General features: G+C 40.9%; 3 protein-coding genes across 6 annotated transcripts; 1 reads left to right on the top strand and 2 right to left on the bottom strand.

The window, feature by feature from the left end:
- Positions 1–375: 375 nt before the first annotated feature.
- Positions 376–34,795, bottom strand: Hsp110 (heat shock protein 70Cb). 4 transcript variants are annotated; one of them, XM_080281112.1, is made up of 17 exons: positions 34,527–34,795; positions 21,354–21,473; positions 20,369–20,570; positions 19,163–19,360; positions 17,909–18,040; positions 16,859–17,007; positions 15,828–16,083; positions 14,782–14,889; positions 14,294–14,443; positions 13,364–13,519; positions 11,165–11,248; positions 9,329–9,373; positions 6,838–7,011; positions 6,352–6,534; positions 5,933–6,094; positions 4,445–4,618; positions 377–2,164 (listed from the first exon to the last, which is right to left on the bottom strand). In XM_080281112.1, the coding sequence occupies exons 1-17, from the start codon at positions 34,631–34,633 to the stop codon at positions 2,030–2,032; spliced, it is 2,535 nt and encodes an 844-aa protein (XP_080137238.1). In that variant the 5' UTR covers positions 34,634–34,795; the 3' UTR covers positions 377–2,029. The 4 variants fall into 4 exon arrangements, with proteins under 4 accessions (XP_080137241.1, XP_080137242.1, XP_080137238.1 ...); XM_080281113.1 differs by having other exon boundaries at positions 13,394–13,519; XM_080281115.1 differs by lacking the exon at positions 9,329–9,373 and having other exon boundaries at positions 376–2,164.
- A 1,385-nt stretch (positions 34,796–36,180) lies between these two features.
- LOC145410960 (serine/threonine-protein kinase PLK4-like) lies at positions 36,181–60,557 on the top strand. The gene is made up of 15 exons (XM_080281015.1): positions 36,181–36,216; positions 40,153–40,248; positions 41,848–42,058; positions 43,795–43,993; positions 45,167–45,320; positions 48,700–49,013; positions 50,094–50,821; positions 51,275–51,606; positions 52,011–52,150; positions 52,675–52,790; positions 54,048–54,181; positions 54,626–54,859; positions 56,156–56,344; positions 58,518–58,759; positions 60,536–60,557. Exons 1-15 carry the CDS (start codon positions 36,181–36,183, stop codon positions 60,555–60,557), a joined length of 3,147 nt encoding a protein of 1,048 aa, XP_080137141.1.
- Positions 60,558–69,359: 8,802 nt separating this feature from the next.
- Positions 69,360–78,929, bottom strand: LOC145410940 (uncharacterized). The gene is made up of 7 exons (XM_080280994.1): positions 78,873–78,929; positions 73,382–73,472; positions 72,755–72,881; positions 71,967–72,088; positions 71,022–71,399; positions 70,378–70,594; positions 69,360–70,143 (listed from the first exon to the last, which is right to left on the bottom strand). Coding segments are annotated over exons 1-7 (1,698 nt in total). The 5' UTR covers positions 78,875–78,929; the 3' UTR covers positions 69,360–69,382.
- Between the last annotated feature and the right edge of the window lie 42,967 nt (positions 78,930–121,896).

Here is a 121,896-nt window from a genome sequence, read left to right as displayed (position 1 = left end):
ATGGGTTATGATCTTGTTCACGACCATCAGCCAAGCCTCCTTTCCTATCCAATGGTGGGGTGAGGTAGGGTCTAGAGCCATGAGATACTAACTAGATATTATACTTTAAAATTTTACCAGTACAGGAGCTGATACTTGGAAAAGAGTTAACTATGATGTTGGGTAATCAGTGGAGTTTAAATAATAAAAGATGTATGATTTGTTCCATGAATATTGAATATACAGTAACTAAGGCCACAAAATTTAAGCGCTACAAAATCATACCCCTCCACTTACAACATACATACTGCACTAATTAAAGTTGTAAAGTAACCGATTGTCTTGTGGGTAAGCAGTTTACATTTAATATCTCCATTCATTCATTCATTCACTAAAGAATTACAAATACAAGTATCAATATAACCCAAGTAACAGATGACTCATGCAGTTTTCATATATGAAAGTGCCATACAAACTCAACGATTGCTTGAGTATATCTGGTAGTAATTCATCACCAGATTCTGAGTGAAACGGTTACAGACATTCCTATATTACTCCCTTGTGGAGAGCACAAAGATGTCTAAGCTTTGAATATTTAAGTGATGTATTAGCAGGTGAACTTGTATTTATATTTTCTCCAGCACTGGACACAGTGCTGTCACAGGATACAGAAAAAGTGCATTAGTTTTCCTTTTTCTTTTTCAGACATTCAATATTTAACAGAAGCAGATACAGTGGAATGATTGCAGTGAGAGGGTCACGGGTAGTGGCCTCCAGAAGCTAACTACTTTTACATTATGTTGACATTTTAACTTTCACAAAAAGTACTGTGTGATTTAAGGTCCTTACTCTCATCAATTAAGGAGGCTCCCTAGCACTTTTTCCTTACTCATTTCTCCCCATGACATTAATTTTCTCTGTTATGCTACTTATGCAGTGTTGGTATTGAAAAGATAAGTACAGTTGCATAAGAGATAATACTGGGGTGTAATATTCAAGATAAATGACAACTAAAGTGCTAGAAAGCTCCTAAACCAGTGAGGATTCGGTCCTGTATCGCTTGCCTGATGCATATTACACAATGTAAATGCTCCTAAGCTTCCACTGATCTTGGCCAACATCGGTTTAAATCAATATGACCTTTTTTCTACATCTGGCAAATCAAAGTCAGCAGATACAGAAAGCATGATGCTACTGATTAATGACAAGTATTCTTACTTGAACTCAAAAACTTCAATATGAAGTTAGAGATCTAGGCTTCGCAGTGATAGTGATTATTATATACAAAAATTATTAATGCTGCCTATGTTGCATGGAACTGGTTGCTATGACGAATTTCATTAAGGGGTTTCACTATGCTCAGCTCAAAACTACAGTAATTAGTAGGATGGGGCACAGTTTATCACCAGGTTCCACAACTTTGCAGGGGCGGGTCCAGGAATATTTTCTGAGGTGTTGCCCATAACCACTTTCCAGTATTATGAGGGATCGGCCCTAACTTTCATTCATCCAAGAATATATCGTATTTGTATGGGAGAAATAAACATTATGTCAGTGAAAAACCTTTATATCTACTGTAGAGTACTGGATACTAATCCCAGGGGTGTTGCCCAGGCAGCATGGGAAACACCCCTGGATCCGCCCACGACTCAACAGGTGTGAGGAACAGTATCATGTGCAACACTAGCCCAGGCAAAGGTGACCGTGGGTCGTCAATTACATACATGTTCTTGGTTACTCTTGTATAAGTTAGCTGAAGTGTCAAATTGAACATAAAAGAACCAGATAGCAAAAAAATAAGTTTTGTGTACCTGAAATAACTAAGTTCAAAGAAATGCTCTCATAACCTCCAACAAATCACATCAGGTGAAAAAAGTTCCTAATGTTAGTCGTCTGATTCTTTTATACCATTACTGCCATCACGATCCAAACCCGCTAGAAAAACATAAACAAAATAAATATGTCCGAAAGGTCAACCTCCAAAGTTCTAGAAAAGAGAGCATTTCAACACTGAGATAATGTTGTGTCCACATTAAATATCAGTATTAGCTTAATCTACATCCATTGGTTCGGATGGCTTGTCTGTTGTCTGCTCCTGCTGGTCATTTACTTTAGGTCCATTGGTTTGCTCTCCCTCTTGCTGTTCTTCTCCTTCCTTCTTCTCAGCTGGTGGCGGCTCCTCAACCTGTAATTTGATTGGGTCTATAGGTTTCCGTGATAGCTCGCATAAGTGATACTAAATTTATGATGTCTTACCATGTTTAAGGTTTCGTTTTATAGAGACCTTGGAAAGGAAAAATTAGAAATTAGAAGTGGGAATACTCTGAACTGAGAATTCTGCACCCAGTGAACTATTTCAGTAAGTTACTTACCAGAACACTACAATTATTACCACTGATCATTATAGGATTTGGAGAGGGAAACTTTTATGTGGTGGCACCAATACAACCAGGTGTCTCTTATTATCAAGCAGCTTCAGTACTTGCTGTGAAAACATTCCTTACTCCTCCACTCCCCATGGATGATGGATTGTAGGAGAAGGGCAACTTCAACCTGCAATTCACCAGATTCACATTTCAGGCAAGCCTGAGGCCACAACAACCACTGACAGTAGCAGTGATGTTGCCAGACGGATATGGGTCATATGTATAAACGTTACCAATATATGTATACATACTAATGAATATCTTCTTTATAAGGTTATCACATTAGCTGTAATAATTTTACTTAAATATTTATTGTTCCTTTAGCCCCTACGCACTGGGAAGCAGCACATGATGAAGGAAAATGGGTAGACAGGGACCGCTAGGTGATGGGAGGAGTCTCTCATGTATTCCCGTCATCGTTTGAACCGGCCGCAATTTGATCTCGGCACCAAAGGGTAGGAAGAGACTCCTGCCACCCCATGCAAGCGTACCTCAGTCTTCTCTGTGACTCTGCCAGGTGTAGAACAATATTTTCTGAAACTTCTTGTCTGATTCTGTTCCCACCTCACACGGACCCACTGCCTCATCCACCCCTGCCAAGCCTCTTTCCAAGGATACTAGGAAAGGACTCAGTGATAGTGTCACTGGGTGCACCTTGGCAAGGGCTCAGTGATAGTGCCACAGGGTGTGCCATGGTAAGGGCTCAATGATAGTGCCATAGTATGCACTTGGATGCCACTGGGTGAAGTTTATTAAGCAGTGAAGTTATCACTCTGAAAGCATGGTCAAAGTCAGGATCACGTGCACACACATGAATATATCCTGCTTCAAGTGCCAAAATCACTCTTCACATCCTTACTCATCAATGTGACCACCTGCAGACCTGGGGATGCTTTTATTCACAAGAAGAGTTGGTAATATGGTCTTTAATTTGTTTCCCTAACAGCAATACTTTCCCGGATATGAAGATCTGAAAATAGGCCATTGTGGGAAATATGCTTATAAAGGGTGGCCGCACCAAAATAATGTAGTCACGTAGGGGTTAAACACACTTGTTTCGTTTCGTTTCTGAAGGCTCCAACATTCTTACATGCGTTTGCCTTGGTCACCTAATGGCGGCTCACCATGCTGCTCGATCTGTGGCAGCATCCCTATTCAGTCCCTAATTCCTTTGATCACACTCAATGACCTCGTCCCAGGCCTTTTTCGGTGTACCAGTACCTCTTGAAACCCTACCCCCAACATTAACAATCCTCACTTTCTGCACCCAATTATCATCCCCCATCCTCTCCACATGCCCAAACCATCTCAATCTACCTCTCCTCATCACAACACCAATACACTCCAGTCCCATCCTACCTCTCAACTCTTCCACTGTAAACCTAGCCCCCCCAGGGCTCACACTCAGAGATGCACTGCACATCCACCTTGTCACTTCTGTATGTCTGGGCTTGTGAATATCCTCTTCCTTTACTGCCCAGGTCTCACTACCATACAGCATTACACTCCTAACACATGTTGCATACAAAGATCCCTTAGCATGGAGGGAGAGTCATCTCAATGTTAGGAGAGGCAACAGCTCCCTGAACTTCTTCCAACCACTCCTTACTCTAGCCACAGAGCGAGCTCCAGCCCCACCTCCGGCAAAAAATATAGTCTCCTAAATAATAAAACTCTTCCAAACACGCAAGAGACTCACTAGCAAGTTCAATCCTTTCACGCCTGACAACCTCCACCTGCTCTCCCCAACACACTCCACGCATCAAATCAGTATTATCTCGCGGTCTACTTCTACTGTTTTTATTAAGTGAGGGATGCATGTATGCTCTTGCTGCTGCCTGACTATTACATGCATCTTGAGAAGACCTTTCACACTGAAAAGGTTTATTAAGGATAAACCTAACCCCTCCAGTTTTAGATTATAACATTCTAAATAAAATCACTAGGCGATGGCAAGAAAAAAATGAAAAAGGTTTCTCTGGGCTCGGTGATTTAACGATGATAAATATTCCCGTAATTATAATCTTCCCCGAACTCACCTTGGGTTTAGGCTTTGGCTTAGTGATGATCGGGTTGACTAGTGCCTCAAAGGTGGACTTTTCTGAGCGAACCTGCGAAGCAGTGACAGGGAGATCATCGTGCAGGGCAGTGAACGAGAGCTGACCCAACTGCCTGTCTACCCACTCTTGACGTTCACCAATTGCCTTCTCAACCTGGTTAAGTGGATACAGGGAACATATTACATTTTGAAAAGATACACCTAATGTATTACATTCTGAAGAATGGATACACCAAATACATTTTGAAGATGCCTTGTGGTTACAGTAAAGAGGAAGAATCCAGATGCTTCACTGATACACAAATAACTGGTGTTAGATATTTTTCTCTTATTGTAAAGCTGTAATAAATATGTTTAATACACCATCATCAATACACTTTCCTGTCCTTTACCCATTCCTTTCCGCAATTCTACAACTGCCTTCTAAATCTATCACACAGGTACAGTAAACACGACATATTGAAGATGATCCAAACAAACCTGCCTTTCACCAAAATGCCTTCTCAACCTGGTCAGGCACATTGAACATATAACAATCTAAAGGAGCATCAAGACTACAGAAGAAGTGGAATTTCACACTTCACTGACAATCTTAACCAAATGATCAAGTAAGTGATGGACATTTTTCTCTTTGTTCTACAATCGAACTCGAGTACTTTCCCTGTTATGAAGCAGTTCTCTAATGCAAGCAGGGAGAGAGCAAGGGTGGTCTTTTGTGATGTGTGTGGGGAAGTTGGGGTTCACTTCCTCTAGATAATGCCACTAAGGGGCCAGCTACTGGGGCAATACAGGACTGGATAATGGATGCAATCTGAATCATCCCCCCCTCCCCCAAAGTAAGCCTACTTCAAATTACCAGTACTTGGAAGATACTGTACATTAATTATAATTGCGGTACGATGGATACATTAAGTTCCTATATATTGAAATCTGCATATTTAGTGATGAACTTGTTTAGTTGTTAATTGCCATACTTAACCCCTTCAATCTAATGGCATGTTCTATATTATTCTTGCAGTTTCCAAATGGCTGTGTTTACCTTAGGATAAGATTTTCAAACTGGATGGGTTAGAAACACCTCCCATTAGCTATTAAACTTCTAGAGGGCCCCTTTTAAATGAGTAACAGCACCTGGTAGCAGCAAGAATTCACAAAGAAATTACACCATCGGGTTGAAGGTGTTGGTTATGACTGGAAAAATCTAGAATTGAGCAAAATTAGCAAACAAAATCACCCTCCATACAGAAGCTGGAGGTGGATACCTTCAAACAATGGATATGGTATAACTAGGCACGGTAATGTAAATGCCATTCAACTTGCTCCTTTTCCCCACAAATGAAGGTAGTGGACTGCTTGAGAGACAACATCAGCCAGCAGTCCACTGGGTTCACATCCAGATGAGCCAGGGATCACACCTACTACCATCATCATCACCATCACCACACCTGTTATCACCATCCAGACATACCTTCTCAATCTGGGCACTCTCTAGATGGGCATATTTTTCATCCCCTTGGCGATACAAATCTACTGCCTTGCGTGCCAGCTGAACTGAACTTGACAAACTCTCAAAAGCTCCGGGTAAATCCTCGCGCTCCCTTTTCCGCGTCTTGATAGGCTCACCATGTTTCTAATTGGGAAAAATGAGAATTGACATTATAAGTCAGGGACAGCGTGCCCATGCATGCATGCACGCATACACAAACTGTGCAAAACCTGGGTGGGCTGTTCTGTACACAATGCTCTCCTGGCTGGGGGAGACCTCACTTACAGGAGTTATTATTATTTTTTTTTTTCATTCAAAATTAATTTTTCTAGTCTCTGTGATCCAATAAATTATGTAACAAAAGTGCACAGAAAGGTTAAAGGCAAACAAAGTATAGCCACCTTAAGTTCAGCCAGCTTGTCAATGTACACTTGTTTGTTGCAGTCCTCCCCCTCCTCATAAAGCCAATTCTCTGTATCCTCCAGGAGGCGGCTTAGGGTTTCTCGGGTAGTGTCACTCACGTACTTCTCAAGATCATCATAAATTCGACTCCGCACATCATACACATATTCTTCTACGGCATTCTGAAATACACACAGCAAAAATAAAGCACATCATACCTTACAAAGTTAAAGGAACAAGTGCTACACAACCCTGAAAAGTATACTATAATAATGCTCAGAAGCCAACCTTAGCATTGACAGTTTAATTCTCAAGTGCTATAAACGTTCAAAATAAAATACAGTAACAGTGAAAGAATCCTGGTAATCCAAAACCAACCTTGGCACTGACTGGCTCTTCTCCAGCTTGTTGGCAAATTAGAAGTTCTATAAAAACCCAAAATAAGGAAAAATACCACTGAAAAACATTTGCAATCAGAAACTAACCTTAGCATTGATCCTTTCATTCTCAAGCTTGTCAGCCTGAACCATCTGTGCTTCACGCTCCACCACTGAATTAAGCTGAGAGACTCCAAGGGACTTCACCACTTCTTGTATAGGCAGCTCTATAGTCTTGAGGCACTTCTTTCCACCACCACTTTTCTTTTCACCCCCCTCGTTCTGTAAGACGAAGCAGTAAACCCTTGTTATTCGTTACCATCATCCCACCCTTTTTTTAATTGAGGATAGGGTACTTAGAGCAAGAAAAAACCTAAACAGAGCCAAGTTCTCATTCACTTACTATTATGTTCCTGAGATCCTGACTTCACGTCACAAGTATAACCATACACTTGATCCTGACTCCACATCACAAGTATAACCATACACTCTGTATGCTTTAGATTACCTAGTGTCATGCTGTTTTATGTTACAAGTCTAGTCATGGGTTTGTCAGTGCAGTAGGCAATTCCTCTAACCAACTCAATTCCCTAGTCTCATCATCATCATCATTATCCACATCCTAGTTTTTCATACACGTTTATTGTATCCATCAACATTCAAATTTACATGCATCCTATTCACCACCCTACCTACATCCATTCTCTCCATTTGACCAAATCATCTAGGCTCAGTTTCTTCTACCCAGAACATGTTCGTATTAATTAACAGTTCTAGCCACACCTGTAATGTGCAGACATTCCTGCAGGAGCAAAGTTAAAAATAACTTCCACTTCACCCTTCCAATCACTATCTATTTTCAATCCAACAGTGATGCCATCTACCTTTACACCATCATTATATCTGAGTATACCATCCTCACAATTTCTATCTACCTATCCATCTATTGCTATATACCTCAATTCCATAAGTGATGGCCACAAGCAAACTGCCTCCATGTTGCCCTGTCCAACACATTTCACTGCCCTGTTTCCAGCTCACCCCCCCTCCCTCTAATATACCTCTCCACTCCATCCCTCCATCTCATCCTCGGCCTCCCCCTTCCTCTCCCCTCTTCCACCTCATTTGCATACACTCTCCTCATTAGTCTCTTGCTCTCCATCATCTCCACATGGCCTAACCACCTCAATGTATTTCTCCTAATGCTTCTATCACATCCACATCACAACACTCCTTCACCTCATTTGTCAGTCTGTCTCTCCACGTAACTCCACATGTTCACAATTTCTCATATTAAAATACAGCTCAAAGCAAGCAAGTTTCATAGCATACTGTATTGTTTATAAATGCTCCACCATGCCTACATGTGTTGGCCTTGGTCACCTAATGGCAGTTCTCCATGCTTTAAACTTATTACCTATCTATCTATTGCCTGATGCCTCAATCCCGTTAGGGGTGGCCACAAACAAATTGCCTCCATGTCATCCTGTCCAACACCATTTCACTGCCTTGCTCCCAGTCCACACCCCCCTCTCTCATATACCCCTCCACTCCATCCCCCATCTCATCCTCGGCCTCCCTCTCCTTCTCCCCCCCTCCATCTCACTTGCATACACTCTCCTTGTTAGTTTCTTGCTCTCCATCCTCTCCACATGGCCAAACCACTTCAGTGTATTTCTCCTAATGCTTTCTATCACATCCACGCCACAATGCTCATTCACTTCCTCATTTGTCAGTCTCTCTCTCCATGTAACTCCACATGCTCAAATAACTAACATCCACTGCTCTTACTCTTTTGTCCCTCCAACAAAGTCCAAGCTTCACTTCCATACGTTAAGAGCTGGTATCACAATATTGTCATGCAACAACTTTTTTACTTCCAAGCTCACTTCCTTGTTCCTTATCACAGCTCTCACAGAACCTGCAACCTTTCTTCCCTGTTGTACCCTTTCAAGCAGTTCACCCTCTAAACTTCCATCTTTACTCATCACACTACCCATGTACTTAAATACAATCACATTTTCCATTTCCTCCTCATCCAGCCTCACTGTACATTCAGTGACTTCACTTCTCTCAAAGACAGATTCAGTACACAAGAACCAAAGGGCATTGTACATGAAAGTGTAAATTTTGCCAAACATTAGAGAAGCATAAAATTTGCTTGTTAAAGATTCCCACCACACATCAAAAGACTGCATGCATAGGCTATGTTTAATTTAAGCTTAGTGCATTTTATCTGATGATATGTACAAGTAAAACCATTCAAATAATGAGAATTCGTTAATTTTAGTTTTGCAGATTCTCTTTCTCCACACTTTCTCAAATACTAACAAGTCTGTTTAAATTTTACAAGGTACACAGTTTTAGTTCACACTTTGTGTACTATCTGGTCAATTTTATATCTGTAAGAAACACAAACTCAGTCCCATCTTTCACTAATATTACTAAATTAATTCTAAATCATTAAGTAACACGTTTGGTCCACACCATTTCTCTAATATAAGCAAGTCAGCTTTATATCTACAAGTTAAACAAATTTAATCCACACTGTACCTCTAACATTAAGAATGTTTTAAATCTACAAGGCACACAAAATTACCTTAGGTGGTGATGAAGTCTCTGAGCCCTTTTCAGTCTCCATTTTCTACAAGCCAAAGAACATGGTAAATGTTGGTTATCTGAAGCAAGCATTACCTTAAGAGTACCAACCTTGCATCATTTTAATATGCCAACAGCAAGAAGGACTGCTAGGTTGAGTTCTGGTTTATAGTAGCCTAATATACAGAACTTGCAGACTATTAAAGCACTAGTTAATACAATGCTTACATTATAGGACTTGTACATTTCTAATAGAAATACAGTTGGTAAATCCATCAGAACACCAAGAGCAATAGGATAATGTTACAAGAAGACTGTACAGAGGGTATTAATATAATTAATTAATTATATAGAAGTACAATACAGCTACACTAAAGCTGTATGTAAGCAAATAAAGTGTTCCCGAGATTCTGCAGGTCAATTACAGATGATTAGGCTATGGAAACTAGGCAATGTAAGCTGCTTAGAAAACTAAAATTGCACAGCCAGAGAAAAAGCACCCAAGATTCTTCAGGTTAACTGATCACAGATGATAAACTATGGAAATTGTGCAATGTAATCTAATTAGAAAACTACAGTAAATGTAAAATGTACATTAACCCTTTCAGCATGACATTTTTAATTACACTTAGGTCACTACCAATTATGTTCTGTTTATGCTTTCTTAAACAGCAGGGGTAGATGCAGTCTTTATAAACACCTCTGATATGTGGTCATTCTTAATCTGAATATGACAGTCTACATGTCGCAAGAATAAAAATTTAATTCCCAAGCTGAAGGGGTCACAACAATAAACAAAATACATTCTGGTATACCAGGACAGGAGAATCCTCAGGGTAATCAGAATTTAAAGAAAGATTATTAAAAACAAACTGATAACATGACTGACCCATGCTACATGGAAAATGGATATCAAATGAAAAATTCAGATGGTGAGATATTTAGCAAGTTTTTGAGAGAGGGTAATGCTGAAAAACAAAGTGTGTGTGAAATGTAAAGAAAGTGGATCAGCAGAATCATTCAATCATGAAAGTGTATGTGTGTGTGTGTAAAGGTAATATTACAGTATGATGTGACTCATGGCCATCCCCTGCTGGAAGGTTCCCTGTATGAAGCAAGGCATTAAAGATGATAATGGAGTATTGAAAATAAGATAACCAGCAATCCTTCCTCAAAATACGTTTCATTTTCAGAACTTCACATTCCAAAGTGATGTAAAAAATTTTTTATCACTATAAATCTCCAATCTTTACCTAAAACTTCACATCATTAACTACCACTACTGTCCTCCTGGTGGCAAAGGACACCTCTAAAGCAATGACAATATAACTGCTTTTGCAACTCAATGTCTCTCAATTCCCTTCCCCCCAAAAGAACCGTGGACCGCAGAAGGGCAACGTCAGCCTACATCCACTGAGTTCATGATTAGATAAACCTTGGGCCACAACTGTGCTCTCAGTAAGTCGTACATTATTTGCACTAACAATTAGAACATTATGACAAACCTGGGATCAATTTCCTGTCATCATCCAGATCTGTTCCTGCATGATGACCATGAGACATTGGGTGATTCTGCACTTTCCTAGTTTTTCTTACAAAAACATTTCTTAGATACAAAAATAATAATTATCCCATGTTATTCTGTAACATTCACTCCTGATCAATACCCTTTAACCTGATGTACCAATATGCGAAGGTGGCTGTGCTGCCTTGTTACACAAATATTCAACTCCTTCCCTATCACTCACAAGGGAGATGGTGGACTGCAGGAAAAAGAAAACTTCACCTGCAGTCCAGCGGGTTCATGTCCCCGTAAGATTTTACACTCCCCCCTTACCTCCTGAGAGCCTTCATCTCCTGGTGGTGTGGTCTGCTGGTTAGAGTCAGTCTCTTGGTCATTTGTGGAAGCCTCAGCACCAGACTGTAAGACAGTTGTGACAGAATTAAACCGATTCTCTGACCAGTGTGCAAGTGTCAATAGTTACTCAAATACACAGATTGTAAAACACAATTCATATCAACGGACAGCTGGTAGTAATAAATACCCAATATCTAATGCATTCAAAGCAGACAGAACAAGACTGCAGGCTGTAAGCTGCAAACATGATGCTCACTGAAGGTCAACATCCATCAGTTTTACTTAGAACAATATGAACTGAGAATTTAATACCGGGTATTTACAGCACAAGAACAGCACAAAAGTTCAGTGTTTGGTTTTTATTATTTAAAAAAAAAAAAAAAAAAAAAAAAAAAAAAAGTTTCTGCTAGCACAACTGTCACATGTAAAGGGAATGTGCTGCGTGTCTGTAGATACACAAGATCATTTATGGCAGCGGTAAAGTAACAGACTGGACTGGCTGAAACAGAAAAGCACTTTCAAGAGATAATTCAGCTGCTACTGAAGACTGACACCACTATACATCTGACTAAATCAACAAATACATATACGGCATCGTTTCGTTTCATTTTTAAAGGCTCCAATATGCTTGCATGTGTCGGCCTTGGTCACCTAATGGCGGCTCTCCACGCTGCACGATCCATTGCAGCCTCCCTGTTCAGTCCCTTAACCCTAAGGTCACACTTAATGACCTCGTCCCATGTCTTTCTCGGTCTACCCCTCATAACCCCACCCCCAATATTAACACTTCTCACCTTCCTCACCCAATTATCATCCCCCATCCTCTCCACATGTCCAAACCACCTCACTCTACCTCTCCTCATCACAACACCAATACATTCCAGTCCTATCCTACCTCTCAACTCTTCCATTGTAAACCCAGCCCCTCCAGGCCTTGGACCCAGGGACGCACTACACATCCACCTAATCATTGTCATTTCTGTACGTCTGAGCCAGTGAATGTCTTCCTCCTTCACTGCCCAGGTCTTAGTGCCATACAGCATTACACTCCTAACACATGCTGCATACAAAGACCCCTTAGCACGTAGGGAGAGCCCTCTCAATGTCAGGAGAGGCAAGAGCTCCCTGAACTTCTTCCAACCACTTCTCACCCTAGCCACAGAGATAGCTCCAGCCCCACCTCCAGCACACAACATGTCTCCCAAATAACAAAACTCTTCCACACACTCAAGAGATTCACCAGCAAGTGCGGATTACAAATCCATGGCTTACAGATATGCGAATTAGGTGACCTGATTGTATGTGTGTGTGTGTGTGTGTGTGTGTGTGTGTGTATACATATATGCATGATGTGGAAGGAAAGACCAAGGACGAGACAGATAAAAGGATAGGATAAAGATGTATATGAGGAAGTGGGAAGTGTAGGTTGGAAGATCAGCCTGATGGTGCATGACAGGGTGAAATGGAAGGAGTTCATGTGTGGCCAGCCACCCCTACCAGGATTGAGGCATCTGGCTATAGACAGATCAATATTTCACAAACACTGACATTTTTAATACTAATCTGACATTTAATAACATGATTTACGCTCACTGATCAACGTATAACAAAATTCTTTCAAAGTTATACTAATAAGTTAGTGTGATTTCTGCTTCTCGACCATGAAGAAAGGTTGAGTGAATAAAGGTATCAGAATAAGTCACTGTACTGACACCTTTAGTTACAGAAAAAGCTCTAGCTTTTAACATAGTGTGTGTTTCAAGTACTCATTCCAAATACATGTGAATTTGTGAGTCACAAATATGTAAATTTTAAAGGCTCTACTGTAACTGCTAAACTGAATACAAATCACAATAAGCAAAACAATGACAGCTTAACTTAGAGGAACCTGAACTTATGCTAGTAAAGAAAATAAGTGCAAAAACGCAGTAGCTTATTCAGAAAATGACAAAATGAAACTGAATTAAACCAAACACTGACATTCATTATCAAAAATTATTTAAAATCATTACACGTATTGGGTCACCTCAAAATTTTGTGACTGACAATTTTTAGTAGTCATCAAGGGTCACCAAATTTTTTTTTTTTTTAGTGATAATTTTGAGTCATCACCAATAGTGATAAACTGCAGTTTTGCAAGCAATTCCCATCCCTCTTATTATCCTCTGTCCCACTCACCTTCCCTTTCCCTCTCTTCTTCCTGCTCACCTTCTCCGGCTTGTCCTCAGTCTCCATGGTGTCTGGTGTTTCCTCCACAGTCTCTTTTTTCTCCGTTAGTGTAGCTGAAGCAACGGTGAACAGCCCATGAATGTTGACTCGCACCTTTACCTTTACCTGTCACAAATACCAAGCATTACATGGATGCACAACGATAGAGAATGAAATGGTTCATTACTCCTCCCCAACATGCTGGAGAAGGATGCCTTCATGTGGTGGCATAAATTTGCCCAACTGTATATTCCTCAACTCCCTCTGTTCTCTGAAAAGAGGTTGGTGGACTGCAGGAGATGGGCAACATCAATCATCAGTCCCTCGGATTCAAGTCCAGATGATCCTGGGGCAATAACAACAGCAACAACTCCACTAAATGGTGAGTGGGGACGCCCATCATCCACTCACTCAGTGTACAGCTACCTTTAGATGACTACACTGAATGACAAGCCAAAACAGTTTCTTGTAACCCAAGAAACTGTTTACATGCTATAGTAACCATACAACAAATGATAGTGATTTGGGACCTATTATGGTACAATGCAATATCAATCCAGGAACCCAACTCCACTCTCTTCTCCAGTATCTCACTGTGGTGAGATACTGTCCACTGGGAGAGAACAGCAGTTCACTGTATGGGATGGCTCTGCAGGGGCAATTGCTTTCCTGCAGTTCACAGGTCTACTCAGCCAGAAAGGCCAGGGGTACTCTACTAATGCTCAGATGGATAATACTGATTAGAGAACAGTAATATCTTAATGACCCATTTCACACGAACTTCATGCATTTACATTCAGTGCATACCTCTGATAACTCAACTTAGCACATGATTTAAAAGATATACAGTCCTATGGAATATAAGGCTACAGCTGTGCACAACATATTTTCCGTACTAACCTTCTGACTCTCTCCCTCAGGGCTGGGTGTAACATTATCAATAGTGTAGTGTCCAATGATAGGATCTGGGAAAGGTGAAGGAGCAGCATACTGAGCCTGAAGTGTAAAGGGCTCACGTCGGAAGAACGTCAGCATCTTTGAGAAAGGAATCTGTTCAAAGAAATAGTTATAGGATAATAATGGAACAAGAGATGCAAACCATTTCAAACACAATACATCTCAAACATGAAATCCTTGTGTACAATGATTTAGGTATAATTCAGCACCTGCAAGATAAGGTAAATCTTTGGTATTCCAACCATATTAACTTTACAATCTGTGCATATAGGAAAAGAATTACCATTTACTGGGAGGGAACATGAATCAGGCACAAAAATGTTAGCAGAAGCAACTGGTTTATATGAATGAGACTTTTCTCTCTTTCCCGAGTTCTTACGGCTAGTTAGCCCATTTGAGTATGTTCCTGTTTGCATTCCAAGTTGACATACCTGATGATTCTTTGGAAAGACCTCCATGTCACCCTCTTGACCAGATTCATCCTGCCATACAAGGCGGATGTTGTATGGCTGCACGTCAGACACGCAGAACTCGCGCACCTTAAACAACAAAATATGTCTATATCAGTCTCTATATGGAAATGGCAACAGCTAATCTATTATTACTCCACTGAAGAATAAGGAACCCAGTTAGACCATACTCCTGAAAAATTATAAAACAGTCTAACAAAACTACCAGCAGCCTGAATAAATTATGATGACTCATAACACATCCACACGGAAAAAAAAATACATAAAAACTAAAAATAATAATAGACATGCTTGGAATGGTGAGTGCATAATTACCATTCTGTTTATGATGCATCAGAGGATGAAAAGTGCTTCTAAGTCAGTATTTTATCTCGTGGGTGAAATACAATTCCTCTGTCGTACCCAAATACTGTTACCTCCATGGGATAGTATCTCTGATAAAAGCAGTGACCAAGAGTGGGATTTCATGCTGTGCACTGATATGGTACATTACCCCATTGCCATTATACAATTATTTAGATAGCTTGTCTACCAGTCAAAAGGCCCTACTTCCAGGAGATGGCTGAGGGTGACAGCTTACAGTATGTAATGCTGCTCTGGGAAGAGCATCTGGTTACTCTTGCCTTCACTATCTGAAATAAGCAGCCTAGCCCCATGCCCCTACACTCCCGATGAGGCAACACTGGACTGGATGATGGATAGATGGATTTAAATTCAATGTACACATTTCACATTAATGTACTCTACTATACTGTAGGTATTTTTATACATTTAGCTACCTGTGCTTCAGGAAGGGTGAAATACTCAGGGCTGTCACTGGCTACTTTAATCAGGTGATCTGAGAATTTTTGTTATGTTACACTGAAGGACTGTTTTGCTCTAGTGAAGTGCATGCAGTGAGTATGTGTGTTGTGGTATGAGGGTCTGAATTACATTGAGGGCAGGTTAGATTGTTAGCAAGTTGCATTTTGCACTGGTATTGTAGCAAGGAAGGGCAAAGGCAGTACCTTAAAGGCCGGTGACAGCATAGCACACTGTAAGGCGCAACCACGTGCCACAGCTTCATCCTGGTTGAGTGTGGTGGAGGGGGACTTGTGGAACACCTTCTCAATCCAGTGTTTTATTGCAGGGATGCGCGTTGAACCACCGACGATTTCCACCGCAGCAATGTCGTCAAGCTTAAGGTGAGAGTCAGCCAGGCAGCTCTGCAGAATCTTCTCCACACGGTTTAGCAAACTTGCAGCTAGTTCCTCAAAAGTCACCCTGGCCGCATGAGTTATAAGGTATGTATTTTACAAACTGCATTCAAACTGATTCTACTTGTGTTAAATCTTGCCTCATGTATACCGTACCTAAAAATCAAACATGGTCCTGCCTTCACTGCATACTCGGTACATACCAGATATACAGTAAGCCCTCACCTTTCATGATATTCAACTCTACCAGCTTTGCTTTTTTGAGGGGAATCCTTTCTTTCCTTCTGTCTATGGGTGACTCTACATTGAGTGACAAGTCAAATGGTTTCCCGTACACCAGGAAACCATTTACTGTGCTGGGTGGTAACCATATAACCATATTATGGCACCTGGTGGTTTAGTGGGTAATTATGGAGCTCCAATTGGATTGTGCTAGTGCAGGTTTATATCCAAGGGGTGGTTGGGGTGTATTGCTCAGGTAATGCCACTCAGGGATGAGTGAGGCTGGTCACTCTCATCATAAATATCAGGACCAACTTACCCAGCCCCAGGCTCCTAAGCTCCTCGTGAGGCAACAGAGGATTAGATGATGATGATGAAGTGAACCATCACAAAATACACTTAGCTAAGGAGTATTTTAGGATTGTGACTAGGAACTCCCATTTAAGGGTTTCAAAATTTCATAACACTGTGGAAACTTGTTTACCATGAGTGTTCATGTACCGTAACTGCCATGAAAAATGAGGGCTTATTGTAGCTGACTTAAATAATTTGGGGGTGTGAAGAGCTTAATGTACGGTATAAATTAATTATCTCTAAAACACAGAAATAATCCAGCTCACCTGTTACACTTGCCACTAACATCCTTATCATCCATAAAGCACTCAATATTGATAGGTAAATCTGTTGAATTGGCAGACATTTGTTTTTTGAGTTTCTCCACCTCTGCACAAAGACGCACCCATGCCCGAGGATTGGATGTTGCATCTATCTGTAAAGCAAAAGAATCATCATCATCATCATCATCATCCTGACCTTTTTTTCTTTAGGTCTTTGTATGCAGCATGTGTTAGGAGTGTAATGCTGTATGGTAGTGAGACCTGGGCAGTAAAGGAGGAGGATATTTGCAGGCTCAGACGTACAGAAATGATTAGGTAGATGTGTAGTGCGTCCCTGCGTGCAAGGTCTGGGGGGGGACTGGGTTTATGATGGAAGAGTTGAGAGGAAGGATGGGACTGGAGTGTATTGGTGTTGTGATGAGGAGAGGTAGATTGAGATGGTTTGGACATGTGGAGAGGATGGGGAATGATAACTGGGTGACAAAGGTGAGAAGTGTTAATATTGGGGGTGGGGTTATGAGGGGTAGACCGAGAAAGACATGGGACGAGGTCATTAAGTGTGACCTCAGGGTTAAGGGACTGAACAGGGAGGCTGCAATGGATCTTGCAGCATGAAGGGCCACCATTAGGTGACCAAGGCCGACGCATGCAAGCATGTTGAAGCCTTTAAAAATGAAACGAATTATATACAGCTCACTGAAATACACAGCTGGCAAAAGTGCAATTATTACTGCATTATATGAACTGGTGCAGTATGGCTTATACTGATGGATCATAATACCCAATTCTTGTGATTCAAAGCTTATCCACATATCACTACTACCATCCCAACCTCTTTTTCCTTTTAATTTATGGATGATATTGAGCGAACTAATCAAAAGCATGCTCAGTGAAATGGATCACATACCCTTTCACTCATCATTCAAACCCTGAGAATCCAGACTTCACCTCACAATGCTCAAAGGCATAATCATCCACTTTTTTTTTTTTTTTTTTAAATGTTCTTCACATTATCTGTCAGTCAATATACAAAAGACTAAAAGAAAAATTTACCTTATACCTAGTCTTGAAGTCACTGGCAAAGTAACTAGCCAATACGCGATCAAAATCTCGGCCACCTAGGTTGGGGTCAGCAGAGGTGGCCAGCATCTTAAGCTTCCCTTTGTTGAATGCTGCTGCTGCTACCTGTGTAAAGGAAAAAAAAACAAAAAAAAACAAACAAATGCTCCTTGAGATGTACTGATTAATTATATACCATCAATTTAATCTTTTCCCCTATTCAGACTTGGGATGGGATGAGTTGGGATCCAGACACACACAAAGAAATTGTATGAAAATGGGACACCTATCAAACGGCAAATCCATTTAAATATGCCTTACACAGCTACAGCAAACCCATTTCAATATGCCTGACAATCATTCTCAAACCACTTCAGCCTCCAGAATCATGGCTCTATCTCACACGCCAAACCATTTTAGTATTTTCATTTACAGATGTACTTCATATACATCAGCCAGTCAGTTATGTTTCCTCTCAAACTTCAATAAACCTACCATCACATGCAATGTAGGCTATTAACACTAAGAGACTTTCCTCTTATAATGTATAAAGCAAATGTAGATATCCTGCATAAAATACATAGCTATATTAATCCCTTTATGATGATGACTACTTTTTTCTATTGCTCTTGCCAGTTTCAGGCACATTTATTTGCTGTAGGACTTTAGATAAATGTGATCATGTCCCTAGGTACGTGTGTAGCACAAGGCAAGCTACTGGGCTTTTGACTCCACACCACTCTCCTGGTATACCTCTCATGGACGATCATAATTACTCACCACTTGCATCAACAAAATCCAATACAGTTAGACCTCACTATAACTGACTAATTGGGGCCAAAACCATTCCTAAAAATACGAAATTCTGATAAAAGCGACATCTGGACTTCCCCCTACTATTCTGGACTTTTTCCGATATATCAGACATTAGTAAGGATCGCATGAATGGTTTTTAAACTGTTTTGACTACCACTGCAGTACTGTACTGTGTTATAACTTCACTACATTAATGAAATGGTATAATGTGTATAATAATTCTCTACTGTACACTGATAAACATGTCTTTATGGTGAACATAGTTGAAGTGGTCAGATACTCTGGACTGCTTCTGGCTTTATTGGACTTTTTCCAATATATAGGAAATTAGTCTGGTAGCTCCTCGAGTTCGATAAAAGCGAATTCCGGTCTATTGAAGTCCGTTATATCGAGGTTTTACTGTACCTTTAAACCCTGTCCACCACAACATACCTGGAGACTTGCACTGCCACAGTCCACAAACACAACATTCCTAGGTTTCTCCTCTGGTCCAGGGAGGTCTTGTTTATAAATGCCGTACGCCAGTGCTGTTGCTGTGGTTTCATTGAACAACCTTAGAACATTGAGCCCTGCTGTGGCTGCAGCATCCAGCATTGCACGCCTCTCTGCATCAGTGAAGTAACATGGGACCTGGTGATGAGAAATGAAGACAGGAGGAATAATGATCAGTGAGTGAAAAACTAAAGTTAGCTCAGTGTTTGTGTACAGTAATCCCGTAATTATCCAATGTAGCAGAGCCAAAGGCTCTGTTACATTGGACAAGCTGTAGTTAACCAAAATTACACAAAATGGCGTACTTACAGGTGACCACAATGCAGTTTTCAGGCTGTAACTTGCGAACAGTAGCCTGAATACTTTTCTAAACATGAAATGAAACACTTACACCAGACAAGAAGCATTTTGGTGTATAGTACACTCACGTATGCCTTTCTGTTTTTGAGTTATGACTGATGAAGAAGAAAGGAAGGAAGAAAACAAAACTGATATTTTTGTGGTTTGATTCTGCAACTCCTACGAAGGCTAGCAAGACTTTGCAACTAGTGTTGCACCTGAACAACAAAGGTCTTTTAGATCAAAAACTTTGAACTAAGCTTTGCGACCATTTTCTCACAAATGCTCCTATACCCCATTGGAGGATGCCACTCTGAACCTGCACCATTCCTACTTATGGGGTGCTACCGCACTCCGTGATATATCGAGTGATCACAATACTGTCATGTTGTGGTATTTTTATTTTCATGTTTAGTTTCCTATTATCATCACTCAGTGAACCCGCAACCTTTCTTCCCTTGCCATAGATCAACAAGTCATCTCACTGATGATAACATATATATATATACATATATATATATATATATATATATATATATATATAAGTGAGTTTTACGCCAGGTACCCCTTTTTTGGATAAGGGCTAAGGCGTTGCCCCTGGGTAGAGGACTTTGGTTTGGAGCGTGTAGCATTTTATGACCGGATGCCCTTCCTGATGTCTACCAATGACCCTTGGGTGGATTCGATCCTCCGACCCTTCGGTCAGAGCGGAGCGCTCTAACCCACTGAGCCACGGCTGCTACTATATATACACACACTTGTGGAGACAACTCTGGAGTAAAACTAGAGATTCCTGTGCAAGCTTACCCCTATGACGACATCATTGACTTTAATACCAAGCGCCTGCTCTGCCGTATGCTTGAGCTTGGTAAAGAGCATAGCCGTGATCTGGATGGTAGAGAAGGTCTGTTCCTCTCCCAGATATCGCACTACAATTCCTGTTCCACGATCTGGCATTTCAACCGTCCGGAATGTCAATGATGGTAATTCGGCTTGAGTCCGAGGATCTCTGTAAATTGGATGGTTATTAACATGTGGTGCAAAGACATTAACCCATATTATCATCATCATCATCATCATCATCATCCAGATCTCTTTTACCACCTAAGGACAGAGTTAGGAAGGATTTTACATCTACCTTATGCAGGGGCGTCCACAGGATTTTTTGTAAGGGTGGGGGGGGGGAATTAATTATACATACTGTATATGTGCAGTTATATCAAAATACACACACTCCAAATAGGCATAGGCATACACTTACATGACTTACATCAAATGCATTGTGACAATGCATGAATTGACTCAAATCACTGAATCATCCTTGAACAAGAACTGAAGCTGTAGAATTCCAAGGGAGGGCAACTACCCCCCCTTACCCCCCACTCCAGTCACCCATGACCTTCATAAACTGGTATATATATATATATATATATATATATATTTATGGTACACACACATGCACATATACACATACATGCACTGAAGAAGCATGGCATTGGATGGTCTGAGAAGTAAAAACTACAAGGGTGGGGGGCTGAGGAAACAAGGCACTGGATGGTCAGAGGTAAAAACTACAAGAGGGGGGGGGGATGAGGAAGCAAGGCATTGGATGGTCAGAGAGGTAAAAATTACAAGGGGGGGGGGGTGAGGAAGCTGGCGTTGGATGGTTAGAAGGGTAAAAAAATAAAAATATAAAGTACAATGGGGGGGTAAGGAAGTAAGGCAGTGAATGGTTCTGGGGATAAATATATATCTTGCCAAACATAAGTAGGCTGCCTAAGTGCTTCCTTACTTGTACTGACGTCCTATGAACCTCTTGAAGCTGTGCACTGTGTTTTTCATATTGGTGGTCATCTGATTCTTGGCCGCCACACCAAGGATGCGGTTCTTCTCCCCAAAGGCAATACATGATCTAAAAAAAAAAAATAAGCGATTCAAATGGGCCTTCTATTTCACTATTCAGTAAAAATTCTGGTATATGTGATTAAAGCAAACCTTCTACTACTGTATTTAATACAGTAGCCTACATATTTTGGTATGTTATGTAGTTCGTTGCCAAATGCATGAGGGTGAGCATGACTGAAATAATGAAATGGCTTCAATGGTGAGCCAATGAACGAGTGGCCCATTTCACTGGACAGGATCCTGATTAAATCTCCTCAACAGTGTTTTCTCCCTTCCTTTAAGAACCCTGCCTCATCCCATTCTTGGGTATGAATGACGTTGGGATCGGTATGTTAATGTCAGGAACTTTTCATCTTAATACAAGGTATGATTAGAGAAAGAGTGAATATTGATGAGATGCAGTTTGGGTTTATGCCAGGTAGGGGGACCACTGATGCCAAATTCATTGTTCGACAGCTTCAGAAAAAATATATTGGTAGGAGAAGGGATCTTTATTTTGTCTTTGTTGATTTGGAAAAGGCCTTTGACAGAGTCCCTAGAGAGGTGGTGAAGTAGGCAATGAGAAAGCTTGGCTTGGAGGAGTGGCTGGTTAAGGTGGTTATGGCCATGTATGTGGGTGCTCACACCCAGGTAAGAGTGAATGGAGATTTGAATGATGAGTTTTCCGTGAATGTTGGTGTGCATCAGGGGTCAGTCTTGAGTCCCATGTTGTTTATCATGGTACTTGAAGCCTTTTCACGTGACTTTAGAAACGGACTCCTGTGGGAGTTGTTGGATGCTGATGATTTGGTGTTGATTGCAGAGAACGAAAGGGAGGTGGAGGAAAGGTTCAGGAAGTGGAGAGATGGTATGGGGCAAAAGGGTTTAAGGGTAAATGCAGATAAAACAAAAGTGATGATATCTAGGGTTGGTGGCGGTACTGTCAAAGACGAGGGATAGTGGCCATGTGCAGTTTGCCACAAGGGCGTGGGAAGTAATTCCATCTTGTGCGCTGTGTGTGATAAATGTGTGCGTAAGAGATGTAGTGGTATCAGAGGTAGACTGCGAGATAATGCTGATTTTATGCGTACCCGGTACGGCGTGCCGGGGTGTGCAGGTGGAGACTGTCAGATGTGAAAGGATTGAACTTGCTGGTGAATCTCTTGAGTGTGTGGAAGAGTTTTGTTATTTAGGAGACATGTTGTGTGCTGGAGGTGGGGCTGGAGCTAGCTCTGTGGCTAGGGTGAGAAGTGGTTGGAAGAAGTTCAGGGAGCTCTTGCCTCTCCTGACATTGAGAGGGCTCTCCCTGCGTGCTAAGGGGTCTTTGTATGCAGCATGTGTTAGGAGTGTAATGCTGTATGGTAGTGAGACCTGGTCAGTGAAGGAGGAAGATATTCGCCGGCTCAGACGTACAGAAATGACAATGATTAGGTGAATGTGCAGTGAGTCCTGCATCCAAGGCCTGGAGGGGCTGGGTTTACAATGGAAGAGTTGCGAGGTAGGATGGGACTGGAGTGTATTGGTGTTGTGATGAGGAGAGGTAGATTGAGATGGTTTGGACATGTGGAGAGGATTGGGGATGATAATTGGGTGAGGAAGGTGAGAAGTGTTAATATTGGGGGTGGGGTTATGACGGGTAGACCGAGAAAGACATGGGACGAGGTCATTAAGAGTGACCTTAGGGTTAAGGGACTGAACAGGGAGGCTGCAATGGATCGTGCAGCGTGGAGAGCCGCCATTAGGTGACCAAGGCCGACACATGCAAGCATGTTGGAGCCTTTAAAAACGAAACGAAACGAAACGAAACAAACAGCCTAAGCAGTAGTTAGGAAACCTTATCGTAACGCACTGCTACAAGCTTCTTACTAATATTCATTCCTTTACTCCCAATCTTGTCTCAACCAATATTCACTTTTTCCAAATATATATATATATATATATATATGAGAAATTAAGCTTTATGAGGAATACGCGTGAAAATACTGTCAACATATCTGCCGAAAGCGTATTGGTGACTACGTCGGATTGTCGACAAGAATTTCGTTAAAAAAAAAAAAAAAAAAAAAAATCGAGTCACCGGTATCATGAAATATTTTCAGGGCTTGAAAAAAAAAAAAAAAAAAGTTACAACCGTGGGCATAATACTCAATAACTAAGCTTACCGTCACGTGACTTAGTCCTCCAGAACATTCATTACAACCCAGTATGCACCTAAACTTATTATATAATTCACTGGTTTTCGTTGACCCGTGCGTCTGTACCCACAGAACTTTCGACAATGACGTCACTGGACTGATATCCTTTGTACGGTTTTAGTCGTCACTGAAATAGAAATAGTAATATACATTTATCAGTGTTCCTGGATCCTGTCATGTTATAAACCTCTGCAGCTGAAGGGGTGAACCTCAAAGTATCACTGAGAATAGCTACTCAATCTCTCTGCCTGGTACCAGTGGTCACACATTTACCGTTAAGAGATACTGTACCGTACGACTGCAACAGTTATCTTAAACATATACATACACAAGGTAAATTTCATGAACTGTATAACGATACGGTACTATAAATACCACCCATACGAAGGGCAATCTTCCGCAGGCATCGTGTTAAAAGTGAAATGTGGCAACTTTACACTGATGATTCACTGGCTATTCATGAGGGACTAACCTACTATTTTCATTTTTCAGCAATCAATTTTTAACTTTTATCAACTTAAAGCTATTATTAGAGCGCAAACCTACGTGTCATAATTATAGCTTATACTTCCCCCTGGCACAATATTTTCCCAATAAATCACGGAAAACAAACATGTCGGTAGTGACACGAGCTTCACTCCTTCACTACGATGACGTATTTTTACTTTGTTCATTTACACTAGCCGTAAAACTGATCTTTACATATTGAATGCTATACCGGTAACAAAAAGAGTAACTAGGGCGCTAATAACGAAAAAGTGCCGAAGGACAGAATTAGCCAATTTGCTACGAGGACAAAATTCTCCGCCAGGTGAAGGTGAATGAACTTCAATCCGGTGACGTCTAATTTAGTCTTGCTGCCTTCACAAGATTTCTTGGGATCTCCGACATGGCAAGGTTAGCTATGGCCTTCAGTAACTCATTCTAAATTACTGTATCTTCCAAACTTAAATAATGTTTTAGTTGCATTAATTGTCACCGGACTGGCGTAAAAAATGCTGGTCTGAACACAACATACAGGACAGATACCAAACACCCCGCCATATGGCGTCACATCACCCAACTAACAGCTTTCTCCACCTAACCTTTCTCATCCTTCTCCACCAATACACATGAAATTCTGAGACATGAAAGTGTAGCCTCACCTCCATAGCACTTACACCTAACGAAAAAAAAAAAAAAAAATGAAAAGAGCCCCCCCGCCCTCTCTCTCCACCTACACGAAAGCACATTTTTGACTCCACCCTGAGAACAGACTGCACACAACCCACACTAACATCTGATAACCTTCACCACCACGGACACTGACACCAGTACCATAATACCAAAAATACAGACATGTCAATATACAACGAATATTCCAATGATGAAAACATCTAAACATGTAATATTGTCACTTCCTGACATACAAGTTATGGTACCCTTTATGACATTCCAAAGTGGGGATGTCATAAAATATAACCCGCAAAAAACGCACATTTCGACATATTGCCCACTGGAAACACTATATACTAATTAGGTATACTGTAATACCTATAATTACACCGTGTGAATGTAACAGCACATTTAGCAGTGTGTGCGCTACCAATTATGGCATATGAAAAGCAGAAATACGTTTGGAAAGTGCATCCAGCCATAAAGCCTACAGTGCATTAAGAAAACACTACAAAAAATTCGCCCTAGTTTATGAAAATTATTATATCACCAGTATCGCCTTGCTCTCATATGGTACAGCAAAGCACTGTAAGATGCTGCCAAACAGTAATTTAAAGTGAGAAAAGCTATGGACTGTCATGCGTTCTCTTGCGGTAATAATAAGCAACACGGAAAAACGATGCAAAGAGCTCCTGCACAGTAAAAAAAAAAAAATAATAATAATAATAAAATTATGCAGTGATCACGAAATACATGGTAACATTTCCAAATATGGATGCACGAGAGAGAGAGAGAGAGAGAGAGAGAGAGAGAGAGAGAGAGAGAGAGAGAGAGAGAGAGAAATTAGCTACGGTATATAATATCAGATAAAACTGTTTAGCGAGCTGGCGGCAAGCGTTCTGTCAAACTGATAAGGAAATGGTGCGTTAGTCAGCAACTTCAGGGTGACGTCACAACCAGCCTCTCTCTCCTACCTTCTACCTTGTTTGGCTAACGAGTGCGAGATCCTTAGCTTCTCCCACACGCTCACTCCCCTCAACCTGAATCTTATTAATGAACTTGGAATTCTGGACGTCTTTCAGGGAACACTTTTAGTTCAATCTGAAGGATAAGCACGTCTACGCACAGTTAACGTACCGGTACTGCATTTGTCGGTAAGAAAATACCTGAGCTATTCTGACCGAAAAGCGAAGGCATTCATTCTTTCAGGTTTCCCAGTGGCTATACTTCAGCACACACCAGGTGGCTTACTGAATTTTAAGTGTTGTACGAGAAAATCAAGAAAGACTAGTCGCATCTACAGGTAGTCATACGTTCGCTATACTGTATACGGATGTAGCTGGGTAGTTTAGTAGCCTACATTCCAAAACAACCTCGGTCATCATTTCAGAGGTTAGTATCACAATTTACCGTCACCAAAACTGTTCTAAAACACTGCAGGCCTGGATCCCGGATATTGCATGACCTAGATAGAAACCACAACACAATGCTTTTCATTGTTCAAGGAGATGACGTAGACCTGATGCAGATCTATGAGGACACTTGGTACGGTCCTGGGGCAATACAGCAAGCAGTCATGTTACATTATGCATGATATAGGAGAAACTCTGTTGTTGTTCAAAGGTTAATTATTTACTTAAAACTTCAATCCATCAATAAGATATGCTCGCTCACCCAGCCACACCACCACCATTACATCACCTGTTCCGCCCATTCCTAACCTAGGCTAGGTACTGCTGATAACTACGTTAGTCAGCAAAGTAACAACCATTCTGATAGACTGTGTGGTTGGCAAATGGCATGTTTAAAACAGTAATTCATAATACTGTACAGTACACAGTACAAAGATCAATCTGGTACACTATAGCATACTGTGATTCAACACTACGGACTGAATTAATATTCACACAGGGACTACACAGGCTGACTAAGAGTGGATAGGGAAATATTCTTAACTTTATCTATCAACTACAGTAGCTACTAACTACGATATGATAAATTACCTACTTTCTGATGCCACATCCTGTGAGGATCATCATCTACATAACTTCCATACACTTGTGGCTTTATAACGGCCCCTCCTCCCACGACATACCATACTTCCTAATACGGGATATACTGCTACCCTTGTCCCTTCATTTCCATAATAACCCACTTCCAACCACGTTACTCTCTTAATTAAACACTCCAATGGAAGGGTGACATTTTTCAAATTTCTTCAGGTACCAAACAAGATAATCTAAAGCAACTGGGAACAAACCTCTTATAGTGAGGGGTTTGAAGGCTACCGGTACATCTAACCTTTCGAGAGGGATGCCTTCATGCTGATATCAATATAACTGGGCATACAAATATCCCTCAGCTACCTTCCTGTCACCCAAAAGGAGGGTGTTGGACTGCAGAAGGACAAAAGCCTGCAGTCTATCAGGTTCACAGTCAAGATGAACCTCGGTTCATAAAACCCACCCCCTGGGGTGAGGGGGCATAAATCACATGGTAATATCATGAATGAATGGAATAAAAATCCCATCGCATGACTGAAGGGGTTCATACATGTATCTAACCTCCCCCCCCCCAACCTGCACTGTTGTGGTCCCAGGCTCAACCAAACTTGATCCTGGTGGACTGCAAGGGAAAAGTATCTTCCTCCAGTCCACCATCCTCCTTTCATTGAGTGGAGGACATTTGTATAATCTGTCAGTGACACCACCCACTGCTCTACAGTATATGGGTCAAACTACTCAAACACCTAAACATCCTGATATTAACATACCATATACAACATATTTAGCATCACCTCAACCTCCACACAGTATTTCTTATCCCAACACTCAGCAGACATGACCAGGTTACCAGTGGCTTGTTATCTCTGCTATAACTTCAGTTTTTGTTCCTTGACCCCTTCTTTCCAATTATTGTTTTGTTCTTTCTAACATAGAATATATTACTCAACTTAGGAATGACCTCTAACAGGTTACTGAAGACTGTATCTACTGCCCTCAAGTTTGTAAACTGAACAGTAATGTACTGGAGATAGTAATTATACAATTACTGTGCTGGTGTGAAGTGCTTACTTGTATCTTCAGTGTCACTACATGCTGTACTTCATTATTAATCAAACTCTTCCTGGATTATTTTTTTCCACTGTAGATCTCTCATACTGACTGGGTTTGAAATAAATCCATTATGGTACAGTACATCTTTCAGTACAGAGAAGTGTACGGTATTTAATCTTATTACTGCTAATGCTAGATCATTTTATTCAGCTTCAAAACCTCTGGTAGAAATTTAGTTTCTTATTGTATTTCTAATTCCAGATATGCCTGCCAACCTACTTGCTTGGTCTAAAGTAAATAAACATGCTTTCCTCGGCTATATGAAGTATTTTACAACATGAGAATTTGAACTCATGGACAGCCATTTATGTACTGTGTCTATGCTATACTTACATAATTCTCTTTTATATTCTACAGTACCACATTTCACTACTACAGTCCAGTACCAGTAAAGCATTTCATTTACACACAATTGTTCATACTGTATATATTATCAATTACAGTTTATCCTGTTTGTGTCTGAAGCATTTCTGAAAATGTAAACTAGTTTGATAACATTTTCATATAGACAAAAATTCTCATATAATAGTCACCTAGGCTAATTAAATGGTCTATCTTTCTACCAGCATCAGATTTCAAATGCCAAGCCTGTGGTTTGTAACCCTGAAAGCTCTCGTTATCATGGCAGGTCACACACCCCTTGCTCTCCCATCCACTGCAGATCAATTATCAACTACAATATAATTTTCCATGTATGATAATTTGAGTTTGCTCTCTGCTGCATCACTAAACTCCCTGTGCAATTGCAAGTTATTTCTGAGTAAATTTAAGTTCAGTACAATTTAGAATTTTTAATATGGGGGAAATGCATTCCTCGAGCTTGACCTTGATAGATCACATAGCCCTGCTAAGTGACAGGATAATGCTACTTCTCCCAGCAAAGCAGCTATCCAGATGGGGCGCAAACTCTCGACCCTTTGGTCTCAAGCCAGGCACTTTACCACTGAGCCACTCTGTCCCCAAGTTCATGACAGGTACAGGTATTTGTGCTTTTCTGTATCTGCAGGGGTTGGAGGAGCCTAGGTGATGGACACATTCGCTTAGTGGCATTGATACAAGCAAGAAGATCCATTGCAGAGTTACATAAACATCTCATCTTCCCAATAATCCCAAGGAGGATGGAGGACTGCAGGACAACATCAGTCGGCAGTCCGCTGGGTTCACATTTCAGATGAACCTGGTTATGACTACTACTGCCAGAGGAACCTAATCTCAGTGAGTTTTAAGGATACTGTAGACATACTTTAGCTTAGATGTGACGTCCGCAAGTTGCTAGCGATCATTAACACCTTCACTAGATGGGCATATACAGTATATATTTTTTCTTTCACTTATTCTTGCTATTACCATTGTCATTATGTTTTAACAGGAAATCATGAATGTTCTCCGCTCAGTTAAGATTTGATTATCATTATCCTGTGAAGTTGTAATGTGACTGATAAACAGATATGTCAGTCCCTAACATTGCTAAATTCACCACCATAATCAACCTCAGTGCCAATTTACTGAACATTTGTCCTTCTCTGATTCACTGTTATGAAACAATTGCCTTTGAACTGTGTAGTACCAATACAGGGCTAAAAAACATCTCTTATACTCAAGTTTGGAAATGGCTGCTATTTTTTTTCTTTTTTAATATCCTCCTCCTCTTCACTCCATAATCCCCCTCCAGTATTGCCACAGCTAAGTTACATACATTGTTATTATTCTTAAAGTTCTTAGCTGCACTAAATTGTTCCAGTAAATAACTACTGACTTGTTCTACGAATTTTCAGTCCACCAGTTTCTTCTATACATGTGGTCCCCTACTTACAATCGGGTTTCATTCCAAGAAACTGAACGTATTTTGAATTTTTCATAAGTTGAAATTTCATTTAATACACCTAACAAACAGAACATCATGGCCTAGTCAAGCCTACCAAGCCTTGTAAACGTGCTTAGAACATTTACATTAGCTTACAGTTGGGCAAAATCATTTACGCAGAGCCAATTTTATAATAAAGTGTTGGATATCTCATGTATTTATTGAATACTACTGAAAGTACAAGATCGTGAAGTCAAAAATGTGTAAGCTGACCGTTCGTAAAACAGGGACCACCTGTGGTTTGGCCTTTCTGACTTCATGCATCCAGTACTGGTATACCAATTTGTTCGATGAAACTCCAACTTACTGATTTGTTCCAGGAAGTTCTATCTACAGTATCTATTGCAAGATGCCTTAATCCCGTAGAGGGTGGCCACAAACAAATTGCCTCCACATTGCCCCGTCCCCCGCCATTTCCCTGCCCTGCTCCCAGCTCACACCCCCCTCTCATATGCCTCTGCATTCCATCCCTCCATTTCATCCTTGGCTTCCCCCTCCCTCTCACCCCCTCTGCTTCACTATCATGCACTCTCTTCATCAGTCTCTCACTCTCTATCCTCTCCACATGGCCAAACCACCTCACTGTTTCTCCTAATGATTCCTGTCATATCCGCATCCACACCACAATGCTCCATCACTTCCTCATTTGTCAGTCTGTCTCTCCATGTGATTCCACATGCCCCTCTGAAATAACTCATTTCCACTGCTCTCACTCTTGTGTCCCTCCAACAAGGTCCAAGCTTCACTTCCATACGTTAGAGTTGGTATCACAATACTGTCATGCAGTCACTTTTTCACTTCCATGCTCAATTCCCTGTTTCTTATCACTGCTTTCAAAGAACCAGCAACCTTTCTTCCTTGTTGTACCCTTTCAAGCACCCTCTAAACTTCCATGCTTACTCATCACACTACCCAAGTACTTAAACACACTCAGATTTTCCATTTCCTCTTCATCCAAACTTAATTTTCTTTCGAAGACTATAATTTTACTCTTCCCTACATTCACCTTTAGAATCCGTTTCTTAACCTACACACTCTCCCAGACTCATTCACTAAGCTTTGCAGCTCCCCTTCATCTTCACTTAACTCAGTATGGTATTATCTGCAAACAACAATGCAGGGAGTTTCCAAACACTGCCCTCTCTCATTAGGGCTGCTCCAACATCCACTATCATATTCCCATTCTCTCACACTCTCACCTCTCCATTTTCAGTTAATCCATATAGGCCTACATCAACTTTTGCACCCTCATGCACCTGGACAATCTTTCTCTCTTTCACCTCATCATTTGCACCCCTTGTATTCCATGTTGCAATCCGTATCATGTCCTTTGTTTGCTCTTTAGTCGTAATCTGTTGGTCAGTCCTGGTCCGAGGCTTCTTGTTCGTACCTTTAATTAGTTGTTTTCCGGGAATGGGCACTAACCCTTCGCCAACTCATTTGTTGTCTCACAGGGAACGTGTTGATTAGTTATAAGGTTGCCATCCAGTGCTGTCAGTGATTTCCTGATTTACAGGAAATCATTTGGCTTGCCACTCAGTGTAGAGGTACCCTAAAAATGGAGTACAATACCACTACACTAAGTGGGTGGATGATGGGTGCCCCCACCTACCACAAACAGCCAGGAAGTTCTAATCTACTGCCCGTAATTTGTTTCCAAGTTCCTGTCAACTGATTGATTCCAGAAAGCTCCAGCTGCCTAGTAACTTCTTCCAGAATGATATACACTAAAACTTCGATATAAGGGGCTAAATGAGGAATCAACTTGTCCCTTACTTGAAAATGTCCATTGTTTTACCACATATAAAGACAATCTCATTACGAAATGCAATGACTGTTTCACTTATTCTACTTATTTATATGATTATGAATATTATTTTACAGGTACTGTATAAACATACCATACTAATGTTTCAAACAGCGGACTTTTCGAATGGTCCTGGCCGTTTGTCAGGTAGAATATGAAGCCCCTTAAATCCAAAATCCCTTAAATGGAGGTCTCTTAAATCAAGATTTGAGTGTATATAGAAAATTAATCTGATGATTATTACAAGGTAAGGTTTCAGCCTACTGATGTTTTGAAAGTGCTTGACCTATACCGATTATTTCTTAAAATTCTATCCAACTAACCTCCTCCCTTGACCCTCCTGAATGGTCTAGTCTATCTACAGAGTTACAGCCAGATTTATTACAGAACAGCCAAACCTATTGATGTTTCAGAATGAACTAGCTATTTATTTATATTTTATTAAAAAATCTGTAACCTGTACATGTTTCTGTCTACAATAAGCACAGTACAGTACTGGTACTTAGGCTGTTGTTTACTCATGTTGTAAACAAACTCATCTGCGCATTCACCCAGTGGACCGCAGGAAACTCAGTCACTTCAGATAAGTGCCACACAGAGATCTGCTGCTGAGGTTATGATAATGAGATGCACAAGGTGACTGTGTGTGTGGTGGTGATGGGGAGAGGGGGGCTGCACTACAATGTCAGCACTACGAATTGTTTGTGGCTGGTATTTTGTGTTGGCACAGTAGACTGGTATTGTAAGGATGGGTTATGGCAACATTTCAGTGAACTCGTGATGTCTGGTGGTGGCTCAATAGTGATGCTGTTGGCAGGCTGTGTTTATGTATGTGATTGTGAGGTGTTGGGTGGAGGTGAGCCATTCTGTTTAGTGTTGACAGAATATTAGTCTTTTGTATTTGGTGGAGGGTTGTGCAACACTGGCTAAAATTACAAGGGTGGGATGGATGACGTAATAATGACATTAAAAAAATGTAGTCCCTGACTAAGAATACATCCATCCATCATCCAATCCTACATTGCCTCATGAGGAGCGTAAGAGCCCGGGGCTAAGCAGTTGGTCCCGACATTTAAGATGAGAGTGACCAGCTTCACTCATCCCTGAGTGGCATTACATGAGCAATCAACCCCAACCACCCCTTGGATATAAACCTTCACCAGCTCAATCTGATGAGTGCAATAATTACCCACTAAACCACCGGGCACCAAAATCTGATTATATAGTTACCACCCAGCATAGTAAATGGTTTCCTGGTGTACAGGAAACCATTTGGCTTGTCACTAAGTGTAGAGTCACCCACAGGCAGAAGGAAGAGGAAAGAATGAAGGAAAGAAAGGCAGAAGAGGGAGTGTAAAGTTACCTGTAGGCAGGACAAGGAAAGAATGAAGGAAAGGAAGGCAGAAGAGGATTGTAGGAAAGAAGGGTGGAGTAGAAGGGCAGACACCCAACAGCAGCACAACATCGTGTGAGTGGATGGTGAATACATTTATTGATAAAATCTATGTGTATGTGATTTTTGCATTGTGCACCCTGTGGTTTTGATCCCAAGATGACACTTCATGGCTCTGTGTTCCTTGAAGCTTTTCCACGTTTATGGATAAGACGGGGCCAAGCATGTATGTGCCCATTACTTCATTCTAATGACAAGTCCGAAAAGTCAGGGGGGGGGGGGGCAAGGCTTCACTTCGTTATAAGTTGGCAGATCATGACCAAAAAATTCATACCAGAACCTTTCCTGTGTGACTAATAGGCTGATTTTGAAACACCTTCATCCAGACCCTGGCTATATATGCAGAAAAAATGAGTCAATGTCTATCTCATCCATTTAAATGGGCGACAGGCACGTGTGGATATTTATATATTGGTGTTCGTGTTTCTGGTTCACACCTACTGTAGGTACTTGGTCAATTTCACTGGCTACCCTGTTGATGGTTCTATTATGTTTTCCTGTTGCGACGTCTGGATTCAATCCACCCAATTTATAATACTATAACACTGGTCCCGCGAGTGACAGTTACACTTCCCGTGCTTTGCACATGGTCACTCTGGAACATTCTCCCCCTACTTTCCACAAGGTAATTTACCACACGCCGTGTTACCAGTTACCTCGTTAGAACACTACAAATATAGATATTTCTTTTAAATCCCCGGTCCTTATAACGCAAGTATACTATATACACAACCAGGAAAGGAGCGAATACCTGGAAACGTCCAGCACACCCTATTAACCTATTACACCATGTTACTTCGTAATAATAATGGGTGAAAATCCAGTAACGGCATATTATTATTATCGTTACAAGAAAATAAGGTAAATTAGTGGGGGGGGGACGGAGTATTGTCTGACATTTCCTTCGCATATGTCTTAGGTAAAGGGTTAAGTTTATTTACGTTCGGTCAGGTTACGTTAATCTAGAAAAAAAAAAAAAAAACTTACGTTCGGTCAGGTTACGTTAATCTAGAAAAAAAAAAAGTTTTCGGCGGAAATTAGTCAAAATCATTCGAAATACCGGCAAATCCTTCCCCTAGCAAAAAAGTGAGAAAAAGAATACGTATTTCGGTCGATTTCGAATTTTTTACTTCGTATTTGACTTTAACCCTATATAGGGAAGTGATCATTTGCTGTGGAAATTAATCTCGAAATCATTCGAAATCGGGGTAAATCCTACCCCTAGTGAAGGGAAAATAAAAAACCCGACTGTAATAAACGACAAAAATTCCGAAAATACAAAATTACTAATACGCCATGAAAACTGGTTAAATTATTTAAAAATTAAACTCGGATACGTGAACCTCGCGCACAAAAAACTTGCCTGAATTTTGTTCTGGGGGATATATATTGATGTGGATCGTATTGCCTGCCTTTTCATTTCAAGAGAAAAAATGATTTTTGAGATTATCAAATACAAAAGAACAGAAATGGCAGGACTCGAGTACTTACGGAGTGGAGCGTAAACTATAATCATTGGCAATGGTCTCAATGCCGCCCTGTCTGGCCACCGCGATGTAACACCCATCGTTGCCGAAGTCAATACCGATGACGGACATATTAAACAAGATCGAAACCCCCCGGAGTGATATACCAAGAATGAAGGGTACACGTCACCGAGGCGATGAGACGACTACAAGTGACAGTCTGCACACTATAACCCAAACCGAGCACTGCTCATGACACACTGACGAAAATTCTAGAGCACGAGGCCGGTTAGGCTCGCGGGCTAGAAAGGGGCGAACATTGCACCACATGCATGAAAGTTCCCATCATATTCACAAAATTTCTTAGGCCGAATTCTTGATAGTGTAGGAAACTTTAGCACTTCAGCTCTGTTTTTCAAATTATACTTCTATCATTATTTTTCCTGGTCTCTTGACCCTACCTCACTCCATCCTTGGTAGAGAATGAAGTCTGGATGATGATTATAGTTTTAAGATCATATTCCTACAACTTCCTGGACCTTATTCTTGTCAGTTTGGGAGGCTTTAGCACATCTTTAGCAATTTAGCAGGAGGCGAAAATGGCAGCATAGTATCTCTAAAATTTCTTGGGTCGTATTCTCGTCAACCTAGGAGCACTGAGCTATACCATATGAAGTGGCTTTCTCATGGGTAGCGTCACGTAGTTTGTGTGACCGCCACCAGGGGCCCAGGGAGGCTCTGATGATGTTTATGCATTATACCTGACCCCCCCCCCCCCGCGCGCCTTTTAAAATCAGCCGATGAATTTAAATATAGTGCCATAGTCCACTGCGTAGCTAAAATATAATGCCATGGTCCACTGTTCAGCTTATATAAGCAACAGCGAAACAGAAACAGCAGGCTAAGAACAGTGTTCCATTTGCATTATCATGGTGAAGGCGACGAGTGCGGGTTTTTCAGTGTGGCGGCCAAAGTCACACGCTCGCTGCACTGGCCTGCGAGGTGGTGAGTCGCACTTCTTAAAAACTGTTTGTTCAACATTCTTTTATAAATTACTTAATTCTATCTTACGATGATGAATTACAATTATCTCAGTTAAAACAAAGATCTCACAGGGTCTTTGTATGGTCTTTACTGGCAACTCGCCGCAGCCTAAATTTTATGGTTCATCATATTGAAGTTATCGCTATGCGTGTTTTGTTATTAACATTAGCTTGAATGTGAAGTGTACGGTACCTATAGAGGACAAGCGAGTCTGTTCTTGTCAGTCTCTAACGATGTTATTCACCTTATGATAGACATTTAGAACCAGAGAGATTAGGCGATAGCCATAATACTCTAATACGAAATCCTTTAGTAAATATAGCCCAGATTCAAGGGACAATAAGATAGTTTGTAAACACAAGACCAATGTGGAAAGTAAACGAGTCTCCCCAAACCCTAGCATCGATCAGTGAACTGTGCTAGTATTGGCCCACCTCGCCAGGAAGGAGATACTACAACCAATCAGCGTAAAGAACTTTGAAAATAAGGCGGGTTTTCATTGGAGGATTGTGAGTGTCCTGAACCAATCATAATCGAGTGTTCATGGCAGGTGGGAAGTATGAAAACACAAACATGGCGGTGGTTAGTGACATGCATGAGGAAATTAGTCAATAACATGCAACAGGTGAAGAAGAATGAGCAGAAAGGGAGAATATGGAGGTTCCATAAAGGTACGGCAATGCAGGGATAGTAATTTTCAACCATAATATGTACTTTCGTTGAGCATGGGGTCAGAAGAGTTAAGGCAAGTAAGATTGGCATATTTGTGCTCAGTTAAAAGGCCATGTAGAGGGCGTAGCCCAAGAGTATTATGACATTTAATTTTCAGTTATCTAGGTTTGTTGTTGAATGAGGCTAATTCTTTGGGGTAGCTGCATCAAGTAAACTGATATGGTTTTGTGGGTAAGCATACTCTTTACCTTGAGGAGCAGAAGCACTTTACGAAATCAGTTCTTCCTTCTAGTGTTATATTTTTTTATTTCTGGGATGGTGAATAAAAATTTTTTGTTAAATCTGTTTCCCTGTTGTTTTTAGCTGTTCCTATGTGACAACTCTTGTTTGATTCATCAGTGTAATGGCAGAAGGGACTGTCCTTACCTAAGTGTTTTAACTTAACCTAACCTAATCTAGCTTAACTGTACCTAATAACCTAACCTAACCTAACCAAAGCTTCATTTGGGAACTTGGGAAACGAAATTCACCTTTGAGTACGTTGAGTAAGTTTCTTCCATTATGCCGGAAATAAACAATAGTAGGTATGGCTTAATGAACTTGATGATAATATGGGGAAAATTTTTCCGGCAGGAAAAGGTAATATACCACCCAGAAGAGTCAGAAAAATACAGAAAACAAATTGGAGGAATATGAAATGTGACGTCTTTCTGCTGCTTCAAGTAATGGGTACATTTGCTGTTTTTGTGTTTAAGGATTGTAGTTTTGTTGATTTTAAGCAATTTAGATGAACAGCCCCATTTCTCCTTCAGTTTTTACCTTTGCAGTATGATGATGATTTGTAGTTTAATCTTGCTGCTCCTAGGTGATGACATTGTTCAGCAGAAAAGAGCTTCTGGTGATAAAAGGGTTAATGAAGGCTGTGTGTAAACCTTCCAGTTCATAATACTTATTCTAACTTAAGCTGAATAGAATTGTTTTGGGATCAGAATAATAACCCATTCAATCTGATGATATGATTTTCCACAGTATCCTTAGTACTTAATGGGATGTGACAAAATAAGGAATTGGCGGTCATTTATCGAGTTGGCACATTTAGAAGGAAAATATAATTTTATCACCATATACTGTATGTTCATACACACCTAATTATCTGAAATTTGGTAAAAATTTTGTTTTTAATGTTATAAAAAATCAAGAGTCAGTGCAACATGCTGAAGTTAGCGGAAGTGTTTTGCCTTTAGCTCAACAGCTTGCCTTGGCAGCCTTTTAGTTTTTATAAACATTGACTTAACATGCAGATACATTTATTTGCAATGTAAATCCAAATTTATGCAAAATAGAAGTCTGTCAAGGAGTGTTGGCATTCGAAAGGGGAAATACCTGTTAACTTCAGCATGTTTTCACTCTGAATCCTGATTTTTATTAATACAGTAGTTAAATTAAGCACAATTTTGTGACAGGAATTCAGATAATTAGGTGTGTATGAACCAGTATGGTGAAAAAAAGTTTATAACATCTTCCTGTTAAAAGTGCGGATTCAGTTCCAATTTGGAAAATGATCACTGATTTGGTACCTCATTGCAGTGCTACTTATTGTTATCTTTATTCAACTTAGGGTAGATCTTTAGTTGTGAAGAGGTTAGTAAAGACTTCTGGCTGTACCGTACTAGCTTCTGTGATGTGGTTCAATCTCCATTAAACTAACCTAAGTGTAATTGTAACCTAGAAAAGTAAGAATAAAATATGACACCCAGATTCTGCATCAGTAATATGATGCCAAGGTTAGGACAGAAAACTGCTTTGTTCACTGTTAGGTTAGGTTCCACCAGGCTTGATTTGTAATATTGATCAAGTTTTTAGATTAATAATGTCGTTATTATGCATGTACACAACTATTAATCATACTGCTGTACTTTAATGATTAGCTAATATTGTATAAAGGAAAAGATGCAGTATTGTATTATAGGAATAGGAGCTCTTTTAGATTTCACTGTTGTCCCATTACAGTGACATATTTTTTACCTCATTTTTGCTACCCTCAGATGCTTTTACCTAGGTTAGGAGAGACATTTCAGACTGGAGGAGTTAGATGCAGCCATCATTTACCCATTCGGTACAAGTAGCCTTTCTTTAGATAAATGAAATAGTCTTGAAGTGGTACTAAATATACTAAGCGAAGAAGTATGGCACCTGATTTAAAGAGTGCTGGTATTGCTGGATGGCTGTTTATGATTACCAGTAACTGTAAACTGTGGCTTCATTATAGAATGTGGAGATGACTGCAGGTAGTTATAACTGAATTTTGTTTTCTCTTCTTAATTGGTGCTAGTTATTCTTAAGTACAGTATATATTAACCTGGAAATTTGTAAGCCCTTATATCATCATTCCCTTTTCCAGCTGATACCCCAGTTCGTGGTCTTTTGATGACTGAAATATATACCCCTCTGAATGTGATTTTTCGGCCTGCTGAAAATCGGTGAACCTGTAAAAACTCTATGAGGCATATTGATCAAAAAGTTCATATACATATGCATTATCATTTTTTTTTTTTTTTTTTTTTTTTTTTTTTAAGGAAGAAAGAACCAAAGGCCAGGAGCCTGCAAATTGCTCCCTCCAAGTAAAAACAAAAATAACAGAGATCCAAATTCAAGATCCATTTACTGTATTTCGAGATGCTTGGACACACTGTGTTTGAAACACTGGAGATCATAGGCAGTAGGAAATATAGACAGAGGGAGACAGTTCCAGAGTTTACCTGTTGTGCACATAAAGGAATGTTCCAGAGTTTACCTGTTGTGTACATGAAGGACTGGGAGTAACGGTTACTGCTTACATTAGAGAGTTGGACAGGAAAGGGATGAGAGTTTTGTTGCTAGATGGATGCTACATGCCTGCCTTAGTGGTGGAGGGATGCAAGCAGACAGTTCAGAGGAGCAGTGATGACTGAAGTAGCAATTGAGAAGATATGAAGATACAACAGTGTGACAAAGAGGCAGAGGTTGAAGGAAACCAGAAAGAGGAGGAGAGTAAATCAGATGAAAGGCCTTTGGCTCCACCTTGTTGACAGGAGCTGTATGTGGGGAGCCTACTTACACATGAAAGTTGTACTTTACACAGGAGCGAATAAAACCTGTTTATAAATTCAACAACTGTGCAGGGGTAAAGAAGGCTTAGCACACCCAGTCTCTTGGAATCAGATTTTACAAGAGAGATAATATGTTCTTTCCAAGATAAATCCTGAGAGAATGAAACAGGTACAGTATATATGTTTAATGATGATACAGGATTGAGCTGGTATGTCTAAAAATCAAATGGAGAATCTTAAGATTTTTCTTTTTTCTTTTCACATGGGCAAGTTAGTTGATTTCCCTGAACTGTAGTTTTACAGTTTATGACAAGCCATTGTACTGAGCATAATTTTTTTTCTTCCTTTTTTATGCTTTCTCTCTCATTGTTGTTTTTTTTTTTTTTAACCCTGCCTCATTTCTGTTTGGGTGGGAAAAAACAATCAGGAAAATGACAGTGAGTTTGTTGTTTACAGGAAAATCCATTTTCTACCTACCTGGATGCATTGAGCCAGGAGGGAGTGGCCACAAATGAGTTGCCTTTGAGGCACCATGTTATCCACCATCGTCCCCCCCCCTTCCATCTCACACCACGTTCATTCATGTATCACCTCATCGTCAATCTCCCCCCTCCCCTTCTACCTCCCCACATCACTCACACTTTCTTTGTGAGTCTCAGAGTCTTTGTTCTCCACATTGCTAAAGCATCACAGGGTACTGTACTTCAAACACTTTTCAGCACACCCAAAGCAACACCACAGCTGCTCCTGAACTTTCCAGTTTGTGTGTCTTTTCATATAATTCCACAGGCTCCTTTCATATGACTCATTTCCACATGTCTTACTCTTGTGTCCTTCCACTTTCAGGAGTATAATGTAGGTGAACAGCTGGGGTGTGGAGGGTTTGCCACTGTGTACCTTGCCCAGCATCGCGACACTGGCCACCCTGTAGCCATCAAGAAGGTCAGACTCCAGGATTCATATTTTGCCAGTTTTGTAGGCTTTAACAATTTATTTAGCATATTTCACCTTATTCTCCTTTTTCATCATCATCATCATCCAGACCTCCTTTCCCACCCAAGGGCAGGATGAGGAGTAGCAATGTCCAGACAGCCCAAAATTGCCCAAATCAATGGGCCACGCTTCCATGCACTCATCATTCAAGCCCCAGAATCCTGGCTCTATCGGATACGCCAAAAACATTCACCACTTTTTGTAGCTTCACATATCGTATCTGACAGAGCCAGTCTTTTTACCTTTTAAATAACTTTTGTATCAACAGAGATGCTCTCACAGCCATGATTTAACTATATAATGACCTAAAAACCTGTTGTAATGCTCCCAGGGCATCACCAAACATTACATGTTAAACGTGTGTTGTGTCTTTTGAGATGATATAATAACATATTTTCAGTCACATAAGAAGTCCAGAGGACACACTTGGTTTGAATAGTACCGGTATCTCTAGTTACTGAATGTTTTCATTGTGAAAAATAATTACTGTACTTCCATTTTCATGTTCCTTCCTAAAATTTCTAGGATACAGGCTATAAAAATGACCCTTTTCAGAATATAGTCAGCATAGGTAATTGGCAGTTATTTTAGTCTTAATACCTTTGATGACTTAAAAATTCTTCAAATTATAAATAACAACTTCTGGGGGAAATTACTTATGAGTCTAACCTCTCAGCAAAGTTGCTTCCTACCACCATACTTACACCCGACTCGTCAGCAGTGAACACTAACACCGTTTCAAAACAGTACTGGTATGTGATTCATGTATTTAATGGGAATGAACAGTATTGTAAGGTTCTCACCTGACTCCGACTGATAACAATTCATAAGTGGGCAGGGGAAGGAGAGGGGTTCCGAGGCTTGAGGCACACTACAGCATCTCAGCACGAGACGAGTGTGGTAGTAGCAGGGACAACAGGGTGGACTATGTGCCCGCTTGCTGCTTAGCATGAGTGGGAAGCATTGTGATTGGCTTGGCATGTTTGAGTATAATTGGCTTCCGACCGTGACTAGCATAAATGATGCCACAACCTGGAAAACTTGGAAATGGGTCACTTGGGACAATGACTGTGGCTATCAAATTGGTTTCCGTGATGTACAAAGCAGTCACAGTTTGGCTGAAAATTACCATGAATTAGAAAAGCATGACTAACTAACACGTGATATATTCCAGTTGAGTGTAGTTGCAAGCATAAGCATATTAGATGTTGTAAATATAAGAAATTTGTGTGTTTTGGGATAGTAGAAAAGCTAGTAAGAGTGAGATTTGGAATTACTGAGTAGATGAAAAGGAATACATGGAGGCAGTGAGACTGAAGGTAATATTAGAAGAGGCAGACTTTATTTGGTATGCATGAAGAGAGTGGAGCAGTTTACTGGTGTGGAAGAAGGAAGAGGAAGAGAAGTGTTTGAGAAAGTGAAAGAGCTTAAGTGAGGACATAGTAGCTGGAGGCAGTTCTACCATGGCCATCCATATGTGAGGGTTCCCAGGAGGAAGTAAGGTGTTGGGAATGATGATTATGATGAATGATTTTTTTGTACTTGCAGATTGACAAACGGCAGATCCAAGCACGTGGTCTGATAGAGCGTGTGCGGCAAGAGGTTGAAATCCACGCCCAACTGAATCATCCCTCTATCTTGCGTCTCTACACCTTTCTTGAAGACCAAGAGTATGTCTATCTTGTGCTGGAGCTGTGCCTTAATGGGGAGCTGCAGAAAGCACTCAGAAACAGAGGCACTGTGCTCAGTGAGGATGAAGGTATATGCAATATTTGGGGCCATGATGATGTACTGTTCTTTAATACTGTAACTACATACAGTTTGGTACACTGTTTCATCCTGGATTACTGCTCTTTCTTCCACACAAGATACTGACAGTTTGGAGGATTTCAGTGAGAAAATTATACCACCCCACCTATTCAGTGATGAAAAGTAATCATTAATGCCAGTTTCCATTTGTGTACTCAGTACAGTATTACCTTTCCCATTTTGCATAGTGGTATATATTATATAACTATACTAGCAGGAGTACCCAGCATTGCCAGGCCAAAATGACAAGCACTTTAGTCCTGTTTGTTCTAGTTCAATCTTTCTTTCTACTCTAGAAAGACCATGTACCTTGTATTCTTTTGATGAGGGATTATAAGAGGTCCAGGAACTTGCTGTTTCTGCTTTCGCAGACTAACATAGTATTTCTGTGCACTTGGTTACTATTACTGGTGACCTCAAATGACCTCCAATTGGTGACCTCAAATGACCTTGGAGGTCAACCTCACATTGGCTATGTTGTAACTGGAGGTTGTACGAGTCTCTATGCCAAAAATTTGGCTGCTGGGTCCAGTTGTTTGAGCGTTTATTACTGGTGACCTGAAATGACCTCCAAACGGTGACCTCAGATGACCTTGGAGGTCAACCTCACATAGCCTGTGCCCAAACTGGAGGTCATGTGAGTGTCCATGCCAAAAATTGGGCTGCAGGCGTTCCCGGCGTTGCCCAGGCCAAAAAGGCGAACACTGTACTTGAGACCTCAGATGACCCAGATCTGAATTTTGACCTCCCTAAAACCATCCTTGGTTCACCCTGATTCAAAATATGTATGAGTCTGGGGGTCTTTGGCCCTTGGTTTGAACATGATTGAAGGACAAACATACAAACACAACTTGGCTCTGTTATATATACAGTTAGTGCTTGATGCCAAACACTTTCCATATGACCATGGTTCAACCTGTCTTCACTAATAAGTTTTAATCTTGCTCCTGTAGTACTGTACATAGGTTGAGCCCAGTTCAGAGAAAGCCACATTAATACGCCACAGTTTGAGTGCAATGGATGACTGGAACCTTTCCATTTGTAAAAATGCTGGGTATGTTGCCTGGTGATTTAGTTTGTAATTAAGGTGCTCCAGTTGGATTGAGCCTGTGTAGGTTTATATCCAAGGGGTGGTTGGGGTTTATTGCTCATGTAATGCCACTCGGATGAGTGAAGCTGGTCACTATTGCCTTAAATGTCAGGACCAACTTGCCTAGCTCCAAGTTCCTATGTTCCTCAGAGGGCAACATAAGATTGGATGCTGGATGGATGGATGGGTATTCTAATTCATTTATATGGACTTTGGTAGCCTGTCCTTGGACCCTCCCACTTCCTGGGTCCTCTTGGGCCCCCAAAGGGGTAAAATGGAACTGCCTGTTAGTACTACCATTTTCATGTTTTGATGATTTATGTATTATAGTACAGTACTGTATTATAGTACTGCATTGCTTCTTTCACATGTACAATCCCTCTGCTTATTAATTCAAAAGTTCCACTTTTACACACAACTTGTCTAATGTTTCACTGCTTTATCCGTACAGTACTGTATGTAGTATCACATGTCAGGACCAACTTGCCTAGCCCTGGGTTCCTACACTCCTCATGGGGTGACATAGGATTGGATGATGGATGGATACTGTATGTAGTACTGTCCAGTAAAAATCTCTTCCACTGGTCTTCCATCAGCACGAGAGTACCTCAGCCAGATTGTGGATGGTATGCTGTATCTTCACTCCAAGTCCATCATTCATCGAGATCTCACCCTCTCCAACATACTCCTGGATGACTCTGGCCGCCTCAAGATAGCAGACTTTGGCCTGGCCACGCGGCTTCTCCGACCCGATGACCGCCACACCACCATGTGCGGAACACCAAACTACATCAGGTGAGCTGTAGCTAATTGTGGTAATGGATTCAAACAAATATCTCCAGCCCACTCCCGGTCCCCAGATAAAAGGATGATGAACTGCAAGTGATCGGTAGCTTTGGCTTGCAGTCTATTGGATTTCCATTCAGATGAGCCTTGGGCCACAACAATAACAGTAATGACTTGGAGTATAGCTGATTTTTGTTTCTTTTTATGAAGATAAGAAATTAACAAAAGATGAAAACAGTTAGGTGAAATATGTTCAGAGAAGCAGCTGACAAGGGTTCAGCTCACTTTTTATTTTTTTAACTCTACAGAATGGGTATTAACTTATACTTGATACTTGGTCAAGCATATGGTTGTAATTTTTAGTGAAAGATGAAAAGTACATATTCCCCTATAAATTATGATCCTTCCAGTGGCCATGGAAATAGTGACAATAAGATCATATATATTTTTTTTTTTTTTTTTTTTCCCCACAGGTGAGGTGAGGCAGGATCCAGAAAGCAGGTTAAAAAAAAAAAAAGATAATGGGAGATCTAATCAAAACCATACCCAGTGAAATACCCCCACACACACACATTCACACACACTCACACACACATGCACTCTCACGCACTCACTCTCTCTTCCACGCCATTCAAGCTCCTGGAATCCTGAGTGTAATCTCACAGCATCCTCCAAAATTACAAGCCTTTCTACATCTTTGTAGTTTAAATTTTTTGCATATGGTCATAATTTTTACTAAAAGATTAATATTTGTATTCTAGTTAGCTAAGCAGGCATTGCAGTGCCCTGGCCTTCATGAATTGACTTGCAAAATATGCCGCATTATTCCCTTGTCCATTGCGTATATGATTTTGGTAGAGACATAGCTTGTATAAGTACAGGGTATGTCCATTCATCCATCATCCAACACTGCCCAGTCAGGAGCATAGGAGTGTAGGTCTGGGTTACTCACTCCTGATATTTAAGGTAAAGGTGACCAACCTCACTTTCCTGATTGGCATTAACCCCTAACTACTCCCTGGAAGTAAATTCTTGTACAGTAGTCCCAGCTGTATGGAGTTCCTTAAAACAGTAGACTACCAGCAGTCATCCTTAGTTGGGAAAAGAGGTTTGGATGGTGATGATGATGATGATGGTGATGGTGATGGTGATGATGATGATGATGATGAATGCTTTACCCAGCCCTGAGGTAGTGACGCGCAACCCTCATGGCCTTGAGAGTGACGTGTGGAGTCTGGGGTGCATGCTGTATGTTATGCTGGTTGGCCACCCTCCCTTCGATTCACACGGAGTCAAGGAGTCTATTCTCACCAAGGTCGTCAGTGCTGATTATCAGGTGAGAGGGAGTTTCTTTGCTTTAACTTCTTCAGCCCAGCAATGTAATTTTTATATGATTACAGAATTCCTAATATTACAGAATAGGCAGTTTGTTTTCTTCAGACAGAACTAGGCCACTCACACAATTCATGTACTAAGTTTAGGATGAATGGAATTCTACCTGTAGTTATGAGGTAGGAATTAGTCCTCTTGGTTACCAGTCAGATATACCCCCCTGTGTGACAACACTTGGCCATCAGCTAAACTGAAATGAGGTTTGAGTTCTTTGTCAGATGCGAACAGATGCAGTATAGCAAATTTTGTATAACTTAGGACAGCACATTAGTTGTGAAGGGATTCATTAACCCTAAATAGGTAACCTGGGGTCTTAAAAACCTCAGGTCCCCAAAATTAATTTTTTTATATACAGTGTATGACCTTAAGGCCAAGGGATCTGTCTTTCTGTTCACCCTCCTAACTAGTGAAGTCCTTCATGGGGATGCTGGGGTCGTTCCTGGAACTGGCTCTGATTTTGCTTTGTAGAGCCTGTGGGATCTGTCAGACATGGAGAGACAGGCTGATGAATGAGGATATAAAGGAGCATTTTGGTGTGGATGTGGATGTCATAGGAAGCGTTATGAGGAACACACTGAGGTGGTTTGGCCATGTGGAGAGGATGGAGGGTGAAAGACTGACGAAGAGAGTGTATGTGAGTGAGGTGGAGGGGGGAAGAGGGAGGGGGAGGCCGAGGATGAGATGGAGGGATGGGGTGGAGAGGTATATGAGAGAGGGGGGTGTGAGTTGGGAGCAGGGCAGTGAAATGGCGGGGGACAGGGCGACTTGGAGGCGATTTGTTTGTGGCCACCCCAAACGGGATTGAGGCGTCTGGCAATAGATAGATAGATAGATAGATATTTATAATATAACTAAATTATATACTGTAACCCCCTAAATTAGTGAGGGTTACGTTCCAAGCTGTATTGCTAGTTCTTGAAATTCACTCATTCTTGATGCCTTCCTGAAAATGACGTTTACCGGTACAGTAATTGCGTAGCCTATGAACCTGATACTGTAATGCATTATCCATAATTAAACATTTCTTGTTAATTCTGTTTCCCCATTGTTTTTAGCCCTTCGGCTGTGCCAACTCTTGTTTGATTCGTCAGTGTAATGGCAGAAGGAACTGTCCTAAGTGTTTAACTTAACCTAATTTAACTGTACCTAATAATTTAACCAAACCTAAGCTAACCTGCAGTTGGGAAATTGGGAAATGAAATCCACCTTTGAGTACGTAGATTAAGTTTTTTTCCATTACTTCAGAAACAAACAGTTGTAGATATGGATTAATGGCTTAACCTCTCAGTGGTCGTGGGTTCAGAAATTTGCTTGCACTCCTGGCCAGGCCCAGAACGATTTTTGAAGGGTTCTAAAGTCAAATATTTTTCATACAGATATGAAGAGAATTGTCTGGTGCATCTAGCAATGTGTTTTTTAGCTTCCTAAACCTATCCTTTGATTTGCTGTGATCTGCAGAAGAATTAATAAAATTACGATGCATGTGCCATACAGGGAAAAACATCTGAGATTGAGTGACTCCCTGACTGCATGGGATAGTAGCCTAGGGTCCTGTAAACATACCAGTGGCATTCATTCCCTTCCCATAATTGTTCACAGTTTTTTATAGCTAACTTGACGTCACTGACACTAGTACTGTAAAGGGTTTTTCAGTGCCAGACGTTAGTAAGGGGTTAGTGGAATGCATTATTGTTTACATCAATACTCTCTCTTACACACATAAACGAACCAAAGAATGAGTGCTAAATGTATGTATAACTTTCAGCAGAAAGACCTTACCAGTTCAATTCATATTCCTCCAGTTTATTTTATGTATATTTGCGAGTATTGTTTTTAGGAAGAACTCGCTAATTAGTGAAGTCGTTAATTATGAGTTTGGCAGTTATGGGGTTCTGTAGTATTTGCATTATTTTTACATTAGTATATTAGACTGTTTATACTGCAAAACAGGGGTAAATCATTCACTATTGTAGATAAATGAATTAAATTATTACAGTTCACAGCTCACATTTGACAAGTTGACATACCAGTCCACCTCTATTCCTCGACTCTAACCTGCTCAATCCTCAGTCCTTAGTCACAGTCAGACTCCTTCAGCAACTAAGTCAACTCCATCTTGAACAGGTCAATGTTGCCCATCATAAAAACAAACTGCTCAAAGTTCTCAGAGGTCAGGCTGGTGTGCCAGCAGGTTTGTATTTGCAGAAGTACTTCTGTGAATGCAAAACCGCAAATTCACGTAAAAGTTATCACAAACTTAAGTCCACAAATGAACTCACACTTCCGCAATTGCGGACTTTGCGGTTTGTGGAAGTAATTGCAGAAGTGCCCAGCTCAGCCTGACGTGTTACCTCATATGTCATTCCTTGTGCTGTTAATTTTCATTTGCTGTGTTTCACCTTTTGTTTACGGGAGGTCCCAACATTAGTCTACAGCCAATGATCCAAAAATTTAAGATATTAACTTTCAGTTTTGCTAGGGTTAAGGTTAAAATTAGCATATATAACATTCTGCACTTCATTTTTCAAAAATTTTTAAAATATATATTTTTTCATTTAAACATTAATTTTGGGGGGGACCTCAGTGAAAGACAATGCTTGAATTTTTTGTGTATCAGAGCACATTCCAGTAATTTTTTTTTTTTTTTTTTTTTTTTCCAAAAAAATAAAATATATCTTTTCATTTAAACTTCAATTTTTCGGAGGGTCTCAGTGAAAGAAAATGGCTTGAATTATTTGTGTATCAGAGCACATTCCAGTAAATCAAACGTAAGTATTCCCCCCCTCCCCCCCCTTGGGGTATGTGAGACCCCGGGTTACCTAATGACTGTAATGAGGTACAATATAAAAAAAAAGGGGAGGTTACTTATCTGGGGTTAAGGCTGTGTCTGGCTCCTCTAGTTCTTGCCCGAGATAGATAAAAGTCAAGAGGTAGAAAAAATACTGTAAAACAGAAAAGATGTCATCATTGGAGTGAAGATGTTAACATGGCTTTTGTTGTGAGAGTATTTAGGGCATCGTCATAAAGTTTTATTGGTATATGCCTTTATTACTGCATGTCTTGATAATTCCACAATATATTTATTCTGCTTTTTTTTTTTTTTTTTTTTTTTTTTTTTTATATAGTGATCATGTTCTCCCTCATTCATGCTTTCTTTTGCATGTTTATAGGACCCCATCTTGTTTTCTGGACTGCTTCACTGGCAATACCTTTCATAGTTCTCTCATCTTTGTACCTTATCGTTATCATCTCAGTCCTACCTCAGCCCTTTGTTTGGTAGGGTAACATGTCAGGATGTTGATGATAATGACAAATCCATGCAGGTACCAAGCTATGTATCAGCTGAGGCTCGGTCTTTGATAGCCGCATGCCTTCAGAAAGACCCCAAGAATCGCATCAGACTTGTTGACGTGTCCCACCATCCCTTCATGACCGGCCAGAGAATAGCAGAACTGTCAGACAGTGGCCTTTACACCATGACCACACAGGCCACAATGTACCACCACAAGACCTCTCTCTCAGTCATCTCAGAGGCTGGGTCTGAGATGGATGAGCGGCAGGGCAAAGGACAGGCCAGTGTCCGTAATGAGCCTTTTCTCAGACATCCACCCTCCCCACCTGTAAGGATGAAGTCCAGGTTAGTTTGGTTCATGTGGCAGATTGAGTTTTGTCATGGATTTTAGAATGTGTACCGAGTGATCCTTGTCATAGTTCTTAGGTTAGAAAGTCCTTGTTATACCGTACATCATCCTTTTGGCATTAATTTTTGCTGCTAAGTCCACTGTAATTTACAGATGAATTGCATGTTGCACTTCCATTGCTACATCTATCTATCTATCTATTGCCAGACACCATAATCCCGCAAAGGGTGGTCATTTAACACTGAGTTAGTTGTTTTACAGGGAGGGGCACCAACACTCCACCAACCCACTTATGTCCTATAAATTGCAGAACCTTTTGTGATATTTTGGAACTCATCACTGACTTGTAATGAGGACTTACTTAAATTTCCGGATTTTTTTCTTTGCATTAATACCAATCAATTGGTTATTTATTGATCTCAGTAGGTGTCCAGGTCGTTAAAGATATGATGCATTGAAAATTTATGCTTAAAATGTTTAACAGTTTAATTTGTAACATTATGGAATTGTTTTCCAACTTTTTGTTTGTGGATAGATAATCTTTGATCATTATAGAAAATTATTTGAATGAACTTTGCTATTATAAATCCAGGTGTCATGTAAATATTTCTATCTATTATTGCCAGATGCCATAATCCCGTAAGGGGTGGCCATTTGACTTTGAGTTATTTGTTTTATGGGGAGGGGCACTAACCCTCCACCAACCCACTTGTTGACACGTAGGGAGCACGTATGGTTTGGTTATATGGTTACCATTCAGCGTTGTAAATGGTTTCTTGGCTTACAGGAAACCATTTGGCTTGTCACTCAGTGTAAAGCCACCTGTAAAGGAAAGAAAAGCAATAAGAAGTGACAGGAAAGATGGGAGAAATAGGAAAAGAGGAGGACAGGCACAGAAAAAGAATGATAAAGGCTAAGGAAGAAGTAGGCAGCACTACATCTAGTGAGTGGATGATGGTCGCCACCACCTACCACTAAATTATATATAGGTAGATGATAGATAGATAGATAATGTATATACAGTATACATACAGTATATAGATAGATTTTTTTTTTACAAGTTTACTTTTTTCCAGTCCAAGGGAACTACCTCCTCCTCATTTTGGGGTCATTGACACACTGAAGAGGAAATTCACCCCATTGCCATCTCGAAAGGAAGGGGACTTTGCTGTCACTGTCCCCTCCCTCCCTCGCTTCAGCAAGAGGGAGAGGGACGTGTCAGAGGAGAGGCGAAGACAAAAAATTCAACAGGAGAAAGAGGAATCTGAGGTACAATGGCTGCACCAGCAGCAGAAGATGGACACAGTACAGGAACACCATAGACAACAGTATCAGCAGCAAGAACTAGGGTCAAATGTAAGGGCCACCTCTTCGTGTTCCTCCTCTTGCTCCTCTCACAGTGGTTGTAGAGTTGGAGCTGAAGCTGGGTATGACACCATTAAAAGATATGGCTGTCAGGAGCTCCATGCATCTACCCCGGCTCATGGTTCAAGATCGAGGGACACTATGGAGTACTCAGACCGTGTTGATCATGAACAAGAATTTAGTGGACACTGTACTGGAGCAAAGGAAACACCATTTGTGAGACACAGAGAACACAGGAGCCATTCATTTGAGAGAAGAAGAATTCCTAACCACCAGAAGGAGGATAGGAGTAGGGAAAGAATAGAAGAAACACCCAGAAAGTATGTTGAGTCTTGTGACAACTCTCATGGTAACTACTCAATGGAGAAATTTGAGAACACAGAGAAGGTTGCTTCCCATTCTCAACCAGATGGCTCCATGGACAGATCTAGCCATCGACGTAGGAGCAGGTCTTTGGAGAATTATCACCTAGGGAACAGGGAGGGGTTTAGAGAAGGACACAGAAGTTTGAAGAGTCACCAGGAAGAGAGGAGGGAGGGGTATACAGAAAGACACAGAGCTTATTCATGCTGTCACAGTTCCCAGCACCATAGATCTTGGTGTAGCAGAAGAGAAGAAGAGAGGCCAAATGTGCCTAGTGATGAGTGTAGACATAGTGGCAGTGAAAGAAGGCACTGTGGAGCCAGCCTAGACAATCTTTGCTTTTTAGGACATCACAAACAGACCTCAGGAGGTTCGTGTCAGCTGTCAAGTAGATCTCATAATTCTAAAGATGGTAAGCAAGGGAACATTCTGCATGATATCTCTCGGTCTGTTAATTCTTGTGTAAATGATAAGAGGCCAGAAAACATTCTCCATGATATCCCTCGGTCCCTTAACTCTTGTGTAAAAGACGAAAAGGAGGAGAACATTCTGGATGATATTCCCCCTGTTCATCACCAAGTACCACCTACAGAGGAGAATATTGTCCCTCAGCAGTCTCACAGAGCACCCAGAACTCCAACCAAACAAATGCCACATTCTTTAGGTAGGCAAGGAGCTTTGAGCCATCAGGTGTCACCTCTCTCCTCTCGTCGGCTGAGGAAGGTGAGGTACCGGACAAAGAGGTACCTGCTGAATATTCTTGAGGGTGGGGAGGTGTGCTTGGAACAGCTAAGGAGTGGAGGGGGGCAGCAGAGGACAGTGGTGGAGGATGTGTGTTGGATCTCACCCGATGGACTCAAGGTAAGAAAACTACCACACACCACCGTTTCATTTGGTATACGCTTTTCAGTTTAACATGGCCTAAAATTGCCATCTTTCCATCTTCAGTGCTATATTGTGACAATATATTAACACTAAAATATGATGCTAATCATGAAGAATGTTATGGAAAGGTTGTGTTAGTTTAACTTGGCCTGAAATTGTCATCTCTCCATCTCCAGTGCTGAGTTGTAACAATACTGTACATGAACACAAATTATGCTAGTCACGAAGAAGTGCTATGGCAAGGTATAGAGCTGTAGCATTGTCTTGTTCAGTCAGTGAGGTGCATGAAAGACTCTGCAGTAGGATGAAAATGTGGGCCAGGTTAAGGTAAAATGAGGATGAACTGTACCGTGTGTATAATGGGCCATCTTTTTATTCAGATCTTCATATATCGCCCAAATGGTGGTTCTGGTTGTGAGCCAGGGGATGCACCACCACCACGACCAGAAAAGGACTGTCTTCACTTTTCCTACGACAGTCTACCTCACAAATACTGGAAGAAGTACAAGGATGCTGCTAGGTAAGGGACTAGGATAAAGACTTAAGTGATGTACAGCGTGGTCTGTAAATAGTATACCACTATAAACTCACCTGCCAGTATCCTGTGTATTCTGGGAATGGTTCAGCCTGCTGGTGTGAGTGTAGATGAGGCGTTGTGAGTAGGTAATAAATGATGCAGATTAGGCATTGATAATATACTGTAGACGGTTGTCTCTGCAACACATGAAAAATCTTGCAGTGGAGCAGAAGGTGAGCATTATCTACAGACCATGCTGTTCAGTATTTTGCTGGTTTATTCTTGCCACTTGAAGATGATGCTATGTAGACTGAGAGAGATCATGGCTGTTACTGTTATTGTCTTTCTTACTGAGGAGATTGATGAAAACTACCGGTCTCTCTAACACCTCCAGTTCAAAAAGTCTACTTAACTGCAAAATACAAGACAGATAGATAAGCAGACAGGCAGATAGATAGATAGATAAAGTAAATTCAGTGAAATCCTGCATCTGTCCTTAGACCATAATAATCTTTGTTTGCACACAGATTTGTGAAGCTGGTCAAGTCCCGCACCACCAAGATCACCTACTATACCGACCAGGCCAAGTTCTACCTAATGGAAAACACCCCTGATCCAGACTTTGTGGCCGTGTTCTACCAGGGTGAGGCTATTTCTGTGTTTAGTTCTGTAAATATGTAGATATATCTTGGAGATGAAAAGGCTACTGTACCTTGAAATTATTTGGCCATGTGGAGAGAATGGAGAAGGAACAGCTGATTAGGAGAGTGTATATTAGTTCAGTGGAGAAGGGGAGGAGAGGAGGAGACCAAGGATGAGATGGAGAGATGGCATGAAGAGATATATTTGAGAAATGGGTATGAGTTGGAGAGGGCAACTGATGGCAGTGTAATGGGTGACATAGAGGCGATTAGTTTGTGCCCATGCCTTCTAGGATTAAGACATCTGACAGTAGATAGTAAAGGATTTAAATAAGTGCATTTCAAGGTAGAAGGTGGCCCAGCGCATCCAGGTGATATGGTATGGTAATTAAATTAGTGAGAAAATACGCAGGAGGGTGTGGTGCAAGAAAACAAGAAAAATAAAAAATATATTCCTCTGCAGGGATGAAATTTGAAAGTAGTTGATATTTGGTTTATTGGTGTGGAACAGGTCTAAAAATTGTGAAGGCTATATTAACACTTTCAGCATAATATTGTACATGCTATTCAACTGCATCTGTCTCACACTATTACTGATATTTTTTTGCTATTTCCTGCACTGTGCAGTTGACCCTCTTTCGATGTGGTGCGATGAGGCTCTGTCCCTTCTCCCCTTGGGGCTAAGATGCGAATGAATGTGTTTGTGTGGATGAGTAAATTGGGGATGTGTTGTCCTGTCTCGGCTACCTCCCTTTCTTTTGGGGGAAGCAACCTGGGTATATGGATAGATAGAGATTTCCTGATGATTTTACTCCCCTTTTTAGATATTTCTTGTAGTGATTCAGCAAAGGAAGGCTTTATCAAACTACTTCAGTTTAAAGCATCGTTCCAAGGTTGCATAGGAGTGGATAGAGAAAAAAAATACATAGTGAACAAAATGTCATTGGACTGCAGAGGTTAGGGAACTTTTACTCCTACCTTATTGTTAGATATTCTGTTACTGTACCCATTGGTCCTGGAGAGACGTATGTGATATAACTGGGTGGCACCACTGACCATTTATGCAAGCATCTCTAAATTCCATCCCTCTCTCTCAAAAGGAAGATAGTGGACTTCAGGAGAAGTGGTACTTCAGCCTGCAGTCCACTTGCTTCACATCCAAATGAGCCTGGGGTCACAACAAAAACAATTGTGTGCATTCTTTGTTCTCTGGGGCCACAATAACAACAACTGTACTCATTCTTTGTCGTGGCTGGCAGGAGCAAAGATGACAAAAAGTGGGATTAAAGTTGATGTGAAGAAGACAACGGGCTCTACCTACACCCTGACTCTTAACACCGACCCTGCACATGTCCCCACTGATCTACGCCCCTGCTACACACACTTCACACAGGTCAGACCTTGATTAAAATTTTTGTAAGGTACACATATGAACCATAGATCAGTATGTTTGTTGGTTAAGGAGGTTCCCCCCAAAATGTTCCATATCAGTTATGGTATTTTCAACTTATGGCTTATAAATATTGTCTTTTGTGCTGGTTATGCGGTGTGTTTTGATATTAAAAGGATATAAATAGCTGAGCATAAATTATTATTGGATAATTTGCAAATTACTGTAAATAGTTAAGGAGGAAGTTCTAGGAAGCCTAGTCAGTGTTTATACTAAAAGGATATAAATAGCTCAGAATAAAATATTACTGGTCCCTTTGACCCATTCACTGCTGTGGGACCGTACTAAGCTAAGATAGTGTAGGCATGACAAGATGAAAATGAAGAGGGCATCAAACTATCGAGCTGGTTAACTAGGACTCCACTCTGAAACGTTTTATTCCGCCAGGCCTACAGCCATTGCCTTCATCTAGATCAAGTTCTCTCTGAAGCCTGCATCAAAATTGGTGTGGCATGTTTCCCGGCAGTGTTGGGCAGTAAGCCACCCTCTGCCAGCACGACTGCCCTGTTAACCCCCACCTCAGCCACAATCCAAGCCAGAAAACCCTGCCAGGATAAGGAGAATGTGTCACCCACTTCTTCGGCCTCCTCATTCAGATCTCCCAGAAACATCATGTCACAGGTATAGGAGGATAAGGACAATTCTCCTAATTCTTTCAGTCAGAGGATTTTTTTTTTTTTTTTTTTTTTTTTTCTGCTGCCACCTGTTTTATTTAGCGACTTTAGAAGGACAAGGATGTTGTTAATCGTATTCTCTTCAGGTAAAGAATATATTTTCCTTTTTGTTATGTCTGCCAGTGTTAAAGAGGGATGTTTTCATGAGGTGGTACCAATAGAATCTAACTGCAGGGTGAAGCTGATTTCTTATATAAAAATTTCTCATCTCCCTCCCTCACCCCCAAAAGGAGGAGGATAGACAGTTATGAAGGCTGTATTTAACCTCTTAAAAAAAAAAAAAAAAATCCTGTCTCTATCTATCTATTGCCAGACACCTCAATCCTATACGGGGTGGCCACAAACAAATCGCCTCCACATTGCCCTGTCCCCGGCCATTTCACTGCCCTGCTCCCAACTCACACACCCTTCTCTCATATACCTCTCCACTCCATCTCTCCATTTCATCCTTGGCCTCCCCATCCCCCTCTCCCCCTCCACCTCACTCACATACACTCTCCACCCTCTTCACATGGTCAAACCATCTCATTGTGTTTCTCCTAACGCTTCCTGTCACATCCACATCCAAATCACAACACTTTTTCACATCCTCATTTGTTATTCTGTCTCTCCTTGTGACTGCACATGCTTCTTTGAAATAACTCATTTCCACAGCTCTCACTCTTGACTTGTGTCCCTCCAACAACATCCAAGCTTCACTTCCCTACATTAGAGCTGGTATCACAGTACTGTCATATAGTAACTTTTTCACTTCCATGCTCACTTCCCTGTTTCTTATCACTGCTTTCAAGGAACCAGCAACCTTTCTTCCATGCTGTACCCTTTCAGGCACTTCACCCTCCAAACTTCCATCATTACTCATCACACTACCGAAGTACTTAAATGTACTCACGTTGTCCATTTCCTCCTCATCCAAAAAAATCTGAGTAAAGTAGTCTGAAGATAGCAAGGAAAAAATGAAAATTACCCAGAGCATTATTGGATTATGAAAGTGTAATTGAGGGTAGTGTTGGTAGAGGCAGACCTTGTTTGGAAGAAGAGAGTAGAGCAGTATATTGGTGAAGAGAAGGAAGAGGATAAGGAATGTTTGAGAGAGGGAGAGAGAGAGTTGAGTGAAGATACAGTCGCATGGAGGTGTTTCTGTCACAGCCATGGAGGGAGCAAGGCTTCAAGGTTGATGATAATGGTGACAGTGATCATTGGACAGAAGGGGTTACTTTCTGTCTTCATTTCCTCCAATCAGCTTGGATGGTGTGAGGAGTCTATGGCAAGCGTCCTGGTCACGGGCCTTCACAAAACCAGCCCTCCTCCCCTGGTGCGCCTCCCGCTTACACCCCACCAGCCCCCCAATGCCTCACTTCCCAGGATAACTCCGCCTCTGCCACCCTCCAAGAAACCCCCAGACCCCATCACCATTAAGAACATAAGTATGGTAAGAAATTGTGGACTTGTGTTTGCGATGTAGTGAACTGAAGTGCATATACTGTTAACATGGAAAAGAGTCCTAATTCCTTTCAGCTCAGTTGATGGCCAGGATTAGTCAGATTATACAGTGGATTCGCCTAAATCCCGGTCTTATGAGACTGGGGACATGCCGCGATTTGAGAATTTCGCAATTTAGAAATAACTAATCTTATGGGAAAAACTACTTATGGGTCTGTTATTTTGGAAAAGTTGCCCCCCTTACCCCCAGACCGACAGCAGACTGGTCACCAGCAAACTGTAACAATGTGGAAAAGAAATTAGTAAAGCATTTAATGGAAATGAACAGTAAGATTCTTACCTGACTATGACTGACGACATTGCTTGAATGGACTGGAGAGTGGGGAGGGGTTCCTACTTATTAAAACTACCTTCTGGGTGTAACTTAACGTTGGCTTCTTCTTTCCCTTCCTTGAAGAAGTTTCAGGTTAGGAGAGTTACGATCGGCCGTGGTAAAACTGGGCAGGTGGAGGAGACATGGGGGGGGGGGGGACCTCTCGTAAACCACACCAGAACCACATGCCAACAGAGAGGAGACAATGCATGAGCAAGAGCCAGGCGGCAGGGCTTTTGCACCCGTGCCCCTTATACTTGGTGTGGGAGGGAAATGCTGCAATTGGCTTGAGTAAGTGCAATGCTTGAATATGGCTGGTTTAGTAACTGAGACCATATAGAGACTGGACAGCCAGTATCTTCAGCTACTTGCTGATTGGTCAGCTGACATGGTGGCATTTTGGTGCAAGTGCCTCACAGCCCGGGTGCTGGCTGAGTCAGCTGACTGCGGATTTAGACAAAAATACATCTCGTCACCTGTTGTGATACATGATTGGTTGATGAATAAAATAATGCTGAAATTTTGTTAATATGAGCTGCTGAAGGTTTCTGTTTTAATCCTCATCTATACATATGTAAACGCTGTGATAATTGCCAAATTATAATGCTGGCAAACCAAACTGTTGGTAGCTGCAAAATGGGGGTGGGGGGGTGCTGTGTTTTTTTTACTGGTGTTTTTTGCCCTTATTAATGGTTTAATTGTGCTGCATTTGGGTGCAGTAACACTGATAGACCTTCTGTGTGATTTTTCTGACTCCCTTGTGATCCACCAAGAAGGAAAGTATGGGATATTAAGGTGAAGAAATCAAGTTGGTCTGTAAGTGTCATCGGCTTTGCTAGGCAAGTTGTATTTGGCCCACATCCACGCAGGGAGGTAAGCCTAGATTATATCCCGATGGAAACCATTTTGCCATAGTTATGGATATCAAGAAGAACAGCAGTCTGTACATTCAACCAAAACTCCATCAAAGTTAAAAACCTCGGGCAAAATACGTGAACGTTGTTGTTGTTAATCAATCTGGCATCGTTTGGTAACTTATCCTAGATATTTATATGGTTCAGAATTAGCCTACCTGATACAGAGGAAAATCTCATTTTTATACAGCTTTACCTATTAAGAAACCACCATTTGTGTGAACATAGCATAACAGATGTTAAAAAAAAAAAATGCATTGGAAAGCCTGCACTTTCGAGGTTGCAGTAGCAAATTATCGATATTGCAAACTGTTGGATGATGTTGCTGCGTTACTATGAATTCGCTGTTTAGAAACATGTGATATATGAGATTCCACTGTAGTTGTTTCATTTACAATTGTTTCTTCATTATAAAGTTTTATGTTAATTGACTCCTTCTTTTCAGTTAATGTTGTTTTAGCTTCATTATTGTGTTGAAGTCAGAAGAGAATGGTTTTGGGGCTTTTCATAAAACACAAAGTTCATTATTGGCCATAACATGAATTGAGACACTTGGGACTCAGGGATGAGTGAGGCTGGTCACTTTCATCTTAAATGTCAGGACCAACTTGCCTAACCCTGGGCTCCTCCACTCCTCATGGGCAACTTAGGACTGGGTGATGGATGGACGGATGGGACCTTTCTGCTGTGGGGTGTCTTTCTGCACCGAATAAAATTGTCAGATGTTAGATAGAAAATATGGCCAAATTCATAATGCACAGCCAGAGGCTGAAGTAAGGAAAAACTGTACCTACTGTAGTTCTGGTCAGGTATTTTAGTTTTAAGAATTTCATTTGTAACACCATCCTTAGCACTAACACTTGAAATCTTCACAGGATGCAAGCTATGTTAAGGTTGTCTACAGCGATGGATCCCGATTGTGGGTAAGCAGCACAGATCCCCCTAGTGGCCAGCTGAAATACAGTGCCAGCCAAGACAAGGAACCCACTTTGTACTTGGGTGAAAATTTACCCTTGGAGGTGAAGCATAAGGTAATTCTGTATGGTCAGCATCTCTCTCAGCAGCAGCAGCAGCAGTCACATCAGGGCTCAGCAATATCTCATTCCAGTAAGCCAAGGTAGTAGTTTCATTAGTAGCAGTTTTTGTGGTATGTGATAATGCTTGGTGGTCTAATGATGATACCCCATTGATGATGAGAGTCCCAATATATTTATGGGATGAAATCCCACCAGAATGTTTTTTATGCCACTGAGGGTGTGCACTGGGCATCTACACTTAACCCCTTTGCTCAGATGATGTAATTTCAGTTTATTTTTGCTATCTCCAGATTATTATTATTTTTATTCAGTTAGATGGAGATTTTTCAGATAGGAGGGGTTAGATACAGTCTTTATTAACCCCTTCACTATTAGGGTTTGTATGTCTGTTGCCAGATGCCACAATCCCATAAGGGGTGGCCATTTGACTTTTGAGTTATTTGTTTTATGGGAAGGGGCACTAACCCTCCACCAACCCACTTGTTGACACGTAGGGAGCACGTATGGTTTGGTTATATGGTTGCTGTCCTAAAATACAGGTAAAAATTGTGCGGTAGTTGCAAGAATAACCACCAAGAAAAGATGTCTGTGGCCTGAAGTGGTTAAATGTACAGTCAAAGAAATAACTATCTTCCCAGTTCCATCCGAAGATAATTTACAACTGGCGAAGTACAGTGAAATCGTGTCTACTCTGGTGCGTGATTCAGATGGTTAGTTTTTTTCGCTATGTGTTGTCAGACTTTGGGAAGATATTGTACTTGTGTCTGTCTCTGTACAGTGCTGTGGTAATCTTGTCTTATTCCCCTACATTTTGAAAGGGTGAATATGGGACTGGCTGTTATTGGTATTGTACAGAGCCACTGAGAGAGTGGGATGTCATTCTTGCTTCAGCTGACCACCAAGATGCATCAGTTAGACAGTCATCCTGCTTCCATATCTATGACACATTTGTTTTAGCCAGACAAAGATCCGCCATTCAGGATAGTTAATGGCGAGTTGGAGTCAGGTTGAAGTGTCTTTTTGGTATACCGAAGTTATTCATTCCTACCCCTTAAATGAGGCTTATCAAATTTCTTGCAACCATGACTAAGTACTCAAATTGTGGGAATGGTCCAGTTCCATCAGTTGAAAACAAACCAACTCTAGTGAAACAAAACAGCATGACTTTATTGTTATTGAATTTATCTGGCTCATTTCACTAGATATACTGTTTGTATTTTTTTCACTTCTGGTGCTGTCACTTAATTTTTTTCTTTATGTGCTAGTAATTGTCAGGTGTGTTTTGCAGGGTGTACTCTTGATAGTTCTTCCACATTTTTGCTTTCTCTCCTTTGTGGATCCTACCTCTCCCCATCTTTAGATGATAAAAAAGGGTGAGGATGATGATGACGGTACTCTTCTTTTCTCTTCTGCTGTTGTTTACTGAAAGTAACAGAGCATAGCTTAAATTTGAATGCCAAAGAATTTGCCTAATGAAAGCATAATTTAGAATGCAATAAATCATGAAGAGGATTGAAGTTTGCTAGGCTTGAGGTATTGGCAAAGTATTTCAAGATCAGTAATTAGAGGCTTCCATATTACATAGCGTATGATTTCATGGAACTATACACTTTTCACTTTAACGTGGCCTAGCATTGACAAAACATAGTACAGGTCTTGAAGTGCTATGGAAAGAACGCACAGCTTGAGCATTGTGTTTGACAGCCACTGAGCTATGTGAATTAAACAGCAAAGAATGAAAATCCGAGCCAAGTTAGGCTAAGGGAAAAATAGTATAGCATTGTGGATGCTTTCACAGAGGAAAGAGATTGCTTCCAAGAAAAGTATAACCTTAATTTATATGTTGATCATTGCAGCCAGTTGCATGTGAGGATGTAAAACATCAAAGCTTTTTCTGTATCCATAAGAAAATGCTCTTCTTACTCATATTCATGATTTAAATGAAAAATATGAATTTGTATACAATATGCCCTGCCAATGGTATGTGCAAGGTGTGAAAGCATTTTCATTCTCAAGAGAAAATGCACTTGTTGCTGACATTCATCATACTGCATGCATAGTGTTGAACATTTTGAAATGTAAGCTGCATATGACTATTAAGCAGGGGATGATGGCATTAGCAGATAAGTACTACAGTAGGTCAACCATGAGGTTTGTAATATTTGTTGTGGATCACCAGCTCTCCCTGAATGGAGAAATCTATGGCTGTATTGTACATTTAAGGACAGGGTCACCACAACAGATCCTTTCTCAGAAAATGAGATGCTTAGTATTTATCATAATAGCTGCCTGTATGTAACTTTCAGTAGGCAGAACTAACTTTTTTTTATCTACTTGGGTGTCACAGCTGAATAAGACTGCATGGTATTCATTATCATCCCATATGGTTTTATGTCAGTTTTCTATGTAGCGTGGGTCAGATGATTCACCTGATAGCACTCTCCACGTTGCTGTTCTTTGCCAGTTCTGTATTAATACCAGAGGTCAGCACACGCCACTTTTTCCCATGTCTTCCTCGGTCTACCACTATCAGCTACCTGGTACCACAATATGCATCCTCACTCAGTTGTCCTGGTCCATTCTCTTGGCATGATCAAATCATTTCAATGTCCTTTCTGTTACATTTCTGGCGTTTTCCACTCCATGCTGTCTTTCAGTTCTTGTGAGGAACTCTTTCTGGTTTTACTTCTCATATCCGGCAAATCATTCTGAAGTCACTTCATCCCAGTCTCATTGTATCCCGTACTTTTATTCCCATGTTTTACAGCCTAACAAAGTAACTCCTAACAGGTACTAAATACTTCCCCTTTTGTGGACAGCAGAACTCCAAAACTTTTACCATCCATTTTACACTCTTGCAGTGGCCCTGCTAGCCACCATCCACTACACAGGGTGACAGAATATGTCCACAATCTCTAGTGACTCATCTATCACCAAAGATCTTACTGATCTATCATTTAGTGGTTTGCTACACAAGAAATCCGATGCCAAACTCTCTACCACTCTCTTCCCCTCCACCTCTTGTGTACAGTGTTTGGATCATGCAGAATATATCATTCCTACCAGCAATACAGCACATGGCTAGTCACCCAAACCTGTAACCATCCAAATGTCTCGCCTTCAGATCATGGCTTTTGTGTTCCAATGTTTACTTGGCAATTTTTTAACTCTATACCTTCTTTCTACCCTTGGAATATATTGGCCAGTTCTTCAATATTCTCTGCCATCAGCATGAGATCATCAGTGTGTTCCTGTTGGCACCTTTTCCTGAGGTCTCATGATATTGCTTCCCTTACCAGTGTGAACAGCAATGGGCACAGGACTGACCCTTGATGTACCCACTCATTGCTTTATGCTCCATCAGCACACACTACCACTAACATTATATGCTGTCATGAACACATGACAACCCATTCCTGATCCCACAACTTTCTCAGTGCCCACCTTACTACTGTACTTCTATGCCCACGAAACATTTCTAACTTGTAGCCGAGTTCGGTACATCTGCAGTTCTTTAACTATGTATATTTTGCATTTATAGTCTTCCATCCTGGCATGAAATCAAACTAGTATCTACTCTTTTTCTGACTAATCTGTTCATCATACTATCCATCACTTACCTTCCATATTGGCCAAAATAAAGTAACTGAGTGGATCTGGAGTAGGGAAAAGGTGAACCGTTTCTTTAGTTGTCCAGATTTCCATGGGCTTGATAAAAATTGTTTGGTGTTAATTAGATAACTCAGGGGGACCTGGAACAGCAAAAAAGTTAAAGAGTACTTTTCTGCAAGTTACTTTGTGGTTGTTAAGTTTGTCTTCATAGAAATTGAGATTTGTCTTCCATTTCAGTGCTTATCATTCACATATCTAAATTAAGTACAGAGTTAATGCAAACATTTATTATATTTTATTTGCACTAATATTATGTACTGATATGCTTCCATTAGTGTTATATAAATACTGCAAGTGTATTGCAAATGCTTTTCTTTTGCAGTGTTATTGTAAATGACTATATATTCAGCCAAGATTTTAAGTCCACACAAATTCATCTGTTTTCATGAAAATTAACATATAAGTCCAAGCTGTTAATTTTAAGATAGTATAGTATATAGTGCTAATCATCTTCCATAGCTTTGCCAGTTACATTATTATTATTCATTTTTCTGTTCAAATGCATATTGTACTGTGAGTACAAAAATTTTAAATTTCTGTTATTGCACCCAGTTGTTTTTATGCTACTGGCTCATATATATGTCCCTCATAATGTTGGAACACTACAGTATAGTGCAGTTGTTCTAACCTGACAAAGCTAACTCCCTTCAGTTCAGTGTGGCCAGGTTGGAGAGTTGATTCGACTAGTAACCAAGGAGACTTGTTCCTACTTCATAACTAAGACTTCCTAAATTTTGTGATGGGAGTGGCCCAGTTCCATCAGGTGAAAACAAACCAACAATAGAAGTCAGCAAAATCCCAGTCTCGTACTTTATAATGAAAATCACTAGGTAAATGAATGGACGTATTTGTTTTTCTATTAATTTTAGGCACACAAATACTAACATAATAATATGGGATAACCCCTGACACACAGATCATGAGAAAATGTGACTATCTCTACAACTCTCACCTAAAATGCTAACAGTTCAGTGACACCAACCATCCAGCAATGGTTAGGGAGCAGAGTGAAGACTATTTACAAAGGCTTACATACATAGTATGCATGGCTTAAAAATGACAAAAGAAATGTTTACATATGTCCAGGGCTACCTCATAGGTTGTTCAAACAGTAATAACCTCTATTTTAAAAAGTGCATCTTATTGAAAATCTTTGATAGAATATATTGAAAGATTAAAAAGTTGAGTGCTCTGAGCTCTATCCTGTAAGTGGTATTACACTGAGGATGCACTCACTTTAATATGAGTGGCCTTACCCTCACTTGCTGTCTAATCCAACCTATACGCTCCAGCCAGACCTCAAATGTAGGGCACAGAAAATCTTTGCAATGCTTAATGAATTACATCTTTGATCTTGGGATTAGAGAACTGTAAGTTTTTTCAATGAGGCATTATCACTGAAAACTACACTTCACTACATAACAAGTTTCAACATAACATGTATCAGTAACAAAAACTCATAATAAATCCAGCATACATTATACTGAATGTAAACAATGTAAACATGGAACAATACAGTAGATCACTATACAGTAAGTCTTGGAGCTTATCTAGTCAATTGTAGTATCAGTCTTGTTTTGTCCACAATAATTATGGATCTTTAAAACATACCAGGGAATTACAGTACAAACCAATCTCAACCAAGAGCAAAAACATCATATGTGTGGATCACAATGAGTACAGGAACTGTCTTAACCCCCCTATTCTTTTAAGTTTGATATTCCACTATCAGCTGTATAAATGAAACCACAGTACTGTACTCCTCAAAATCATGTGGGTGTTTTTTGCCTTAACAGTAAAGGTCATTTAGGAAATTGTTGACAAATTACAAAACAGTAAGCCCCAATTATCAGGATCCACTTCTTCACAAGTACGAAACCAGTCTCTTTTATCCGCTGTAACTGCAAAATAGAGTTCTATTTCAGTTTATGTCAGACAATTTTATTATGCACAAGACAGTAGTGTATAGTTATTTTTAAGGCGCCAACTTGCTTGCATGCATTGGCCTTGGTCGTCTAATGGCAGCTCTCCATGCTGCTCAATCTCTGGGAGTTTCCCTATTCAGTTCTAGATTCTTGAAAATATTAAATTCTGTCATGATTAACTTTTTGTCCAAGAAAAAATAATTCCTGCATACTGTGAATAATTTTAAAAATGACTACTCTTTGCAGCCAAAGAGTCAGCAGATGTCACTGACCTGCTGGTTCACAAGAGTACCATACATAACAAAGACCTCTGTTTTAACTGTACTGCGAGTTACCTGTTTTCCAGTCTATTTCAGCTGACATTATACAGCTTTGTCATTTTCATGAGAAACCTGGGGCACCTAAAATGTAAAAAAAAATTAACACTATTATTTTAGATGAGCATGAAGACTTTTGTTTTTATTCCACCTTATGATGGACAATTTTTTCAGGTCACATGAACTTGCTGCAACCAAAGGGTTGAAAAGGTGGTCACATGGAATATCAGCCTCTAAATACAGGCAGTCCTTGTTACAAGTAATGGGGTTCCGAATATCAACTTTAACCATACAGTTGTTACAGTAAATCAAAGTGCCTTCCTGTGGTGGCAGCAAAATAATGCGGTAGCTCCACTGCCTGGTTGTAAAAATGTCGTTTAACTCACTCCTTTGTCCCCCTTAAAGGGTAAGGTGGACTACAGGAGAAGGGCAGCATCAGCCTGCAGTCCACCGAGTTCTCGTTCACATGAGTGTTGGGCACAAAAACAGATTTGGAAGTCAAATAAAAAGATTAAATCCTGACTGGCCACTCCCATAAAAGAGGTACATTTGTGGACAATAACTTAGTCAGACAATTATGAAATTCATATATAACATTCCAAAAAGTTATCCTGGATTCTAACTATAGGGTTCTTTCCTTAGCAAAGTAAAATCAACTGGTAACAGGAAGAATTTTTAAAGGCTGTAACTGAAAGGGGTTAATGAGGGCTTGTGATAAAAAGGCAGCCCAGAAATGGTAGTAGGCAAATGACTGTGGGTACAAAGCTAAAGACCACTATTCCTCTCTTCATCACTCCTCATATCGTATGTGGTACATGTATTTCTCCACTGTTTATCACCCAAACTGCCTTTTGTTAAGTTTATTTATGCTTAGTTATGCACTGGCTATGGGCTATATTCATAATTAACAAAGATAAGAATGCAGAGTTGCTTGGCATAAGGTGGAAAGTTTTTCTATGACCTAGGGGCACAAATAATGTGGAATAAAGTAATCTCTGTCAAAGGCATTTTTAGTCTACAGGGAGTTACCAGTCAAGTATTTATCTCAGAATTTTACTAACTTCTATATACAGTTCAGTAAAAATTTTTAAATTAGATACAGATTTATGGTCAGTACAACATACATTTTTTGTTTCTGTTGGTCCCTGTCAGGCCTCCTTAGCCACAGATCCTGGATACCAGCTATCACAGGTTCAGAGTACTGCATGGCTGACAATTGTAACCACTATGATAATTGGAGGACTACTGCATTTCCAGTTACAGTGCACCCTCGATATAACGAACTAATTGGCACCAGTACCTTGACGTTAATGCCAAACACCATGTTGTTTGGTAATTTCCCAGGCGTCGTGGCCTTTACTGAATAAAGATTGTTAAATATTGAGCATCGTACAGTTGTACACAATGATATACAGTTAGCTCTAAATGACTTTTTCTCAATGAATGTTCTATGAATGGCTCCTCTCACGATGCTGAACACCCAGAGACTGATGCGGCGTTCTGAGAGAGTGTGTGTGTAGGGACGCCATGCTGGTCAGTATTTCCTGTGCCTATTCTTTTACAGAACAAATATCTGGTAAATCAATATAACATTCGGCCAGCTCAAGGTGGTCATCAAAACCGAAAATCATTAAAAGAGGATTCTGTATATCGAAGGTTTACTGTACTATTATGCACCACTACTGCCTGAAAATTTTAAAAGGTGTACTAGATATTTATATAAGTTGTTGATCCAGTCACAATGAAGGTAATTAAATAGTTAATAAAATTAAACATGGTCACTAAAATGAAATGGAATATGCAAGTGTTGCTGATCTAGTCATAATAAAAGTACCAGTAATAGAATGTCAATAAACTGTAAAAAGTCAGTATAATGAAGCAGAAAAATTAGTAGTTCCACCAGTACCAGCATATAACGGTCACAATCCCAATGATCTGTACACTTTGGGAACAAATACAGTCCACAGATGAAGTAGCACTGTATTTGATGCACTGCTCACCTTAGGTCGTACTTTCATAAGTTAAGGAGGCTCTCTGGCACCTCTTCCTTACCAGTTTATTTCTGCATCAAGCATATTACCTGACATTTCTAGTTTGCTCTCGCAACTACCAGATCATTTTATTTACTGTAAGAAAAGCCTCTCACATTCTACAGGGTTTATTAAGGCCAGATCTAACCCCTCCAGTTTGAAAAGTCAACTTTAAGCTGAATAAAAGCAACAGAAGATGGGAAGAAAAAATGAAAAGTACATTCCAAGGCTCAAAGGGTAATCTTGGTTGGTACATTATTTACAAAATATACATTTGTATTTTAAAAAATGTAAGTAACGTACAAGCGAATAATGTGTAATATATTGGGTGGGAGAGAAAGAGATAGAAGTCTGAACTTGAATATTTTACTTTCAACATTTCAGGCTACACAGAACCACTTTTCTGAGAGCTGGTAGATGGAAATTTTTAGAGAAAATAAAGAATTCAAGCTCTAATCTGTGGCTCCCTCCAACCACCCAATATTTCCACCTGTCATAACTGATCATCTACAAATGTGTAGTATGCAGAATATTTTGTTAGGGAATAGGTGCCAGACAGCCTCCAATGCCGACAAGAATATGTACCCTAAACACACCATTCACAGGCCAGGTACAGTCAATATATCAGTACAGAAAGATTCAGCACCCTCTGAGGCAGACTGCTTCACCCATTTTTACAGAAACAAAACTAAAATATTCCTACACTGATGTTTAAGACTTTGAAAGCCTTTAACACAGAAGACTATGATTAGAATTGAGAAAATGAGGTGCAAGTGTGAACTTCCCTATGTACAATCTATCAGTTAAGAATTCCAGAATTCATGTCCTATATATATAAAACTTTTGGTGCAAAGGTGAGGAGTAAACAAAAATATACGGTATACAGTATTAATAGTCTAACTTAACATTTATGATCAGAAGCAACCAGTGCCGCACGGAAAACTTTCAAATCTTGTACTGTGTTTAATTGTAACTCCTAACCTTGGATGTGCTAAAATGACACACCACTTGAGTTATTCTCACAAAAAAGTAATAAGTAACTCTTGCATCCCGAGCGAAACACCCGATGCTGATGATGATGAAGAGAAATGAGCATGATTAATGAGTTCAGGAAACAAGAGTAATGAAGATGTGAGCATGATAATGAGTTCAGGAAGAAATGAACATGAATATGAGTCGGGGAAATGAGTAACAAAAAAGAAGCGAGTGCAAATGAGCTGGGAATAAAAGAATACATAATGAACAGGAAATGAGTGACGATGAACTGGGGAATGACCGACAATGAGAATGCTATAGATGGTGATAACTGGACACTGAGTGCATAAACAAAATAAAACTATAAGACAAAGGCAATGCGTTCATAAAAAATAATAATAAATGAGGTACGGAAAATTCTACTATAAACCAACGGACAAAGAAAGATGCAGGAAAAAATTCAAGAACAGTAAGTTCTGACATAAATAATAATGCAGGTATGCCTAAGTCATATGAAGAAAGTTATTGGACAGCATATAACCCACTACATTCAATCCAGTATAAAATACAATTATACTTTAATTTCCATTTATAGAAAAGACAGAAAAAAAGAACTCAATCATGTTACTAAAAACTTAAAAGAGGTAAAGCTTACTTATAAACAGTATATATCATAAAATTAAATTTCAACTCTGTTGCCAATTCTATACATAATGTCTAGAAAAAAAATAAAAAAAATAAAATCAGATCTGCAAGCTGCACCAGTTCCAATCAAGGCCTGTATTCTGGTGAGGTTAGGAGTTATTCTAGCACCTCTTTCTTAGCAATTTATCTTGAACATAATATCTTGGTACTCTCTATGCCATCAATATCTTTTTCATACTGACAGAGCACTTTGCCCACTTCAGTACGATGATGTGTCTTTCATTTCATTTGTACTCTCTTCAGATTTTACTTGGCTTTGGAGAAACTTTGAACTGGAGCGGTTAGATACAACCTTTACTTACCCCTTCACTACAAGGGATTTCTCAAAAGCTTAGTAAAATCTGGAGGTAACAATAATTAAACAAAATGTCACTATACTGAACAGGTTAACATGACACGCACAAATAAAATTATAAGAAGAGGTGCCAGACACCCTCCTATGCTGATAAGAATACAGACCCAAGTGCCTGACACCAGCTGCTGGTCCTGCCTGCCTCCCTCCCTGGTGGGTGGTCTGACTCAACACCCACTGAAATTATCCTTTACCTCTGAAATTTGATGGCATTTTTCATGTTACTCTTGGTACCTCCCAACAATGTTACCCAAATTTTGGAGAAGTGCTTTGAACTGATGGGGTTAGATTCCTCCATGAACTCCTGCAGTATGACAGATCCATCCTAATCACAATATAACTGTCAGGAGGTAGCAAGAATAAAACTGAAAATTTAATCATATTCACAGAGTTAAAAGTTTTTGCTGCCATGGACACACCTGGGTGCTTGATTCAGGCTAAACCCAGACCATCTTATTCATCAGAGGGGATATTGGCAGTCGAAAGGTAAACTGAGTTTTTAATTCTCTGACTACTAGAACTCCCCCTCAGCTGAACAAAACCATCTTGTGGGAGCCTGAATCATATAACTTAATGTTTCCACAGATGGCGTGAGGGCCAAACCCCCCTTGGTGGGCAGGAAGTCAAATGGCATCATACCTCTATCCCCACATCAAACAGGTTCCCGGGATGGACGCTGGGGTGGGGGTAAAGGTGGAGTGAAAACAGGTGTGCTAGTGTGGCTCCACTACATATGCAGGCTGGGTTCCATTGACTCGGAGGTGGGGAGAGTGGCGTGGGGGTACGTGTAAGAAAGTGCAGCGGGGTGAGGTGCTCCCTGACTCATCTCCAGTCGCCGTAGGTACGTGGGATCAGCGGCTGCCATGTGATGCGGGAGGTAGGCTTGACTGACGTGTGGCGGCATGACCGTCGGGTAGGAGTACTCTTGCGGCAGGTATTGTGTCGCACTGGGGAGCTCTGCCTTCACCAGGTTTTCGTGACACAACTTGAAGGTCTTGTCCGCCACCGTGGCCGGAGAGGACGATGATGAGGGCAGGCTGGGTGTGGCCACAGGTGTTGGGGTGGCAGAGTTAGATGCTTGTGGCTGGTCACTTATCCTTGGAGTTTTGTCCTGTCTGCTAAAGTAGGATGACGTGCTCTCCCCATCCCTTTTGTTGGAATCTTTGTCACCAGGTGGATGGGCTTGTCCTGGTGATGTGTATGATGTTCTGCGAGAATCCTTAGAAGGGGCCTTCTCCAAAGTCACATTGGGAGTTACCATTGTAGGGCCCTTGTCTTTCTCTCGATCATTGCACTTTTCAATGGACACGAGGGCTCTGGGAGATTCTGCGAATCTACTCCTCCGCCGCTGGGCTCCATTGCGCTTGGCATGTGTTCCACCAAACTTCTCTTGGCTGCGATAGATACGGGATTCAGTGTTGAGCTTACGGCGGATGGCATTTCGCACCTGTTTCTCATCAATGGCAGGGAAATTCCGGATGGCATCATCTGCAAATATGAGTACAGATTATGCAGTAGCTTGAGTAATTAAGATTTGGTAATACAATAATGGAGACTGCAAAGAGCACAACACAAAGGATCTTACACGTTGGAGGTGGAGCAGACATCAAGTGTAAGGAGACTTGGACATGGATTTACAAGCACTGAGTAACATGATACCCTATCCCACATTGAATAAATAAAAGCTGTTGAGGAATCAAGCATTCTCCTCAAGCTACATACGTGTGATAACTCTGATGATACAGGGGTCCAGCTGGTTTTTGTTTGACGGTCCTTTGTCCTTGTTAGCGAAACACTCCCCACCAGTGAGTGACGACGACGCCAGCACCTCCACTGGGAAGAAGTAGCGCAGAAGGTCGTTGATGTAGCGGTTGGCGTTGGTGCGGCGAAACTTGAAGTAGTCACTGGCTGGGATCGTCACACCACCTCCCAGGTCCAGCTGTAAGGAGAAGGTTTTATGTTTTTACCACCATTACAATGGCATTATTCTATAGTTTTCCTAAGTCCAGCTGCAAAAAGATTTTACATTTTTAACATCTTCATTAGAATGGCATTATTCTATAGTTTTCTTGTTACCTCCTGATAACTTATTTAGCTTAGGAAAGCTCTTTCATAATGAAGTGGTACACTTCTAGTAACCCAGTTAGTACAAGCACGTCTTTTACATTTTTGTTATCTCACAACCTTGAATGCTAAGCTGTGGGATGACAGTAACACTCAACCACATTCCCAGCCACAAAGAAGAGCTATCAAAAGGATGCAGAGCTGTAGTATTGTCTTATTCTGCCAATAATATAATGGAAATAAGACAAAAAAAATCTCACCCAAGTTAAGGCAGACAGACTATAGGAAACCAATGTGCTCACCATATCCTCTGAAACTCGTGGTAGGTCTGGTATAGGAGCAGGATTTTCTGAACCATCATCAGCTGATGATGACTTGCTCTTCTTGGGTGTGGAGGAGGAGTTGGTGGTGTGCAGTGGCGTGTCGTCCAGTTCTCCATCTGAGAAGTTGACCAGGGACGTGTCACCCTGGTCCATGTCATATGTTCGTTTGTTGGTGGCCGCATTGCCGCCACCACCTCCACCACCACCACCACCACCAGCGGCAGCAGCATTGCGGTCAGGACTCATCAATACTGACGGCTCCAGGGCACCTGACACTACTGATCGGTCTGAGGCAGGAGCTGTTGTCCCGTCTTGTGAATGGGCTGCTTCACGTGCAAACAGTCCTAGTCCGCGAATCTGGCCACACACACAAATGAATTACAATGTATTACTAAAGTGAATTTACTCTAACCTGACAGAAGATCTCGAGCACCTTTCAGCTCAGCTGATGGCCAGATCTTGTCAGACATGATAGCTGATTTTACTAGTGGTATAACAAAGGATGAATGAATGAATCAATAACCAGGGAGACTCATTCCTATCACACAGCTGTGTCTCACTGAATTTCATGCCCCTACACTCAGTATTGTATTCTAGTTTTGAAGTGGCTTAGTTAAGTCAGGTGAAGACAAATCAACTATAACTCCTTTACTATAGCAATGTTGTTATCATTTTATCATTTTTGTTCCCATTTAGGTGATTTCCTTGTAGTAAAGAAGGTACAGCTGGTTCTGGTGAAAAGTTGTGCAATGATAAGAACTGTGTGTGTGTGTGTAATGGCTTGGTGTAAAGGTCTGAGTGGGTAGATACTGTGTGTGTGTGTGTGTGTTTTGTGCAAAAATGATGAGAATAGTGTGAGTTGTTGAGATGAGTGGGCAAGAGAGTTGCGGAATTTTAAAGAAGAGTGCGTGTGTTGTTGCTAACCTGCAAGCCCTCTGCTGTTTTAAGGAGGCCAGTGAGGGACTCCTGAGGCAAGTGAACAACCCCACGGTACATAAAGTCCAGCAAAGCCTCCATGTCCTCGCTGCGAACATCCTTCATGTACACTGAAACCAAGTTCATCATAAGGGAATACGGTAAAATCCTCATTATATGCTACATTTCCCACATACTTTTTTTTGCAACCACATTTATTCCACAGCTGTTTTAGGGAAAACTGCCTATTGTCTGCTCTAATAGTTTCTCCCAACATACAGTACCAGCTGTGGGGAACAAGCTTATATTTTGGGCCACATCACCAGCACTTAATAAGGACTGAATGTAGCCTATATCAAGAGAAGTACATTATAGGAACTATTTCACAGCAAAGACTACACTGTGACTATCACAGACTGTCCTTAATAATGACTGAATGTATATCAAGAGAGGTACATAATAGGAACTATTTCACGGCAAAGACTACACTGTGACTATCACAGACTGTACTAAGAAGGTATTCAGTAAAGTTTTCAACTTCAACACTAACTTGTTCTCCACTTCAACCAAATCTGGTTAGATGAAGCTCTAGTCAGGTTACAAAAAGTCAGTTCAGCCAGAAGAGTTCTTTTCAACTGAACAATGAAATGTGCATTTTCTTTTCTATGACAATTTGTGAAGTAGCCATTCTTGTTGTCAACATCACATGGAAAGGTATGACAAAGCAATTATGCTAATCCACTCTCAATGAACATACAAATAAGCACAAACAGGGATATACTGTATTAATAACTTACCAATAGGATGCTTGCAGGGGTTTGTTGTGAACATCTCCTTGAAGTACTCACTACACATGGAGAGTACAAATTTGTGTGCTGGAAACAACTTGCCATCGCAGGCTAGTGTGGCATCAATCAGAGATTCCTGCGAGGAAAAACAGTAACTGAATTAGTGACTGTGGAGAGGAATATGAATGAGTGGTGTGAGTAAATGGGAGGGCAGTCTGATGGTGGAGAACAGAGTGACATGGAGGCAATTACATCACCCAGATTCCACGAGGTAACAGGTGGGGATCCCAAATTTCTTTCTTTACCCATTACGGACAATAATGAATTTGAAATTTTTGCATTTGTTTTAACCTGTTGAAGATCCCTAACCCCCTTCTGCTTGAATGATGGACAAGTTTAGACTAAATGATGAGTTGATTTGAACACTAACCAAGGAGACTTATTCTTTCCTCATAACTATGTCTCGTTAAACATCACACAACCATTAGGAAGGAAGCCTGAATACTAACAAAAGTGACCAAACTGCTCAATTACAGGTAGTAGATGTAAAGTGCAGAATAAACATTTTGGGAAGAGATATTGCAAAATCAAAACCATATATCCTTAAAAATGAAGGCAATGTTAAGCAACACTGACCTCTTCCCTTAATGAGTAAAGTAACTGTGATAAGGTGGTAAGGTGGTTGTTCCACCGAAGGGCTATCATTTCTTCATCTCCCCCGTTCGTCCTGTCAAAATAAATACAAATGTTAATACTGCAGAAAGGAGGAACCTACCATAATGTACAGAAAGGATCCAGGATTTATTCAACATTTTGTCTGTTACAGCTTGTATTTTGGTCCACTGCATTTGTCTAGATAAGTCTGGGTTTGCTGCAGCAGCAGCAAGCTTTTCAGCCTTGTAGACATTTTATCTATGATTAAGTGGATGTGTAGCGTGTCCCTGAGTGTGAGACCTGGGGGGGGGGGGGGATAGTTTTACGAAGAAAGAGATGAGGTAGGATGGGACTGGAGCGTATTGGTGTGCCGTGGAAGGGTACTGAGATGGTTTGGGCATGTGGAGAGGATGGGGGATGATAATTGGGTGCAGAAAGTGAGATATGTTAATGTTAGGGGTAGGGTAGCAAGAGGCAGGCCGAAAAAGACCTGGGACAAGGTCACTGAGCGTGGCCTCAGGGATTTGGGACTAAATAGGGAGGCTCCCAGAGATTGTGCAGCATGGAGAGCGGCCATTAGGTGACCAAGGCCAACACATGCAAGCCTGTTGGAGCCTTCAAAAATGAAACAAAATGATTCATGCTTACTCCAGACAACTTTATCCACTTAAGAAGAAACACAGTAAAACAGGGGGTTTAATGTCGTCTACTGCACACTTTATCCACTTAAGAAGAAACACAGTAAAACAGGGGCTTTAACGTCGTCTACTGCAGACAAGTGTACTGTGCCTGCCGTAGTAATAACTTTCTATAATGTATAATGCTAGGTTTAGAAATATCTCCATAAGTCCTTCTACTGTAAAGACAACATTGTTTGGTAGCAGCAATAAAATAAGTCATTGGAATGAAAGCATTAGGCTACGTGTAAATGAAAATTTTAATTCATTTTTAATACTTTACGCTGCACTTTGATGAGTACAGTACCGTATAATTAAATGCTAGCAACACAGAAAAATCATGAAAAGACATCACAAACTACAAATAATAAACACTTCAAGCTGCTGGTCTATATCAAGGCTAAGTGAAGGAAAGATAATGTCTGAATATTTTTCCTTTGAATAATGTCTTTTCTCTTATGCCTTACTGTTTGTGAAAGTATATAAGGTACTGTATTAAACTGATCAGTGAGACAGCATTACATTATCCCCTTCACTATGATTCTGGAGCAACCAGGATGTAAAAATATGACTGTGAAACAGCTTTACAGTCCATCAAAACACAGCTTTATCTGAAGATGCTGAAAATGACGATATCAATCTGGACATAAAGGATTACATGCAGCCTAAGTAAAACATTATGAATAATTTATTTTTGCTGCCTTCAGACAATTTTATTCTGCTCATGGTAGACGTTGTAACGGAAAGTGTTAGATATACATGTCACTGACCGCTCACTACAAGAAATCTTTCTAAAACAAAAACAAGTCATCTAAAAGTAACTGACCCCTCACTACAAGAAATCTTTCTAAAACAGAAGGAAGTCATCTAAAAGTAAAATAAAATACGCGCTAAGACGAAAAGATTAACAAGGCATAACTTCTTTAATCCAACATAGTCCTTAATTTATTCCACTCTCTAATCCAACAAAGTTTTTAATTCATTCCACTCTCCAGACATTTTATTCAACTTAGAAAACATTTCTCATAGTCAAGGAGTTAATTAAGGTTGTCTGTCCTAACTGATAGTTGTCCAGAGATAGCAAGAATGAGCTAATAAAATACTGTAATCTCATTCAGTGGGATTAATTAGATATCTGGCAACAATGACATGAAAACATGCTGCCAAGTTCAATTCACACATGGTAATTTTACTTGTTGAAATTCACCATACCTTTGTTATACAATGAGCCAGTATGTGATGAATCACTTATATTATGGCAAAAAAGTTAGGAGGTTCAATATCCTGTACAATATAATTTTCACTTAGCTAAACGACTGATCACTATCCCATACGAAACCTTACTGGTTGGTGTACTTATGCTTATATGATCACCCTCACACAAGTCTAGTCATTTGTTGGTTCAAAGATGTCATTTGCACTCATCACTGTTGGGTGTTTCTGTCAGTGATGGAACAATAATGTGGTGGCGGAGTTCAAGCAGCAAGTGAAGCGCAATGACGTGAAATAACTACCACTTTAGTGACTTGCAAGCTTATTTTAGTTACTTTTGGTGGTAAGCAGAAAGTGATGTGAAATAAAAACTCATTCAGGCATTGGAGATGTTTTCTTTCTTTGGTGGTCGGCATTTGCCCCCAAATGTATCCCCATTGATGAGATGTCATAAATGACACATTATAAACCTCTCCTCCACTATTCAACAGGGATACGTCCCACAAAAAGTGGTTGAATAATGAATTGATCAAATAACGAACCTACTTTTCACATGAGACTGTTAAGAGATAGGAGAGGTTAGGTTTCTGATCACCTTTGTCATCCAAGAAATACCTTTATTCAATAAAGATGGAAAAAAATACCGAAAAAGACACAGGAATTTGAGCTGTTTCCCTACTGACCTACATTCTCAAGGAAAATTATTTTAGTACAGTACTACAAACATCACAGATGATTGACATTTACATAAAAAAAATACTGGAGAACAAAGTACACCTACTTAGCAATATTACGGAAAACCATCTGACCACCTGAAATAGCATGTTTACTGCCCATCCTGCCGACTGGACATGACGTCACCACACCAAAACAAACTCAAATGTGTACAATTTAAAACCATAAATAGCAGTGGATGCACTGAATCCTAACTTGGGAGCTTTGCCTCCAAGACCCCCCAGTGATTATAACCTACATAACCTAGTGCACACTACGATGTGCCTTACGTAAACTGGCACCAGAACAGTATCATGTGTTATGAGCGTTTGTTAATCACTGACACAATCGTCACCCGACCATGCGATGGCGAAACACTCACTCAGGTTGGTGAGCACATGACTTCGCTTGACAAGGGTAGTAGTAGGGGTTTTGCATGCCTACAGTGGTGCTGTGGTATTCCATGTGATCACAAACAAATGCAGGCCAATGATGAGGCAACCGATCAGCAGGGCAGAGTGCAGGAGACCGAGGCAGCTCGGCCAGTCTGTCTGGCGATGCGCGATATGAATTGTCGAAATGGCGGGGATAACCATACTGAACAACAAAAAAGGGTACAGATTTATAAAATGTCAAAACAATAAACTGTCGAATAATGATGTCGAAAAACAAGGGCTTGGTATACAGTATGATAAATTATCATGCAAATGCTTTTTTCTAACACATCCTCATCATAAAACTAGGGCATGACGTATAATCTATCTATTGCCAGACGCCTCAATCCCGTTTGGGGTGGCCACAAACAAATCGCCTCCAAGTCGCCCTGTCCCCCGCCATTTCACTGCCCTGCTCCCAACTCTCACCCCCCTCTCTCATATACCTCTCCACCCCATCCCTCCATCTCATCCTCGGCCTTCCCCTCCCTCTTCCCCCCTCCACCTCACTCACATACACTCTCTTCGTCAGTCTTTCACCCTCCATCCTCTCCACATGGCCAAACCACCTCAGTGTGATCCTCATAACGCTTCCTATCACATCCACATCCACACCACAACGCTCCTTTATATCCTCATTCGTCAGCCTGTCTCTCCATGTGACTCCAAAGGCTCCTCTTAAATAACTCATTTCCACTGCTCTCACTCTTGACTTGTGTCCTTCCAACAACGTCCAAGCTTCACTTCCGTACGTTAGAGTTGGTATCACAATACTGTCATGTAGTAACTTTTTCACTTCCATGCTCACTTCCCTGTTTCTTATCACTGCTTTCAAAGAACCAGCAACCTTTCTTCCCTGATGTACCCTTTCATGCACTTCACCCTCCAAACCTCCATCCTTACTCATCACACTACCCAAGTACTTAAACGTACTCACATTTTCCAATTCCTCACGTATAATGAAGAGCTTTATTTTCCTATTACAGTATACATAGACTAACTACAGTATATATATACCAGTACTTCACTAAAAAATTATGCATCATGACCATGACTTATAAATAATACAGAAGACCACACAACAACAAACTGACAGATCAATGGGAAAGTAAGTCTCAAATGGCTCACGATAACTTTAATGAGATTTTTCTGGGTAGTATATTTCAAATGTAATTAGCTTTAATATTAGTATATTTCAAATGTAATTAGCTTTAATATTTGCATGGTAAATATGATGGTGATGCATACTCAGCACTGAAAACAAAAATCAAACAATCACACTCAATATGAAATTTAGTTAAGTACGGTACACAAAAACTGAAATCAATATCAATGCACCATTTACTTGGATTCCAGTACTTTTTTCAGCTGTATCTATGAACCATTCTCAAATACATGTTAATTATTTATTTATATATTGCATATTTTATATGCACATAATGACGTTAACCTCAAACTTCTCCATCTTCAAAGCACAACTAAATTTGTTTAAATGATAAACTGCCCATAAAAGATCTATCTATCTATCTATTGCCAGACGCCTCAATCCCGTTTGGGGTGGCCACAAACAAATCGCCTCCAAGTCGCCCTGTCCCCCGCCATTTCACTGCCCTGCTCCCAACTCACACCCCCCTCTCTCATATACCTCTCCACCCCATCCCTCCATCTCATCCTCGGCCTCCCCCTCCCTCTTCCCCCCTCCACCTCACTCACATACACTCTCTTCGTCAGTCTCTCACCCTCCATCCTCTCCACATGGCCAAACCACCTCAGTGTGTTCCTCATAACGCTTCCTATCACATCCACATCCACACCACAACGCTCCTTTATATCCTCATTCGTCAGCCTGTCTCTCCACGTGACTCCACAGGCTCCTCTTAATAAAAGATATAATTCAAATAAATATGACATCTATACGTGAAATTATATCACTGTATGAAAAGCATTAATACTGAAATCAAAACCATTTTTAATACAACTCTATACAAAATCTAGTAGCAATATTCCTCTATTTTCTCACAGTGATATGAGAAACCAAGATCACACATTGTTTAAATGTATCTGGCTTTATTTACTTCTCTCTCATTATAATATCCCATTTGAAAATTACAATATGGCCGTAACAACACTATGAGGTTTGATAGCACAATGTTTGTATAGCTTTACTGAACAAGAGGCTCGAATTCAATCGTGTCAATCTCAAGTATGTTTGGTATGCCAGCACAGATGAGACTCATTCCTGTTCCAATATGAATTGACGAGCAAAATGAACACAGTTTTATATGATATTAACGCAAGCACCATGCACAAATTATATGTTGCATTAAACTCATGTGCGCCATGACGCTGGCACCAACGGGAGTGGTCTTCTGTGTACGTCTAATCACAGCATAAATCCTGCCTTGGCGGCCTTTTGGGGACTTGTATCATACTCACATAATGGCTTACTGAGTCCCTGGGTATGGTTAATGATCCTCAAGGCGCTCTGACCCGCCAGAAAGAGTTTAAATCAACAATAAATTCACAAGGTTACCGCAGTCCTTGGTCCAGCCACCAATATGTAAACAAATGCCGGGGTGTGCAAACTCGCCATTGGTGTGTTCTGCGCAGGACCATCTCAGCCAAGCCAATAACAACCCACCACTCGACAACACCATTTTCCATTGGCTCTCGACATGAAAGCTTCGTCTGCAGGAAATCTGGCAGCTGTGCGCGGGGCGGCCGGCAGGGGGGGCAGGTGGAGGGCTTTTTCTCTCTTCAAGTTCATAATGATACTCGCTTTATTCATATGTTCGTATACGTTTGTCTGTTTTATTAATATTTACCATTTTCACGATTAGAATAGGGTTCCGGTAAAACAGGAGGGGGGAGGGTGTCAGTTCTTTTCCATTTGACAGAGCTTTATTTGGGACAATAATTTGAATACACGACGTATCGTTGTGTCCTAGGCTTTGACATTTGTTTCTGATTTTGTTTCTTGTAAATAATGGCTTATTATTTAAAGTGTAATATTGAATAATGTATTCTGTATTTTAGCGATCATCTGAATTACTGGACTTCGTATTCTTATAATAATCACGCATGGTAGGTAATATGTATCCACGTAAATATACAAAAATCAACAATTAGTGTAAATATTATACAAAAGTAAGAAAATGTAAACTATTACAAGTGACTTGAATGCATATTCCAGGGGGTTGCGCGACATCGGGGAGGTTGAGGGATCAACTGTCTCATGATCGAAAATTATTGCGGTTGCTGCGATTGTTAGGTTACGTGTTGGCAAAAGCTCAGGTAAGCGAGAAGCAAAGTTGCCAGCAAGGATGAATGACTGCATAGATATGTGTGAAGTATTGTAACAAGTGACTCCAAGTGATTGAGGGAGGAGTTGGCTCATAAAGAAATTTCGCAGTTATACTACTGTTCAGTTACTTTTTGATATTCCAGGCGAGCATGAAATACTTAAGTGCTGGCAGGGATATTGTAAGGTGTATAGAGCACTAACAGTAAGGATGAAGTGTTAGGGGATGGTTCATTGTTTACACGATAAATAGAGGACAATTTTAATCCCTTCAACGGAAGTATTTTCCATTTTCTCTGCTAAGCGAGGCGATTGTTTTTGTTTAGCTTTGGGGATAGGAGTTTGATGAAGATTCTTCCAAGGAAATTGTCAGATAAGGCTCCATGTTGCTTAAGGAAGATGAGCATTAGCCTATAGTGCATCAGTTACGAGGGGATTTACTCACCTGGACAGGACTTACATCATTAACCTGGCACATGGAGGAGATTTGTTTGTGGCCATCCCACTGACCCCTATAATATGGAGAGGCTTTCTCAAGGGTAGCACCGCGTAGCTTGTGTGCCCGCTGCCAGGGACAGAGGGCATCGCTGATGATGTTTATGCACTACACCCAAAGCCTGCGTCTTTTTAAATCATCTGATGAATTTGGAAAACATAGTGTCATGGCCCACTGCTCAGCTTATGTAAGCAACAGCAAAACAGAAACAGCAGACTAAGAACAATGTTCCAATTGCATTACCATGGTGGAGACGACAAGTGCAGGTGTTCTAGTGTGGCGGCTAAAGTTACACGCTCACTGCGGAGATAGCCTTTCCATACTATAGAACTCAGTGGGCCATCCCTTACGGGATTAAGGCGTCTGGCAAGAGATAGATACCGTACATGAGTATGATCTAAGTACATCTTCATAGGTTTGTTATTAAGACTGCCACAGTAGCTTTTTTTAAATATATTTAATTAGAGGTAACCCAAGCAGTCTATCTCTCTCTAATAAAAGTAATTATGGCCTACATACAGGGCCAGATCTAGCGCCGTCAAAACGTGGGGAAGTGATTTCTAGCAGAAGTGCAACTTAATGCATTTAAGCAATCAGAATACCAAAATTCACTTTTATTTTACCAGTTTTAATCATAGTCATACAGTAGTACAGTAAGACCTCACTATAATGGACTAATTGGGGCCCAATTAGGCCACCGAAAAATGTGAAATTCCGATAAAAGCAACATCTGGACTTTCCTCTGCTAATCCGGACTTTTTCCGGTATATCAGACATTAGTCCGGCTTGCACTGATGATTTTTAAACTGTTTTCACTACCATTGCAGTACTGTACATTAATCTATCTATCTATCTATCTATTGCCAGACGCCTCAATCCCGTTTGGGGTGGCCACAAACAAATCGCCTCCAAGTCGCCCTGTCCCCCGCCATTTCACTCCCCTGCTCCCAACTCACACCCCCCTCTCTCATATACCTCTCCACCCCATCTCTCCATCTCATCCTCGGCCTCCCCCTCCCTCTTTCCCCCTCCACTTCACTCACATACACTCTCTTCGTCAGTCTTTGACCCTCCATCCTCTCCACATGGCCAAACCACCTCAGTGTGTTCCTCATAACGCTTCCTATCACATCCACATCAACACCACAACGCTCCTTTATATCCTCATTCGTCAGCCTGTCTCTCCATGTGGCTCCACATTAATCAAATGGTATAATATATATACAGTATAATAATACTGTACTGTACACTGATAAACATGTGTTTTATATACCTTATTGTGGTGAACATAGCTGAAGTGGTGAGGCAGTCTGGACTGCTTCTGGCTCTATCGGACATTTTCCGATGTACTGTATAGGAATTTAGTCCGGTAGCTCCTCGAGTCCGATAAAAGTGAATTCCGGTCTATTGAAGTCCATTTTATCGAGGTTTTACTGTATATTTTGGTAAATAACAATGCTTTTATTATAAGTTATGAATTTGCTGAAAGTAGGGGGACATAATCTCCCCATGCTCCCCTTCCCCAATCCGTGCCTGATGTATGCATATGTAGTCATTCAAGAAAATATTTATTTGCAATTGTTAAAGTTTCAAGTGATACAAACGGCCTTAGGAATATTTATACATTACAGTAAACTCACAGTTATCTATGGTAACTGGGCCATGTCCTACGCCAAATAACATGAAATGCTGGCTAGTGCATAGGACCCCCGATCAGCTCAACATTCAGCATCAAGCCAGATTTTGTGTTGCTATCTGTCTCTACCCTCTATCCAAAAAGCTTTCCCATGAGTAAAGATGAAAACTTAGCATAAAGTGCAGTAAAATAATGATACAAAACAGTAAGGTTTCATGGTATCCAGATTGACGAAATTGCGCTTTGGTGGCAGCCATCAGATATTCCCGTGATAGCACATTTGCAACTAAATTAAGCACTTTTGTGCCCTCTGGCAGCACAAGTTTTGGATTCTTGCTTATTTCCCATAAGGTTAGTGTCCCAACTTTGGTAGAATCAAGTTTGGCGGCACTTTTCATGGTTCCTATTAGATGGAAAACCTGGTGCCTTACTGTACAGTAATACAGCGTTGGTAGGCTACCACTTATGAGCTGGTTGATATACATTCATTTCATTCATTGCCAGACGCCATGTATCCCAGACGGGGTGGCCAATGGCTTAGAGTTAATTGTTTTACAGGGAGGGGCACTAATCCTCCACCAACCGGATATTGCATAGAACTGCTGGTTACATCCCGTTTCGGTGCCGGATCTTGTATAATCTCACCAGATACTGCTTTAATAGAGCTGAACCAGCAGCACAGGATATTGCATTGGGCCAGATATTACGACGATGGATTATTGAGAGTTTACTGTATACAGGTATCAGCTCTTGTAGTGGTCGAGCAACCCTTGTCTGTCTCTCCGAGCAGACCCTCAACTTTTAGTTTTCACAAACACCTCTTTATTAGGGATATACCTGTGAAATGAGTTCAAGACGGGGATGCCTTCGCACAGTGGCACAAATAAAATCATGTGGTTCCTCTGCCCAGTTGTCCCAGTCCTATCCCCAGAAAGGTGGATAGTGGACTGCAGAAAGGCAGCTTATAGCCTGCCGTCCATTGGGTTCATATTCAGATGAACCTGGAGCCAGAACAATATCATCAGTTATGAAATGGCTTTGTGGCAGTCAGGTGGTTAAACAGCCTTACATGTGACCATCGATACAAACTCAGTTCATCAGGTACAGTACTTCAGGCCATTGGCATGACTTCAGATTTTTTGTACACACCTTTTTGCTGAAGTTAGTACATTTTGATGCAGTATTTCATTTATGCTGCTGCCAGAAGATATGGTTCTGCTGGTAGAAGTAATGGCCATCAGAGGTGTTGAATATTGTCTTCAGGCATCCATTCTATGTGCCTCATATGAACCTTTCAGTTTTTAAATAACACAAATATATAGTGCAAGTTAAGTAAAAAAATGTCCATCTATCTATCTATCTACTGCCAGACGCCATAATCCCGTAAGGGGTGGCCATTTGACTTTGAGTTAGTTGTTGTACGAGGAGGGGCACTAACCCTCCACCAACCCACTTGTTGACACGTAGGGAGCACGTATGGATTGGTTATATGGTTACCACCCAGTGTTGTAAATGGTTTCCTGGCTTACAGGAAAGCATTTGGCTTGTCATTCAGTGTAAAGCCACCTGTAAAGGAAAGAAAAGCAATAAGAAGTGACAGGAAAGATGGGAGGAATAGGAAGAGAGGAGGCCAGGCATAGAAAAAGAATGATAAAGGCTAAGGAAGGAGTAGGCAGCACTACATCAAGTGAGTGGATGATGGTCGCCACCACCTACTATTTACACACACAAAAATCAAAGAAACATGGTATCCGACTGGGTACAGTATTCATAGATTTATAGATTATTTGCTGTTTTTTTTTTTCTCTCTCTGGGGATTTTACAATGAATCTTCCATATATACCAGCCGTACTTGACTGAGTAATTATTTTAAGACATTTATATTATAAATAAATATATGGTTGGGAAAATTTAGCCTAAAGGATGCTAGTGAAAATTTGGGGAAGTTTCTGGAATGCTCTTCATGTTTACCAAGGTTTTAGGGGACTTGAAGAAATTTATTTTTTACTTGCTTGTTACAGCTTGTTTATTTACACGGATAAATTCTCATGCTTTCCTTCTTTATTTTAGGTATGGTATTGTGTTGTTTAAGATGTTTTAATAATTGCATGGCTATTCACGTTATGGACATAAAGGCAATAATAATAACAAAAGAGAGTTCTGTAAATTTTGCATCAAACCTTACCAGATATTGGAGGGCCTCTCAAGGAACAAAGCCCCTGAGCCCCCAAATGCCTAGCTATGCCTCTGGTTATTTATAACCTTAAGAAACCCTCATTATGAGAGTACTGTTGTAAGTTGAATATAAATGTCTGTTAGCAACAAGAAGACACTTTTTTGGAAGTCGGCTAGATTCAAGGGGCTGAGTAAGTTGTATTTGACAGGTATACTATATGAGTAATAGTTAGCTACAAGGGATTGGATGACATGTTAATGATATATCTTATGTTAGTTTGTACTGTTGCACCTTCCAATTTAGATACAGTACTACAGGATTACTAATTACACACCAGCCATACAGTACATATATATACTTCATCCAGGATTGTTTGTGTGTAAAAGAATGTTGGGGGGGGGGAGTGAAAAGCATAATCATGCACTGTGGGCACACATAATGAACTTGACAAATTTGATCATCATCATCATGACTTCTCTTCCCTGCCTAAGTATGGGGGGAGGCAGAGTCCAGAAAGCAAGGAAAGTATGACAAGAGTGGAGCATTCTTCAAGACTGCCCAGTGAAGTGGATGACACTCATTCACTCACCATTGAAGTCCCTGGAATTCAGACTTCACCTCACAGGCGAGACCATCCATGCATATTTTTATTTTATTTTCATTCTAGATGTGCTTTATCATACCTCTCAGAAGTATACAACAGAAATATGTTTTTGCACAACCCTTTCAGTTTCAGGGAAATGAAAGATGCAGAGAAGGCATCAGGAAAGCAAAACTACCTCCGGGAAAGTTCAAGATCAGCAGCATTGCATGCCAGACCAGCTGATGGAAGAGGATCCCACGTTATTGACTGCTGTGAGAGGAAGATCCACCCAGCAGCAATACTCCATGCCTGAGTTCATGAGTGCTAGCAGGTTCCTCACATCCATGCAGGATGACTCTGTGGTGTCCCAAAATATCAAGAATTCATCCATTCTAAGAGTATCAAGGAGCAAGGCTAACAGAAGCTCTTCCAAGATAACCACTCGGCTGAGGGAACAGAATTTATCCCAGACTGCATTTTACCAAGATAGGAAGAAAATTGATAAGCCCTTGAGTGTGACTGAAGGAGAATCTTTTATCATTGATTTAACTGTTGATAAAGAGGAAGGAAGACAACCTGGAGGAAGCCAGTATGACAAAGGATGTAGTAATGTCGTATTGCATCAGTGCTATGGGAAATATGAATCCAGTGAGACATCAGACAGATATCATGTGAGTGGCCAGAAGAAATACGATCATTCAGCTTTCAGATCTCGTCCTTACAGTGCAACAGTCAAAGGCTCCTCTGTTGACTTGGAAGCAAAGCATAACACAAGATACACATGTAATATATTAAAGAAAAGACAGAAACCATGTGCATCCCATTCCAAAACTATCTTGACAATTTTATGCTCAGAACAACAAGAAAGTGCTATTAAACAGCCTCGAGATTTTGTGAATCAGGTTGTGTGTGTCACCACCTGTACTCAGCAAGTCTCAACCAATAGCCATACGGAGATGATATCTTTGGCATCTTTGACATACAGTCATGCAGAAATAAATAGTTTGTGTCAGAGTAGTAGTAGCATTCTTTGGCATTGCAAATCAAGGAATCCAGCTTTTGCTTCCAAGGGACCCAGAAATGATTGCACCAGTACATCTATCAAGAACTTTGAAAACTTTCCCCAGTCACATGAAGGTACATTTTTCCCAGTAAATGGGGAAGGCAGTGGTGGTAGATTTCACACCCTTGTAGATTCAAGTCTGAGCACTGCTGATGGCCAGGTAGATGCCAGTGTCTCACTATTGCATCATTCCCCAGCTGTCGTTCAGGAGCAGTGTCCAGTTATCCTGCAGCAAAGGAGTAGCTTAGAGGGTTGCCAACCATCTTACAGTGCACAGAATTCTGGACTTATTCACTTAGATCATGACCCTAAGCTGCAGTTTACTGAGGGTGAGAAGGATAGTCGTATCAGGGGGCTTGAGAAGGGGAGTGTTGGCATTTGTGGAGGTAAAGGGTCAAAGTTTAGAGGCACTACAGAAATGGTAGGAGTAAGACAAGTGGCCTGTACCAACTCTGAACCGACACATCTTACTGAGCATCGCACATTGCAGTATAATCATTCTAACAGTCTGGGACAAGTGAACACAGACTCATGCCAGTATAGTTATTCGGACAGTTTAGAGCAAGTTGCAAAAGTACCTCACAGTATTAGATCTGTCTCTCCAAACAGTGAAGTAGTTTGGACTGCTCAGACACCTAAGCCTTCTGTTGCACCCATCCTACCGCAGAGTAACCTTGACTTGGGAGAAAGCCTGGAGAACTGGTTAAATAACTTTCTAGAAGAAGTTGATACTTTCCCTCTGCCTTTTGATACAGAGTTTGGCGATACATATGGCTGCACTGATCCTATACCTACCCTTGGCAGATACAGAAGTAGGAGTAAAGAGCCAGGAAGTGAGGAGGGATCTGTGAACAACCTTGTACCAAGCTGTATTAAAGGTGGTAGGAGTGATGAACCAAGTAGTATTGGCCCAACAGAACTGAAATTACAGACTGTGAGTCACATGAAGCAAGCTGGAGGAAACTTCATGGTGAAAACTACAACTATATCCCAGGGGAATCCAAGTAAAGTTAATACCCTGACTAACCCTGAAATGACTGTTTCAGAGAAGTTGCCACACCAGAGGCAGACACAAGACAACCTGTCATTAGACTGTAATGAGCCTGATGAGGTACCATTCCCTGATTGCTTTGCCACCCTCAGTAGAGATTTTGATTTTGACATTTTTCCTTCCATTCCTGATCAGAGACTGAATGACATCATGTCTTGTGATGATAGATTAGAGGTTCGGCCTCCCTTTTATGACAGGTCAGACCAGCAAGATGAGACTTTTGGCAACAGTGAAAGTGCTGCAGATACAGATCTGAATTACAGTTTCACACATGAGGGTGTTAGTAGTATAAATGAATTCAATAAACTGCTGGATTCCTTCCTCACTGAGGAAGGGGAGACAATGACACATGATTATGACAAATCACAGGATGCATTGCTTGGAAGTACAGAGAATCATAGTTCTCATACAATGCCAGTGACTACCATGGACACGTCAGAACTTTCTCAAACTCAGTTGCTAAGAGACTCCTCAGAGGACAGAAAAATTGGAGGCATGAAGGACTATGATGAACAAACAAAGACTTCAGTAAATATAAAACATGAAGGCTTGAAAAATTATATTTCAGCAAGCAAAACAGTTGAAGGCATGACAGATTATGGTCAGGAGACACAGACATTGGTAAACAAAAAACAAGAATGCAGGATGAATTATGATGAACTTGGTTGTGTAGTGGTGGAACAGAATCCAATGTCAATAGGTAGGATGGAGAGTAAATGCTTGGCTAGTAATATGGCTCTCCTGGTACCTGTCTCAAACCTTGGTATTCAGATGGGAGGACTCTCTTGTTCTAATTCTTCCCAATATCTTATCAGTAGCAGAATAAAGAATGATATGCCTCTTAATGTGACCTTTAAGATCCGACCAGCTTATGCTATGCCTGTAAAATGCTTCATTCAGCCCAGACTTTCATCTGGCAGCCAGGAAAGGGACAATGTCAATTCAAAAACTGTTCGACTCATCATGGACAAAAATCGTCAGCATCAAGGTACCTGGCCAGAAAGGGAAGAGTTTGAGCCTGAAAAATACAATATAATGAGTAAAGCAGCCCAAGACAAGCAGCAGAGGGATAATGTGTATGATAGTGCTGGTTTCAGGTTAGGCCAGGATACCCTTGCATCAGGCAGCTCAGCATTGTCCAGTGATGATGGTGGAGAGGAAAATAGCAAACTGGTTCTGCCTGTTGGTAAGACTGGCCTTAGCATTGCCATTCCAAGAAATGTACCCACTCATGTCAAGTCTTTCCTCACACCTCTTGATCCCAGCAGTGTGTCGGGTGGTAAGCAAGATGTCCCATTAGCACCTAGACAAAGGTGTTCAAAAGAGCCTAAACCATTGGCATGGGTGAAACCTCAGGCTCCTTCCCATTCTCAGTCCTCTCCCTTAGTCAGGAAATCATCCTCCAGTGATTCCAAGAAACTAGTGCTTCCATCTAGTGATGGAATTGGGTGTATTCCAGGCATTTATAAGTTACCCAAAGAAGCCCCTCGGCTTTATACGTCTCTGAGCTCAGGATCAGCGTTGCCAAGCCCAGTCCTCCCAGACACCCCATTGCACCTCTCTGGCAACACTATCCATGTTACTGACTGTATTACTGGCCATGGGACCAATACAAACTTAGATAGGCACTACCAAAAGCATGTTGTAGCACCAAGGAATATTCTTGTGCCACCTGTGTATTGCATGTCTGATAGGTTATCCAAGATTACTTCTAACCCATCACCAGAGCCAGTGAAGATCATGATTAGCACAAAGGTTAAGAGAGAGCAAAATGAGAGGACTCCACCCACCTCAAAAGTCAACTCACTAACAGGCAAACAGAAGCACCTAAAGTCATTATTTGTAAAGAATCTGCAGCAGATGCTAGTGCATAAAAGGCCACAGCCAAAGTGTCTGCAAAGGATGACATGGGTGTTGCAAGAGGAGCTGAGACAACGGTTTCCCGAGCTCCCCAAGTCTGTGATCGGGTGCCTGAGTTTGCCACAGCGAGCAGTCCAGCGGGGATTCCTAACCATGCTTGACCTGCGTACCCTACACACTCAAGCCTTAGGTGCCCGCCTTCATGTTGTCTTCAGAGACCATGTCATTCGTTGCACCGTTCATGATTGTCCTACTTGTTTCACCTTACTGCAGCACCGTGATGCCCTGGACATGGCTGAGAGAGATTGTTGGGGAAACAGGATTATGGGGAAGAATAGACGAGGGCGACCCAGAGGTAGCAGCAAGAAGCAGAAGGGTAGGAAAGATGACTGTACATTAAGTAATGATGCCTCTGTCAAGCGTGCAGCAGACCATATGATCCTATCACCAGAAGACCAGAGACTCACAAAAGCACCCAAATTGGAGTCCAAGGTAGACACAGAGTTTTTGGGTGGTGTTGGCCCTCAGACCAGATGCAGCTTTAAGGGCTTGGTTGTCATGGGGAAATTCAAATGGTGGAATTCTGAGTCAGATCTTCACACACTGAGAAGTGCCACCAACTTCAGGGTGGACAGGTCACATAGCTGTGATGATTCCTTTGTTCTCCTGTATCATACCATCAAGAACTCTTACTTGCCAGTCAAAGATTTGTCCTATGTAATGAAGTATTACTGGCCTACCAGAGATTCCAGTGAGACTGTTGGCTCTGCCTGTATTGATATTTCCCAGTGGTCAGTCCCAAAATCACACAATGATATGTCCAATGTTGTGAACTATGACCAGCTTACCATTGATTGCAGTAAGACTATCAAGTCCTCCCTTCCCAGTACTCCTCATTTGTCAGTCCCAAAATTGCACCAGATACTTGATAGTCATGGTCATGTAATCAAAACCCCAGCCTGCTCCCACACGTCTGAAGAACTGGGTACTGTGGTAAGGAGGGTTGGAATTGTTGGACTGCATTCCGAGGGAGACTGGGAAAGACGCCTACTGGGTGAACTAAGACGGTCTACTGCAACTGATTTGATGCTAAGGAAGAAGCTTGTAGAAGGTGAGAAAGTTACAGTGTTCTTTTTTGGTTCATGTAAAGAATTTTTCTGTTGTAGGTTTTGGTCAGCTGTTACAAACATTAACCAGTTTCCCTTAACACTTTCAGTGTGGCATCTTTTAAAATAAATTCATATTACTGCCTTATGATATTATCAAGCTTTGAAGGGAGTTAATGGGTTATAAACAAATCAGTCTTTTTATTCACTTTTATTCACTTTCATGGATTTGGAGAAAGCATATGACAGGGTGGATAGACAAGGATTGTGGAAAGTATTAAGAATATATGGAGTAGATGGGAAGTTGTTGAATGCTGTGAAGAGTATGTATGATGGTGCTAAGGCTGCAGTGCGTGTGGATGGTGAACTAAGTGAATTTTTCTCTTTGAAGGTTGGGTTGAAACAGGGATGTGTCATGTCTCCATGGTTGTTCAATCTGTACATGGATAGGGTAATAAAAGAGGTACAAGGTAGGGTAGTGGATGTTGGACTGGTCCTGGTGAGAGAGGATAGTGTTTGGAAACTCCCTGTACTGTTGTTTGCAGATGATACTGTGTTGTTGAGTGAAGACGAAGGGGAGCTGCAAGGCTTGGTGGATGAGTTTGGGAGAGTGTGTAAGAAACGGAATCTAAAGGTGAATGTAGGGAAGAGTAAAATGATGGTCTTTGAGAGAGGTGAAGTCAGTGAATGTACAGCGAGGTTGGATGGTGAGGAATTGGAAAATGTGAGTACGTTTAAGTACTTGGGTAGTGGGATGAGTAAGGATGGAGGTTTGGAGGGTGAAGTGCTTGAAAGGGTACCACAGGGAAGAAAGGTTGCTGGTTCCTTAAAAGCAGTGATAAGAAACAGGGAAGTGAGCATGGAAGTGAAAAAGTTACTACATGACAGTATTGTGATACCAACTTTAACATATGGAAGTGAAGCTTGAATGTTGTTGGAAGGACACAAGTCAAGAGTGAGAGCAGTGGAAATAAGTTATTTAAGAGGAGCCTGTGGAGTCACATGGAGAGACAGGCTGATGAATGAGAATATAAAGGAGCGTTTTGGTGTGGATGTGGATGTGATAGGAAGCGTTATGAGGAACACACTGAGGTGGTTTGGCCATGTGAAGAGGATGGAGGGTGAAAGACTGACGAAGAGAGTGTATGTGAGTGAGGTGGAGGGGGGAAGAGGGAGGGGGAGGCCGAGGATGAGACGGAGGGATGGGATGGAGAGGTATATGAGAGAGGGGGGTGTGAGTTGGGAGCAGGGTAGTGAAATGGCGGGGGACAGGGTGACATGGAGGCGATTTGTTTGTGGCCACCCCAAACGGGATTGAGGCGTCTGGCAGTAGATAGATAGTTAGATAGATAGATATATTCTCTCAGTTTTAATTAAAAGTAGTACGGTAGGACAGATGGTACGGAGGTGTGATTGCTAGGCTGGAACAATCCTTGCATGGGCCTCAAGTGTGTACTTTTCAGGGAAAGTCAGTTCTTTCAAAAAAATATTTTATTGCATTTATCATCTGTTTACAAGAAATGCATGTTCTAGCCAGTCTTCATGGACATCATTTGCATTAACACAGCACACACATACTTCCCAGTAATTCTTATTCTTCTTACCCCACAAGAGTGTGAGCCTTATACAGGGAAAAGTACAGAGATGGAAAACCTGCACACTGAGACACCTGTAGTGAGACAGGCTATGGAAGGTGTGAGTGGTAAGAATGAAGGATCTACCAAGTCTTTGCTGCCACATCCCACTCCCTCCACACAGTCTTCTTTATCCCTTGCCATGACTCACATGCAGGTGGGGAATGTCACTTTGGCCAGCTCTACACCCAGCTACCAAGCCACCCTTCGCATCTTGTACTCCACCAGGTTTGTTTTTAGTTTGGTTTAAAATTTTGTTCATTTGTTTGTTTGTACAGGCTTCAGCATGCAGGCATGTTGATCACCTTATGGTGGTTTTCCATGCTGCTGTATCTTTAGCAATGCTGCTTGATCTCTGTTTAGTCCCTTATCCCTGAGGTCACTCTCTGTAACCTCATCCCAAGTATTTTTCTTTTTTATCTGTCTCTTGCAGCTCTACTCTCAGAGTTCACATCTCTCACTGTCAGCACCCTGTTGCCATCCTCTATCCTCTCCACATGCCCAGACTATCTCAGTCTACCCCATCTCATCACAACACTAATACACTCCAGTCTCATCCATCCTCTCAACTCTTCATTCACAGTCCTAATCTGCTCACCCTGTCAGCTTGTCATTCAAGGATGCACTGCACATCCATCTAATCATTCTCATTTCTGTATGTTTGGTCCTATGGATATCTTCCATCTAAGGAATGTACTGTATTATGTTAAACAGCATATGCTTTGCACTGGATGTTACTGTATCATTGTAGAAATTTCATTGTACTGCTGAAAGTTTTAATTTGGATCTATGGTTTTATGTTCATAGTCAGAATCACATAGAGCAAACTCACCATTTTGGACAAAGTTGCTTCAATATGCATGCATGCAATTGCAGCCTTTAAAAAAAAAATAATAATAATAGTACAGTTAACTTTATGTTAAAATGATTGTTATCAGCTTTTTCCCCATAAATATGCATTGATTTAAATTTACTTTTATGGGGGGATAGGGGGATGTTTTGTAAGACCACATCTGAATATGCGCATATTGGAGCAGCTGCATCAAAAATGACTAGTTTACCCCAGTAATGAAACTGAGTTGTTAAGTGTTTCTCATCACAGCATTGATTTTTTTGCTTTTTTCACACCTTAATAGGAAGTTTGTATACGAACTGCATGGATTGTGGGTTAACAGAGATGGCGGACAGCAGTGCGTGAAGAAGAAAAAAGCTTCAGCAACCCATCCTCAACCCAACCCTTCACTCTCTGTCCATGTACCTTTCAGGACACTCCAGGCCATCCGTATTGTCAATAATAAGGTGATTGATCAGTATTAGGATGGAAAGGTTTAGGAGAGTGAAGGGTAGCTGTTGGAGAAAAGGCAGACTGGTGTGGAGGACAAGGTGCCATGGAGGTGATTTGTGGCCACTCCTTCTGAGATTAACCCTCTCACGGTTTTCATATGCGTTTCACACGTATGATCTACTTACCCCCCTCACGGTTTTTATAAACGTTTCACGCATATGATCTGCCTACCCCCCCTCATGGTTTTCACACACATTTAGATGCATATGAACCACGATGAATAAACACAAGAAAGAAAATGTGTATGATTTGTATTCATACACATTATAGGCTCGTATGTCTGGCAATGGTGTGCCTAACTGTAAGGGTGTGGCTCACTAGTCCAAGTTGCAAGTGACAGTCTTTTACTTTTTGTGGCTAATATTGTAAATATTACACTACATGACAGTATTGTGATACCAACTCTAACGTACGGAAGTGAAGCGTGGACGTTGTTGGAAGGACACAAGTCAAGAGTGAGAGCCGTGGAAATGAGTTATTTAAGAGGAGCCTGTGGAGTCACATGGAGAGACAGGCTGACGAATGAGGATATAAAGGAGCGTTGTGGTGTTGATGTGGATGTGATAGGAAGCGTTATGAGGAACACACTGAGGTGGTTTGGCCATGTGGAGAGGATGGAGGGTGAAAGACTGACGAAGAGAGTGTATGTGAGTGAGGTGGAGGGGGAAAGAGGGAGGGGGAGGCCGAGGATGAGATGGAGAGATGGGGTGGAGAGGTATATGAGAGAGGGGGGTGAGTTGGGAGCAGGGCAGTGAAATGGCGGGGGGACAGGGCGACTTGGAGGCGTATTTGTTTGTTTGTGGCTAATATTGTAAATTACAATAAATCTCGCTTTGATTGGGACCAGAAAATAGTACGATAGCAGATTTTCATGTGCTATATACACTTGATTACTCAAAGACCGCATAATATGTGTTTATAGTACTTTGGCATCAAACAGAAAAGGGATTGTATTTAATATACTGTAATGATATTTTACTTCCTCAAAAAGTTCCAATTTCTTTGTGAATGAATGCAGTGTAGTATTCATATGCTTATATTTACGTAGATTTATAAGTTTACAAATTTACAGCCCGAGAACAAAAGAAAAATACACCTTTTGGCTTTCCAACACCATAATTTGGTTATGTGGTTACCACCCAGCATAGTAAATGGCCTCCTGGTGCACAGGAAACCACCCAGACCATTACTCAGTGTAGAGTCACCGAGGATGAGCCAGACATATGTCTTGCTTTGCACAAGCATTTCAGCAATATATTAGGTGTTCTTGTGGTGAATATATGGATGTAAAACCATCCCTTCCCAACACACTAATTCCCTCGTGTGAGTTGGGAGCAGGGCAGTGAAATGGCGGGGGACAGGGCGGCGTGGAGGCGATTTGTTTGTGGCCACCCCAAACGGGATTGAGGCGTCTGGCAATAGATAGATAGATAGATACAGATGCTAATCACGAGTTGTATCTAGTTTTAGATGCTGTGGTTCGGCCTGTTCACACAAAGGAGGACCCTTTCTCAGGTTAGAGTCTAAAAACATCATCTGTTGCCTCTCTTTAATTGGACACAGACTAAACCACCCAGACCACAGAAATAACTAGATACTTGCTTTGACACAATAAAAATTGAAAAAAAAAAAAATGAAACCTACAATACTGTGTAGTGACCTACGTGTCAACAAGTGGGTTGATGGAGGGTTATTGCCCCTCCTCGTAAAACAAATAACTCAAAGTCAAATGGCCACCCCTTATGGGATTATGGCGTCTGGCAGTAGATAGATAGATAGATTAGGGTCTGTAACAAAACATATAAACTGTACTTTCAGCTCGGGAGAAATATCTGGCTGGGCCGAAAGTGGGGGAAGTAGGGGTGCATGGGCCAGGTTTCCTGGGAGAATTAAGGTATCTAGGTATAGTAAGATAGATGAGAGTCAATAGTGAAGTGATTTTGTAGAATAACTTACCAAATGAGGAAGTTTAGGAGCATTGTGATGTTGATGTGGATATTCTAGAAGTTTAGAAGCATTGTGATGTTGATATGGACTTTTGGGAGTGTTAGGAGGAGTTACCCCAAAATGGTTCAGCCATGTGGAGGTAATGGAGAGTGAGAGATGGACCAGGAGAGAATGTGTGGATGATGTGGGGAGAGAGAAGGGGGGGGTAGAAGGAAGCAGTATGAGGTGGAGGGGTAGGATGGAGTAGTATATGAATACTACTAGGGGAAAATTGGGCCTTAGCAGAATTTTGATTGTCTTAACCATTTGAATACAGGTGATGTCTTTACTTGTTTATTCTTGCTGCTTCTAGATAATTTTATTCAACTTAGGCAAGACCACTTGTATGGAAGGAGTTTATTAACACTGTGTCTGACTTCTTGTATGGAAAGAGTTATTAATGCTATGTCTAGCCCTTCCAGTTTGGAAAGTCTATTCTGAGTTGACTATTAGGAGATTAGAATAAAATGAAAATTCATCTAGGGTTTAGTGGGGTAATGAGCCTCATGTAGTTGAAAAATGTTGTTGTTACTATTATTATTATTATTATGCACAAACTTAATCCTTTGTCTTAAATTTCTTAAAGGTTCTCCTCCTGGTTAAGTCATTGCCATCCCTGGAATTGATGGTGAGGGGCAGGAAGGCAATCATTCTTCCATTAGATTCTGACCAGACCATTGCCACTGTTACTTCTGCTCTGTCAGCTGCCCAACAACAGCGCCTCTCCAGCATCAGAGCTGCCCTTGCAATACATCCACTGCATACGGTTGGTTCTTGGTCATATACAATACTTACAGAAATCATCTTCGTCATCGTCTTTATAATTATTATTATTACTATTTCATTTCGTTTCGTGTTTGAAGGCTCCAACATGTGTGCATGCGTCAGCCTTGGTCACCTAATGGCGGCTCTCCATGCTGCTCGATCTATGGTATCCTCCCTGTTCAGGCCCTTAACCCTGAGGTCACACTTAATGACCTCGTCTCATGTCTTTCTCAGCCTACCCCTCGCAACCTCACCCCCAATATTAACACTTCTCACCTTCTGCAACCAATTATCATCCCCCATCCTCTACACTTGCCCAAACCATCTCAATCTACCTCTCCTCATCACATCACCAATGCACTCCAGTCCCATCCTACCTCTCAACTCTTCCATCGTAAACCCAGCCCCCCCAAGGCCTTGCACACAGTGACGCACTGCACATCCACCTAATCATTGTCATTTCTGTACATTTGAGCCTGCGAATATCCTCTTCCTTTACTGCCCAGGTCTCACTACCATACAGCGTCACACTCCTAACACGTGCTGCATGCAAAGACCCCTTAGCATGATAAGGAGAGTCGTGTCAGTGTCAGGAGAGGCAACAACTTATTATTTATTGATAAAAAGATGTCAGGGTGATGATGATGATTCGTAGAACTTAAATCATGCAGGAAAGGCAAGCCCCTGATTTTTTATGATTATTTCTGAATTGCATAAGCCAACCTCTCCAGCCTCAGAGTCACCCCTACTGTACATCTGCTGCGTACAGTTGGTTCTATTTAGCATTATTAACACATCAGTCAGAGAGCATGTAGAAAGTATAGGCAAACCTTTAGTTCTAATGATCATATATGTAACATAAGCACATGATATGGTAAACATGCAATATTGTTGTTGGTTTAATTGTTATGTTGACCTTGACCCTAGACTCATCCGAATGTGATCCTGGTGGATGGCAGACTGAAGTTGTTCTTCTTCTGCAGTCTGCCATCCTCTTTTGAAAAGATAGGGAAAAGGAGGTGAGTAATGTTTATATGACTAGTTTTGTGTGTGTGTGTGTGTGTGTGTGTGTGTGTGTGTGGTGAGTAATGTTTATATGACTAGTTTTTTTTTTTGTGTGTGTGTGTGTAATTCACCAGGTCAGTCAGGATCACTTGATGGTCGTGATCGTCAGCTTTTACCCTCCCGGAAGGGAGCTGAGAGCTCATATAGTCCGATCTAAGGGCAAGGCTGTGACCTTCACACACGCACACACCCGTCCCCTTGCTCAAGGGGGACAGTAACCACCCACTTCGTCAGTGAAACTTTTCGCAACCTGAGCGAGGCGCGAACTCCCGTCTACCAGATGGCAAGCGAGAACGCTACCACTGCGCCAGCGAGCGGTGTGTGTGTGTGTGTGTGTGTGTGTGTGTGTGTGTGTGTCCGACTCTGGGCATAGGCTTCACAGCCTGCTTTCGAGGCCCAGTAGTCCTGCCACGTACCGCACACCTCTACATGTCACCACATCGGTGCTAACACCCACCGTCCATATTGAATACATGCTAGGGCTGTCTCATACAGGACTGGTGTATTGGTATTCATCATCATCATCCGACCTCCTTTCCCACCCAAGGGCAGGGTGAGGATGTATTAGTATTAGCGAGGGTATTTTTATGACATGTTGGTGGGTCTTCTGGTAGATCAGTAAAGTCTGACTTTTATGAAATTCAAATCCTTAAACTGTTCCCTGCCCCAGCGGGATTTGAACCCGGGTCTGTTAGGACTTCAGGCCACCTCTCTGCCGATTGAGGTGGAGCTGCCTGCTTGCATTTATGCCACCTGATGTCACATTGCAGACCTTAGTCAGCAGGTAGCTGTAGGCTAGACATGTTTCATTCTAATAACACATGCCACTTATGACTAAGAGGGGCCTTACTTTTCTTTTTCAGTCATCTGGATTAAAGATATGGTCATGATTCTACATTGTACAGTATATAATGCATTAAATGGCAACATATGATTTATTTTAAACCTGTCGATCCATATTCTCTTTCATTTATATTTGTTTCATAGATGGTTTTGATATATGAAGTAACTCCTTGTTAGTGATAATGTGTGTTAATAAACCTGCACTGAGCCTTCTGTTCTTTCAGGTATTTTAATAAACCTGGCTTGATTGTTCTCATCTTTTAGCTGCTTTAATAAAACTTTCTTGATTTTCCCCTCTTTCATTCATTTAAAAAATATCTATCATGATCCATCTCTTCCTGTTACTTTTATTTAATATTTTTGGTCTGTAGTTACAAACCAGTTTACAGAAGTTCATTCATTCATTCATATATCTATCCAGTGTTGCCCCATGAGGAGCATAGGAGCCCAGGGCTACGCAAATTGGTCCTGACATTTAAGATGAGAGTGACCAGCCTCACTCATCCCTTAGTGGCATTATGTGAGGCATCAACCCCAACCACCCCATGGATATAAATCTGCACCAGCTCAATCCAATTGGAGTGCCTTAATTACCCACGAAACCACCAGGCGCCATAATTTGGTTATGTGGTTACCACCCAGCATAGTACATGGTTTCCTGGCAAACAGGAAACCATTTGGCTTGTCACTCAGTGTAGAGCCGCCCCTAGACAGAAAGAAGAGGAAAGAATAAAGGAAAGAAAGACAGAAGAGAAAGGAGAGAAATAAGGGAGGAAGAAGGGAAAGGGCAGGCACCTGAGTAGCACTGCATCGAGTGAGTGGATGGTGAGCACCCCCACCAACCAGATGAAAATTATTAACTGCTCCAACATACTGACGATGTATTTTAATAAACTTGGTTCAATCCTAATTCTCTTTCAGCCATTTTGATTAACCCATCTTGGTCCTCTTTCAGCTGTTTTTATTTCATCATCATGAGATGGGGCTTTGAGCTTCTGTAGAAAGATTCTGCCTGTGATTCTTAGCACCTTGGCTCAACCCTTCCCACTCCCTGAAACTCACATTCCTACAGGGCCACTTCATTTCTGACACCACCAAGCATGAATATACTACATCTGTGCATTATTTTCAGCAAACCTATCTTTCACCTTCTGTTTCATTTAGTTTTATTTTATTACATTTGTGCATCACCTTCAGCAAACCTGTCATGTGGCTTCTGTTTCATATACAGTAATTTGATTTTACTACATCTGTGCATCATCTTCAGTAAACCTGTATCTTGAGCCTTCTTCTCTTCCAGTTAGTTTTGTTTCATAGAACTGGGCCGTTTTATTAGTAAACTTGCCCTTATGCTTCTTCATAGACTTACACTGGGCCCCACAAAAATTCTGCTCGCAATTCGTCCTTGCCCTGGTTTGACCCTTCCCACTCCATTCACAGGCACTTCCTTTCCTTTCGTTGTCCCATCCTTTTCAGCTATTGTAATACATGTGCCTTGAGCCTTCTCTGTCAGCTGTATTGATAAACCTGTCTTAATCTTTATCCTCTCTCTACTTAATCTTTATCCTCTCTCAGCCATTATAATAAACCTATCTTGAACCTTCTTTTTCAGCTATTTTAGTAAACCTTTCTTGAGCCTTCTCACTTCTCAGCTATTTTAATAAACTTGCCTCTATTCTTCTTCTCTTTCAGCTGTTCTTATTTCATCGACTTGGGCTGGGGCTGCGAACCAGTCTACAAAGTTTCTGCCCGTGGTTCGCTCGTGCTCTGGTTCGGCCTTTCCCAATTCCTCATGCACACACGCCTTCATGGGCACTTCCCTTCCCTTCAAATCCTTCTGGCATTATCACAAAGACTGAACCACCTACTCCCCTGCCAGTAACAGTAGTATCATCATCATCATCATTATATTCTCTGTCATCATCATCATCATCATTGCCACAGTTTTCACCAGTAGCTCAGTCATCATCATCATCATTACCACCACAGCCATCATCACCATCACTTACATTGCCATTGCCTCCTTCAACACCAGCCTCATCATTACCACTTCTACTATTACCACCTTCATTGCCATTACCATCATCACAACCTCTGCCATTATCATCATCACCATTGTCACCACTGCCACCACCACCATCACCACCATTACCTTCACTACCACTACCACCATTATCACCACTGCCAGCACCACCACCACTGCTGCCACCACTGACATCAATTGAACCATTACGATCACAGCCAGCATCACTACCACCTCTAACTCGTCTGCGATATCCAGAATCACATCTGTCCCATCCTGCAGCAACATCTCTTCCCTCTAGTTTTAAAGGTAGGGATTCATACGTTCATGTCTATAACTATTTTACCTTAACCCACCCCATCCCGACCACTTTTCCACCACTGACTCCCCCCAATCCTGACCATTTTTGGATTTTTTTTTTTTTTTTTTTTTTTTTTTTTTTTGGCTCAAACCTCCGCTTTTGGTGAGAAACATCGAAACTTTATAGAAAAATCGCTCACCTGAGGTTTAAAATACTCGATACAGGTAGGAGTACCTCCTTACCTTACTGGGTTTTCTAACAGGCTGGCACCAAAGAAAACGAGTTCTGTGGGAGGATAACTATTTCACACCACTCATAAACTGTATTTATTTACTTACTTGGTACGAATTTATATGTAGTACGAGAATATATTGGTTTTCAAGCAGTAATATAGGCATTGTATGCATTGTTTCACTCACTAACTCATCACCATACCTGACCTTTTTTGCCACATTACCTGATCATCATTTCTGACTGTTTCTTCCTTTAATGCTATGTAAAGTTTGTCCTCCACATTGTCATTGATTGGGGAATCACTCTGGTCCTGAATTTCGTACTGTGGCATGACATGGCTTTACTGGCCAGGTCACTGATAGCAGGTGAATTGCTGAGACAATGGCGTGCAGGGTGGGGGAGGAGGTCATGCTGGGTAAGGCATTGTCCCTGCCTGGCATCTTGTAGAGGAAGGTGTCACGTGTATACGTACCAAAAATCACTCGCAAAAATTGAAAATTGTGCAAATTAGGGACCTTGCACATGATTCGCGTTTATGTACGTCGACGGGATTGGCGGTGACAAAACGTGTGGACGTTAAAGAACGTCGACGGGATGCCGTGGGTTAACCTGGCCCTGATTTTTGTCCTTTTGCGGCTTATTTCACATAGCTCTTAGGCTGAATAGGGTCTTACTGTTAGCTCTATGTTCTTTCCATGTGACTTCTTGTGACGAGCCACTTATTCTAATGCTGATCTCTTGCTGCAACTCAGTAATCAAGAAGGAGAGATGGTAATTGTAGGCCAAGGTAGAGTATAATGGATATAAATATATCGTGTTTAGCTTGACAAATATCTCTGACTCGTTTCAGCTCAGTCACTGACCAGGTGTAGTCATAGTGGAGAGTTGATTTGACTGTTAACCAGGGCAGCTCATTCCTATCTCATAAGTAAGGCTTATCGAAAATAATGCCACCACAACTTAAGTAGTCGGGTTGCGAGAGTGGCCTGTTTCCCTCAGAAGAAAAGAAGCATAATTTAGTAGAGTGCAATAGGAAGTTTTGTAAAGAGTAAGGAAGGTTTTGCAAGTGGATTAATACTTTCAGTGTTATGAATTCACTTAGCTCTTTTCTTCAGGGTAAAACCAAGTGATTGTGCTTAGTTGAGGGAAAATTTGGCAATCAGAGAGATACAAACCGTCATGATTAGTATAATGCAGTAGTGTATAATTATGTCCATTTATATATTCTCACATATTCACAGCCTTTTTTGGTTCCTATGCTAACATATTCAGACACATTTGCACATGAACACAGTCACTCCATCAACACAAATTTCAACATACAGTCCTCTCCATACACCCCAGAATCCTTTCATGCCTATGCTCATATGGTGTGGTCACTTTTTCAGTGACAAAAGGTGGTATTCCATGGTTCTACAGATTAGTTGCCTTTCAAGACCTGTAACATGTGGCTAAAATGTGTTTAATACAGCTGCCTGTCAGTGGTTGGTGTGTACAGTTTGACTGATACAGTACTGTACTTGCATATGGTATTTGCATATTAAGACAAACTTCCTTTTCCTCAGAAGAGTCCAAAATCAAGGCGGCTGGCACTGAAACAAGTGACAGGGAAATCTTCAGTGAGAGTCATAAGTTGAACCATGCGACTGTTGATATGCAAAAGCAGTGGTATGGATAATTAAACAAGCAACAAACTATACTGTGCATTGAGTGCAAATGAGCAAAAATGTGAATCAGATGGTGTACTGGATATTGAGATGAAATGTGGTAATGGCATTAAGGCAGACCTTAAAGACTGCAAGGAGCCAAGCCAGTGGGTGGAAACTGTGCCAAGCATTGGACTGAGCTGTAAAGTGAAAAATGTAACAACTGGAGACCCTATTCGGTCAGAACTTACATCGCACCACATACTTCCCAGCCCACTTTACAGCTCTGAACTCAGTGAATAATCTCACTTCTTACCTGTGGGCTTAATGTATATGTTATATTCACTGTACAGTACAATCATCAGAAATTATTTGTGCGTGTAAGGGAATGCAGACATCCACTGGTATTGAATTTCCATGAATAATGAAAACCCATCTAAAAGGGCTTCTACAATCATAATTTAACTCTGTGATTACCTGAAAACCCTTGGTAGTACCCCAACACATTGTCAGATATTAGAGTCTTCTTGTGTAAAATGTATTGTCAGGCAGTGTAACAACACATGTTGTATAATCTCAGAATACACTAAGCTAATGTATTTTTTTCCACTAACCAAGGTAGAGTACTGTATAACTGAAACCGGCAGTTACAAATCTGTGAAAAGTGAGGGAAGGCTGTACTAGTTCATTGTAAAAAGAAAATTAAGGGGTTATGACTGATTATATTTCCTATGGTTGGACATTATATGACTAGCTTGTGTGTGTGTGTGTGTGTGTGTGTGTGTTTTTAATGAGTGATAGTGCATATGTTTTGCACATTCTTTGTGCTGGTACACTGTATTCTGTAATGAATCCTGTTGATATAAAGTCAGATATAAGGGAAGGATCCATTATATAACCTATTTAAGTTGCCATTCCCTCATATTAAGTTTCTGATGTATGACCTACACAGAAATGAATTAATCTCGTGGAAGATCTATACTCACATACAATTAGTACTGTACTGAGAAAACTATTTGTACAACAAATGTGGCTCTGCTTGGTCCTTATTGTTATTTTTACTTTTCTGGGAATCTACTTCAGGCTTTCAACTACCAAGCCAGCACTCAGTAGAAGTTGAAAGTGATGGATATGGTGGTGCCTCAGATGCTTCATGGATGCCAGCTGTAGGAAGTGTGGGAAGTGAGGCAGCAGATGGAAGGCAGCAGATCATCTTGCCTCCCATCACTACCACCTCCAACACATGTGTTGTGGCTCCCCTCTCTCCCATCACTGCCACTCCTACTACGTGTGTTGTGGCTCCTCCTATATGCACTTCAGAGGCACAGGTAACTGGTACTCAGTTATTATTGGAACCATAGGTGTATTTAGTGTGAATCAAATTAGAGGGGGGTATATTGAGTGTAAGTTATTTAATGGTAGGGATCTCATTCCACTTCCTTCTCTCTGTGGGTGACTCTACACTGAGTGACTGGCCATATGGTTTCCTATACACCAGGAAACCATTTACTATGCTGGATGGTAACCATATAGTCAAACTATGGTGCTTGGTGGTTAGTGGATAATTAAGGCACTCCAATTGGATTGAACCTGTGTAGGTTTGTATCCTAGGGGTGGTTGGGGTTCATTGCTCATGTAATGCCACTCAGGGATGAGTGATGCTGATCACTTTCATCTTAAAATGTCAGGACCGGTTTGCCTAGCCCTGGGCTTGTATGCTCCTCGCGGGGCAACACAGGATTAGATGATGTATGTATGTATGGTTGGATGAACATTGTGTGGAAGAGTGCATGATGAAAAGCCCCTTTTTTTTACCTGATAGTTGATGGAATGACTTTGATGGTGTCATAATATGTATATGTGTGGCAGGCTTTGGCAGTGAGATTAGGTCAGGAATCTGGTGCTTTGATAGTGTGTGTGGCCCTTTCATTGTCCTTGCTGTTATTTAGTTATCCCTCTATCATGTTGTTCTGTTTTCTTGCATACTGGACTCCTCCCTAACTCTTTCCTAGGTTGGGAGAAAAGAAGTCAGGTTGATGATGATTTTTTTTTTTTTTTTTTTTTTTTTTTACTACCCTGCCCTTGGGTGGGAAAGGAGGTCCAGATGATGATGATGATGATGATGATTCCCCCCCCCCCATAAGGAGTGTAAGAACCTGGTGCTAGGATATTTGTCCAGACATTTAAGACAAGAGTGACCAGCCATTCACCCCAGCCTCAATTTATTCCATCCATCGATCATCCAATCCTACATTGCCTGATGAGGAGCGGAAGAGCCCGGGGCTAGGCAGTTGCTCCCGACATTTAAGATGAGAGTGACCAGCCTCACTCATCCCTGAGTGGCATTACATGAGCAATCAACCCCAACCACCCCAATTTATTAACGGGAAATAATGATGATCAATGATGATGATGATGATGATGGTGAGGCATGTGATGATGATGATGGAGTTCATCTGAGATACATGTACATTGCCTCTCCTTTCTTTTGCAGGGAATGTTTTCGGCATATCCATTTAGCCCAGCTGTGCAGCTCTCTTCTCTTCCTTATGTTGAGGAAGGCTGTAGCTGCTTACACTCCTGCCGGTGAGGAATGGTAGAGACTGTAGGTCATTATTAAAATTGAGAGTGTGTAGGTATGAACAAGCCTCCAGTGTTGTTATGATAATTCTTAACCTGTTAACTGCACATGTCAGTTTTTTGGAGGTGTCCGTGGTGCGCAGACATAGGGGTAAAAATGAAATTTCTCAAAGGCCAAATTTTGTCTTAGGAATTGAGAGAACACATGCCAGAGTATATAGTAAAGAAATATTAGCCCAATATTTACCTTGATAAAGCCATGGATGAGCATCGAAGGGTCTGATTCCCTATTGGAATGTATGGTTTTTGTTTTCTTTTTTGGTTTCAGTTTTGAAGGCTTAAACATGCTTGCATGGGTCGGCCTTGGTCACCATGGCACTATATTCGAAATTCACCTGCGCAGCCAGGGCTGTATTGAGCAGTCATACTCGGAACAGCCCAGACTGTATAGATCAGTTAACGGGTTAAGTATGTGAGGTGTCATTGTTGACTGCACTATAATGTAGGATGCAGGCTGAAGTGATCACATCTAGCAGTAACAGGTGCTCCATAAATGGCAGTAAAGTTTTAGGGACTGGCTTACACTCTTATGCAAAGAGTTTTAATAGTATGACTGCTGTATATACCATATCTCAAGATTTGCTGTTACCTACATTGCTTCTCTTTGAAATATGTCTGCTGCAAATGGAAGTGTGTGTGTGTGTGTGTGTGTGTGTGTGTGTGTGTGTGTGTGTGTGTGTGTGTGTGTTTTTTCATGACCTTATTAATTATAGCAATGGAGAGATTTTATGAAATGAGAAATATAAGCTTTATGAAGTCTTTCACCATTAGGGTGCCCCTCCTGTTCTGGATAAAACTGCTTAGATATAACAAAACTAAACTAAAACGATGATGATACGGTAATTCCACGGGTTAACCTGCCAGTGGTTGGGATAACTGCGGTATTCCCGTTACTGCATACTTAGATGGGAAAAAGAGGTTGGGATGATGATGATGAAGCTTCTCATGCCAGTAGCAGATTGTGGTATGAGTGTACAAACAGCAGTGGAATTCCCTACCGCACCTCATCCCTAAGTTGGAAAGAGAAATCAGGATGATGATGATGATGATAAAGATGGTGAGCTGATGTGCATTTCTGGTGCCAACAGTGAGATGTGGTGTGAGTGTGCACGCAGGGGTGAGGTTTGCCACCATGGCAGTGCTGGTGGGTGTTGCTGCCGCATGTGTGACAACCCACTCAACCTCCTCCACCTCCTGGGCATTAGCGTACATGCTGCACGCACCGATAGCTGCCTCATGCGGAATCTGTACAGCTACACGGTCAGTTGATGGTGGTTCAGGAGAGCTTCTTCGAGTACAGTATGAGAGATAATGCAGTTATTAAACTTTTATCTCCCTTTTTGGTGATAATGTATGTAACTATGAGTAGTGAGGTTAGGAAAGATGATTGTTCAGAGAGTTGATAATACAGAGTAGCAACAGGAAATAGAAGTATGGCTTATGCCCAAGTATTATTGACTGAAAATCTTCTTGTTCACCTTAAGAGTATTAAATCCTTAGAGTACATGGGACAATGATACAATTCCAGCTGGTTCTTTGTAACTAACAATTATCTGATATTTGCCTTGTCACCTCACTTAAGTTCCAGGCTGTTATTCTCTCCATGCTTGTACTGTGGTGCTGGAGATACCTTCCAGAATACCAATATAGGTGGGTGGCTGCACTGCCCGATTATACAAATGTTCCTCATTTCTCTCCCTGTTCCCAAAAAGGAGGATGGTGGATTGTAGGAGGAGGGCAGCTTCATCCTGCAGTCCACCAGGTTCACATTCAGATGATCCTGGGGCTGTAATTGCTACTCCACGTCAGCCTCATGCACACATGAGGCTGATGTGGGGCAGCAGTGAGGTATAATAAGAATTTACTGTATTAGTTTATTACCTTATACAGTTACCAGGTTTATGTTCCCTCTTGGAGTCAATTATAATTCTGCCATGCTGTGGGGCATCCCTTGAGTTGGTGCGTGTCCTGCCGGGGGTGTGCATGTGTGAGTGGTGTGGAGCGGCGGTGAGCTACTCCTGGTGCTCTCATGATGTCCACTTACAAGCCCTCTACCCCAGGAACCACTGCCTCATCTGCTGCCTTTGTAAACCAGCCATGCACACTCACTGTCAGGTATGCATTCTCACCCCATTTTTGTTTAGCTTTCATTCCTTCATAAAGACAACTGGTCAGCTCTGGAACTTATTTCCCTGATCTGTAATTCCCTCTTGCAGTGACCTCCAGTCTTGAAACAATGTGTCCAGACATCTTCAAATGAATGGATCTTGATTTTGGCTCTCTTTCAGAGAAGGACTTTACAGTATCATCTCATCCCCGATCTCAGTCTTCTCCATCCCCTCCACCTCACTCATTCTTGTAGTTTCTCTCTCTCTCTCTCTCTCTCTCTCTCATTATCTTGACTGGCCAAACCATCTCAAGATACTTTTAATGCTTTTTAGCACACCCACATCAACAGCACAGTGCTCTTTCACTTAGAGAAATGAGGAAGTGAAGGAGCATTGTTATGATGATATGGATGTACTGGAAGCATTGGGAGAGGTACCTTGAGATTGTGTGGAGAGAATGGGAAGTAAGGGATTGACTAGGAAAGTATATGTGAGTGAGGTGAAGGTGGGGAGGAGAGGAAGACTGAGGATGAGATGGATGGATGGGATGGATAGGCATATGAGTTGGAGAGAGAGCAGGCTGATTGCAGAGAACAAGTTAACATGGAGGCAACTTATTTATGGCCACCCCTGACAGGTTTAGGGCTTATAGCTGTCAATAGATAGTTGTGTGGAAAGAAATGTGGTACCAGGTATTCTGTATTCTGTTCATGTTAACTAGGCATAAAATTGCCATCTATTGTTTTTGAATATGGAGCTATAACAGGCTAGCTCTAAAGTATGATGCTAGTTATGAAGAAGTGCTTACTGTAGTATTGTTTTATTCTGACTTTGAGGTATGCGAAGTGGGCAGCAAAAGAACATCCATCCATCATCCAATCCTACATTGCCCCATGAGGAGCGTAGGAGCCCGGGGCTAGGCAGTTGGTCCTGACATTTAAGATGAGAATAGTTAAAATGAATGAATCATGGAATTCCCTCATAACGTATAATGAGGAGTGCTATAATGTTGTTGTTGTTGTGACCCTGGGCTCATCTGAGCAAGAACCCAGTGGACTGCAGGCAGAATTTGCCCCTCTATTGCAGTCTGCCATCCTCCTTTTGGGGGATAGGGAGGGAGCTGAGGGACATGTATAACCAGGCAGTAGAGAAGCCGGGATATATTGGTGCCACCACATGAAGGTGTCTTTCTTTATCACCTCTGGAACTGTCCAGTAAGGAAGACTACTCTACTGTATATTGGATGACAGATTTGGCTAACATCATATTCTTTCACTTCCAGACTTGCCACCAGTGCACACCATCTACAGCTCAAGGCATTTGTGTTAACTGTCATACCCTCAAGCTGTTCTGAAGATGTGAATGGTTGAATGAGTCTTTTGCATGAATCTTTGAATGTCTTAATAGCTTTGCTGATAGGTTAATGTGTTGCTTGCCTGTGTACAGTTGCATCTAGTAGTTCCTTTACACCATCTTGAAACTGAGTGTCATATTCTAGGTGAGATATAGGCTTTGTAGCACCTCCTCCTTATGATTTAGTATGTGAACTAAATCTTGTAATTTTCTTTTGTGTTCTCTATTGTTTCAGTATCAACATAGCTTGCATCCATAACATGCTTGAGGATATTGAGATACCATGTACAGAAACAATCACTAAGGAAGAGGTGTTATGAAATATCCAAGGCCACTCAGAGTACCACCCTGAGGCAAATTCTATTGATGTAAACAAACAGATAAAACAGTGACTCCCATATCTGTTTTGGAAATTAAAATTGCCCTTTAACTGCAGTCCAACATCCATTTTGTGAATAAGGAGGGAGTTAAGGGGCATTTATATATAACTAGGCAGAACATTGGTGCCCCTGTACAGATATAAAGATGTCCCTCCCCAGCACCTAACTTGATGGTGCTGGAAAATAATGCCTTCACATAGTGGCACCGACACTGCTCTGTTACCTGCTCTGTTACCTGGTTGTACCCCTACACGGGCCTCTCACGTCCTTCCCTATCCCCCCAAAAGAGGATGGTGGACTGCAGGAGGAGGACAGCTTCAGTTTACAGTCCACTGGGTTATGTCCAAATGAACCACTAACTGGGTTTGAACTTGATGGATTACAGGAAACTGGCCCTCAGTCAAATGCTCCCTTTAACAAGTGAGTAATCAATAACTAATCGATAATAAATAAATGGGTTGGAATCGTGCATTATTGGTTTGAAGCCCAGAAGTGTAAGGAAATAATCCAATAGACTGGATGTGTACCTTATAATCTCCAAATTTGCCATCACAAAATATATATAAAGATGAATATTTTACTGATTCATCACTCAGTGCCTGATGGATGTCTTGTATTGTTTTCTGTTGCTTTCCATGCAGTACCAATCACTGTATTAGTTTCAGAAATGATGCTGTTTAATATGTAATATGCATAGTCTCCTCTTCAGTGTTATTGGCACCTTGTTGATCCATTGAGCATGGAGACATCTTTTTCATTTTGTTCTTGCCGTTTCATAATTATTTTCTTTAGTTACAAATAGATTTTTCTGACTTAAGGGGCCAGATATAATCTTAAGACACCCCCTTCAAGAGGCCTCTCCAGAGTTGAATTACATTGTCTGTTGGAAAGGACATCACCGGATTCAGTAGGTTAAAAATTATTGATGACATATGTAAAGGTACAGATTGGTGGTTGGAACGGTGAGCCTAAGTTAAATAGTTAACCCGAGATTATGTATACAGTGTTTGTTATTCAAGTAGAAAATGCATGAATTGCCTTTTTTTTTTTTTCTTTTTTCCAAAGAATTAAGAATTCCTCATTAGATGTACATTTCTGTTTTATGTCACATTTGTTATAGATTATGAGCACAGAATAGTTTTTTTTTTTTAGGTTAATATTTAAGTTGTATATTATCCATCCGCAGGGTTACATCACTGTTAAGTAATGGAAATGCAATTTTGATGAATTTTGGTACATTTATATGATTGTAAAATTAATTGTTTTATGCATTCTTTTCACTGTAGACATAGAAAGTACAGTACTGTTATCTCTCGTATACTGTTGATCTCGTTGTAATTATGTTTGAAAGTGTGTCTGTTTTCTTTTGAAATTATTTATCTAAATGCCACTGTGCCTGTGGCAGTTTTCTGTACTTCAGTACAAGTAGCACAGTAATGTAGAGTTCTTAGATTTTAGTATTAAGCATTTATTACAGTAGTTTTGCAGCAGTGCATATTTGAGATGTATACAAAGGCAAGTAATGGAAATATAATTTTCATTAAGTTTGATGCGTTAATGTATTAGTAAAATTGTTTCATGCGTTCTTTTCAGTTAACACACAAAGTACTGTTATCTTTTGAATACTGCTACTCTCACTGTAATTTTGTTTAGAAGTGTGTCTGTTTTCTTTTGCAATGACTTAATGCCACAGTGCCTATAATTGTTTTCTGTACCAGAGTACAGTACATATGGTACACAGATGTAGAAGTACTTAGAAATATAGTGATCTGCATTTATTATATAGCTTTCTTTTCTTTTTTTTCCAGAGTGCATAATTGAGATGTGAAAAGAGGCAAGGGAGTTAAATAACTGAGATTCTAATTGATATTTAAGTAGAGAATGGGTAATCAAACCTCCCAAGGGAACCTGGAATGAATGAGATGACTGACAGATAAAAGTAAGTTATTACATAATATGTTGATCAGATGTTTGCCATATTTCTGATGGAGAAATTTCAGATAGGATAGTGAAGGAGAGAAATCTTTGGATATAGGATATGCTTGTTGGGAAAGTGCTATTCACTTGCAGTATTTTATTCCCTACGTATCGTATAAGGCAGCTGAAAGGGGGAGTGTGGGTTTGGAAACCACATTCTATTTATTAACATGGTTATATGACAGTTGTAAGCCCAGCATTTGTGTAATACAACAGTCAAGTCTTTTATCTCCAAAGAAAGGGAGGATATTGTATCTAGGGCTTCCATTTTCCTCTGGTATATGTGTAATGGGGGGGGACTAGTGAAGTTTGAGTGTTGTTTTCGTTTCATGCCGACTGTCACCAGTATTTCAAGTAAAAGCACAACCCTTTTCCTTAACTCCCATTTTTGCATGCTTAAAGAAAAAGGGTATTTTAATAGCTAACTACCTTAACTGTATCTTTTTAAAGCCTAGGTCATTGCCTTCTGTTATAAACAAGTACAGTACACACATTTTCCTGCCTACTTAGGACCACCATTACTGAAAAATACTAAGCATACTCAAGACAAGGGTGAGTGGGATCTGTGAGGTAGGGCTCAGAGGTAGATGAGGCAAGGTAACTATAGGGCGTGGTGATCTCCACCGTACATCTCCTTGGACCTGGGGTCTCACTCTACCGAGGTCATGGCAGTCCCTCATCCAGGCATTTCTTCCCCCAGCACCTGTGCCCTCTTTAGGAGGGTAAAATAACCTACAGGTCAGTGGGAAGTGTGAGTGCGAGAGTGAGACTCAGTCTAACTCTGCTTCACGTCATGGTAAAAACAAAGATGGGGGGAGCCCGCTACAAGGATGAGACAAGGGGAATTTCCATATACTGTACCAACTTCTTCCCTAGCTAATCTTGCAGTATGAATTTAATATGAGAGGAAAAGTTATTGAATACAATTGTCATCGTGCACTTGTCCGTTTGTAAGAATTCAGTTTTACTAGGATTTTAAGGAACTGAGGGGAAAGTGGAAGGTGGCGTCATAGCGGAAGTTCAGTGACATTAGGTTTGCGGGTATTTGGGTTAAGGATGGAGGGAGTTCGAATCCAAACTCAAGCTGGCACCATTACATGTGTCCACAAGATATCAAATATTTATGCTGTAGTTTATCATCACCATCATTCAAGCTTACTTTGCACGTAAGTGATAGGGTGAGGTGAGATACATAGACAGTGAGAATCAGTAGCAGGAAAATTTTCAACCAGCATGCCTAGTGAAATGGGCCACACATTCTTTCACACATCATTTAAGCCTCCAAAATTCTGGCTAGACCTCAGGGAAGGTTAATTTTATATAATGTTTGTGTATTTTTCTTTGTAGATGTGCTTCACTTGTCTGAGCTAGGATGAGGATAGGAATGATGATAATGGATAGGAGCATATTTTGCTTCCCACAGAGGTTTTTATTGGTTCCTGATGATCTGTGAAAAGTGAGAGATTGAGGGGGAGACCATCTCAACACTGCTGAAGGGGAGATGTGCATTCTCTATGCTTGAAATTTTTACTAGAAGCTGCCTTCTAAGCACCTGGGAATATTGGCAAGATATTCTTGTCTGAAGCATGTTAAGGTGAGTTTAGCTTCGTGGGTGAATTGAGGCCCAGGTAAAATGCTTATTTGACAGGAAATTTATTTCTTTTGGAGATTTGAGTACCTTAGAGATGCTTTGCCATTGTTCCAGCTGCACTTGTCTGTTCGTGCACTTCCTTACAGCATTGGATCCAGGAAGTTTTTGACGGATTTTATTAATCGGTAACGTAATGCCTTAATTGGGCTGTTTGATAAGAGCGTGTCAGAACTGCTCACTCTCCTTGCTGCATATTTGCTTGGATTATGGAAAGTGCTTTAGATATGGCTTTGCTCACACTGATTTACATACCCCCTCCCCATCTCTCTCTCTCTCTTTCATTATCATTATCATCATCATCCCCCAGTGTGTAATTTTATCTATTTCTCGGCAACTGCATGAGTACAAAAATGTCCCACAGTCTCGCCTTTCATCCTGTCATTTAACCCCTCTCTTATGAAGTATCTCCTAGGTTGACAAAACGTGGTCTGACGGTAATGAAACTAGTAATTACTTGTATTAAAAGGGCTAATGAATAGTTTTGCCAACACTTTATTACAAGAGAACTTGGGTAAGACGTTCTTTGGAGTTAACCACATCAGTTGTCAACTTTAGCATGAGGGATCTCGAAGTTGAATTGTTATCTGACATTAACAAAACTGTAGTAAGAAGTCATCATCTGATGGAAGGAGTTAATGGTAAAGGACATTTGTCATGGCGATAACTGCGGTTATTAACAGTTGCAGTGGTCGTTTCATCCATGCTACCTCCAGACGATTTTATTCAGGTCAAGATAGCCTTCAATACCCATTTCAATGCAACGGCCAAAAATTGTCATCCCTCCATCTTCAGTGCCTTGTTGTAACAGTAAATTAATGAAATGTGTTTGTCATAAAGAAGTGCAGTGGAAATGATGTAGAACTGTAGTACACTATTATCATTCTGCCACTGACCTACGTGAATTAAATGCAAACGTGCTAAATTCGGGGCCAGGTTAGAGTAAAACGAGTACATTATATAATTGGAGGGGTTAATGAAGGCTATATTACACCTGTTAAAAGTTTGTTCTAAGCTGAATAAAATAAATACAGTGTTAGCACATTTTACAGTGAAATAGACTGTGGAGGTGCGCGAGATGAAATGACTAAACGCATAAGGTATGTATCTGGCAGCCGTGTTTCTGTATGTATGTGCAATATATTGATTTAGGTGCGAGTGGAGCGCGACAGTACTATGCTCGGGGGTGTATTCCCGTTGACAAGGAACTTCGTAGCACCCGTTCTTTCACGATTTATTCTGTTTAGTATCCTTTACTACCTCCTCTAATGTTACAGCTGCAAACTATCTATATAATAAAGATATGAAAGGCATACAAGTCAGTATGAAGATATGCCAAGGAAAAAATAATTTGGAAAACATAAGCCCAAAACCAATGAGAATACGAACCAAAGGAGTCATATATAAAGAATCTTAACCAATTTCCAGGATAAACATGTCTCCTTAACAGTTCTTTATTATCAAAGATCGTTTTGTTTTTTGCATTTTGTCACACTAATGAGTATAATATACATGTAAAGCGTTTGATGGCAATACGAGTAGACAAACATTTGTACAAGTATTATATACACAACTGAATCTTAGGGGATTTATAAATAGGGATCAGTGATGGTGAGAGTTGCCAGATACGGCGACTAACAATGCTCATGTCATTCACTCGGTGGCCGCCAGGTGTGCAGTAGTCAGCCACGCCGCGGGAACTTCGTCACGGATTGCCGCGAACTCCTGATAAAATGCGTGAGATCGTCCACATTCAGGCGGGGCAGTGTGGCAATCAGATTGGCTCCAAGGTGAGGTATTAATTTGGTTCATTGAGCAGCTTACTGGATTTTTTTTTTTTTTTTTTTTTTTTTTTTTACCACGGGCGCGGGAATTTCACATCTTCCTACGTAGGTCCTTAAGGAAAATAACTCTAGTACGCTGTGCAACACAGATAAATGCTTGTTTTAGACTACAAAGCATATAACTAACAAATTTTGCCTACTTTAGGGTATTTAAGGAAGCTGCGTGGATGCTCGATGTGGCTTGTTTACTGACGATCTCGCCAACCTAACATAACTTTGTCTATCTAGGGGACTTCTCCCTCCAGACCCTCAGTCCCCCAGGGGAGGGGGGTGGGGGAAGAATACTTTTCCAGTATCCCTACTTGTCATAAGAGGCGACTAAAAGAGGCCTTTGGTCTCCAATCTCTCTCTACTGTGCTTTTCTCCTCTACTATCCCACCTCTTCTTAATATTTCCGTGTTTCTTCCGGCCTTTAGGTTCCCTCTTCTATCAGGTTATACATTTGTTTTAATGGCATGGATAGTTTATGGACCTGCCATTGACACTGGCACCTTCCTTCCTTCCTTCACAGTGCTTTAACGCCAAACCTTTTCCTCACTAAGCCGCTTCCTCGCCAAAACCATTTCAACGCCAGCCTTAGTGCCATAGAGCCACTTTATGGCTTGGTGATAGCTTCATTACTCCTTCCTTCCCAGACCCCCTACGCCTTCAGCCACCAAAGATTGCCACTACACCTAACGTTGGAAGCTCCCATTTCCTGTCAGACCAAAACTTCTAACCTATCTTAATCTGTGAAAGACCCATTTGAACATGAAATTTGGAAGACTTACGCCTGTCAGGTAAAGTATTAATGATTATTATTATTTTTTATTATTTACAGTAGTATGATTAATGAATCATGCATTAGATATATTGGAAACCGTTATACATTACTTTGTGGACGATATATCACAACGAAAAGTAAATTGTAAATGGTATCTCATAAGCTTTGTGTATTATTGGTAAACTGAGTTGTGCTTCGCAAATATTCATTTGCAATAAAGCACTTTGCCAACGTAGTTAACTGTTCCTTAAAGTGCATTTTCTACCCATAAACTATGAACATTGATCTCGATGGCAGTAGCATTGAAAGGGAAGTGGGGCAAGAGGCCATGTTTGTTGTGAGGTGTTACTATGGATAACACTAGACATTGGTATTCTTAGTCACCACTTTCCCTTACTTCTGCCTGTTGTAATGCGTCACATACCGATAAATCACTGGCGATAATTTTACCTGTGTAGTTATTAGTGATGCTTTATTGTAGTCTCCAAAATGCATCTTCTGTGAGAAACGATTATTCGTATTCTTAACCATTTTTTCAACCAGTATATAGATTGGGTAAATGTACAACTCTCGCTGCTGTAATCAAACGTACCGGTATATAATTTTCCCATTTCACCCCACACGATATTATTCAGTAAATACAAATCCCATGTAGTCAGAAGGTTAGAAATAAAATATCAGGGGATGATAAGCATCAGTAGTTTACTCTAGTAAACTCATGATTATTTTGTTAGCTTGAGAAACCCTGCGTAGCAAAACAGTTCATAATAGCCTACTATTAAGTCGTGTGATCTGGTAATATGGAGCCGTATTCTCATTGGCTTTAAAATTTTCTTCACACAGTTTCTTGAGCGATTTACTTTACCAACTTTTCATCGACTAAAATTTTTCGTAAAATCATTTTTTGAGCGATTTATTTTACCGACCTCTCATTGGCTTAAAAATTCGGAACACTATTTCTTGAGCGATTTATTTTGCGAATACGCTGATAAGATCTTTTGTTATAGCTGCAAACCTGATAATATGGGAGCGTATTCTCATGGGCTTAAATGTTTCATAATATCATTTCTTGAGCGGTTTATTTCGCCGACTACACTGATAAAATCTTTTGTTTGTGATGCAAACCTGATAATATGGAGGTGTATTCTCACTGGCTTTAAAAATTTTCGTGACACATTCCTTGAGCGATATATTTTGCCGACTACGCAGATAAAATCTTATGTTACTGATGCAAACTGTGTTGATGTTACATACAGAAATAAAAAGGGTCATTAAGGTGTAGTGTGCAGGATGAATCGCCAAGGAAGAAATGTTACGAGATTTCTTATGACAACTAGAACACGAGATGAATAATGGTTCCGTCTATCCATCATTCAGTTCTTTACTGCCCCATCAAGTTCGTAGGGGCCCGGGGCTAGGCTTTTGAGGCACGACTTTTAAGGTGAAGGTGGCCAGCCTCACTCGACCCTGAGTGGCTTGTGACAATAAACCCCAACCATTGCTGAGATGCAGAGCCTTGTGGACTTCATTCGATTGGAGAGAATCCACCAGGCCAGCAGGCGTCATTTAGGTACAGGTATATGGTTATCACCAAGCCTTGTAAATGGGTTCCCGCCCAATTGAATATAATTTCCTGTGCTATTTAATTTTATCTGGCAAACTGTATTATGTTTAACAGTAAAAAATATTTAGAGGAAAAATTTTTCATGATTAAGCGTCATTCACTGGTGTTTCCAAGAACTCGATAAAAGCTGCTCAAACTTCCTCAAGACTTCACGCTACCCAGAATCATGGAACCTATAAAAAAAAAAAGTGCAATATATCTAAACAAGATGTAAATAGACTACTGGAACTGTACCCTTTTCACCTTAACTTGGCCTACAGTAGATGTTGTCCTTTTGCAGCTTATTTCAGACATATCCGTGGGAAAAAGAGATAATGCTACGGCTGCACAGCCTTTCCGTAGCACTTCCTCGTGTCTAGTGCTACGTTCTCGTGGTAATCTATTCCTATAGCTCAGTACTTGACACAGTTTTATCAGCTCTAGATCAGTTTAATGTAAAAAGACTATAGTAGCGGGTGAAGCATGTTTGAAATTCGTTATTGCGTAGGTGAAGCATGTTTGAAACTGGTCATTGCGTAGGTGAAGTGCGTTTGAACTCTGGTCATTGCGTAGGTGAAGCATGTTTGAAATTGGTCATTGCGTACGTGAAGTGCGTTTGAACTCTGGTCATTGCGTAGGTGAAGCATGTTTGAAACTGGTCATTGCGTAGGTGAAGTGCGTTTGAACTCTGGTCATTGCGTAGGTGAAGCATGTTTGAAATTGGTCATTACGTAGGCAACTAAAGCTATAATGAAATAAAATGAAACTAAATTTGTTGGAGATCTGAATTAGTTATACAGTACAGTAAGTGAAGCATGTTTCGTATGTGGTCTTTACGTAAGATATTAGTGTTAGCTCGAAGGAGAGAAGTTGAGAATGTCATAAACCTGGAATATGAAGAATGATATGTTTACTCCACTACCATAACGACTGATGCATTCTGTTCTGGCTACCACAGGTCAGTTTTTACTCATCCTTCAGTATGAGGATTAAGTTTATGTTACCGCCACACCATTTAATCAACTTAGAAGAGTCCATATCATAGAAGTCCTTCATTAACTTAAAAGAGACCGTAATTAACGTAGAAATGTTCTTAATTAACTTTAGACGTGCTGTCGTAGTGGTGGGGTTAAAAAGTCTGTTCTCTCCAAGACGACGACTTTTCTTGGCTTCTCGATACCGCCAGACATTCAGCTTAATAGCGACGCCTTGTCGGAAATGGAAATAGTGGTGGATTTAGGTAGTTCTAAGAAGCACACACATACACCTTGTATATATGTCGATGGCATACACGCACACACATACAGTATACTGTACACACACATACATACATACATAAATACACATTTAGTTTTCCATGAAGGAGAAACTACTATTACTGCTGGTCACATAATTATATTTATTATTATTACGCACACATGCACACATACCCCCCCCATATATATATATATATATATATATATATATATATCCATTACGGAGAAATTATTACTATTGCTAGTCACAATTATATTATTATTATTATTAACAGAGGGACTTTCCCAGGTCCCCCCCTCCCTCGTAAATCTGCCATACGTTAAACCAAAAATCCATTAATCCGTTTGGTAGGCCAGTGAATGCCTGTCGTTATGTTATTGCCACCACCAGCTGACTGGATTCTTGCGGTCGACAGACGGTTGTATTCAGGACACCATTAGACACCCCTCGTAGTGATGGGTTGTTTTATAATGATGTGGTAGGTGGGGGCGCCCATCACCCACTCGATGTAGTGTTGCCTTCAGGTGGCTCTACACTGAGTGACATGCCAAATAGTTTCAGATAAAGCAGGAAACCATTTACTACGTTTTGTGGTAATCATATAACGAAATGACGCCTGTTTGTGTAGTTACGTGGGCTCAGGCTCTTCAGTCAAATGGGAACTCCAAGGATTTACATCTTGGGGTGCTTAAGGTTTGCATAATACGAATCCGGGGCAAGTGAGGCTGCTTACCCTCGCTTTAAATGTCGGTAGTGAGTAACCTAGTACAGGGCCCCTACTCTCCTAAAGTGGCAGAAAAGTTATATATCTATCAGTCTATCTATCTATATCTGTCTATCTATCTATCTATATATAATTACCGTAGCAGTCCACAGGTTTTCATTATCCAAACAGATGTGAAAATATTTCCCGTAGATTTGTCTTTCGTATAGATGTGTATAGAGAAATACATTTACAGTTTGTGTGAACTTTGTATTAGCCTATATCTGTCTATCTCTGTATCTATCTACATGTCTATCTGTCTGTTATCTATCTATGTCTGTGTACGTATGTATTTATCTGCCTGTCTCTTTCTATCTATCAGGGGTAGGGTGGCTCAGTGGTAGAGCGCCTGACTCGGGACCAAAGGGTCGAGAGTTCACGCCCCATCCGGGTAGCTGCCCTGCTGGGAAAGGTAGTGCTCTCCCGTCAACTAACGGGGTGATATGATCTATCAAGGTCTAGCTCGGGGTTTCCCCATATTAAAAAAAAAAATAATAATAATAATTTATTACGTTGAGTGAAAAAAAGGTAAAACGTATGCGTAACCCAGTGTTCTATGTATTTGAGGGATATGTATAGGAGACAGTAATATGTGTGTGTGTGTGTGTGTGTGCCTCAAGCCAGTAGTCATGGTGAGGTAGCTACCCTCGTCACTACACAACAAACACCTTAACTACACACTCGCCAAACCACTCACCAGCACACCTATATACTTACTAGAATTAAAACTGAATCACTAAGCATAATCAAGAAACTCTCTGAGGAACATACCAAATTATTAGATCATTGCAAAGAAGTTGGTGAGATAACCTGAGAAACTGAGATTGAAATAGGTATCTCGAGTTTGCTTGATAGGCAACCGTGTATCCATAACCCACCTCACCCGAAGTCGCTACATTAGAGAGAGAGAGAGAGAGAGAGAGAGAGAGAGAGAGAGAGAGAGAGGTATACTACTACTGCTACTAATAGTAAATACAGCATGTGTCTCAAAACAAAAAATATACAGACAGCTGCTGAGATAAATGCTAAAATTGCTAGATAATCGCTATATTCTAGTAAGGCTCCTTAAAATACCGTAGACAAAATGGATACCGGCAAAACTTAGTACAAAATAGGTCAGTAGGGAACTGTGTGAAGGTAGAGTCCTCACATTTTACACTACCTGATCCTCTGACTCACCAAACATGTATTATTTCTTCATTTAATTAGTTGTCTATTTTTAACATTATTTTTCTCACATAACTTGCACCTTCTATTCATTTCATCAGTTGCCTACTTTCTAACATTATTATTTTTTATTTTTTTTTTTTTGGTTGTATATTTTTGGATAATTGTTTTCATCCTATAATTTTTTTCTGGCTCTCTGGACTCTACTTCGCCCTGCATTGGTGGAAAGGAGATTTGGATGATGATGATGATAATGTTGACGATGATGATGATGATGATGATGATGATTGTATTTGTAGCTGATCAGGGCCGTTCACGTCAAATTAATGCCACTGTAGATCCTCCCAGACCAGATTGTGACCTGTATCCATCATGGCCGAATCAGGTGACCCCCCAGCCCCATCCAGGTCACCAAAGATACATTGACACATATGCGGAAGTATTTAGGTCACGTCAAGCCCAGTCTGTTCCATTCTAGGTCATTTCACCCATGTTCCCGCTCAGTCATATCAACTCACTTTCATGTCTGTCAACTTAGCTTTTTGGAAACAGTGGATTTTTATAAGCGAATTTAATCGTTCGTCGGAAGTTAAAATACAATATGAACTTAAAGGTGTGGAGTAGGCGAATCAAGGCAAAGAGTTAAGTTCAGAGAGAGGGAATATCGAGGATGAGACTGAGGGATGGGGTGGAGAGGTGTATGAGTGAGGGTGGTGTGAGTTATGGGCAAGACAGCCAGATGACAGGGTGATATGAATGCGCTTTGTTTGTGGCCACTCCTTACAGTATTAGGTCATCTGGCTATAAAGACAAAATGGTAGGAAAGTAGGTTGGCATGTGGCTATAGACAGAGATAAATAGGTTGGTAAGTGGGTAGGCAGGTAGGTAGGTAGAGAGAGAGAGAGATAACCGTGCTCTCGTTAACAGTTCTGGGAGGTGATCAGTGACGAGCACGGCATAGTCCCCGATGGCACGTACCAGGGCCAGCACGAACTGCAGCTGGAGAGGATCAGCGTGTACTACAGGGAAGTCCAGGGTACGTAAACACTCTTCCTTAGCGATTTATTTTCCATATTACATCTTTACCTCTTCTATGTTTTTTGTACCTTTTTGATGTCGACATAGTGCTGGAGAGGGTCAGTGTCTACTATAGGTCCAGGGTACGTATATACTCTTCTTTAGCGATTTATTTTGCTTATTACGTCTTTGTTCCTAAATTGTGAGAGTTGTAGTTTAAATTCTTGAGAGATTTCCTAACTCCTCCACTTTTGCGATTTATTTTGCTTATTGCATCTTCGACTGTTTCTAATATGTGAGAGTTGTAGTATAAATTGCTTGAGAGATTTCCTAACTCTTCCTCCTTAACAATTTAGTTTGCTTATTACATCTTTGTTTCTAAAATGTGAGAGTCTAATGTTAAGTTCCATGTAAGGTTTCCTAACACCTCTTCCTTAATGATTTATTTTGCTTATTACATCTTTGTTTTAAAAATGTGAGTTGTTTAAACTGCTTGAGAGATTTCCTAGCATCTCTTCCTTTGAGAGTTATTTTGCATATTTCCTCTTAATCTCCTTTGTTTTATTTACACCTCTTTGATGTCGAGATGGTGCTGGGGAGGGACGCCTTCATGTGGTGGCATCGATATCATCCTAAGGTGCAATGCCCTGTTATAGCTCCCTTAACTCCCTATCCCCCCAAAAGGAGATGATGGACTGCTGGAGGAGGGCAACTTCAGCCTGAAATCCACTGGGTTCGTGTTTCTGATGAACCTGGAGCTGCTGTTACTACTACTACTACTATTACTACCACTACTACTACTACTACTACTACCACCACCACCACCACCACTACTTCTACTACTACTACTACTACTACAACCAACTCATTGACTGCTAGTTGTTTCCTCGCCCTTTATAAAATGTTTGTGTTTTCCTGCCAAGAATTTGAATACCAATTTAAAGTCACACATACATTTGATACGAAAATCTAATTAATACAGAAGCAGTATGATGAACACAAAACCAACATAGGTAATAAAAAAATATATAAACTTCGTACCTGGAAACTCTTGACCTTTGCAACAGTGTCGTCTTCTCGTCAGGTGGAAAGTTCGTGCCTCGTGCCGTCTTGGTCGATCTTGAACCCGGCACCATGGACTCTGTCAGAAATTCCCCCTATGGACAATTCTTCAAGCCAGACAACTTCATATTTGGTTAGTGCTCATATATTTCCTTCTTGATATTGTTTATTTTTACTACTAACCAGGCCTGACCTAACGTAACCTAACCTAACCTAAACAAACTTTAACATACCTTACTCCCCATATGGGCAGTTCTTCAAATCGAACAACTTTGCATTTAGTACTGGCCTGTGTATTGACTAACCTTTGTCATAGGCTTGTGGTTACCGTATGATTGTGTCTAGTGTTTAATTATTCTTATATCTGTGGGTTTTAACATGCTTGTGTTTAGTGGCTATGTTACGTTTATAATCTTGTGCCTGTCTTACGCACGTTCATCTTCCACTTCACGTCAGGGCGATGCAGGCAAGAGCAGAGCAAGGGGAGCAGAACTTATAAACTGTGTATGACGTCGTGCTAACACCAGACGGTATTTATTCACGTGAAAAGAGATGCGTCAGAGTGAGAAGTCTAATAGGAATAATCATCTTCATATCAAACCGGGGCAGGCAACAGCTGGGCTCCAGGTGTACATGCGACTCCATGGTAGACAGGGGAAGGAAAACGGACTATAAGTGTGACTGTTTTACGCTGTCTTTCTTACGATTGTTTTTATCTCATGTGTGTGTCTTGTGGGTACCATGAAACTGTCTCACATGTCAGG

The sequence above is a fragment of the Coenobita brevimanus genome, chromosome 87, assembly GCF_032717465.1.
Source record: "Coenobita brevimanus isolate Jiangsu-jjx chromosome 87, ASM3271746v2, whole genome shotgun sequence".
NCBI lineage: Eukaryota > Metazoa > Arthropoda > Malacostraca > Decapoda > Coenobitidae > Coenobita > Coenobita brevimanus.
This window is presented reverse-complemented; position numbering and strand designations above follow the sequence as displayed.

Coding starts and splice junctions, on each gene's coding strand:
- Hsp110 (XM_080281112.1), bottom strand. CDS start 34,633: ATGTCCGTCATCGGTATTGACTTCGGCAACGATGGGTGTTACATCGCG. Junction 21,474..34,526: donor TATAGTTTACGCTCCACTCC/GTAAGTACTCGA, acceptor TTTTTTTTTTAG/ATCATGTATTGCCTTTGGGG. Junction 7,012..9,328: donor AGACTTCATCACCACCTAAG/GTAATTTTGTGT, acceptor TTCGTCTTACAG/AACGAGGGGGGTGAAAAGAA.
- LOC145410960 (XM_080281015.1), top strand. CDS start 36,181: ATGAGCAGAAAGGGAGAATATGGAGGTTCCATAAAG. Junction 40,249..41,847: donor ACCCTGTAGCCATCAAGAAG/GTCAGACTCCAG, acceptor TTGTACTTGCAG/ATTGACAAACGGCAGATCCA. Junction 50,822..51,274: donor GGACAGATCTAGCCATCGAC/GTAGGAGCAGGT, acceptor CTTGTGTAAAAG/ACGAAAAGGAGGAGAACATT.
- LOC145410940 (XM_080280994.1), bottom strand. Junction 72,089..72,754: donor CCCCTGCAAGCATCCTATTG/GTAAGTTATTAA, acceptor ACTTGGTTTCAG/TGTACATGAAGGATGTTCGC. Junction 71,400..71,966: donor AAACAGCAGAGGGCTTGCAG/GTTAGCAACAAC, acceptor GTGTGTGGCCAG/ATTCGCGGACTAGGACTGTT.